Here is a 144,179-nt window from a genome sequence, read left to right as displayed (position 1 = left end):
GAAACAAGATTATTAAATTGTGAAGCCTATCACGATAAAGCTGTACGGCGAGTAAGAAATTTTGACGACACTTAAGCTTCGCCTTTAAGAGTGGAACGCGATAGCATTCAAAGATCACCGACTGTTTGTCAAGCTTTCCAGCACCTGCAGCTTTTTTTTCTACACCTTCGCCTCGGCACGCAGCTGCCGTAGCGTTGCATATGTAGGCTCCCTACGCTGCCAAGGAGGCGAGCGCCATCTGGATGGTGTTTTTGCAAGGAACACCGACTGAGGCGCGCCGCTGTATGAATGGTAGAAATGCTGGAAAGGGGCTTGTGTTCGACTTTCCGCGTAACATAAATATGTTTTCTCATATATTCAAATTACAATCCGACGCTATCATATCTGTAGGTTGGGGTTAAGTCGTACTTGACGATTTTTCTGACGCATTTTACTTTGAGAAATTGCATTAGTTCACCAGCACCTCTGCGCCACGCAGAGGACTTCAGTGATCAAGGTGGTTCAGGATGATTTTCTTTGCCGCGGACGCTGCATGCCGACACCGACGCCGGATTTTCTGCGACACGGAGCCCTTAACGCTTTCGGCCCTGGCGTTCTATAAAAAGGACACTGAGGGAAATTGTTGTAAATCGTGACGCCAATAGTTGGAAAACTCAAAAAAGAATTTGAGCTATTCTCCATACACCTCCGCCAGCATAGGCGACAGTTTCGTCATCCTTGTCTTCCTCAGAAAGCCCTATAGGTGAAATCAAAATGACGGAAGGCGAGAAACACGACTGCAGCAATATCCACGTCTTTTGATAATGTTTGCCTCCATACCTATTGTCTCAGTAGCAATCATAATTTTGTGTTGTTTCTGATATGCTTAGGAGTGTATTTATATCGGGCAGTTCTACCTCCTATTTGCGCATAACCAACAGCTAGTCAAAATCTGCGTGTCCTAAATAAACCACGCCAGGGCTCAGTGGTTGTCAAGGGCCTTGCATGAGTTGAATGTACAGTGAGGGCGCTGTTGCTTGTGACAGCTTCCGATTTCTTGTGTTATTATTCATCAGGCGGTCAGACAGCCTGAACTGCTGTATTCAGTGGCAAGGGGACTCCTATAGCGACAAGAGTGGGTATCAAATATGTTTGCTGCAGCATAGAAAGTGTGAGTGTTGGAGATAGCGGATTATGAAAGGCAGGATATACAGTTCGCTTTTGCAGGCTTGGGGAGCAGTAATTGTTGTAGAGTAGACGAAGAATTCACTGTCTATGGCGAAAATACACCCGACAATGTGATTATCAAGTAGATGGAGGCCATTCAAGTGCAACGATGAAAGTGTGCGTGTTTGAGGTAGAAGACCATGACGATGAAAACCAGGATACACATGTCGGGAAACGAGCGGTCGCAGCGGAATGCCAGAACAAGAGGACCAGCGCACTAGGCTTTTTTAACGGACTAGCGAGTGCCGTGCTTGCGTATCGAGCACGCGCAACACCACCTCGACGGGGAGCTAGTCTAGGTGGTGTTGGCACGCGCCGCCCATCTTTATTGTCGTCGTCTTTTGCAGCCGGCACCAAGGCGCCAGCCAAGAGCGCCGACCTTAGCGTCCCCGCGTTGCGGCGTTAGTGGGCGCTACACACAGTTTGCTTTTGCAGGCTTGGGGAGCTGTACGTGCTGCAGAATAGAAAAATTGGCCGTCTATGCTGAAAATACATCTGACAAAGCAACTATCACGCAGATTGAGGCCATTCATGTGCAATGATGAGTTGTGCATAACGAGCACGAAGAATGTTTTTGAGGCCTTTCACGCACAAGGGTCACTATCAAATATCCATCATGCAAGTTTTTCTACATTTAAATGTGTGATACAGCTGAGAATAATATGGAACTTCGAACTGCTTCGTATTCCTCTCTACAGCCACCAAGCCATGGTGTCCTATATATAGGACATCACGCCACATCTTATACTGATTTGGTACTCCGACTATAATAATTAATTTTGTGTTTCTTAGGCAGTAGTAAATCAAAACAAAACGATGAAAGGAAATTCCGCACGTGAAAAAAATCAGGGCTGGAAGGGTTAACGCTCTGGCTTTAAAAAAAACTTCGGGTTTAGTTGGCATATTTACTTATTTATTTATATGATAACCTCAGGGGCCTTAGGGCACTAGAGAGGGCAGAAGATTTAATGTTGATAACTACAGTTAAAACTCCATGTAACGAACTTAAGTAACGAAATTTTCAATTAATAAAGTATGTAACCTTTTATAATTTGTCCAAGCACCAAGTATTCGAAATTCATTATATCGAAGTGTGTTTATGCATGCTTTCAATATAACAAAGTTTTAATGACACCGCTCGGCAAAGTAAGCCTACCGACTCTTCTTGGCATTCAATTTTTTTATTTGCAAGCCACTTCTTTGTCTTTTCTCTCTCATTATTCCATCAACTAAATTCCCGCGAAAGCAAATTTTCTCGCTTTTCCTGCGATTTTGTTATTGCGCACTTCGACTGTACTTACATTACGATGTTGAGTGCATTTGTAAGAGAAGGACAGTGGAGTTGCGATCTGGGTCAGTTGGTACGTCTCTTCTCTGCTCTTCGTCCTTTGAATGGTTTAATACTCAAGAGTAGGGCAGTTTTGTTAGTAGCCTATCCTTAAGGGGAAGGAGGCACTTCAAAAAACACATTTTTTAGAATAATTTCAATAAAATTGGCACAGTTAATGTATATTTACCAGCTGATATAAAAAAGTTGTTAATTAGATAAATAGGTCCTAAATAAAGAACAACTTGCTTTGGATGTCAAATATTTATCAGAAGAAATAATTCTATTGCTGACATTATCTGCTAAAATACATTAACTGTGCAAATTTCATTCAAATTATTTAGGATAAAACGTAAAGTGCTTCATCCCCCCCCCCTTAACCCTTTAACTGGCAAGATAATAATACTTGACGTAGAGTCGTTTTCTTGCTTTAGATCTTTACTTTGCTTGAATACCACTGTTGAGCAGGCACATAAATAACGGTAAAACGAAAGGCACTAACTAATATTTGGATTTGTCAAGAGTTTTTGCAGATGCTTTTGTTAGGTCAACAATATGGTTGAGTTACCACTTAAAGGGTTAAAGCATCAAACAAGATTGTAGGTTCCTCGCTCCATGCAGCGGAATTCGATTTGGCTCGCACGTTCACGACAGCATTATCTGAAGAGTGTAAATGTTTCGTGACTCCAAAACATGTTTCGGTGCCTCTTTCATGGTTAAAAAATTGATCATGATGATGGCACGTATCCGGTAGGAGTATAGGGTCTTGCCGTTCTTCAGCAGCTGCACAGTGCCACCCAAGAGACCAACGCACATGGTATGGCCGTCCTGGTGGCTGAACTGACAACACACGCACGGGCCCTGAGAGAGGAAACATGCGGCAAATTCAGGCTCGATTCTTAAAGAGACGCTAAAGGAGCCGCGCCAAATTAACGCACTCCCTCAGTGATAACACAACTATGATTTCAATGTGCTCCCAATCTGAACGGCTAGAAATATAAAATGCAATGACCCTCAAAACAACAAAACTACCGTATTTCCCAGAATATAATCCGCACCAAGTGTACAGTCTGTAGGGGCAAATTTGGGCTTAAAATAAAATTTTTATTTTAAATAGTTAACTGTACAGCCTGCGGTGTAGAACATCGGCTAAAAAAGTTTTTTAGGCCTGTTAGCTAACAGCATACAGTAGGTAAGAAAAAATTTGATTGTCAGCTATTAAAAGCCTTTGTCATTTATTAAAATGACTGCTAACAGCAATCAATTATAAAACAATTAAATATCACTCATCTGGGCAATCAGAACAAATCAGAAACAATCAGAACAAATCAAACATGAGGCGTTGCTGGCAAACTTAAGAGTTCCTGAACACAAATGACTAAGATAACAAAAATAAAGCAATGCGATGTAACATATATAGATGCTGTTGAAATAACAGATGCATTCAGTGATCATTTGTCATCGACAGATACGCCGCTGGCTTGCGCTCTACCAGACATACCTCGGTGTAGTCTCTCCTTTTATTTGCATCCGACTGCAGACGAAGTTCAAGTAATCGTTTCTTTGAAGACTACAAGTGTTGGCTTAAATTATATTGTCGCAACGTCAAAAACAGAGGTCGCACAACCCTGATCAAGAGGAATAGCAGCAGGTCGCCTTTCTAACACCGCGCGCTACGGCGACATCTTTTCGCCGCGCCTTGATAGAAACGCTCATGCCTGCTCGCATAGTCCTGATCTTGATCAGAGTACCGGCGCGGCATTTGCGTCCCTCCGAAGGAAGCATCGTCCCGATACGCAACTTAAGCATATCAGGGCGGTGTACAAAGGGTACAGAGTAACACACGCAAAACAAAACAAAAAACAATACAAAAGAACAAACGAAACATAGTTCGACAGATACGGCACCACATGCACTACTTCGGGTAAGTGCTTGCAGCGACTGGAGCTACTGTCACTGTCAGGAACGACCTCGTAGGTCACGTCGCTCAGGCGTCGGATCAGTCTGTACGGCCCAAAGTACCGTCTTAGCAGTTTTTCAGAAAGTCCACAACGGCGTATGGGTATCCAAACCCATACTTTATCGCCGGCAGAAGTAGAGAATGGACCTGTGTCGAAGATCGTACCGTTTTGCATCTTGGTCTTGCTGACAGCAGATGCGTACGCGGGCAAGCCTTCTGGCTTCTTCGGCGCGCTGAGTAAATTCGACAACGGCGTTAGGTATGTCGTCACACTCGTGCGGCAGCATGGCATCCAACGTCGTCGTGGCTTCGCGACCGCGGATCAAGCTGAAGGGTGTCATTCGAGTAGTTTTCTGTCGAGCGGTATTGTATGCGAAAGTTACGTAAGGCAAAATCTTATCCCAGTTCTTGTGTTCCACGTTGACGTACATGCATAGCATGTCTGCGAGGGTCTTATGAAGCCACTCGGTTAGTCCGTTAGTCTGGGGATAATATGCGGTTGTTTTCCGGTGGCTTGTACCATTTAGTGTGAGAACCGAGTCAACAAGTTCTGCAGTGAAGGCAGTTCTCCTGTCTGTGATGACTACTTTTGGGGCGCCGTGCCGAAGGATGACGTTTTCGATGAAAAAAATGAGCCGCTTCGGCTGCTGTGCCCCGCTGCGTAGCTTTAGTCTCCGCGTAGCGTGTCAGGTAATCGGTTGCGACAATGATCCATTTGTTGACGGCTGTAGAAGTTGGAAATGGGCCCAGAAAATCCATTCCAACTTGGATGAACGGCTGTCCTGGTACCTCGACTGAATGTAAGAGACCTGCAGGCTTGCCGGGAGTTGATTTGCGCCTTTGGCAGTCGGCACATGTTTGTACAGGATGTTTCACAGCAGCGGGTAGCGTTGGCCAATAGTACTTGCGTCGGAGTCGGGACAGTGTTCTCGTGTAGCCTAGATGACCTGAGGTGGCTTCATTGTGGCATGCTGTTAGTATTTCTTTTCGAAGTGATGCCGGTACAAGCTGGTACGTGCTGCCGCTGGAAGAAAAGTTCTTCTGATAGAGAACATCATTCCGCAGACAAAACGACGGCAGTCCCCTGGTATAAAGTCGCGGGACGTCTTTACTTCGGCCTTCCAAAAAATTAATGAGGGAGAGCAGCTCTGGGTCGTGGCGCTGCTTCTGTGAAATGGTGACGGCGTCGACGACTCCCAAAAATGCAGGGTCCACGTCCACGTCATCGATACCTGCGGGCTCGGTGGGTGACCGCGAAAGGCAGTCAGCGTCGGTGTGCCTCTTCCCTAATTTGTGAATTATGGTCATGTCGAACTCCTGAAGCCTAAGACTCCAGCTTGCCAGACGGCCAGATGGATCCTTCAAGTTAGTCAGCCAACAAAGAGAATGATGATCGCTGACAACCTTGAATGAACGGCCGTACAAATACGGGCGAAATTTGGTAACCGCCCACACCACGGCGAGGAATTCCTTCTCGGTAGTCGAGTAGTTTTCCTCCGCACGAGAGGAGAGTTCGGCTGGCGTAGGCGATTACATTTTGGAAGCCGTCTTGCCACTGCACCAGTACGGCCCCCAGACCAACATTGCTCGCATCGGTGTGAAGTTCTATAGGGGCTTCCAGATAAAAGTGCGCAAGAACTGGAGGCGTTTGCAGACACTGGCGTAGTTCTTCAAATCCTACTTGCTCATTTTCACCCCACAGACAGGGAACATTGTCTCGTGTAAGACGTGTTAACGGGGCAGCAATACGTGAGAAGTTCGCACTGAACCACCGGTAATAGGCGCACATCCCCAAGAAGTGCCTCACTGCGTTCTTGTCGGGCGGTGTGGGGAACTTTGCCACAGCGTCTATTTTGTCTGGCTCACGTCGTACACCCCCGTAACTGACGACGTGGCCGAGGAAGCACAGTTCACTGAAACCAAAATGACAGTTCTCGGGCTTTAAAATTAGGCCAGCCGAGCGTATGGCACGAAGAACAGTGAGTAACCGGCTTAGGTGCTCCTCGAATGTAGGTGAGAACACTATGACGTCGTCTAAATAGACCAAGCAAGTTTGCCACTTCAAGCTTGATAGTACGGTGTCCATTACATGCTGAAAAGTGGCTGGCGCTGAGCGCAGACCAATAAGAAGCACCTTAAATTCGTAAAGACCGTCGGGGGTGACGAAGGCCGTTTTCTCACGATCTCTCTCATTGGCCTCTATCTGCCAATACCCGCTTCGTAGGTCCATTGATAAAAAATAACGCGCTTGCCGCAGCCTGTCCGGCGAATCCTCTATGCGTGGCAGCGGGTAGACGTCTTTCTTCGTTTCACCTTTGACGTAGTAGAAAAGCAATTTTTGAACTGCTGTATCAACTCCAAGAGGCGCTGTCTCTCAGAAGGCGACAAGGTGGAGCTGACGTCGACAGACAAATGTGTCGAGGCCGGAACGGTCGTTTCTTGACGTTGTACAGCCAAACAATCTTTTACTTGGGTGGCTTCACAGCAGTACGCAATTAGGGTGGTCTACTGGATGTGACGGCGTTCGTCGCTGAAGTTCGTGAGAAGGACTTCCGCATGCCCATGAGTCATGTCGAGTAGGCCTCTAGCAATGGAAATGCCTTGGGTTAGCAATAGTGCAATGATTTGCTCCGCGATCACATCCCCATGGTAGGGCTTCTCGCACGAGACAGATACAAGGCGGCAGGATCGCGGTTGAATGGTCACATCGTCGGCGATTTGCAGACGCTCATGTTGCCCGTCATGAATGGTGTCGGCATAGGGGCTTGCAGACAGCGTCACCATACGGCCCGGAATGTTTATGACGGCACCGTGCTCTCGCAGAAAATCCATATCTAAGATGAGGTCTCTGCAGCAGTCGGGGAGAATGACGAAAATGGCAACGAAGCTGGAATCACCGATCTGGTTTCGAGAGGTGCATGTTCTCGTTGGTGTCATTAACTGGCCACTGGTGTTTCTTATGTGTGGCCCGGTCCACGGCGTCTTCACTTTCCAAATGCGGTCGGCCAGCTCCTTCCGCATGATTGAGAAGTCTGCGCCAGTGTCAACAAGTGGTGTGACGTGGTGTCCATCTATCAGAATGCTAAGATCAGTACGGGCAACGTCTTCGGCGTTAGTATTCGTCATCGTCGTATCGTTTTCTTGGGTAGCGTGGGGGGTATTTTTGGCGTCGCGACACTGGGCAACCTTCCCTCCGGAGGTCACTGCCGTTAGTTTTCCCGGCGCGGACTAGGGAAACGACCACCCTGAAGACGTCAGCGAAACTCTGGCGGTTTGGGCAAGCGTAACGAACAGATGACGAGGACTGCAAGCGACGATGTGGTGAAGCTGCCTGGCTGGTCGACAGGTGATCATGGTTCGGGGCACAACGGTCGTCAAAGCGCAGAGAAGTGGCGGGCGAAAAACTTGCCACCCCAGCCTCTCGATGGGGACATTAACGGGCAATGGGGCCAGGTTTCCCACAGTGGAAACAGAGTGGTGGACGGTCGGCCGTGCGCCAAAAGTCAGTACGCCGAACAGAGGTCGTGTCACAGACTCCCGTTGCCTCCACGGCACGGGAACGGTCCGAGGCTGAAATGGCGGTACCTCCGGTGAAGGGGGAGAACGTCGGACGACGTCGGCATAGCTCAATGGACGTGCCACCGGGAAGAGAGCTGGCGATGAAAAGGCTTGCCGCAACTCTTGGAGCACGTCTTCGGCAACAAAAACGACTGGAGACTCCGTAGGAAGAATGCCGAGGGCTCGCAGCTATTCACGTAGAAGGACTCTAATCATTTCCTGTAAATAAGTCTGGTCAACACCCTGAGCTGAGGCGCTTATTAGGGTGTTGTTGGGCAGGCGGTCAAAGTGGCGGCAACGTTGCTGAAGTGCCCGCTCAATGATAGTGGCTTCTTTGATGAAGTCATTGGCCGTTGTGGGCGGATTTCGTACAAGGCCTGCAAACAGCGGTTCCTTAATTCCCCGCATAAGATGACGCACCTTCTTCGCCTCGGTCCCATCAGGGTCAGCTCGGCGAAACAGACCTGGCCATAACCTCCGCATACATAACGACGGATTCGTTCAGCTTCTGTACGCAAGCCTCAATAAGTTGTTGCGCGTAATCGCACCGGTCCGAGCTTGCGAATGTATCGAGGAGCTGACGCCGAAAATTGCCCCACGTGTGGAAGCTCGCTTCCCTGTTCTCGTACCATCTGCGAGCACTCTTTTCGAGCGCGAAATAAGCATGGGTGAGTTTCTGTCGTTCGGTCCAGTGAGTGACATCAGCAACGCGCTTGTACTGATCGAGCCAGTCCTCGACATCTTCAAAAGCATCACCATGGAAGGTTGCGGGAACGTGAGGCTGTTCAAGAGTCACCTAGGAAAGGCTCGGCGCCGTCTGAGAAGGAAGAAGAGTGGCTGATGGTGTAGGAACTGCCATGCTGATGGGAGGCACAACCGGAGGGAATTCCGGGCTCAGGCCGAGCAAGTGCCGACTGAATCGATGGACTGGAGTCGTGACGAGCGGTGGAGCTTCCGGACTGGGTGTACGGGGCCTGATAGGGTTTGAACGCATGAGGTTCAAGGCTCCAGCTCCTCCACCAGTGTCGCAACGTCAAAAACAGAGGTCGCACAGCCCTGATCAAGAGGAATAGCAGCAGGTCGCCTATTTAATACTGCGCGCTACTGCGACTTCTTCGCCGCGCCTTGATAGAAACACTCATGCCTGCTCGCATAGTCCTCCTCTTCATCGGAGTACAGGCGCGGCAATATTGAGTCTATTTCAAAGGAAATATCGTCGGCCCTGGCTTTGATCATTAACAAATTGTTCTTTGTTGGGGTGTTTCCGAGCTATCTTAACTCTTTCCGTACAGCGCCCATTGGGCATTGTTAGCCCACTATCGATGGTTTGAAACGCTGCTTTCAAGACCTTCCCACTATAGGACACACTGCGCTATCGGACGTGAAGGAGAACTGTATTTTAGTTTTATAAGCAGTTTGATTTTCTCTCGCCAGGAAGCGGTTTTTGAACGCGCTTCAGAGTTTAGCGATCATCAAAGTAGAAAGCAAAAATGGCCGCTTCTGAGAGTGACACGCACGCTTCGAAAGATAGCAGATCTTGCGATTCCGCTGCTTCTGCGGCTGATTTTATCGAAGGATCGTTGCAGCAGCGAGTCTGAGGATGCTTCCTCTTCATCGGACTTTAAGCGAGAGCGACGACGATACGGAGCAGCCCAGAACATTGGTGGCCGCAGCCCGGCACGCCCAACTGTAGTGCTTGCAGTTAAATTATTGTAGCGGAATACCTGTTCAATGGAAATTTAATTTTTTCAGAAGATAGTGCCTATTAGACGGGAATACATTTTGCACATCTCAATAATATTCTTACATTTTTTTCTTAGTAGATATAAGCGAGTCTGCAAATATGGTTCAATTTTATCCCACAACCTTCATTTTGACAATTTATATCTTTTTTATAACATAAATCACGTTAATAAAAAGTGTTATGCATCAGAAGTGCGTTCATTCTGCCTTTTGTTTATGTATTACATAAAATATTGAGTGCAGTAGTTCCTTCGGAAAAAGAAATCTGGCGTAACTTACAAAAAAAACCTATTTCCCCCATGGTAGGGAAAGAGTGGACAGAATTGGTCATGTATTTAAGAAAGGTGACCATACTTCAAAAGAAAATTATAGGCCAATTTGCATTCTTTGGTGAAGCATGCTTTGTTTCTTTGGTGAAGTGATTCCACTCTAGTTCAGCGCTTTACTAGTTAAAATATAACCATTTGTCCCCTCAGCAATTCAAATTTTGTCAAGGATATTCTACAGAACTGGCACTTACTATCCCCTTGACTGAAAAAATTAAGCCAGCTATTGACAGAGGCCTAATTATGGGATTTGTATTTATTGATCTGACGAAAGCCTATGATGCCATAAACAATCGCGTACGGCTTCTTAAACTTCGATAGTTCTTCGATAGTTCGAAGAACTATCCGGTGGGAACTATCCGGCATATCTGGTCCTCCTCTAAACTTTAATCATATCTACTTAAGTAACCGGTCTCGGAAGGTACAAATTAATGGTCATCTCTCCTCATCCGAACTGATCAAGGTAGGAGTCCCCGAAGGATCAATTTAAGGGCCCCTTTTATTGGTGCTCTTCATTAATAATTTATCTACTGTTCTTAATAAGATAAACTGTATAGTCTACGCTGATGACAACAATCTTTACATCCAGTAACACAGTTGCCATGGTCCCGTGTAAACTAAACATCGACCTAAACAACATTTTATGGTTCAAAAATAACCCGTTGCTCATCAATCCCACTTAAACCACTTTCACGGCATTTCATTCTCTGCGAATTTCAATCGTTCAACCTTCGTTTAAAATTGCTGATTACATCATACCGGTTCCAAGTAAAGCGCGATTTCTTGGTGTCATCTTAGATACTGACCTGAAATTCCATGCACATGCTCGTTGAACCGTGAAAAAGTTTGTATCCACATTATCAAAAAACGTAATTATTTCCAACCTGACATTGCTCGATCTTTCTACTTTGCTTACATTCATAGTCATCTTTCGTATTGCGTATCATCTCGGGCCAATACATATTTTACTCATATTGAACATCTGCAACACCTTCAGAACCAAGTCATTAGACTAATGACTTCCAGTCCTTTCGATTTGTATCGTAAGTAGCTGTTCCAAAAACTTAATATTCTTTCACTGCGGCAATTATTCCGGCAGAAATTATCTATAATGGCACATGGGCTCATAAAACGTTTGCAGTGAATGCATTTAATCCTGAACACCTTAGAAACAACAATTGTGCTCTATATTCTTAGCGGAATAACCTTCGTTTGCCTGCTGTAAAAACTAATTACGTTGAGTTCACAGCTTCGTTATCATGCATAGCAGTGTGGAATTCCTTGCCCAATCAAAATTGTCGCACAATATTTTCATTTCTAGTGCGCACCAAGAAATATTTTGTAAGGAAATTGAGCGACTCATTGGAATTTTCTAACTACGAACATGTCATTTTTGAGTGATTGATTTTTTTGTATATCTATTTCACATTTAGGCAGTTAAGTTTTGTGTATCATGCGAAGTTCATTATTCATGTTGCTGTTTTTTGTTTACTGCTAGTTCACTTGTTTGTGCTTTGATTATTACCATAATGGTATGAACCTAATGATTGTTAGAAATACAGTGGGACCTCGATACGATTCTGCATAATACGTTTTTCCACCAATAATACGATTTTGTTGAATATTATGTTGGATGATACGTTTTATTTTTCCAGTTCCCGTGAAGATCGTATGAATGAGATTCCACTGCATTCAATTTACATAATTATTAGTATTTAGATTGCTCACATGTCTGCGCTTTTTATTACTGCTTGCTCTTTTTGCATATTTACTTTATGTAATCAAAGGAGGTCCCTTGTCAGTTTCTCTAAACTCTGGCACTCCTTGCTGTAATATTTCTTAAGCACAGAACTCCAACATGGCTTTTGAAATAAAGGAACTACTACTAATACTACTACATGAGTGTGCATGTGATTTAATTGACTGGCGAGCTTCCGTATGAATTCAAGGTTTCGCAGATGCACTCCCCAATTGCACTCGAGTGTCGTCTGCTACCGCCACTACCACACAACATCTGGTAATGGCAGCACATGCATTCTTATGCCCATGCACCTCGACTTCCAGTCTGGCAATAGATTACCGTAACGTCTCGGTCGTATAGATGTCTCGGCACCTCGAACAGTATTCACCTCACCCAAAACTGGTTATAATTCATAAGAAAGCACAATTGCAGCCGCACCAAAGGTAAAGTAAGACATCCATGTTTGTTTACGGCCATTATACTTCCGACTGAAGAAGCCCTCAATAACTTTCTGTACATTAATTCCCTAATGTCATCCAGCAAACACTTCCCTGCACTTACTCCTTCACCTATGTGCAAATGCAAACTGCAGGCCACACCGAGCACTTTTCAGGTGCCCAAGTTCTCCACTAAAAGCACTGAAGAGCAAGACTTTATACACCAATGTCACAAAGTATTCCACAGATCTACTCTTAGTCCAAAAGGTCTTGTAGTAGCTAAGAAATTCACATAAGCCATCAAAGCACAATAGGGTGTTCGAAAGATGTGGTTATTTATACACTTGGCCCCGACTATTCTAAAACTCATATTCCTCTGAAATTCGGATGCACAGTGTCTATATCCACCATAAAAAAGTCAAATCTAGAGATATGCGTGACAAAAACAAATTGTGATTATGAGGCATGTTGTAGTGGGGGACCGGGGATTAATTCTGATCACCTGAGGTTCTCTACCGTGCACCACCTCTAAGCACACGAAGCATTCTTGCATTTCTCCCCCATTAAAATATGGCTGCCATGGCCGATAATTAAACTCGCGACACCATGCTTGGTAGCACAACACCACAGCCAGTAAGCCATCGCAACGGGTCAGCATTTACTAAACTCACAAACTACGAGAGTGCACCAGCTGCTCGCCGGAGCTGCCTGTATCAAGCGGCTTTCACTGCCACGTTCATGCCACGAGTTTGCTACGAAAAACAACAAAGCAGCAACTGTGGCTCTTAGTGTCTACATGAGCTGCAAGCACGCCCATTCAGCCATGGTGGTTAAGTAAATGGATTTGCCTAAAAGTCGTCCTTCTGGATTCAAATGGCTTTGCAACATTGCAAGTTGATCATTTTCAGCAAAATAGTGCATTATACACGCCAAAATTCACAGTGATTATGCATGCGCGCAGAGTATCGTTGCCTTCCGCATTTATAAAAACAGGATCGATTCAAAATTTAGGCCAACAAAAACAAAGCGCAGTAAATAAAGCCACAAGAACGTCAACATGCACAAAGATCAGAGTGTACTAACCATTATTCCTGTTGAAGCTGAACAATTTTAGTGCCGAAAATTTAGTAATTTTTGCAAGAAACTATGGCTCATGCTAATAATGCGCCCGACTATACTATGCGAGAGACCAAGAGGTACCACTCCAGGGAACTGTTTCTCGCAAGCCACTAGGCAAGTCAAGACAGAGAGCTGGGACCCACGTATACAGCACTGCACGGGCCGATTTTGGGCGGTCCGCCCGAGCCCGATCAAAACTTTTATGGCGAGACCCGGGCCCGGCTCGGGCCCGGAAATAATCTACGTTACCCGCCCGGCCCGGCCCGCCACCCCTTTACCATAAGCCCGAGCCCGGCCCGAGCCCGACTCGAAACCGGCCCGAACCCGGCCTGAGACCGAAACATACATGTTTTTCAGAGTTGAGAAGCCCGAGAATAACTCGCAGAAAGCCCGAGCCCGGCCCGGGCCCGCGTCAAAAAACCCGAGCCCAGCCCGGGCCCGGGTCAAAAAGCACACGCCGTGCCCGAGCCCGGCCCGAGCCCGTGAAAAAACAACTCTACCCGGCCCGGCCCGGCCCACGGGCCGGGCCGGGCCCGGGCTTTCGGGTAAGTCCGAGCCCCTGCAGTGCTCTACCCACGTATGCTCACATCAACCCTTGTCTGCACGTGCCTATGCTTACTACTGCGGAACTCCGTGATGTTTACATACTCGCATAACTGTGAGATAGAGGCCAGCCGCCGCCCTGCAGGAAATGGACTATAAAACTCGGGTCAGAGATGACGCGTTAACTCTGAGCAGGTCTAAAAAAGTTTTAATGTCATATTGGAAACATGGAATGTTTCTCAAGTGTGCTAGAGTGCCCAGAGACTTTTCTTTCTCGAATTTTCAATTTCTAATAACATCTGCAAGGCACTGAACTTTCCTGCGGACAAAAAATGCACAAATTGTCTTAAAAGCATCCCCTGACCTTTACATTTTGCAACAAGGCAGCTAGCTGCGCATACACGAATACAACATAATAACTTGTACAGCCTGGTAATAGTACACACCTGGACAATTTGCCCATAGACTCGTGGACAAGGAAAGGAAAGCTACAAAAGCACACAAATGACGGTGTTTCTGAAAAAAGTCCCCCCCATTTGTACCTTCGTTACCTTAAGCCGGGGAAAAGAAAATGCCTTAATTGCAACAGCAAAATAAAACAACACAACCGAGTTAAATTTGACTTTATTTGTATGCTTTTCTCTTCTGAATTTCGGCAAACATGAAATCATTGCACATTCAAGCTATGCCATTTCACTATTTGTTCTAAGAAACCAGCAGTGCTATCAACGCTGCCGGGCTACTTGGTGCAGTATATGTCACCCCTTTAGCTCTCACTTCAGATCCACAGAAAGTTCTGCGCGAGTATAACTTTATTTAAAAAGAATGAAAGAAACCATACATTATGTGACTAAAATATTTACCAGGACGACCACCAAAAAATTATTAGCATAAATACAAGGAACATTGCACCTGGTGAGAGTGGACAAACGAAATGCTAGTAAGAACGAGGTGAGAAGATGGCGATTCAGAATGGCACCGTTAAACCTTTAAGGCTAGACAAAATGCCCGAAGAAAATGTTTAGTGTTTCGCAAATTTAGATGATGAAATATAAACATATGGATTATCAATGAAAATAACTTTTTTCATTTTTGTCATGCCCTAAGCTTTTGAGAAATTGATTTGTTACCTGAGGGAAACCACAGGCAGAACACGAAAAATGAGCATCCCAAGCCACCTATGGCTGTTTGTGGAACTTGTATAGACACTTCTTGTCAGGTGTGAAACAGGAGCCACTGCAGTTGCTTTACATTACGTGTGCGACACACCACTGCAGCCAGAAGTTTTACAACAGTCTCTCCTTGATCAGTCAGTGTTTTCAAAAGTAAGCGTTGCACACGCCAAACCTGTGCCTTGTTCTCTGTTCCAGCTTTAATACAACAAATGATGCTGACTTCGGATTGGAAAGTATGGAAGGCTAAAATAGAAAAAAATACAAAGACTGGCAGCCCGTTTTATAGGCTGTAAATACTGATGCACAGACTGTTACGGCGATGTTAAAATCTTGTAAGCTAGAATCACTGGATGAGTGCAGACATAAGCATAGGCTGAGGTTTCTTTTTAAAATTGTGAACGGACCTTCAAGACTAAATGAGAAATTATTTTACTTGCAACCTCCAGAATGAAGGTATGCTTGTGTGAAAAACAGCAGAGCTATTCAGCCTTGCTTTACAGGTAGTGACATTTTCCTTTCTATTTTTATCCCAGTATAATATCAATGTGGAATAGTTTGCCTGATGCTACTGTAAACAACGAACGTGCTACCGATTTTAAATGTGCATTGGATACGTACTTTGGAAATTGTGTATTCTGAGCGGTGCTATAGGCGCTTTATTTTTATTTTTTCAATTCCGGAATTTTAAGTGCCAAAACCACAAACCGCTCATGAGGTGCGCCGTGGTGGGACTCCGCTGTGAATTTTTACCACTTCGGGTTCTTTAATGTGTGCCCTACACACAGTACACATGGGCATTCTTGTATTTCGCCCCCACCACGGCCGAGATTTGATACCGCATACTCGTGCTTACCAGGCAATATCAAAGCCACCATGCCACCACGGTGGGTCATTCTCCTTTGTTGACTGCCCACTGTACATCACGGAATCTGTGTGGTTCACAGTGTATTTGATCATTTTTTACACATTACCCTCCCTGTAATGACCCTGAGAATGGGGTTGGCATTATCCAGTTGACAGTTTAGATCAATAAATAAATAAATAAACCAATAAATAAACAAACACTCGCTGTCTGCTACTCAGTATTGGCCGAAGACGCTTAGCCCAAAACTCTGCACTTAAAACCGAAACTGAACAAGAAGAAAATATATTCGTTTTATTCCTGTATGCAACGCTAATCCATAAAGGGTTGATCACGGTCACTCACACACTGTCATGCTGTGCACTACCGTCTGTAAGCAATAACAGCAACTAGCCTCTGTCAACCAATATCTGTTGTCTTAATGAACGTAATTGTAGGTGTCTCAAAGCAAAGAAAAAATAAATCCTGGGAGTTTACGTGCCCAAAGCACAACCTGACTATGAGGCACGCCATAATGGGGGACAATGGATTAACTTAGACCACCTGGAAACCTTTAATGCGCATCCAATTCACAGCACATGGGCGTTAATTTTGCATTTCGCAGATGCGGCCACCACAACTATATTCGATCCTGCAACCTCATGTTTAGTAGCACCACGGCATAGCCGCTAAGCCACCGTGGTGGGTATGGCGCACAAAGTAGCGGTAGAGTTCAACATCCCAAAACAGCATAGTGAGTTGAAGGAGAGAGCATACATACTTTTTTGATAACGTGAATATGCTCTTCGAAAACAATGTATAATGCTTTTACACTGTGATGTTTGTAATTTTTTTCGTGAACATTTTATTTGATAACAACTTTTCTTCTGTTCTGTAGATACTGTTACCCCCCTTCACTCATTGCCCTCCAATGGGCTTGCAAGATATTGTGAATAAATAACACTGAACATTAGGATGCACGCATTTTTAAAGCTCGCCCAGAGGCCCTTTGTGGGATACATAGGCACGTTAGTATACATGATTTACCTTGAGGCACACAAGCAGCAACAAACTTGCATCAGCAGAGACTCGTAAGCCAAACGTTTCTGATCCCGGTAACTCTTTCAGAGATTTTGCTAATGCCCGCTTTAAGTATTTGTCTGAATATGCTTCAAGCAGATACCGCCCACTCTGGTGCCCTTTCCCCATCAGAAGACTTTCAAGGGTATGATTGAAGACTGACAAGCAAACTTTTTTTTTTGAGCAGAACTTTTCATGAACCTTGATGCAACAGTAATATATTAGAACAGGCCCAAATTCGTAAACCTTTATGCATTAGTGAATTTTTAAAGAATTTTCAGGTGACTTCGTAGCATCCTCAAAAACGAGCAGCCGATACAATTAGAAAGCTCCGAAGCAACTCACCCACACCCAGCATCTTTTAAAAAAGGGGGCCCAAATTTATCAAATGACAACAGCGGAAAGAAAAAAATGCATGCGTTCAGGCACACAGAGGCGCATTCGTGTTGACTTGCAGCTTTATATGCTGCAGCTAGCAGTGTTAATTTAGGCACGTGCTATTTCCTTGAGATCCTCATGTAACCTCACTGCCAACAGCCCGAATAATTTACCAATGGCACATCTACGTGGATAAACTGGGGTAGGCATCACAGGTCTTAAATCCATAAAAAACCACGCTGTTCGCAGTATATTTTTCTAACTACTCTCGCGATGCCAATATCTCATGCCCTCGCCTTGCACGAGCTACCATTATGCCATAAATGTGCCCATCTGTTTTATAAAATACCAATATTCCGACATTATAAAGGATTCTATTTTTAGCCCCATATACATCTCCTCCAGCCCAGATCGCACTTTTAATATTATAATAGCATCATGCTGCACTAACTTATACCGGGTGTTCAAAATGAAGCTTTACGGAATTTTCGTAATTGCCTGCGGCAGCTAGCATCATTCATATTGTTAAGCTGGGTTATTCGAAGAGGCAGACATTAGTAAGACATTAGTAGCTTGTCAGGATTATCCACTTAGAATGAATTTCTAGAATGATACCACTTTGGAGGTATGCGCCATCAAACTCACCATAAAAATGCACGGTTGTTCCACTGACGATTTTACCAAAATGCTGTTTTATACATTCAAGCACAAAGTGTCGAACGCCCATGTATTTCATCCCACACTTTGGGAAATAAACGAGAAGAATGGGAACCGAGAGGTTCGATTTTTATTCATCATATCATAAGAAGCTAAGCAAACTATTGAGCTAAGAAGCTCAATGATAAGAGCATCGCACACGTAATGCGAGTATGTGGCATCGTTCTGGCAATTCATTATAAGTGAATGCGTCTTGCAATCTAAGTGGATACAATTGCTAAATTGCAATATGTGTCTTAAAGTAATTAACTAAGAAGTTATTAGTGATTTTTTCTTAAATAACTGAATGTGTGTTTCGATTTCTAGTGCTATAACCCAACTGAACGCTAAGAATTATGCTACCAGCACAAGTGATTCTTCAAAATTCCGTAAAGCCTAATTTTGAACACCCGGTTTAATGGCTCTTATCCCGAAAATCAACATGCAGTGAATCTACCTTCCCACTTTTGCCTTCACTATGTCTGACAGCAACCAGTTCAAGAATGCTGTACATTGTGCCTACTGTACACCAACTTTTTTGTTTTTATTATTTTGTTGCACTGTAGCTTCCTTCCCACTCCTTCCCGTCATGGCTTAGGGCCTTGGGAGCATCTGCAATAAATAAGTAATAAATAGGCAAATTATAGTGCATTAGACAAGTGACGACTGCAAGGTCAAAACATACAGGGTGCCATTCGTTGCTGCAGTCATCGCATACTTAATGCGCTGCGATTTATGTGTTATGCAAAACAAACAAGCCCGAGCTAGTTTTATTCACCAACAGGAGCTGTCCTGTGCCAAGCATGATACAGAGGGTGGCCAAGATTAGCAAAGCTGTATATAGAGCAGTTCCATAGCTGTTCTTGTGTGGCAGCAGCGGCATCGTGTGGTGGTGCAATACAGGCTGCAGCAGCCGTATCGTCAAGCCGCTGGATTGCGCAACCGGACACCACATCAGGGCAGCACGAAAAAGCATACAACTACTAAGCTTGGATCTAAGTCAAGCATTCAAGAAGACTAAAATATAACAAAAAAGATGCACGGACTCGTTTCAAATTCTTGGATAGGTTTTGGGCAATAACAAACCAGATCCTTACAAGTACAGCAGTGCCTAAGAACTCCCTTAAACAACTTCATTTGCCGTCTACATCTTGCTCAGTAGGAATGACGGCGCGCAGCCTCTTCCTGCATGTGCTCTATGGCATTTGCAGTCCTTCCTTGTGCAAGCAGTGTCATTGTGGCAGTCTGCCAACGTCACTTACAATCCCAACTCCATCTGACACAGTTTCCCTACGGCGTGTCACCGAAAATGTGACTACACTTGCAGAACTTATTCCATAGCTGGTTCTTCGGACTGTGCCTGGGGAACTTTTAACAGCACTTGGCACGCCTGGTTCCATCTTCTATACTCTTTCCTATACCCCCTTCCTCTCCGCCCCCCCCCCCCTTTTTTTGGAAATAAAGGCATTGTGAGCCCTCAAGGTATGGGCGTAAAGCCTGTCTCGATTGCCTAACTTTTTCTTTCCTCTGGCGTGTAAATGCTTGAATGTTTCCTTATCCACCTGCAACTAAAGCGAGCGTAAGGCGACCAACATTAGTCACAGATAAAGGCTAATTTTATTCATGGTCAAATGCACTGTCTTGCAAAGTCACATCGCTATAGTGGATGAAACCGCAGTGTTGAACAATATGGGCAGTCATGCAACACATCTGAGCATAATTAGCGAGCTAAATATTAAAAAAAAAGCCCGTGAGCTTGACAGGACAATTTTTTTCTCTGAAAATGTTGGTAAAAGAAAAAAAAAGCGAATCTTTAGGTGGAAATTCAAGGAGTGCTTGGGGCGTGGTAGAACTAGTCTAAGCTCACCAACAAGAAACAACAAAACCGCCTCGTTGCCGTGACTCTAATGCATCCTCTACTGACAGAAAGAAAGGTTATACAAAATAATACACGAATATAAAGAAGGAGGGGTGTGAGCATTAAAACATTTTCTTAGATTTATGTTGGTCATAAAAACTTACACCAAAGATAGCGATGTTCTATACTCTCTATTATATAGCACGCACGTGCCTGCTCTAGCGACACGAGTGTCCAGCTGCGCGTTCCGACGCCCTGGTATGGCTGAATTTCTGCTTGTTCTTGCTCATTACCGACGCCTATGTGAAGCAGAGCCGTTTTCGGCTCCGACGCAGGCTGCTGCTTGGCATTCGAAACCGACAACGCCGTCGCACACGACTGCCCTTAAACCGAAAACGCCAACCCGAAGCGTTGCTTTGCGCCAACAAATGCGCGAAAAGAACGACAGTATCTAGAAAAAAGTGATTGGAGAAACTATAGCAAGCACATCCCCGGAGAAAATATTGTCTGAAACTTTTCTTACGAAAGCAGGGCTCCCCAAAGGCACGTTTTCAAAACCTGCAGTACTAACCGTCAGCTGTCCACGAGACGCTCGAAACCGTCCGAGCCTTGTCAACGTTGAAGCGCAAGCACGGTTGCAGCGTCGAGGAGGACCAAAGTTGGACGTCTTCACCGGCAGTGGCGAACATGGCGACAGACCGAAGGCGGCAGAGGAAACGTAAGTACACTTTAGGGCTTTTATAGCTCTTGCCACTTAAGCTTCTAAACAGGGCAGGTGCAACGAACTGCGCGTAACTGCCAGATCGTCGTCGTCGTCTGCGCGCGCCTACGCAACTGTATTCGTGCGCGCCGGCACTGCATGACGACTTATTTTTGTTCCTTGCTTTCAAGAAACTTGTGCAGAAAAACTAACGAAATGCGGCATTTTAGTTTTAGTAAAAGGTTTATACACGGGTAATAATTACTGTAGAAGGTATAACAAATTTCACCACATTGAACTTTATCACTGCGCGTAATGTGAATAACGGCAGTGAGTACTGCACTCTTTATATATAGTTTTACAAAATATAGCATAACAAAGTAATATTTAAAATAAAATTTACTGCAGATACAAAAATTAAATAAAAACTTTCAATTTGATAAGTAGGTGTTTTATTTGAGTTAATAAGCGTATTGTTGCAAGCGCCACTAGGAGAGGATTCAAAGAAAACCAGCGTTATAGAGTGATCCGCGTCACGGCGCTGCTATACCGGACCCGTGGACTTCGGAAGCCGCGCCAAGGCAGCGGGCGTCTGCTACGAGCTTGTTATTTTGGTTGCTATTAGCCAACATCGCTATAATTTGGGATATAATAAGCACCACGTCACCGCAAGGTAATACAGCAGTGACCAACTGCACAAAGAACGCGTTTGCCGGTTGTGAATACGGGTATTTTGTCTATATCCTTTTAGCTCGCTTCCTCGGCGCTTACGCGGCTGTTTGAGTAACGCATTCCGCGCGCTTACTTCATTCAGTTATGCGTGGAATGAGGAACGCGAACGTGCTGCAGAAGAAAATAAACTGCAGGTCGCGGTGATAACCAGGAGAACGTAGCAGATATGACTAGCTGATGCTAACGCTTTTGCACCCTATCGTTTCGTTTCGTTTATTTCACGCATTCGATTTGTTTTGCAAGACGGCCTCCCACGCTCTGCTGTTTCTTTATTAAGGCGAAATCCTTAACTGGCTCTTGGGAAGCGGAATGTGTCCGTTGGCGGGGCCACGGTACCAAAAATAAGTATATAAACCGCGTAACTCTCGCGTCTCGTTCACTTGGTATATTTACCGAAGTATAGCGTGGAAAGGCACAAATGTATGACTAAGATGACTGATGGGTCATGGCATTAGAAACTTGTCATACTTGCATTCACGCCACGATTAACGATAACAATATGACGTGTGGTTCGAACCCGCATTCTTCGGCCAGTAATCTCTCTGATGCTTTGGGTGTGACGATAAGAATGTGTTGAATGCTCAACGTGTCGAACATGTCCATATATCATGAAGAACTCAGAGCACAGGTAAAGGTTATAATAGAATGATAATATCTGTGGTTTTACATCCAAAAACGGTTATGAGAGGCGCCGTAGTGGAGGGTTGCGGTAATTTCGACCACCTGGGGTTCTTTAATGTGACCTAAATCTATGTACACGGCTCTTTTATGCATTTCGCCTCGATCAAAACGTAAGCCACCCTTGCTGGAAATCGAACCCGCGTCCTCGAGCTTAGCTGTCCAACCTACCAAAGCCACTAAGCTACTACGGCGTGTAGGTAAAGGGTACGCGAGAAATATGTCCAGCAAAAAAAACAAAAATAAATGAAACGCTAACCGTGCAACATTGTGTACGTATGCCTCATTTCATAATTACGAGCGAACGTCAGAATACGAACGTGATGCATTACGGATATGCAACTCGTCTTTCGTCTTCTTGTGTTCCATGAGCGCTAACACTAAGCGAATTTTAACATGGAAGTAACTTTAGGAATATTTATTGTGTATGCCCGCTGGTTCGTACACACAAAATATACTTACTGATCAATAATTACGTACTTGTAGTTACGTAATGAAAGAAGCAACTAATCACCAGAACATATACTTTTCCTGTTTCACTGTTATTGAAGGTAACTATTTTAGGGAAAAGTGGAATTAATGGCGATGTTTGTAGTGCATCAAAGACAGTAATTTTCAGGACGATTTCCCACTCAATGTAATGCAAGTACAAAGATCACCACGCGCCATGAATGCATGTTTGTTTAAGCAAAAAATGACACGTTAAGCAATGACTATGATATGAGAAGTTGCATGATGGTAGAAGAAGAAAATTGGGTTGGAGTGCATACGGCAGGAATTACCAATTCCTGATTGAGAGCTTACCACTGTCGTTCAAAAGAAAAGTGTACAATCATTGCATTTTACCGGTGCTAACACATGCGACAGAAACTTGGAGCTTAACAAAGAAGCTCGAGAACAAGTCAAGGACCGCATAAAGAGCGATGGAACAAAAAATGTTACGCCTGTAAGGAAGAAGAAGTGCGTCGTGCAGAGCTCCGCAGCCGGATCGCCAGCGCTCCTGAAGTAGGGCTCGGGCTCGACGCTGTTTCTGGTGCACCTTGCTAAACCTACGCTGTTGTGTCTTCCTGTCCGCGTCCTTCGTGTCGTCCACAGCCGTGCCAGACTTCCTGGTCATAATTGGTGGAGGTTTGCTGGGTCTCCTGTTATCCTGGAATTGTGCGGGCAGATAGTCCCTGTCCTCATTACCTCCACAAGCGCCACCAGCTTGCCACCACCTGCTCCCCAGTCCTCCGCATGCCCCGGCACTCTCCGTCAGCGGGACCCTCCCATCTTTAGCGGCACCGACGACCACGACGTTGATTACTGGCTTTCATCATACGAACGCGTCAGTCTTAACAAGAAATGGGATGACATCACAAAATTTACCACCATCCCTTTTTACCTCACCGGAATTTCCCACTTGTGGTTTCGCAACCACGAAAGCGAAGTCCCAAGCTGTACTGTGTTCAAGACAAAGTTCAGCGAGGTCTTCGGCCGCCCTGCTGTTCAAAAGCTTCGTGCCGAACAGCGTCTGCAGTCGCGCTCTCAGCAGCCTGGCGAGACTTTGCCAGCTACATCGAAGATGTCATCGATCTCTGCAAACGCGTCGATGTATCCATGACTGAGGGCAATAAAATTAAGCATATACTGAAGGGAATCGACGAGGACGCGTTTCAGATGCTGACCCAAGTTATCGAACTATGCCAAAGCTATGACGAGCTCCACCATCAACGCCTCCTCACCAGCCGTCCTGTTCCCCATCAGGAATCGTTGTCCGGCTTGACCTCTCCTTTTCAAGGTTCCACCCTCCTCTCGCAGATCAAGGCTTTCGTCCGGGAAGAAGTTGCTAGCCAGCTGTCTCTTATCTCCAACCCGCCGGAGTCAAGTTCGTCCCTTAGTTCGGCCCTACGACACGTTATAGAAGATCAAGTGTCCGAGGTCCTTCCTCTACATACCGCTCCATTACCGCTCCATTGACTTACGCCGACGCTGTCGCACGACCACGCCCACCAACGTACCGGGCTCCACCTCCGAGGCCTACCTCTGTTTTTACTTCGACGCCGCCACAACCTCCAGTCCATCGAGTAATTAATCCCTGGCGCACAGCGGACAATCGGTCCATCTGCTATTCGTGTGGTATTCCCGGACACGTTGCACGCCTGTGCCACCACCGTCCACTTCATCCACGTGACGACCCACGCACAGCAGCGTACGACCATCTGTTGTCTTACGCTCCAGACCGCGATTTACTCCTACCCCACCCAAGCCTTAGCCCAGTTTCTGACCGCCGTTCTCCTTCTCCTCGTCGTCGCTCGCTCTCCCCGATGCGTCGACGTCCCTCTTCCGCTGACACGGAAAAATAAGTGGCGCAGTTCCCGAGGCAAGAACTGCGTCATCATCGCAACGCTCAAGCCCTCTTCTTTCGCCGCCCAACGTTATTGATGTCGCTGTTGAAGGTGTCTCTGTGCTTGCCCTCATTGACACAGGTGCCGCCATATATGTGATTGCCGAAAAACTGTGCTGCTCAATAGGAAAAGTCACGACCCCCTTCTTTCGGTCCATTACTCCGCACGGCCACAGCACAGCATGTCCAGCCCGTGGCTGCGTGCACCGCCAGACTTGAAATTCAAGGAGTGCTCTACATCGTCGAGTTCGTCGTTCTTCCCCACTGTTCCCACGATATTATTTTAGGTTGGTATTTTCTCTCTCGTCACCATGCTGTGATTGATTGCTCCTGTACAGAAGTCGCCTTCTCTTCGCTTGGCAATGCCATATCTGACGACGTTTCGCTTTCCTGCACCAAGTTGTCCTTCACTGACGACATCCAGATACCTCCGCACGCGTCCGTTCTCGCACCTGTATCCTGTTTCGTTGCCTCCGACTCTACCGTACTCTTCACACCTTCCACTGCTTTCGTTCATTGCCACATCTCACCACTCCCAACCGCGCTGCTTGGCCTTCAAGCAGGTGCGACTAACCTTCCTGTCTACAACCACTTCCCATTCCCGATTGCGTTGCTTCGCGTTGAATCTCTCGGCACTGTGGAGCCTTACGACACCATTACCGCGTTGGATCGTCCGAAGTCAACACTCTCTCCGGTAGTCCCGTACCTGCCGCATCGCCTGAAGACGTTTTCAGCCACGTCATCGAGAACGCCTTAAACCCCAAGCAACGCCATGACCTCCTCAGTCTTTTCGACAAATTTCGCTCTGCTTTTGACAGCCATAGCACTTCTCTGGGTCGAACGACTACTGTATGTCATCGGATTGAAAACGGTGCTCACTCACCGCTACGGCAGCGACCATACCGCGTATCTTCGACAAAACGACGCGTCATTGATGAGCAAGTAGGTGAAATGCTCAAGCGTGGTGTCATTCAACCGCCCGACAGTCCATGGGCGTCGTCAGTTGTTTTAGTTAAAGAGAAGGATGGCTCGATCCGCTTTTGCGTGGATTACGGTCGCCTCAACAAAATAACCCGAAAGAATATTTATCCATTGCCGCGTATAGATGACGCCTTAGACTGCTTACAAGGTGCAGAGTTCTTTTCCTCCCTCGATCTAGGCTCTGGCTGCAGACGATAAACCTAAAACTGCTTTGATCACACCAGATGGCTTATGCGAATTTCGTGTGATGCCATTCGGGCTTTGCAACGCACCCGCGACTTTTGAGCGGATGATGGATACTATTCTTCGAGGCCTAAAATGGAACACGTGCTTGTGTTATTTGGATGATGTAGTAGTGTTTGCACCAGATTTTGTTGCTCACCTTCATCGCTTGGAGCAGGTTTTACGCTGTCTCAGTGATGCTGGCCTCCAACTCAACCTGAAAAAATGTCACTTTAGGGCACGCAATCTGACAATTCTCGGACATGTCGTGTCGAAGAATGGCATTCTCCCCGATGCCGCAGAGCTCCGTGCTGTTAAAGAATTCCCAAGTCTCTAAAAGACTTGCGTAGTTTCATTGGCCTCTTCTCGTACTTCCGCCGCTTCATTCGAAATTTCGCTTCGATTATGGCACCGCTGACAGAGCTTCTTCGGGGAGACCCCAATCTTTCCACGTGGTCCCCGGCTTGCGACGAGGCCTTCGCGACGCTACGTCACCTGCTTACAACACCACCGATACTGCGCCATTTCGATCCAACGGTTCCCCCGGAAATCCATACGGATGGTAGCAGCGTTGGTCTTGGCGCTGTGCTCGCCCAGCGAAAGCCCGGCTACCAAGAATATGGTGTTGCTTGAGCGAGCCGCACTCTTACGAAAGCTGAAGCGAATTATTCCGTCACGGAAAAAGAATGTCTAGCGATCATCTGGGCCATTGAAAAGTTTCGTCCATACCTGTACGGCTGGTCCTTCGATGTCGTTACCCATCACCACGCACTTGGCTGGTTGTCGTCCCTTAAGGATCCCTGCGGCCGCCCAGCCCGGTGGGCACTGAGGCTCCAAGAGTACGACATCCGGGTTGTCTACGGCTCAGGCAAGAAGCAAGCCGACACCGATGCTCTTTCGCGCTCGCCTGTCCACGCCGACATTGTCAGTGTCTCCGTCCTAGACGACCCACTTCCCCCATTCGCTTCTGTCGACATGGCTTTGGAGCAGCGCAAGGACTCCTAGATTATATTTTTGATAGATTACATCTCTGATTCACCTGAACGCCCACCATCCCGAGCGCTACGCCGACAAGCTTCGTACTTCGCCATCCGCGACGGAATTGTCTATCGCAATAACTACAGTTCAGACAGCCGCAAATTGCTTCTTGTAATACCCCGGCAGCTCCGCAATTATGTATGCGCCGCTTTCCACGCCGACTCTCAGTGTGTACACGCTGGTCTCTTCAAAACATACACCAGACTACGTCATATGTTTTATTGGCGCGGTATGTACACATTTGTGCAAAAGTAGATTTGCTCTTGCACAGAATGTCAACGCCGCAAGCCTGATCCTTGCCGCTCTTCTGGACCAATGCAACCTTTGCCGTGCCCTTCGCGACCCTTTGACCGGGTTGGAATAGACCTATACGGGCCTCTGCCACACACAGCTGCTGGCAATCGCTGGGTCATTGCAGCTATAGACCACCTCACGAGGTATGCAGAAACGGCCGCTCTACCAGCCGCGGCGGCTCGTAACGTCGCCTCCTTCCTACTTCAACGCTTCGTTATACGTCACGGCGCTCCCCACGAACTCTTGAGCGACCGAGGTCGCGCCTTCCTCGCCGATGTCATTCAAGAACTTCCCACTGAATGCCGCATTATTTAACGCTGTACCACCGCATATCACCCGCAAACAAATGGATAGAGAGCGCTTTAACCGAACTCTTGGCGACATGCTTTCGATGTATGTCGCCTCCAACCACACCAACTGGGACCTCATTCTTCCCTATGTCACGTGCGCCTACAATACGGCACCCCAGGCAACGACGGGCTTTTCTCCCTTCTTTCTTCTATATGGCCGAGAACCGTCATTTCCCATTGACACTATTCTTCCTTAACGTCCCGACTTACCAGAGGGTACACCGGTTTCCGAAGCCGCCCGGTATGCAGAAGAATGTCGGCAACTAGCTCGCTCCCTTACAACGCAAGAACAAGCGCTACAGAAATTTCGTCATGACGACGGGCGCCCCCACACACAGTTTTTGCCTGACGCTCTCGTTTGGTTGTGGGTGCCTCCTACTCCAAAACCAGGTGTCTCCTCCAAGTTTGTATCCCGATACTATGGACCCTACCGGGTTCTGCAGCAAAGTTTTTCGGTGAATACGTCATCGAACCTCTGATGCCCCCTACGGACCTGCGTCGCCGAGGCCGCGAAACTGTCCACGTCGATCGGCTCAAGCCGTATCACGAGCCCTTCGTCCTCACGACGCCTTAGGCCTCCCGTGCGGCTCCATCTTCAGCGCGGGGGGAAGATGTAAGGAAGAAAAAGTGCGTCGTGTAGAGCTCCGCATCCGGATCGCTAGCACTACTGAAGTGGGGCTATGGCTCAACGCTGTTCCTTTTGCGCCTGGCTAAACCCACGCTGTTGTGTCTTCCTGTCGGCATCCTTCGTGTCGTCCACAGCCCTGATAGACTTCCTTGTGATAGGCCTAACGTTAAGAGACAGGAAGAGAGTGGTGTGGATGAGAGAAGCAACGGGGATAACCGATATTTCTGTTGACAATAGGCGGAAAAAATGGAGTTGGACAGGCCACGTAATGCGTAGGATGGATAACCAGTGGACCATTATAGTTACAGAATGGATACCAAGAGAAGGGAAGCACAGTCGAGGATGGCAGAAAACTTGGCGGAGTGAAGAAGTTAGGAAATTTGCAGGCGCAAGTTGGAATCAGCTAGTGGAAGACAGGGGTAATTGGAGATCGCAAGGAGAGGCCTTCGTCCCGCAGTGGAAGAAATATAGGCTGTTAATGATGATGATGACATGTTAGTAATTTTAGAGAGGATTTACGGACTATTAAAAGAATGCTATTGCACCAAAAACGTTTACATAACAAATTAGTCAATGACTAGGCCTCTAGTAGCTATCTATTCATTTCAATGTAGAAAAAATATATTTGTTTACCTATTTTTATCTTTGTTTACCTATTGGCTGGATCCAATGACTTTTTTTCGAATGTCTGAATTTGAAAAAAGGTTCGCTCACGGTGAACTTAAGGTACATCATGCGGGAAGTCTGTATTGAAGAGATAGCGTACAGCAGGAATCCTTCGTGTACGCAATCTCTGAAGCGAAATAAGCCAACAATATTGCGGCGTTCGGGCCCTCTCTACTCTTTTATTTGTTTTCCTTACACCTTCTCACTGTGCTCGGTTCATAATAAATTATTGTGGAGGCTAAAAAATTGTCGAATATATACATATACGCTAGACTTCCTAGACGCTAGACTTCCTATAGACGCTAGTTTCCGCGTCACGGTCAGTAGTGGCTGTAAGCCACTACTGACCGTGATTGAAAAGCGCGTAGTGGTGAGCGAAGCGGTCACTGCACACACGTAAGTATTTCAATAGACTGCGCAAGTAATTTACTTTTTTCGTTACTCTTATTCTTGCAAGCATGGCGCTATTTCCCGCGTACCCATGCGAATACCGTTTTTTAAGTTCTTTCCCTGCGCGCGCTCATTTATCACGTTTCTACGCAAGCAAAGTTACCGCATTACTTTTCCCGAAATGTAGCACCGGAGCTAGGCGACGCTGATGAGTTTTGACACGTTAGTTTTTGCATTCTCTTGCTGCCCAAGCACAAAGACAACGCTCAAAGAGGGGCAAGCTCCATGCAGCACCATACTGTTGAAGTTAAATACACTTATGAATTGTGCTCTGCGTGGAAACTGAACGCAAAAAAACTAGAGCGCGTAGCAGACGACCCTCGCTTTCCGTGCACTTCGCGAGCGCGGAAAGCCCACGGGTCCAGAGCAGCAGCGGCGCGGCAGTTCCCAGAAAAAGGCCCTCGCCGCAGTCGGCGCTCTGGAAACTGCCCAATATTCTAGGTCACTCTACCTCAGCAGGAGAGCACCGTTCGGCCCACTCGACCATTGTCTGGTACACTCTAGTCTGGGTGGGAATCGAACCCCAGGTACCCGCCGTGGTTGCTCAGTGGGTATGATGTTGGGCTGCTGAGCACGAGGTCGCGGGATCAAATCCCGGCCACGGCGGCCGCATTTCGATGGGGGCGAAATGCGAAAACACCCGTGTACTTAGATTTAGGTGCACGTTAAAGAACCCCAGGTGGTCCAAATTTCTGGAGTCCCCACTACCGCGTGCCTCATAATCAGACTGGGGTTTTGGCACTTAAAACCCCATAGTTTTTTTTATCGAACCCAGGCCTCCGGGCTACCCGTCAAGCACGCTTCCCTGAAGCCGCGGCTGCTCCAGGGTTCTAGCTGAATAAAGATGTGCTTAGTGCGTGCGCTAACATTCTATGTACAACCTTAAGATGTTCATATGTGGCGTTCACGAGGTCGCCTTAGTGCCACACGTGTACTTCCCATTGCGGCTTGATGTGTTTTGCAAGAAGTCTAGCCTCTATTGTGCAGCTTAACGCATTGCCAATATGTCTTACAAAGAAGTGTAACCGAGGGGTGGAGAGTGGGGATCTTGCGGTTTTGGCAATCAAGCGTCTCCATGACACTGGTAGCCAAAGGAAAATTCGGTAACATTTGCAATGTGGCTCTATCTTTTAAACTAACATAGCAATACAGTATAGTGTGCAAATATTTGTAGAAATAAAATTTGTTTTTGGATATTTTCTTTTTGGCATGGTATATCTTTATTAGCTTCCCTTGTTGTGCCAACAGGCGGCGATTTCGTTCTTATCGCCTCGGCTGCCATTCCGTTCACCTGCTCCTGCCACTCTCTGCACGCGTGCATGCCTTTGCCTTCTACTGTGCATTGCAACATTTTGTTTCAATATCGGCCAGAGCACCAGCGATGTCGGAAAAATAGAAAGGTCACAAGACGTTCTGCAGGGCTCTGTGGTGGGCCATCATGGTAACGGACAGCAGGGCCCCTTTTTTCGCTTCTAAGAGAATGAAAGGTAAGCACGCTTTTTATGCAGTTATGAAGCGAATATCTGCTAACCTTATTGAAACGGCTATCATACGAAAGGAAGGGTAATCCGTACGCGGTATATTTCCCTCTGGTATGTAAATACATTTAAGCTACCAATTGACAGCAGCTCCTGAGACGAGTGAGTCTGGCTGACCCGCTGACGGAAATTGCGTTTCTTTACATCACGGCGACTCATGTTCGTTTCATGGATTAAAAAATCCGGCAGATCCCACGCCCTGTGGGAATCGATCTTATGCGTAGCAGTGTGCGGGGAGCCTACCAAATTAACAGCACGACCATGAGAGCACCAAAACGTAGGTGGCTGTTTCATGACCTACACGACACGCATAACATGACCTCAGGAGTCCCTTTAGCTACGCTGAAGAGACCATGAGGCGAAAGCCTTATTCATGATCATGACTATAAGTTCGACCACCAACCTTTAGCCTTTTCCTTCAGTTCTGAACCGATTCCGTTGGCTTTTGAGTGTGAATTTTTTTTTTCGCTGAGTCATTGTCATTTTGCCGAGTCAAGGTCATGACTATGGTTTCTACCACTATCCTTTAGTTTTTAGTTCACTTAGTACCCACGTCCGAACCCATTTCAGTGGTTTTTGAGTGTTGAATCATTTTGCTGAGCCATTGTCGTTTTTTCTGAGCAATGATCATGACCATGACGTCTACCATTATCCTTTAGTGTTTCCTTCACTTAGTACCCACGTCAGAACTCATTTCAGTGCTTTTTGATTGTTGATCTTTTTTTGGGCAAGTCATTGTCATTTTTGCTGAGTCATACTCCTACTAGGCCTTCTATCATCATCCTTTAGTGTTTCCTTCCCTTAGTGCCCACGTCTGAAGCCATTTCAGTGGTTTTTGAGTGTTAATGTTTTCTCACGGGATCACTGTCAGTTTATGCGGCTATTTCATGACCTACATGACCCGCATTTCATGACATTCGTGCCATGACCTATCATTTATGTTCGCCATAGACTGTTGTCATACTATGCCAATTTTGGTAGCTACCAAGTTAACAAAACGAACATGAGAGCACTATGATGTAAGCACCTATTTTACGATCTACATGTATGTCATTATATTCATGTCAGGCCCTGTGATTTGTGTCCGCCATACACTCTTGTCATACTCTGACAATTTTGGTAAACACCAAGTTATCGAAACGCCCAAGACGTAGATAGATTGATAGATAGATACTCTCAAAGTGGCAAATGTTGGCCACGAAATGCTTCGTCTTTAAAATTCATAACTTATTTTTGTCGAAGATGCTTGAATGGTTGCTGCACGGACGAGGGGGTTAAGTTAGAAAATATTGTGCTTGCGTGTTCTTGCTGAGACGTTGCAAGTCGGCTAGAGCTTCACAAGGTGCGGAAACCAATTGAAGGAGCGCGGCACTAGTGCAGAAAGCACTGCAAGCGCTGTTTCCTTCGCTTTGGCTGCTACTGCGCCGGGTGCATTTTACGTTGCGCAGCGAAATCTTGCGTGTCGCCCCCCCCTCCACCCCCCTCAATCAAAAAGAAGGCCTGCTTGTCTGTTCTTCGCTGCCTAATATACATCTGCACGTGCGATGTTCGCGGATGTTAACTGACAACTAAGCAGACGAGAAGATTTTGTTCAGAACGATCGAATTTACCTTCGTGTGAAGTGGCGCTGGCGCGCAATGCGTACGAAGGTGCCGGATTGTTTAACTTCATGTATTACGAAATGTGCAGCAGGCTTTCGCGTTTTAAATAATGGCACACTAGCGTATGAAGTAAGGAATATTGGATATGTCAGCATCCACATCGAAGTGTACGTTAAGAGCAAGGCTGTTGATTTCTTTCTTAAGAAAGAAATCCGAACGTGGATCGGCGGCCCAACAAGGGCAGCCAAAGCGAGCTATGTACCCGTTACTACGCCGTTTACGCAAACACATGTATGGACACCCGTGCGTAGACTTGATTAATCCAAACAAATACCAGCTCCTGCGGAAATGGTCGACACGATTCATAAAGCTCCGTAATGAATGCATTGCTGCGCAGCTGTTATCGTACTAACATATTAATATCTGACAGGTCAGAACGTCTGCCACACTTGTATGCCACCCTGGTGTGTTCCTTCTTTTTTTTCATAATGTGCCCTTTTCATTGTATGTGCCATTCTAATTAGTATTTGAATGTTTTCTTGTACTTGAAGCCAAGTAAACAGGCATATTCAAGAATGTCTTTATAGAAATAAACTTCTCTTAAACTCGTTTTCGCGTCGACGACACGGTTTTCGCTAAGGACGTTGAAGGTCGACTGAACGATGAGACATATAAGGCATTCGCCTCAATTATGGTACAATGGCGTATAAAGTAAGTGTGCGTTAAAAGCATGGCTTTTGATTTCTTTCTTTAAATTCATTATTCGGGGCTTGCGCCCACGCCAAGCCTTACTGCCGAAAATTATGTGTCCCAGCTATCCCAGTTTGGGAAAGTGGCGTGCCTCGGCAACTGGGCCCCGGCCTCGCTGATCACCAGGTAGCCCGACACTGGTCAACATTGGCAAAGATTAGAATGACCTAATCCGCATCGTGAACAAACCCGATTCCAAGCGCACCAGCATCTGGCACAAGTTTGAAAGACAGTTTTGCAGTAAACCTGAAGCGCTGCTGAAGAGGCTAACTTGTAAAATACGAGATTCGATTAGTAAAGTTCAGAATACGCGTGTCTATAAATTTAAATTAAAAAATAGTTGCTTTGCAACGAACATATTCAGGACAAACATTGGAGCATTTTCACACTAGTGGCGCGAAGACTGGGCAAACCGCGAAGCTTCTTCTTCTTTCTGGGGCTTTGCGTGCCAAAACCAGTTCTGATTATGAGGCAAGTGCAGGGCTCCGGTAGAATTTCGACCGTCTGGGTTTTTTTAACGTGCACTACAACGCAAGGCCACGGGCGTTTTAGCTTTTCGCCTCCTGGTGGCCCCACCTAGCGTATTCTTGGTTCGGCTAAGTGGTTGCGTGGTTATGCTAAGAGTCTCGGCCAAGTTTTCTGCGAGGTAGTGGGGCCTGAACGGGGAGCCCCGTTGTTCCTTCAGAATGTTTAGTATCACCTAAAGATGCGAATGCAGTATATGGCGCAGGTCACGGGGTCGTTATTGCAGAGATCGACCCGATCCAAATTGGTCAATTCGTCAATCTCACGCCCCCCCCCCCCCAACCGTTCCGCGTGCAGTCGTTCCAAGACGCCGATCAAGCGCTGTCCCAGTGAACCTCCGGCGCAGAGAGAGTCAGGAACGCGTGTGGCTTTCCCAGCAGCGTAATCATGGCAAAGGCGCCGCGTTTGCGATCCTGCCAGTATTTCACGGTATTGGGAACGCCTCGGTACAACGCAATGCCGCAGTTCACCGCGTCTTCGAAGCATCTCTCGTGGCTCTCCGCCATACGCGGAAAGTTTCCCCTTTTCCGGGCAATATATATCAGTGAAGTAAAGAGTAACCGGAGCCGTCACAGAAGTAGTTCCAAAAATAGAAGCACGGAGGAAAAACATAACAAGACTTTACTGACGTTTCGGCCGGGGTCCGGCCTTCATCAAGAGTGCGTGTACAAGCATACAGAGCTCAATTTATACCTTTTTGCCGTAAGGGTGAAAAGAGCCAAGAAAAAAAATACAAAGTGAAAAAAATACAAAGTAAAAAAGAATACAAGGAACACGTAAATGAAAAACTGCGCGTTGTTGTGTATGTCGACGGTCCGCGCGTCCACGAAGGTTCCATGTATGGTGCCGTGCCAGGTGCCAAGAGGAGGAGATATCCAGGGAGATTAGAAAACTGTTTTATATACACTGTACATGGTATCTTACAAGAAGGGCTCCATGATATTGGAGCCGTCTACGTTCTAACGTCTTTGCATGTAGTAGCGTTTACATCTCCGAGCGTTCTCCATGGTCGAACGTCTACATGGTAAAGCGTCTCTACATAATCAAGCCCCAAGCGTGCTCTACATGGCCAAACCTCTCTCACAACACTCAAGTCCCGCTCTTTTATCCCTTTCGTTTCCTTCTTTCACACGACGAGGGAATGCACTTTTTCTTCTTAGCCAATGACAGTCTATGATCAGGTGGCCATATCCCGCACATGATGTGTCGTCGTTTCCCGCCGGGCTCCGCCTCCAATCTTGCTAGGTCGCCCCCGAACACAGGCAGCGGTTGACACCTTGGGAACCGAACGTTGATGTCGTTCCCCCGGGATTGCCAGACACGGGCCCCTTTCAAGATTCGCCTCTCCATAGCGGTCAGTTCGCGGAACCAGGTAGGGCGGTGGCTGTCTCGAAAGGCAGCAGTTGGCGTAGCGTCGTCGTGGTTCGGGCGGCGCTGGTAATTCACGGGACCGCACCAAGGGGCGACGCTGCCGTTTAGCCACGCATGAGTAGCCCGGAGACCAACTGCTAATCCCTCAGTCCCAGGTGAGAATTCTCGGCCGCGAGAAAGGGGCGCCAGGTTGGCGCGTCTGAGTCGGCGCCGGCCTCCTGTGTCCCGAAGGACCGCCAGACACAACAGCGTGCACAGAGTGGAATCAATAAAAAAAAGTGAATACAACAAGGCTGTGAAAACAAGCTCCTAAATCGTGAGTAGCCCATGACCACAGGTGTGCACAGATTTCGTGTCGTCATGGATGTCAACACGTGCAATGACCCATGTCAAAATCATCAAAACGATGGGCATGTACAGTGGTGCTATACAGGGGTACAAAGTTGGGCGTGTATGGAGTGGGATTATTGAAAACGTATTAACAAAGAGCTTGCGGGCATCACTGACAGGATTTAGTGGCGTCGTGAGTGTCTACACATCTGATGGGTCATGTCAAGGTATATCAGAAACGACGGGCATGTACAGGGATACAAAGTTGGGCAGCACGCCCAACTCGATGCACGCCCAACTTTGTACCCCTGTACATGCCCGTCGTTATGTTTTTCCTACGTGCTTCTATTTTTTGAACTATATATATATATATATATATATATATATATATATATATATATATACAATGTGCAATGTACAAATTTTAGCCGTGTAGTGCGGATCCACTTGGGGAATAATTGTCAGGCTGACACCAGTGCCGCCATATTAATTCTCTAACTTTGCAGAGAAATGCATTGGCGTGCCAGTCACTTTCCTAAAAAAACGTCGTTTTATGCATCAAAACACAAAAGGCACGCCATAGTGCATGACTATGGAATAATTTAGACCACCCGGGGTTCTTTAACGTGCACCTAAATCTAAGTATACGGGTGTTGTAGCATTTGGCCCCATCGAAATGCAGCCGCCATAGCCGTGAGTTGATCCCGCGACCTCATGCTTTGCAGTCCAGCATCATAGCCATTAAGCAAACATGACCGGTAAGCACAAAAGTAACTGGAACGCCAATGCATTTCTCTGCAATGTTCGGGAAATATGTAGAAACTGGTGCTATCCGGAGGATGAGTTCCTAATGCATAGGTCCTGCGAACTCCACGGCTAGAATTTGTAAATTGCTACACGGGCCATAAGTTAATGTTAAAAACCTAATTGGTGAATTTTCGTTAATTAGTCGAATATGCATTTCAATTTCTTGTGGAAGTAACGTCCGTCTGTTCGAGTAGACCAGCACATGAACTAGAATTGTGCTATCTGCCAGAGGCAACCTTTAAAAGTTTTTTGACCGTGTTTGCTGAAACACCCGCATTTATGGCATCTGCATGCAAGCGGCGATGTTTCCATCCCTAATGCGAAAATATTGTAAATATATAGAAGAGCTTTTTTTCGTTGCCAGTCGTTACCATTGCCTACGGCAAAGAGAATTGATATTGAGACACATATCCCTCACGTGCTTTTCACACGCCGTTGATGGAAGACTCGGCCGAAGATGTCACTGAAGTCTGGAGTTTTTTTCGGGGTCAAAAAAGCACGCAAAGTAATTTGAAGTGAGGTGAACATATATCAACCTATTCATTCTCTAGGCATAGGCTATCCATCTAGTTGGCTACCTCCTTCTCTTTAAAAAATATAATAAATTTTTTCCTGATGTATTTAATTCAAAATATTGTGTTTGAGCATGGAAACTCAGCGGAAACTTAAAAAAAAATGTTGAAGTGAGGAAACACGGATGAGGTAGCCGCCGCTGGTGCATCTAATGCGCTTGTCCTCCTATTGTCAGGATCTGCCGAAATAAACCGAAAATGTAAATTACAAGCCGTCCACGTCCGCGCCAACAATGATGCCGTCAGCTTTTCGCCACAACAAAAGTGAACAGGTAGAGGCAACGCAAAAGAATCCTCAAATGATGTGGTTAACGGAACTCTGGTAACGACACTTTAGGGGTGGGGGGGCTGTGCCCCACCCCCCCGAGAAAACTCCGGAGGGGGCTCGAGCCCCGGTGCCCCCCCCCCCCCCCACCCCTGTAGTCGGCGCCTATGCTCTCCGCACTTGCCGCTGGAAATCATCGAGGACTCGCAGGCCCGGATCATTTTGGCGCCGCTTCTGGTTGAGCAAACGGGTTTGCTTCCCATCGCAGGCTCGACACTCTGGATCTTCTGCCATTCGCTGTCGTTTAGTCGCCGCTTCACCTGCACGATACTCTGGATCGGCCCGAAGTCGCCTCATCCGCTCTTGAGTAGCGGCACGCTGTGTTTCGCACCGCGCTTCCTTTTCCTCGGCAGTGGCGATCTTCTTCGGTCGCCCCATTCCCCTCCGCGGCGATGTCTACGCGGCAGCGACGCGGAGCTATATATACCACGTGGGACCCTGACGTCATGGCTTAGCTCCGCCTCTGCACCACTGCGGCGAGCAATCCGCACGGCGTGGTGACGTCATGGCTAAGTAGAGCTAAAGCGAAGCGACGCGGTGCGTGCGATGACGTCGTGGCTCGGCTCCAGGAGCTGTTGCGAGGCTCGGCGCAGCTGGGCGAGGCGTTTCTAGGCGACGCATGTGACGTTAATTGTTAGATGTAACCTAATAATTGTTAGATCGCTAAAGAGTTCCAAAGACATTAACGATATTCTCCCAATCTTTGATAAAGCCGGAATGGGTCTCGGCTTTACTCATGAGCTGCCGGCGAATAATTAAATTCAATTTTTGGTTTTACTGTTAACATTTACAGCACAACATATTTGTTGGCAATATAATCCCCGAACAAACAAACCAATTTTAAATTACGCGTCGGCACACTCCAAACTAGTGAAAAGAGGCATTGCTGCGACATTTTTAGGATCCGCACTTAGAAAGTCTTGCCACCACCTCACTAATACCAGCTTTTCGCAACAGGTAAATCGTCTAGAGAAGGCCGGCTTTCCAAAATCCACGATCGTATCAGTCTGTGGAGGGGTTGTGAAGAAAAGGAGGGGTTGTGAAGAATCAACTCTTGACCTCGTATTTCTGAAAAATTTTCCTGAAGATCACTCAGTTAATACTGCTCATGGTATCTCGGACCACAAGATTGTTCAAGTTGCTATAAAAATCAATAGCACAAAAACGGCTCCCTCGGTGGCAACTTTTCGTGACTTTTCTGCTGCGGATGATGAATCTGTCCTAGATGCAATGCACCTCTCGCTTTCTGATATGGAGCATGGTGGCGATGTTTCTCATCTTTGGAACGAGTTCAAGAAATTATTGCCATCATGCATTGAGAGGTTTGTTCCTTTGCGTAGAAAGACTACAAAGCGTTGGAACCCATGGATTAGTCGGGACATAATACATCTAAAGCGGCGTATTAAACGAAAAAGGAAGAGTAAAACTACGTCAACATTAGCTGCCCTTCAAGGTCAGCTGGTTACTAAATTGAAGCTTGCACGTAGTAAATTTTATGGCCAAACTCTTACAGCTTTCTTGAAGGAATCTCTTGAGAAATTCTGGCGCTACTTGTCAGGTTCCCAACCATGTGTGAATGCTCTAAAGATTAATGGTAACATGTGTGCAAACCTTACTTTAATTGTAAATGAATTCAATACTACTTTTCACCAAGCGTTTACAAGACCAAATGTTCAATATTTACGAACGCAATACTCTGACCTACCGCCCGTTGCAAACTCAATGCCTGACCTAGTTCTTGCTCGTGAAGGAATACATTCTCTTCTTTTAAATGTAAAAATGAACAAGTCAAGCGGCGCTGATGGCATACCAAATGCCTTCCTTGTACGGTACTCGGAGATTGTGTCACATTACCTCTATGTCCTGTTTAACGCATCACTCAACCAAAGCTCCTTACCCGCAGATTGGCTCACGGCAAGAGTAGTTCCCGTATTTAAATCGGGAAACAGGCTAACAGCTTGTAACTACAGACCAATTTCTCTAATCAGCACATGCTGTAAATTGCTTGAACATGTAATAGCTCACCATATATCTCAGCACCTTGAATAAAAAACTTCTTCGTTGAGTATCAGCATGGTTTCCGGAAGACTGTCTCAACAACCACGCAATTAATTTCGGTTATACATGATTTTGCTTCAGCTCTTGATAATTGTAGGCAGATAGATGCGGTTTTTCTTGACATGTCCAAAGCTTTTGATCGTGGGCCACACACTTTACTGATTGACAGATTAAGGGATGCCGGGCTTCCTGAGAGATTAATATTGTGGTTGCAGGCTTATCTGAATAATCGCTCACAGTTTGTGGAGTGTGCTGGTGTTAGGTCTGCTGATCTGCCGGTATTGTCTGGGGTTCCACAGGGTTCCGTGCTTGGTCCTCTGTTGTTTTTAATTTATATAAACGACATTGCTTCTAACGTCGATCATCCTGTTACAGTAAAATTGTTCGCCGATGACTGCGTGATGTATAGTGTCGTCAATAGTTCATCGTGCCAAACACAACTGAACAATAGCCTCTGTAAACTTGCGGACTGGTGCGACCGAAACGGTATGCAAATCAATTTTGATAAAACAGTTGCTATGACAATAACCACAAAGAAAAAGCCACTGTCTCATACATACTTCATTGCTAATAAAATTATTCAGTCAGTAACATCTGTCAAATATCTCGAACTATCACAAGCAACTTAAATGGGACAAGCATTTGAAGAACATTTGTACAACAGCGTTCAATAAACTTTGCTTTTTGGCAGGAAATTGAAAGACTCACCGTCAAGTGTTAAACTCGAGGCATACCGCACTTTGGTTCGACCAGTCCTTGAGTTTGCTTCCGCAGTATGGGACCCATACTACGTTAATTAGTAGAACGAATCCAGCGCCTCGCGGCTAGATTTATTGTATCTGATTATCGGTCTTCTTCATCTGTTACTGACATGTTGCAGCGACTGAATCTGGAACCCCTCTTTGTCCGTCGAAAGATTGCGAGACTAAAAATGCTTTATTTGATCAATCAGAACAAAATCGGTCTGCCGCGCGAAACTTATCTTTCCCGCGCACAACACAGGTCTTCTAGGATTAACCACTCAAATTTTATCCGCCCGTATTTTGCGAGAACGAAGCTGTTTCAAAAGTCTTTTTTTTCGCTCACAATTGAAGAGTGCAATTGTCTGTCAGCGTATGTTGCTAATTGTACAAATGTAAAGTCCTTTGTGAAATCTTTATCATTGCACTTGATGCAAACCTCTCCTGCTTGGGCAGCATTGCTGCCTGCAGTATTTTGAAATAAATTTTGAAATAAGTAAGACGGGGAACCACCCCAGCAGCTGATCGAAACCGGAAGGAAGTTTACAGTCATTCCTTATGTACAGTCTGTTTCACACTTAGGGGAAATCTCGGAGCGCATTGCATCGCGATGCGGCGAGGAGTTGGGTGCCGGAAGCAACTCGCGCAGGCGCAGACGGTCGAGGCACGTTATCTTGAACCGCGTCGACTGCTACGGCGGCGCGCGCTGGCCGCATCGTCGGGAAGCGTGCTACTATAAAGGGCAGTTCATCGTTCATCGCGGGCACTGAGCCGATAATGTTAACTAAACATTGTGCGCACATTTTTGTGTCTCCTTCTTGTCGCTGCGTATTACGGTAGCACACGCAGTGAAGAGATATGCGTGCACGCACTCAGTACCTCGGCCTTTCGAAAGAACAAACGAAGCGTGCTGTCAAAAGAACTGTGTAGAACTCCATTTTTGCCAATGAAGGCTCTGAGGTTGGCGTCGCACATTTAGCTAACATTATCGGCTCAGTTCCCGCAGTAACGATGAACTACGCTTGACAGCAGCACGCTTCCCGATGATCGGGCCAGCGTGCGCCGCCGTAGCAGTCAACGCGGTTCAAGATAACGCGCCTCAACCGTCTGCGCGTGGGCGAGCTCGCGAGCTACTTCCGGCAACCGACTCCAGCGCTCGCCGCATCGCGATACAATGCGCTCCGAGATTTCCCCTAAGTGTGAAACAGACTGTATGTACATCAGATGGGGCATGGGTTAAAAAAGGCAGCCATGAAATATGGCGTTCAAGTTGTTTTTAAAGCTAAGAACTCGTTAAACAAGATTTGCCTTCGTGTTAATTGACCTAAGCAGGCGTCCAAGGCCATTTGCTATATCAAGCACACATAACAGCCCAGGGCATGTGCAGTGGGAGTTGTATACGTTATTCCGCTTTCATGCGGTAAAAAATATTATGGGCAGAAGGGGGGGGGGGGCGCTGCTTCAACATTCGCCTCAGGGAGCAGCAAGTCGCTATGAGAAATTCAACCAGTTCCAATCTGGCCGCAAATTGTAGAATTTGCCCATGCAAACCCGTGTTTGAAAAAGCTGAAATACTGTATAAAAATAGAAACCAAATCAACCGCGAGATTGAAGAAGCCTACTACATGCATGTTAACTCAGGCGCATGTGTCAGCCAGACATCTATCTCTTTTCATGATAAAGAAACTAATTTGTTTTGGATGGGAAGATAGGCTGAGAACCTGTCACCACTTTTACGCGTCACATGTTCACATATATATATATATATATATATTCACTTGTTCGACAATAATAAATCATAAGAACTAGTTTAGGCCCGTAAAAACCTAAGAAATAAAAAAAAGGAAAAAACGAAAACAATAAATCAGTTGTCAGTCAGCACTCGTATCGTCTCTTCCTGTGCGCTTCGTCCGAGTAGCGCTACCCACCCCTAAGAAACATGTTCAAAAAACGGAATGACCTGATACCACTCCATTTACAAAATAGAGTTTATCAGTGTGAAAACCTCGTCCCGTAAATTTCAGCGAAAATGCATTTCCTCCATGCACTGTATACACAACCTACAGCCGGCATAGCTACGAGATGCGACATACAACCTTTTTAAACTCTTCGGCGCCAAATTTTATTTCATCAGCGGTAACGTATTCAGTATAAAAACGTGAATTCATTCCTAAAACTCATCATCATCATCAGCCTATATTTATGTCCACTGCAGGACGAAGGCCTCTCCCTGCGATTTCCAATTACCCTCGTCATGCGCTAGCTAATTCCAACTTGCCCCAGTAAATATCCTAATTATCACCCCACCTAGTTTTCTGCCGTCCTTGACTGAGCTCCCCTATTCTTGTTATCCATTCTGTAACTCTAATGGTCCACCGGTTATCCATCCTACGCATCACATGGCCTGCCCCGCACCCTTTTTTCCAGTTAATGTCAACCACAATATCGGCTATCCCTGTTTGCTCTCTGATCAACACCACTCTCTTCCCGTCTCTTAACGTTAGGCTTAACAATTTCTGTTCCATCGCTCTTTGTGCGGTCCTTAACTTGTTCTCGAGGTTCTTTGTTAACCTCGATGTTTCTGCCCCATATGTTAGCACCGGTAGAATGCAATGATTGTACACTTTTTTTTCAGCGACAGTGGAAAGGATTTGGCGATGCCTCCCGTATGCCCTCCAACCCAATTTTATTCTTCCGTAAATTTTCTTCTCATGATTAGGGTTCCCTGTAATCAATTGACCTAGATAAATGTACTCCTATACAGACCCTAGAGGCTGACTGGCAATCCTGAATTCTTGTTCCCTTGCCAGGCAATTGCATATTATATTACGAGTTACGTTTAGAAGACAGTGTTAAAAACAGCAGTTCCCCTGGCTAAAACTACATTTATTACCGGCCGTCAAGAGTCACGGGTGCACCAAAGCAACTAAAACATAAAAAATCTACTGCACAGCCGTTCTGCGAGAAAAACTGGGCGTCCGCCAGCATCCGCGTAGCGAAGGCGTGCTCGCTAGCAAACGACGCGCTTGACAACGACAGAAAAATTGAAGATGTTGTGTTGTATAATCCATACCTCAAATATATATGTTTGGCAAAATGGTGTGAACATAAATTTAAAGTAGAAATAAAACATTATTTCATGAGCCTACTATGCGCAATCGGCCTCCGCGCCCGCAGCGAAAGTACGTTGAATATGCCGCTGAGCGCGTCTCCGCCGCAATCCAGTTAAAGCCCCTTGATGTTAGAAAGTAGCGACACGCTTTGATCTACGCCGGAACACCCCTCGCCGGCGCGGTCAACCTCCTCTGTTTCTCCCCCTCTTTCGAGGAGGCAGCGCATTCGCCACGCTGAATGGCTGCGGCGCGTGACACTACCCTGTCAGGTGACCCTGACGTCACGAAAACGGCGCGAAACTTGCTTTCGCGGGCCTTTAGTTTCTCCCGCCCGTCATGCGCAGTCCAAGTGGTGGTCGCCCTGCCGCTCCGAACGTGTGTTTCCCAAGTTTTTCGATCCTTTCGTAGGAATCTGAGATTCGTTCTCCATGAAAATGCCTTGCTGCTGCGCGTTTCAATGCAGCAGCAGGCCAGAGAAAGGGCAAGCCTTATTTTATATCCGCCGAGGTGAACGGAATGTCGTGCGTCGGAAGCAGTGGCTCCATAACATCAGGAGAAGGGATTTCGCCCCTTCTAAGCACGCCGTTCTTTGCGAGGTGAATGTTGCAGCTTTCCTCATATTTGTGGATGAAGTTGCATGGAAATTTAATGCTCTTCGCATAGCCGGACTCTTCGTTCAGTTCAATACAGAGCACCGATAACTGTGCATATAGTTTTTTTTAAGTGAGTCGACTGAAATTTTCGTTGACTCTTCGAGCCGTGACAAAGCTTTTTGTGTTTTCGCGCGTGCGTTAGTTTTCAAATGTATGTAATTTGTGAGTTAATGCCTGTAACTCATATTTTGTAGTTGTGTGCGTGTGTGTGTGCGTGTTTGTGTATGTGCGTGCGTGTGTGCGTGTATGTGTGTGCATGTATGTGTGTGCGCGCGCGTGTGTGTGCGTGTGATCCTTGCGCCTGATACTTGTGACGCCAAGGAACTATTTTACTCTTATTGCGTGCTTATTGTATCATTGCAAAGTTTCAATACTGCGAGCATGTTTTTTTTCTTTACGTACTTTACGTTGCGAAGGCATGCGAAGATAAGTGGTATTATGTATTATTCGCGCATGCTCCAAGTACAAGCCACGCGCTTCTGATAATCTCCCTCAATTCTGATAAACTTGACATCTTAAAGTCTATAAGTTAATTATCAAGTGCCAGTCTTAGCAGTTTCCGTATAAGCAATCAGCCTTTTGTTTGTTTGTTTTTTTTTGTTTTTTTTAGAGAGAGAGACTTAGGTTACTCCCAGAGGTGATGGAATGTAATTTCTCGTCGTTTCATAGTGACGGAATACAGGCGCGTGTGTAAAGTTCTTGGCTGTTTCGCAAACACAGAACGTATTTTGCACAGTGGCATTGGTACAAAGGCTTTTAGCCCACTCATTCTGGCGAATTCACTTTAAGTAAACTATCACATTTCTTCTTGGTTACCTTCTCTGAGCCTTTTAAGAGCGAAGATTGTGAACCAAATTCTCGTTTATACTCTACGATGCTTATATTGTATGCACCCAATACACCTCCGCGTTACGGACAACCCAAGTGGCGACGTAGAGGTAAACAGCTCAGCCACTGCTTGGTACTCATTTTTTCGGAGCGCTTCCGCTTGTATTTATCGAAGCGTCGTCAAAAAAAGTCACGACGTTCTATCGGAAACGTACTTTCGTCACGACAGTTTCACAAGGGATAAATTCCCATACAACGCTTCAAAGGGCCGAATAAACAAGCGCGCGCATTGATTCTAATGCGGCTGCAGCGAGCCACTGGAGGGTTCAGCGCCGCGCCGGCCCGGTGAGGGGGAGAAATCCGAGGAGAATTGAGGAGGAAAGCGCGCGCGCGGGGGAGAGTGTCGCTACTTTCTAACATCAAGGGGCTTTAAATCCAGTTCGCTCGCAGCGCCCTCGTACAATTTTTCCACACGCGGCGCCTCAGCTAGAGTGACCTAGAATACTGGGGAGTGTCCCAAGCGCCGCACGAATGCATGGGAAAAGCGAGGACCTTTTCTTGTGAACTTCCGTACCGCGGCGCTGCTGTACCGGACGCGCAATGCAATTTCCAAGGCAGGTTGGGTCCTCGCACTGTGGCGCCGCCGTACGGGGAAACGTGAACCACGGAGGCGCCTCGGATCTACTTGTGCCCCGGTGCCGCGGTGGAAGCGGCGGTGCCGGGCGCCGATGCGAAGCGGCGGTCGTTGGGGTGTTGCGGAGCGCAGTGTAGAAACACCCCAAATAAAAAAAATACTGCTCCAGTGAGGTAGACTGCTACCTCCCTGATAGTGAGAATATATTTGGATCATCAAAACAGTGATGCGGTTATTTAGGAATAGCATCGGTCCCTTAACAGCAGCCACAGTTGTGCCTACAAGTCCGGCAAGTGACAGTGGTCTGCCTTTTCCCGTCTTTCATCACTGTTTTGATGAACGGCTGCCGCTTCGCGTTGGCGCCCGACAGGCCGCGGCCACTGGGGCACAGACAGATCCGAGGCGCCGCCGTGGTTCACGTTTTCCCGTACGGCGGCGCCACGGTCCGAGGGCCCAGCTGCCCTGGAAAATGAATTACGCGTACTGGACCCGTGGGCTTTCTCCGCTGCGGAAGCCGCGCCAAGGCGGCGGGCGTCTGCTACGAGCCAGATATTTTGGTTGCTATTAGCCAACATCGCGATAATTTGCGATATAATAAGTACCACTTCACCGCAAGGTAATACAGCAGTGACTCACCGCACAGAGAACGCGTTTGACGGTTGTGAATACGGTTATTTTGACTATACCCGTTTAGCTAGCTTCCTCCGCGCTTACGCGGCTGTTTGTGTAACGCATTCGGCGCGCTTACTTCATTTAGTTATGCGTGGAATGAGCCACGCAAACGTGCTGCAGAAGAAAATAAACTGGAGGTCGCGGTGATAACCAGGAGAACTTAGCAGATATGGGTACCTGATGCTAACGCTTTTACACCCTATCGTTTCCTTTCTTTTATTTCACGCATTCGATTTGTTTTGCAAGACGGCCTCCCACGCTTTGCTGCTTCTTTATTAAGGCGAAATCCTTAACTGGCTCTTGGGAAGCGGAATGTGTCCGTCGGCGGGGCCACGGTACCAAAAATAAGTATATAAACCGCGTAACTCTCGCGTCTCGTTCACTTGGTATATTTACCGAAGTATAGCGTGGAAAGGCACAAATGTATGACTAAGATGACTGATGGGTCATGGCATTAGAAACTTGACATACTTGAATTCACGCCACGACTAACGATAACAATATGACGTGTGGTTCAAACCCGCATTCTTCGCCCAGAAATCTCTCTGGTGGTTTGGGTGTGACGATAAGAACGTGTTGAATGGTCAACGTGTCGAACTTGCCCATATATCATGAATAACTCAGAGCACAGGTAAAGGTTATAATAGTAGTGATAATTTCTGTAATTTTAGATCCAGAAATGGTTATGAGAGACGCCGTAGTGGAGGGTTGCGGTAATTTCGACCACCTGGGGTTCTTTAATGTGAACCTAAATCTATGTACGCAGCTGTTTTATGCATTTCGCCGCCATCAAAATGTAAGCCACCCTAGCCGGAAATCGAAGCCGCGACCTCGAGCTTAGCTGTCCAACCTACCAAAGCCACTAAGCTACTACGGCGTGTAGGTAAACGGTACGCGAGAAATATGCGCGGAAAAAAAACAAAACAAACCAAAATAAATGAAACGCTAACCGTGCAACATTGTGTAGGTATGCCTCATTTCATAATTACGAGCGAACGCCAGAAAACGAACGTGATGCCTTACGGATATGCAACTCGTCTTTCGTCTTCTTGTGTTCCATGAGCGCAAACACTAAGCGAATTTTAACATGGAAGTAACTTTAGGAATATTTATTGCGTATGCCCGCTGGTTCGTAAACAGAAAATATACTTACTGCTCAATAACTACGTACTTATAGGTACGTAATGAAAGAGGCAACAAATCACCAGAACATAAACTTTTCATATTTTACTGTTATTGAAGGTAACTATATTAGGGATATGTAGAATTAGTAGCGTTGTTTGTAGTGCATCAAAGAAAGTAATTTTCAGGACGATTTTCCACTCAATATAATGCAAGCACAAACATCATCACGCGCCATGAATGCATGTTAATTTACGCAAAAAATCACACGTTAAGCAATGACTATGATATGTGAAGTTACATGTTGGTAGAAGAAGAAAATTGGGTTGGAGTGCATGCGGCAGGCATTACCAAATGCTGACTCAGAGCTTACCACTGTTGTTGAAAAAAAAGTGAGCAATCATTGCATTTTACCGGTGCTAACATATGGGGCACAATCTTGGAGGCTAACAAAGAAGCTCGAGAAGAAGTTAAGGACCACATAAAGAGCGATGGAACGAAAATGTTAGGCCTAACATTAGGAGACAGGAAGAGAGCGGTGTGGACCAGAGAACAAACGGGGATAGCCGATATTCTAGTGGGCATTAAGCGGGAAAAGTGGAGCTGGGCAGGCCATGTAATGCGTAGGATGGATAACCGCTGGACCATTAGAGTTACAGAATGGATACCAAGAGAAGGGAAGCGCAGTTGAGGACGGCAGAAAACTAGGTGAAGCGAAGAAGTTAGGAAATTTGCAGGCGCAGGTTGGAATCAGCTAGTGGAAGACAGGGGGAATTGGAGATCGCAGGGAGAGGCCTTCGTCCCGCAGTGGACATAAATATAGGATGATGATGATGATATGTTGGTAATTTCGGACACGATTCACGGACTATTTAAACAAGGCTATTGCACCAATAACTTTTATATTACAAATTAGTGAATGGCTAGGCGAGTAGTAGCTATTTATTCATTTCAATGTAGAAAAAATGTATTCGTATACCTATTTTTATGTTTGTTTACCTATTGGTTGGATCGAACGGCTTTTTTTTTCTAATGTCTGAATTTGAAAAAAGCTTCGCTCACGGTGAACCTTAAGGTACATCATGCGGGTAGTCTGTATTGAAGAAATAGAGTACAGCAAGAATTGTTCGTGTACGCAATCTCTGAAGCGAAATAAGCCAACAATATTGTGGCGTTAGGGCTGTCTCTGCTCCTTCTTTTGTGGCCCTTACACCTTCTCACTGTGCTCTGTTCATAATAAAGTATTGGCAAGGCTAAACAATTGTCGAATATATACATATACATATGGCTGTAAGCCACTTCTGACCCTGAGTGAAAAGCGCGTAGTGGTGAGCGAAGCGGTCACTGCACACACGTAAGTATTTCAATAGACTGCGCGAGTAATTTACTTTTTAAAGCTAAGCTTTGTACCTCTACCATCCAAGGGTTCTGTCGTGTCCGTCGTTGTAATCAAAAAACGATCCCGACGAACCGCTAACAATTGCAGGTATAGCAGTATAGCTTACTTGAATTCAGGCATTCAGCGTACAACTAAGCACTCGTTTTCGCAAGAAAAACCACAAAAACAAGCTTCAAAGTGATGAGCCAACATGATGGATGATAAGGGCTGCGGGCAAACAACGGAAACAGGCTGGGCGCGGTCCGTAAGATTAGATTGCAGCTGTTGCAAAGCTTATGCAGCTGCTTGAAAGAGGGTTGACGTCATTCGAAACCCTTCCAGCCTAGTAACTGCTTCGGTTCATTTTCTAGACTACCCCACTATGGGGTAGTCTAGTAGTGTATATCACACCGATCGTAAAGCAGTAGTGAACATTGTTGTGAAGTAAATATTAATGAAGGCCGTGGTTAAAGTTACGTTGTAGTGTGTGAAAGATCAAGTGCGCCGCAGTCACCGTGAGGGTGGCGTAAAAAGCTTCGCTTTCCAACCACCTTCACAGGGTGGATTGGCGGGCAATTTTCTCGTTACTCTTATACTTGGACGCATGGTGCTATTTCCCGCGTACCCATGCGAATACCGTTTTTTACGTTCTTTCCCTGCGCGGGCTCATTTGTCACGTTTCTACGCAAACACAGTTACCGCATTACCGTTCCCGAACTGTAGCACCGGAACTAGGCCACGCTGATGAGTTTTGACACGTCAGTTTTTGTATTCTCTTGCTGCCTAAGCACAAAGACAACGCTCAAAGATGGGCAAATTCCATGCAGCACCATACTGTTGAACTTAAATAGATTTTAAGTGTTTTGCGTGGAGACTGAACGCAAAAAACTAGAGCGCGTAGCAGACGACCCTCGCTTTCCGCGCGCTTCGCGAGCGCGAAAAGCCCACGGGTCCGCAGCAGCTGCGGCGCGGCGCGGCGCGGCATGCAGTTCCCAGAAAAAGACCCTCGCCGAAGCCGGCAATTTGGACACTCCCCTATATTCTAGGCCACGCTATCTCAGCAGGAGAGCACCATTCGTCCCACTCGACCATCGTCTACTACACTCTAGTCTGGGTGGGAATCGAACCCAGGTGCCCGCCGTGGTTGCTCAGTGGCTATGGTGTTGGGCTGCTGAGCACGAGGTCGCGGGATCGAATCCAGGCCACGACGGCCGCATTTCTATGCCCGGGCGAAATGCGAAAGCACCCGTGTACTTACACGTTAAAGAACCCCAGGTGGTTCAAATTTCCGGAGTCCCCACTATGGCGTGCCTTATAATCAGACTGTGGTTTTGGCACATAAAACCCCATAGTTTTTTTTTTATCGAACCCAGGCCTCCGGGCTGCCAGTCAAGCAGGCTTCCCTGAAGCCGCGGCTGCTTCACGGTTGTAGCTTACTAAAGGTGTGCTTAGTGCGTGCGCTAACATGCTAGGTACAAGGTTAAGATGTCCATATGTGGCGTTCACGAAGTTGCCTTAGTGGCACACGTATACTTACTATTGCACTTATTTGTAGAAACCCGCCGTGGTTGCTCAGTGGCTATGGTGTTGGGCTGCTGAGCACGAGGTCGCGGGATCGAATCCCGGCCACGGCGGCCACATTTCGATGGGGGCGAAATGCGAAAACACCCGTGTACTTAGATTTAGGTGCACGTTGAAGAACTCCAGGTGGTCCAAATTTCCGGAGTCCCTAACTACGGCGTGCCTCATAATCAAAACTGGTTTTGGCACGTAAAACCCCATAATTTCATTTATTTGTAGAAATAAAATTTGTTTGGCTATTTCCTTTTTTTCGGCATGCTGTATCTTTCTTCGATTCCCTTGTTGCGCCAACGGGCGGCGCTTTCGTTCTTATCGCCTCGGCTGCCATTGCGTTCACCTGCTCCGGCCCCTTTCTGCACACGTGCGTGCCTTTGCCTTCTAGCAGGGGCCGGACACTTCGACTAGTTTCGGTATCTGAAATAAAGCGTCCGCCATTGTTTTGGTAGGAAGCGAAAATTCAGCAACTTTTGCATGTGTGGCCCTACCTTTTCAACCTACGCATGAATAAAGTTAAGTTATGCAATTAGGTGTTGAAAAAAATATGTCCTTGGCCATTTTCGTTTTTTTAACACCCTATATATTTATCCAGACTCGGCCTTCGTTGCGCCGAAGGGCGGCGCTCTCGCTCTTATCTCGTCTGCTGCCATTCCGTTCGTCTGCTCCAGCCCTTTTCGCTGTCCACGTGTGAAACTTTTTAGAATTGCAGGAAAGCGACAATTTTGGTGTTTGTGAGTGCGAACATCTGAAAATGTCGGCGAAACTAGGCACAGGACACAAGGCGTGTCGTGCTGCTCTTTGGTGCCGCAACTCGGGAAGGAACAGCGCAGCCAAATTTTTCCGCTTCCCAGCGGACGAAAGGTAAGCACACTTTTTTTCGGTACGAAGAATCATGTGCTGTGCTTATCAAAACGGCCACAGAGCGAACCGAAACATTTCTGCCCTTGCTTTACAGTCATTCTTTTTCCTGGCACTGCGCATTTTTCAGTAACGTTGTAAGCATGTAAAGCTACTTGTGGACAGTTTCTGGTGAGCCGGTTGATGCCAGCTGACGCTCAAACGGAAATTTCGCTTCGGTATTGGTTTTTTTAGCGGTGGACCTGCATTTTTTTTCTTCGCGAAGAAATCTTGCAAAGTATATATATGTTCGCCGAAAGCGCTTATTCGACGAACTGGCTCGGCTTCAGAGCATTCCGACGAGCAGTTCCTTGGGGTGACATTACCACATTTGAATGTTTAAGAAAGAAGCCCCCAAAATAATTACGTACGAGCGACTGCTTACATTCCGTGTCACGAGAAGTTCATGTTACCTGCGCTAAGGGCGAGCTTCGCTTCACTTTTGAACTCGTGACATATTTTCTCGCTTTTTAGCACTCTATATATTAGTGTCGCTTTTATGTGTTGTTTATTGATATTCATGGTGGTACCTGTTTCATTTTCTAGGTGTGACGTATGGCGGAATTACGCCCAAAGAGCAGATCTTGAGGGACTCGCACGGGAGCGAATGTACAACGGCTACCGCCTCTGCTCGGACCACTTCGCTGAAAATGCCTACGCCGACCCTGCCAAAACACGACTCCTGTGGACGGCTGTTCCCACTGCTGCAGTGGAAGTGGGGTCCCCGATCGACGAGGGTAAGAAAAACAATTTATTAGCGGTTGCGAATGTGTGCGCATTTGTAGTTCGTTTTCACGCGCCTTATCGCTTGATACATAATTCACGTTCCATATTTAAGCATGAGTTCAAGGTGTGTCCTTTACATTGGATTTCATGCAACCAGCTTAATGTACAACTGCCTTCCTTCGCTACCTCCTTAACCGAGACCGATTTCTACCCTATCTTCCAGGACCCTCCCGGGCAGAAGCCACAGAAGCCACGGCTGGTTCGGCTCAAGACCACCCTGCCGGCCAAAAGAGCGTCGTCCAGGTTGTAGGTATGCAAAGGCCGACTTGTTGATTTTGGGCATTAAGGCAGGCGGCGTGCATTCTTGCTTTGTGTAGAACTAGTATGCAAGATACGGCGCAAAAGTGAACAGCACGGAGCGCTTCTTTCTTTCTTTTTTCATGTCGTCTGCTACGGCTTCGTGTGACGTTACGCCGCGAAATTTGTTGCGCGTGCTCCAGGGAATTGCGTTCTTTTCGTTTTTACTTAATATTCGATGATCATGCGTGGTAAAGGGTGTTCCAAACTGCTGGTGTAGCTAACGCTGCGAATATTTTCCAGCTTCCTGACGCAGCGAAAGATGCGAATATCTTCTTTTCACAACGACAGAATTCACGCTCGTAAGAAGACGCAGCCCACTTGGCCTTGCTGTAAGCGGCATATCTGTCGCCCGCCGTTGTCGCTTATCGGACATGGCGTTACACTTTGAAACACGAGGTCGCAGAAATAAATTGAGTTTCGATAGGGCCGAAGTTAACGCACGCCGCCGATGGTCGAAATATTTCGCAGTCGTTTATTACGGCGTGTCTCACGCACGCATCGTGGTACGTAAAATCGCACAATTCAATACGACGAAGCTAAGTCTTGGGTACACGCTGCAACGATCTCCATAATTTTCGTTGTATAGTACAAATTTTACAGGAGCAGGTGTGCGCGTGCCGGCGCAGAGCAGCTTTTAAATTATTTTGACTTAATTACCTCTTGTGGGCTGTGTAGGCAATGGTAAAACGAAAGTAAATTAAAAAAAGAAACTGCAATACTACAATGTTCCTAGCCAGCTAATGAGACAACACCAATGCTAAACATGTTACGTAATTGTACAATAGCAATGCAACTTTGAGCAAAGCTTAATGTCTCTTAGAGGAATATTTTTAGTTGAAGTCATGCAAAGATACACAATCGAAGCTGACCCGCATAAGTTGGAAGCGCCATTTTGCGAAAAAATTGCTTAGACTTGTTTAAAACATGTGACCTAAAATGCTGCTCATTTCCCCCTTATTTCCAGAAGATGGAAAAAGAAAAAGCCAATGAACGCGGTGACCCCTGCAGCGATAATCTATATACGATGAATTGTGTGAATACTTCTCTTATATTTGTGTAACCAATACAGATGCCAACATTTGTATTTACTGTACGAATTACACAGCTCTGTGCTATTGTGGTATGTATTGAGTTGTATCGTTTGCAATACGTTGCTAATAAAATCAGTGAATACACCACATTTTCCGACTACTCAATTTTCTTGCTCAAACAAAATTGTCACGCTTCGAGCTTGCTAGCTCGCGTGCATTTTAACTGAGAAATATTTCCTAACAAATGTTTCGTGGACGTGCTCAACGTCCGAGAAAATTAGCGACCGAAAGCTGTAGAAAACAGTATATGCAGCAGCAACACAATCTAAAAAAGATGCAAGCGGTGCTCTTTTCCGCTTGCGGCTCACAAAGCGGTCGCGCGCTCGTCGAGCGCATAGCAGACGACAAGCAGCTCGGCGTTTCCTCCTCTCTCATCAACAAAAGCGTTGTCATAGCAGCATCAGCAATTTTTTTATTGTTTATTGGTTTCACAGTTTGGCCTACCAAACACCAGGGGACAAATTGGCGCTAGTGACGCAAACATCGTTTACCCGGGGGGTATACCAGCTGACCTAGCCCTGCTTCTAGTGTGCATTGTAACATCTTGTTTCAGTATCGGCCAGAGCATCAGCGATGTATGAAAAATAGAAGAATGGTCACAAGACGTTCTGCACGGCTCTGTGGCGGGCCAACACGGTAATGGACAGCAAGGCCGCTTTTTTCTCTTCTGAGAGAGTGAAAGGTAAGCACGGTTTTAAGCAGTTATGTCGCGAATAGCTGCTAACCTTATCGAAATGGCAGTCATACGTAAGGAAGGGTATTCCGTACGCTGTACATTTCTCTGTGGTGTGTAACTACATTGAAGCTACCTATTGACAGCAGCGCCTGAGACGAGTGAGTCTGGCTGACCTATTGACGGAAATTGCGTTTCGTTATACCATGGCGACTCATGTTCGCTTCATGGAATAAAAAAGCCGCAGATCCCACGCTCTGTGGCAATCGATGTTATGCGAAGCAATGTGCCTGGAGCTTACCAAGTTAACGAAACGGCCATGAGAGCACCAAAACGTAGGTGGCTGTTTCATGACCTACATGACACACATGTCATGACATGCATGTCTGACCTCAGGAGTCCCTTTAGCTACGCTGAAGAGACCATAAGGCGAAAGCCTTAGTCATGCTCATGACTATGACTTCAACCATCAACCTTTAGCCTTTTCCTTCAGTTAGTACCACAATTGAAGGAGCGTGGCGCTAGTGCAGAAAGCACTGCAAGCACTGTTTCCTTCGCGTTGGCTGCTACGGCGCCGGGTGCATTTCACGTTGCGCAGCAAAATGTTGCGTGTCGCCCCCCCCCCCCCCCCAAAAAAAAAATGCCCGCCAATCCACCCTGTGAAGGTGGTTGGAAAGCGAAGCTTTTTACGCCACCCTCACGGTGACTGCGGCGCACTTGATATTTCACGCACTGCAACATAGCTTTAACCACGGCCTTTATTATTATTTGCTTCACAACAATGTTCACTACTGCTTTATGATCGGTGTGATATACACTACAAGACTACCCCATTAAAAAATTATGGGGTTTTACGTGCCAAAACCAGTTCTGATTATGAGGCACGCCGTAGTGGGGGACTCCGGAAATTTGGACCACCGGGGGTTCTTTAACGTGCACCTAAATCTAAGTACACGGGTGTTTTCGCATTTCGCCCCCATCGAAATGCGGCCGCCGTGGCCGGTATTCGATCCCGCGACCTCGTGCTCAGCAGCCCAACACCATAGCCACTGAGAAACCACGGCGGGTAGACTACCCCATAGTGGGGTAGTCTAGAAAATGAACCGAAGCAGTTACTAGGCTGGAAGGGTTTCGAAAGACGTCAACCCTCTTTCAAGCAGCTGCATAAGCTTTGCAACAGCTGCAATCTAATCTTACGGACCGCGCCGAGCCTGTTTCCGTTGTTTGCCCGCAGCCCTTATCATCCATCATGTTGGCTCATCACTTTGAAGCTTGTTTTTGTGGTTTTTCTTGCGAAAACGAGTGCTTAGTTGTACGCTGAATGCCTGAATTCAAGTAAGCTATACTGCTATACCTGCAATTGTTAGCGGTTCGTCGGGATCGTTTTTTGATTACAACGACGGACACGACAGAACCCTTGGCTGGTAGAGGTACAAAGCTTCGCTTTAAAACGCCTGCTTGTCTGTTCTCTATCTAATATACATCTGCACGTGCGATGTTCGCGGTTGTTAACTGAGAACTAAGCAGACGAGCAGATTTTGTTCAGAACGATCGAATTTAGCTTCGTGTGAAGTCGCGCTGGCGCGCAATGCGTACGCTGGTGCGCGATTGTATAACTTCATGCATTACGAAATGTGCAGCAGGCTTTCGCGTTTTAAATAATGGCACACTAGCGTATGAAGTAAGGAAGATTGGATATGTCAGCATCCACATCGAAGTGTACGTTAAGAGCAAGGCTGTTGATTTCTTTCTTAATAAAGAAATCCCAACGTGGATCGGCGGCCCAACAAGGGCAGCCAAAGCGAGCGATGTACCGTTACTACGCCGTTTACGCAAACACATGTATGAACACCCGTGCGTAGACTTGATTAATCTGAACGAATACCAGTTCCTGCGAAAATGGTCAACACGTTTCATAAAGCTCCGTAATGAATGTATTACTGCGCCGCTGTTACCGTACTAACACATTATTATCTGGCAGGTCAGAACACCTGGTACACTTGTATACCACCCTGGTGTGTTCCTTCTTTTTTCATAATGTGCCCTTTTCATTGTATGTGCCATTCTCCTTAGTATTTGAATGTTTTCTTGTACTTGAAGCCAAGTAAACATGTCCATTCAAGAATGTCTTTATTGAAATAAACTTCTCTTAAACACGTTTTCGCGTTGACGGCAGGGTTTTCGCTAAGGTCGCTGAACGTGGACAGAACGATGAGACATATAAGCCTTTCGCCTTAATAATGGCACACTGGCGTAAAAAGTAAGTGTACGTTAAGAGCGTGGCTGTTGATTTCTTTCTTTAAATTTATTATTGGGGGCTTGCGCACACGCCAAGCCCCACTACCAAAAATTACGTGTCCCAACTATCCCAGTTTGGGAAAGTGGCGTGCCTCGGCACGGGGTCCTGGCCTCGCTGATCACCAGGTTGCCCGACACTGGTCAACATTGGCAAAGATTAGAATGACCTAATCCGCGTCGTGAACAAACCCGATTCCAAGCGCACCAGCATCTGGCGCAAGTTTGAAAGACAGTTTTTTACTGAACCTGAAGCGCTGCTGAAGAGTCGAACTTGTAAAATTAGAGATTCGATTACTAAAGCTCACAATACGCGAGTCTATAAATTTAAATTAATAAATAGTTAATTTGCAACGAACATATTCAGGACAAACATTGGGGCATTTTCACACTAGTGGCGCGAAGACTGGGCAAACCGCGAAGCTTCTTCTTCTTTCTGGGGCTTGGCGTGCCAAAACCTGTTCTGATTATGAGGCAAGCCGTAGTTGAGGGCTCCGATAGAATTTCGACCACCTGGGTTTTTTTAACGTGCACTACAACGCAAGCCCATGGGCGTTTTAGCATTTCGCCTCCTGGTGGCCCCACCTAGCGTATTCTTGGTTCGGCTAAGTGGTTGCGTGGTTATGCTAAGAGTCTCGGCCAAGTTTTCTGCGAGGTAGTGCGGCCTAAACGGGGAGTACCGTTGGTCCTTCAGAATGTTTAGTATCACCTAAAGATGCAATTGCAGTATATGACGCAGGTCATGGGGTCGTTATTGCAGAGATCGACCCGATCGAAGTTGGTCAATTCGTCAATCTCACGCACGGCCCCCTCAACCGTTCCGCGCGCAGTCGTTCCAAGACGCCGATCAAGCGCTGTCCCAGTGAACCTCCGGCGCAGAGAGAGTCAGGAATGCTGAGGCTTTCCCAGCAGCGTAATCACGGCAAAGGCGTCGCGTTTGCGATCCTGCCAGTATTGCACGGTATTGGGAACGCCTCGGAAAAACGCAATGGCCCAGTTCACCACATCTTCGAGGCATCTCCCGTGGCTCTCCGCCATAGGCGGAAATAATTGTCAGGCTGACACCAGTGCCACGATATTAATTCTCTAACTTTGCGGTGAAATGCATTGGCGTGCCAGTGACTTTCGTAACAAAACGTCGTTTTATGCATCAAAACACAAAAGGCACGCCGTAGTGCAGGACTCTGGAATAATTTAGACCACCTGGGGTTCTTTAACGTGCCCCTAAATCTAAGTATACGGGTGTTGTAGCATTTCGGCCCCCATCGAAATGCAGCCGCCATAGCCGCGAGTTGATCCCGCGACCTCATGCTTAGCAGTCCAGCATCATAGCCACTAAAGAACAATGGCAAGTAAGCAAAAAAGTTACTGGAACGCCAATGCATTTCTCCGCACTGTTCAGGAATTAATACGTCGAAATTGGTTCCATCCTGAGAATTAGTTCCTAATGCACCCGCCTTGTTAACTCCATGGCTAGAATTTGTAAACTGCTACATGGGCCAAAAGGTAATGTTAAAAACGTAATTGGTGAATTTTTGTTACTAGTCGATTATGCAATTCAATTTCTTGGGGAAGTAACGTCCGCCTCTTTGAGTAGACCAGTTCATGAAGTAGACTTGTGCTATCTGCCACAGGCAACCTTTAAACGTTTTTTGACAGCGTTTGCTGAAACACACCGTATTTATGGCATCAGCATGCAAGAGGCGATGTTTCCATCCCGAATGCGTAAATGTTGTAAATAATTCGAAGAGATTTTTTTTCTTTTTGTCGGCAGTTGTTAGCATTGTCTACTAGAATGGGAATCAATATTCAGACACATATCACCCACGTGCTTTTCACACGCCATTGATAGAAGACTCTGGCGATGGGTTCACTGAAGTCTGCAGGCTTTTTCAGGTTCAAAAAAGCGCGCAAAGTAACTTGAAATGACGTGAGCATACTTCACCATATTAATTCTCTACGCATAGGCTATTCATTTAGTTGGCTACCTCCTTCTCTCTAAAAAATATAACAAACTTTATGCTGTGTATATATTTAAATATATTGTGTCTGTGCATGGTGTTCTCAGCGGAAACATAAAAAATGTTAAAGTGAGGAAACACGGATGAGGTAGGCGCCGCTGCAGCATCCAATGCCTCCTATTGTCAGGATCTGCCGAAGTAAAGCGAAAGTATAAATCACAAGCCGTTCACGTCTGCGCCAACAAAGATGCCGTCAGCTTTTCGCCACAACAAAAGTTAAGTTAAAGAATCCTCAAATTATGTGGGTAACAGAATTCTGGTAACGACACTTTAGAGGTGAGGAGGGGGGGGGGCAGACTACGGATCGCCGGCGGGTAGGGGGGAGGAGGCTCTGCCCCCCGAGTAAACTCCGGACGGGGCTCGAGCCCCGGAACCCCCCGTAGTCGGCGCCTATGCTCTCCGCACTTGCCGCTGGAGGAGGAGGAAAAAACTATTCAAAATTTCAGGCTGTACATTTCAGGCCACTTAGAGGACTTGGCCTCTAAGTGGCCTCGGTTGAGGCGACCTGCAGAGCCCAGGTCGTGAGATTTTCTTGGACGGTCTTGTCTTCTGACCTGAAGAGGGCCTCCCAGGCTTCCTCCGAGGGAGCTGGCAGTAGTTTTTTCGGAGGGGGCTTGGCAGACCGTCCCCATAAGATATGATTTTGGGTGGCCAGCTGGTTCTGGCCGCAATTAGGCTAATTGGGTCTACATGTCCTCACGTAATCTATGCCAATCTGTGTGGGCAGGGGAAAGGGTCAGTTTGTATCTGACGTCAAATCGTGGCCTGTTGCCTGGATAGCTCCATATTAGGAACTGGACAGATTTTCCTAACCTCTTTGAAAAATCTGGCAAGTTCATTAAATGTGGTCGCTGGCTCGCTCCAGATGTCCACCGAGTCTGAGGAGCACCCCGCCCGGTTGGTTGGGCCTAGGGCTGTTTGGTGCACTGCCTCGTTCCGGCATTTCCCGAGCGAGCAGGGACCCATACTAGTTCTATGGTGCGGTCGGTTTGGATATAGTTGATGATACTATTCGAATGTTTGCCTATATATCCGTTAGCGTAATTTGTGACGGCACGCTTGGAATCACTTGGGATTTTTTCGGTTTGAGAGTGAGTGCTAGCGCTATGGCTGCCTCCTCTGCTTCTAGGGTGAAGGGTGATTTTACGGATGCTGTAGTTCGGATGGTACCGTGTCTAGTCACCACACATATGATGTAATTTTGGGGGCCCTGTTTGGCCTCATCTACATAGAGCACTTTTGTGTCATGTTTAAGTTTCTCGTCAAGTGCCTCGGCCCTTGCTTTGCGTCTATGATCATGTCTACCGGCCATCATGTGTTGGGGCAAGGGGCGCACCAGCAAGTGTCGTGTTATCTCGTACGATGACCTTTTTCATCCCGCTGATGTTGCAACGGGGCCAACTCCCAGCCGTCCTAGGATGTATCGACCCGTCTCCGATCTGGACAGACGTTCCCTTTGCGATGTTCTGTGTGCTTCTATAAGCTCCTCTAGCGTTTTGTAGACTCCTAGTTTGAACATTTTGTCCGTGCTGGCATAACGTGGAAGGCCTAGGGCTGCCTTGTATGCCATGCGTATTACACTGTCAATTTTTGTCTTGTCGCAGAGGCGGAGATGGTAGTACGGGTGGGCATAGAAGATGCGGTTTATCAGAAAAGCCTCAGTTAACCTGCATACGTCAGCTTCCCTCATACCTCTACGTTTTGTGGCTATCCTTTTGATGAGGCCAATGATCTGCTGGGCTGTGTTTTTTAGCCGGGCAATGGCCTCCGTGTTCTGCTAGTTGTGTTGAACTAGCATGGCGACCACACGAATCATTAAGACCGGTTGAACATGGCTTGAGGTTCATATGCAGTGTTATGTGGAGATCAGTCCTGTCGTCACGAGGCTTGTTCGACTTATCTCTGATAATCAGTAGCTCAGTTTTTTGCGCCGAGCAAGTTAGTTCGTTATGCTGGACACAGGTTTGCACTGTGTCCACCGCTTCCTTCAATGCGGAGCCTATGTCTCCATCCGAGCCACTGTTGTTTCCAGATGGTAACATCATTCGCATATACGGAGTGCTTAATGTGGGGGATTTTGTTGAGCAGCGGTGGAAGCTTCCTCTAGTCACGTTAAAGAGAAATGGGGAGAGGACAGCGCTCTGGGGTGTGCCTCTGGTGCCTAGGCCAAAATGGGCGCTCCTAAGTCCACCTAAATGGATCTCCGCTGTTCTGTCGCTAAGAAAACTGGCGATGTAGTTGTAGGCTCGTACATCCACATCCATTTCGGACAAATCTGTCAGTATAGAGGCATGGGACACGTTATCAAAAACCTTACTGACATCCAGGCCCAATATAGTACGTGTGGCTCTTACAGGTCCGGGGTATAAGATGGCGTTTTGGATCTGCCACATGATATCTTGCGTGGATAGATTTGAACGGAAGCCTGTCATGGTATGCGGGAAAAGTTCAGCACGTTCCTCGAATTCGTTCAGTCTGCCTAAAACGACATACTCCAGTACTTTGCCTAGGCAAGACGTGAGCGATATGGGACGCACATTTTCCCAGCTTAATTTCTTACCCGGCTTGGGAATGAAGATGACATTTAAATGTTTCCAACTCTCTGGAATAATGCCTTTGACCCAGTAAGAGTTGAGAATTTTGGTAATTTCGGAAATGGAGAGGTCATCCAGATTTCGCAGCATCTTATTTGTTACCTTGTCCTCACAGGGTGCTGCTGTGGTTTTAATGCGGAGTAAGACTTCTCTAACTTCCACCTCTAGAATATCTCTATCTAACGTTTCATTTGCCTTCCTGTGTACCCGGAAGGTAGGGGGATATCTTTTTGGCAATTGAAGTACCGATTTTTTAGTTCTTTTATCAAGTCCTCATAATCCCCTGGGAATGAATGAGTGATGCGGTGTAAGTTGTTCTGGGAGGTTGTCTTGGTGTGTTCCGGGTCAAGCAGGTGTTTTAAGAGTGACCAAGTGTCTTTGCTTCCTAACTGTCCATGTAGTCTATCGCATAGCTGATCCCAGTGCTCCTGACTCAGTTGCTGCGAGTATTTTTCTATGTCCCGTTGTATTTGAGCTATTCTCTTACGTAGGGTCCTGTTATGTTTCTGGTTTTGCCATCTTTTCTGAAGGCTACTCCATGCTTCCCAGAGGTGGATGAGTCTGGAGTCCGGTTTGGGGCCGTCCTCCTCTGATACCAGTTCTGTAGTGTTACTTTCGGCGTCATGGACGAGGGTGTGTACCCACTCATCTAGGTCCTCAATGGGTGTATGCTCGCTTTTTGTTCGGACGTCCTGGAAGGCGTCCCACCTGGTGTGGCACACCTTCCATTTCCTCCTCTTGCATCCCCTACATGAGACCTCCGTGGAGATGATGTACTGGTCGCTACCTGCATTCAGCTCCAGGTTTTCCCATTTCGGATGGTCAGTGTTCTTAGCGAATGCTAGGTCCGGTAATGTATTCCTAGAGACGCTATTACCCACACGCGTGGGTCTGTCTGCATCATTGAGAAGGGTGAAGCCTAGCTCCTGTGCGGTTTTGCAAATTTTGGTGCCCTTCTTTTCACATTTAGGGTAGACCCATGCCGAGTGATGGGCGTTGAAGTCGTCCAGGACTAGTAACGGCGCCTTCTGGGTGACATTTAGGGCCTTACCAAAAGGTTTCGCCGTGGCCTGACTCTTATCTTTAGGTGGACTATAAATGTTTAGAACGTATAGTGGGTGGTCAGACCGTTTTTTGGGTAAGATTTCTACCATTGTGTATGGTATGTTAACATTTTGGAGTTCTAACTGATTAGCCGTGAGATTTATAAGTACCATCAGTGCGGTGACCGGGGAGGTGCCGGCCGAGGTAATTTCGTTATAGGCTGTATAGCCCGAAGTTTTGGCGGAAACCCCAGTCTCCTGGAGAGCAATTACGTCTGGTCGATTTTGGGAATATTGAATGGTGAGCTCCAGGGCTTGGCGTTTTCGGCCAAAGCTCCTAGAGTTCCCTTGCCAAATCACTGTTACGTCTCCCATGATGGGCGCCTATGTGGTTCCACTCGTGCCGAACTAGCACTGTGCGACCTTATTGGGCCCCCTCCCAATCGTGGAGGGGTGCTGCTACGTGGTCGTGGACTCTCGGCCATCTGGGGTGGCAGGAAGGGTTCACCTGGACCCCCGTCTGCCTCCGGCATGCCTATCTGTTTCACGGTTCTAAGAATAAGGATACTGTGATGATGAGTCGTTTCCTCAATCTCTTTAAGCCTTTTGGTCTGTTCTTCTGCAGCTCTAGCCTGTTCCTGTGCTAGCTTTTCTATGGCTGCTTCAATTATAGCGAGGCAATCTTCCGGCACTGCAGCATTCTTTTTAGGGGCGACTGCTTGGCTCTCCGCTTTACGCTTAGTGGCGCGTCCGTTATCCACCTCCATGTTGTTGCTCGGTTCATTATCGCGCCAAACAGTAGCCACGATATCCCTTGCATTTTGGGTCAAATGGACCTTGGGATTAGGCTTATTTTCCAATAGTCGATTTTTGTTGTTGGCTTTAGCCAGCCCCTGCTGCAGGCGCTCCACCTGTTCTGCCCGCTTCCTTACCTGGGGGTTTGGCGGTTGCGTCGTCTTGGCCTGGTGACCTGGCTTGTTGCCATTCCAGGTCAATTGCGTGCTCGGACCGCTCTGTTGAGCACCTCTGGGTCTGGACGACGATCTGCCCCGGCTCTGGCTCCGGCCTTGTAGAGGTGGGAAGGATTCGGAGGGATCCCGGAGAGTCTCCTGGGTCCTTTGCCTGGAGCGGGATGATCTGGTCGTGGTTGTGTTTTGTGCCTGGCTTTCAGAGTTATAAACCCGGCCATTGTTGGTCGGCTTGGATGGGATGAACCGACATTATAGCTGCGGCTGCCCGTCAGGTCTTTCCCAAGAAAGAGGACGCACGACGGGGTGCAGGTAAGCTTTTCCCCCTCTGGTGGTGGCGGGTGTTCCTATCCGCATCTTTGGCACCTGGGATCTTCTGGTCGTGGTTGTGGGCATACGTCGGCGCGGTGCCCCAACTTGCGACAGTTGAAGCATGCCTCCGGCCGCTCTCTGAAGGTATACACGTGGATAGTGAAGCAACGGTACCTGATTAGTGTTGGCAAGTCTTTTCCGGCGAAAGTGATCATGAAGTTTTTGGAGTTGCCCAGTTTCTTGCGTTGATGATCGGTAGCTGTGGATTCTGCTCACCAGTTCACTTTGGATCGTTTGGTACGTCTCGTCGGTGTAGGCTCTGTAAACCACACCTCGAATAGAGTCGTCAGGAGCGGGTACATGCGCCTCCACGGGCATGTCGATATTGTACTTTTCGTTCCGCAGTTCCGTGATGGCCTGTATGCGTCGGCCCGCTGTCGGTCCGGCGTGCTGATGGTGATCGTATTCTTGATGGGGTGAACTCTCACCTGGTCGGCTTGCGCGGCTTGTTCCACGTCGATTTTGCTGGTTGAGTGGATCGCGTCCAAGAGTGTGATGAGGCCAATATTGGCTAGGTCCACAGCACACTTGGGTTGAAGCACAATCTTATAGTCGTCTTCCGGTAGGCGAGGCATGGGTCCGCGTCATGGTAGATGCGGTGGGCGTGGTTTGCATTTGGCCGTAGTGGTAGTGTCTTCACTGTTTGCTGCTTCGGCATTCTTGGGAGGGTCAGCTTCTTGCGGCCGAAACATTTTTGCAGGTCGAGCGGGTCGGACGAGCCTCCTGGGTGTTGCCACGTTTCATCGTTCAACTCCGCAGGGTTAATATCATCGCCTTCAACAGAGTAAACCACGTTTGTCTTCTCGGGCTGGACTGGTTAGGCCCAACTGTCGCCTCCGGGCAGATGCAAGGTCCATAGTTGAGCTAGGCCTCAAGTGGCCCAGCGGCGGAACGGTGTGGTACGTGTGAAAACGGCTAAATGCCAAGAAAATCGTGACTTGCCGGTTCCTCCGATGGTCCGTGCCGGAGCAGGGTATCCTAGCGAAAGTCCATAGCGAAATTGGAAGTCGTACATAGAGCAGCTGCTCAAAAAAGTTCAAAAAGGTACGGACCACAATTGAGATGCGTCCGCACCCTCTTAAAGTTTCGTAATTCCCTGTTGCCGCTGGAAATCTTCGAGGACTCGCTGGCCCGGATCGTTTTGGCGCCGTTTCTGGTTGCTCAAACGGGTTTTCTCCCTATCGTAGGCTGGACACTCTGGATCTTCTGCCATTCGCTGTCGTTTAGTCGCGGCTTCGCCGGCACGATACTCTGGATCGGCCCGAAGTCGCCTCATCCGCTCTCGAGTAGCGGCACGCTGTGTTTCGCACCGCGCTTCCTTTTCCTCGGCAGTTACAATCTTCTTCGGTTGCCCCATTCCCCTCCGCAGCGATGTATACGCGGCAGCGACGCGGAGCTATATATACCACGTGGGACCCTGACGTCACGGCTTAGCTCCGCCTCTGCACAGTGGCGGCGACCAATCCGCACGGCGTGGTGACGTCATGGCTAGGCAGAGCTAAAGCGAAGCGAGGCGGTGCGTGCGATGACGTCGTGGCTCGGCTCCAGCAGCTGTTGCGAGGCTCGCAGCTGGGCGAGGCGCTGCTAGGCGATGCATGTGACGTTAATTGTTAGATGTAACCTAATATTTCCCTAATGTAAGCTTATTAGAAGTTACTTGCATAATCGCTATCAGTTTGTAGGCGTTGGTGATGTTAAATCCAGTTTGAAATTAATACAATACGGTGTTCCTCGGGGCTCAATCTTAGGCCCCCTCTTGTTTCTTCTCTATATAAATGACATTTTACTCATACCTGATATACCTGACATTGTGCTATACGCTGACGACACTCATGTATTTTTTCACGGTGCTAACATAAACAGTATTAAGAGTAAGGCTAATGCTTGGCTTCAACAACTGTCGTTCTGATTACTGAACAATCAGTTGGCACTTAACACTGAAAAAACAAACTATATAATTTTCAGAGCTAAAAATAAAGCAATCGGCAATAATTTAAAGCTAACCTTTAATGGTAAAACAATAAGTAAAGTACCCAGACATAAGTTCCTAGGCGTCCACTTCCATGAACATCCCAGTTGGACACAACATGTCACCTATCTTCACGCTTATGTGTCCAGAACAATAGGTATACTACACAGGTTACGTTTTATGCTACCATCATGGTTTAAACGACAGCTTTATTACTCTATGGTATTCTCGCATTTGCACTATTGTATTTTAGTCTGGGGAACCACCACTGAGGGTAATTTCAATCACCTTCAAGTATTACAGAAGTGTATTCGATTCATTGAAAATTTATCATGGCATCAACACTCGCTACCTTTCTTTAAAAAAAACGGTATCTTGACTGTTTGTAATATTTTTCGCCAGCGCCTTGCGCTCATAATTTCCCCCAATTTAAAGGCAGATCTTACCGCATTTCTAGCACCATATAAGTACCCGAATCTAATTATGCACTTAGGCAGAATATTTATGCGAAGAAAAATCTAGAACATGCTACGGGACGCAGTTGTTAGATTACCAAATACCTGAATTATTAAATTTCTACCCGGAACTAGTTGCTATTGCGCAAGAATCAAAGTCGATTTTTTCATTTAAAACACGAGTGAAAGCTCTGTTTGTGTGATCAGTCTCACGTACTTAAATCTTAAATGTATGTAATGGAGAAAATGTATGAAAATACCGAATTGTTTCTTGTAATATTTTACGTGCAAAGTCCCACATTGTCATTGCTTTGTTGCTCTGTAAAATATTCTCTAGTGCATACTGAACTTAAGATGGCCTGCTTCCAGACCAAATCCCCCCGCCCCCTACTTTTTATTTGTGTGCTACAATGTATGCAGTGTATACTTGCACATACTTTTTTTTTCGACAGCGCTGATTGCTGTGTGCTGTACGTCAGAGAAACGAGGCCTCGGCAGGCGCCAAAAAGGCGCCTTTTCCCTCGTTGACTCTGGTGGGAAGGTGTCTCTATTGTAATTTTCTGTTTTTTGTTTCCTGCAAAATAAAGATTATTATTATTAATAATAATAATTGTTAGATCGCTAACAAGTTCCAAAGACATTAACGATATTATCGCAGCCTTTGATGAAGCCGGAAAGGGTCTCGGCTTTACTCATGAGCTGCAGGCGAATAATGAAACTAAACTTTTGGATTTACTACATTCACAGCACAACATATTTGTTGGCAATATAACCCCACAAGAAGCAAACCAATTTTAAATTACGCGTCGGCACACTCCCAACTATTGAAAAGAGGCATTGCTACGACATGTTTAGGATCCACACTTAGAAGTCTTGCCACCACCTCAGTAATACCAGCTTTTCGAACCAGGTAAATCGTCTAGAGAAGGCCAGCTTTCCAAAATCCATGATCGTATCAGTCTGTGAAGGGCTTGTAAAGAAAATAAAAGACGGGGAACCACCCCAGCAGCTTATCGAAACCGGAAGGAAGTTTGCAGTCATTCCTTATGTACATCACATGGGGCAAGGGGTAAAAAAGGCAGCCATGAAATATGGAGTTCAAGTTGTGTTTTCTGCTAAGAACTCGTTAAACAAGATTTACTCTCGTGTTAATTGACCTAAGCAGGCGTCCAAGGCCATTTGCTATATCAAGCACACAGAACAGCCCATGGCATGTGCAGTGGGAGTTGTATACGTCATTCCACTTTCATGCGGAAAAAAATATTATGGGCAGACGGGGCACTGCATCAACATTCGCCTCAGGGAGCACCAAACCGCTATGAGAAATTCATCCAGTTCCAATCTGGCCGCACATTGTACAATTTGCCCATGCAAACCCGTGTTTGAAAAAGGTGAAATATTGTATAAAGATAGAAACCAAATAAACCGCGAGTCTGTAGAAGCCTACTACATGCATGTTAACTCAAGCATATGTGTCAGCCAGACCTCTATGTCTTTTCATGATAAAGAAACTAATTTTTTTGGATGGCAAGATAGGCTGAGAAGCTGTCACCACTTGTACGCGTCACATGTTCATTGTTTGTGTATATAAATATTCACTTGTTCGAAAATATTAAATAATCAGAACTGGGTTTGGCACGTAAAAACCGCAGAATGAAAAAAAAGAAAAATGAAAATAATACATCAGTTGTCTGTCAGCGCTCCTGTCGTCTCTTCCTCTGTCCTTCGTCGGGGTATTGCTGCCCACCACTAAGAAACGTGTTCAATTACCAACTCGCCCAGCTTGCTGTGTTAATGTAAAAAATGGCATGACCTGATACCACTCCATTTACAAAATGAAGTTTGTCAGTGTGAAAACCTCCTTCCGTAAAATGGAGTGAAAATGAATTTCCTCCACGCACTGTAAACACAACCTACAGCCGGCATTGGTACGAGATGCGACACACAACCTTTTTAAAATCCTTGGCGCGGAATTTTATTTCATCAGCGGTAACGTATTCAGTATAAAAACGTGAAATTATTCCGAAAACTCCTCATCATCAGCCTATATTTATGTCCACTGCAGGACGAAGGCCACTCCCTGCGATCTCCACTTACCCCCGTATTGCGCTAGCTGATTCCAACTTGCGCCACTAAATACCTCAACTTCATCACCCCACCTAGTTTTCTGCCGTCCTTGACTGCGCTCCCGTTTTCTTGGTATCCATTCTGTAACTCTAATGGTCCACCGGTTATCCATCCTACGCATCACATGGCCTGCCCAGCACCCTTTTTTCCAGTTAATGTCAATCAGAATACCGGCTATCCCTGTTTGCTCTCTGACCCACACCGCTCACTCTCTTCCGGTCTCTTAACGTTAGCGCTAACATTTTTCGTCCCATCGCTCTTTGTGCGATCCTCAACTTGTTGTCGTGCTCCTTTGTTAACCTCCAAGTTTCTGACCCCTATGTTAGCACCGGTAGAATCCAATGATTGTATACTTTTTTTCAACGACATTGGTAAGGATTTGGCGATGCCTCCCGTATGCCTTCCAACCGAATATTATTCTTCCGTAAATTTCCTTATGATGATCAGGGTCCCCTGTAATCAATTGACCTAGATAAATGTACTCCTATACAAACTCTAGAGGCTGACTGGCAATCCTGAATTCTTGTTCCCTTGCCAGGCAATTATTGAACATTATCTTTTCCTTCTGCATGTTATATTACCAGTTACTTTTAGAAGACAGTGTTAAAAACAGCATTTCACCTGGCTAAAACTACATTTGGTATAGGCCGTCAAGAATCACGGGTGCACCAAAGCAACTAAAACAAAAAAATGTACTGCACAGCCGTTCTGCGAGAAAAACTGGGCGTCCGCAGGCATCCGCTTAGCGAAGGCGTGCTCGCTAGCAAATGACGCGCTTGACAACGACAGAAAAATGGAAGATGTTGTGTTGTATAACGCATGCCTCAAATATATATGTTTGGAAAAATGGTGTGAACATAAATTTGTAGTAGAAATAAACATTATTTCATGAGCCTACTATGCGCAATCGGCCTCCGCGCCCGCACCGAAAGTACGTTGAATATGGCGCTGAGCGCGTCTCCGCCCCAATCCAGTTCACTCGCAGCGCCGTCGTACAATTTTTCCACGCGCGGCGCCTCAGATAGAGTGCCCTAGAATACAAGGGAGTGTCCAAAGCGCCGCACGAATGCATGGGAGAAGAGAGGACCTTTTCTTGTGAACTTCCGTGCCGCGGCGCTGCTGTACCGGACGCGCAATACATTTTCCAGGGCAGCTGGGCCCTCGCACTGTGGCGGCGCCGTGCGGGAGAACGTAAACCACGGCGGCGCCTCGGATCTGCTTGTGCCCTTTCAGCACAAGCAGACCGCCTTCGTCCCGCAGTGGACATAAATATAGGCTGTTGATGATGATGATGACATGTTGGTAACTTTAGTGAGGATTCACGGACTATTGAAAGAATGCTATTGCACCAATAACGTTTACATAGCAAATAAGTGAATGGCTAGGCCAGTAGTAGCTATCTGTTCATTTCGATGTAGAAAAAATATATTTGTTTACCTATCTTTATGCTTGTTTCCTATTGACTGGATCTAATGGCCTTTTTATCGAATGTCTCAATTCGAAAAATGCTTCGCTCACGGTGAACCTTAAGGTACATCATGCGCGAAATCTGTATTGAAGAAATAGCGTACAGCAAGAATTGTTCATGTATGCAATCTCTGAAGCGAAATAAGCCAATAATATTGCGGCGTTAAGTCCGTCTCTGCTCTTTCTCTTGTTTCTCTTACACCTTCTCACTGCGCTCTTTTCATAGTAAAGTATGTTCGAGGCTAAACAATTGTATAATATATACATATACATATGGCTGTAAGTCACTGTATACTGACCGTGAGTGAAAAGCGCGTAGTGGTGAGCGAAGCGGTCACTGCAGACACGTAAGTATTTCAATAGACTGCACGAGTAATTTTCTTTTTTCGTTACTCTTATTCTTGCAAGCATGATGCTATTTCCCGCGTACCCATGCGAATACTGTTTTTGACGTTCTTTCCCTGCGCCGGCTCATTTATCACGTTTCTACAAAAGAAAAGTTGCCGCATTACCATTCCCGAACTCTAGCACAGGAGCTAGGCCACGCTGATGAGTTTTGACACGTTAGTTTTTTTATTCTCTTGCTGCCCAAGCGCAAAGACAACGCTCAAAGATGGGCAACCTCCATGCAGCACCATACTGTTGAAGTTAAATAGACTTTAAGCGTTCTGCGTGGAAAATGAACGCCAAAAACTAGAGCGCGTAGCAGACCACCCTCGCTTTCCGCGCACTTCGCGAGCGCGAAAAGCCCACGGGTCCAGAGCAGCAGCGGCGCGGCGCGGCATTTCCCAGAAAAAGGCCCTCGCCAGAGCCGGCGCTTTGGACACTCCCCTATATTCTAGGTCACTCTACCTCAGCGGGAGAGCACCGTTCGGCCAACTCGACCATTGTCTACTACACTCTAGTCCGGGTGGGAATCGAACCCATGTACCCGCCGTGGTTGCTCAGTGGCTATGGTGATGGGCTGCTGAGCACAAGGTCGCCGGATCGAATCCAGGCCACGACGGCCACATTTCGATGGGGGCGAAATGCGAAAACACCCGTGTACTTAGATTTAGGTTCACGTTAAAGAACCCCAGGTGGTCCAAATTTCCGGAGTCCCCACTACGGCGTGCCTTATAATCAGACTGTGGTTTTGGCACGTAAAACCCCATAGTTTTTTTATCGAACCTAGGCCTCCGGGCTGCCAGTCAAGCACGCTTTCCTGACGCCGCGGCTGCTGCACGGTTCTAGCTTACTAAAGGTGTGCTTAGTGCGTGCGCTAACGGGCTAGGTATAACGTTAAGATGTTCATATGTGGCGTTCACCAGGTCGCCTTAGTGCCACACGTGTACTTCCCATTGCGGCTTGATGTGTTTTGCAAGCAGTTTAGCCTGGATTGTGTAACTTAACGCATTGCCAATATGTCTTACAAAGAAGTCTAACCGAGGGGTGGAGCGTGTGGATAGTTGCGCTTTTGACAATAAAGCGTCCCCATGACACTGGTAGCCAAAGGAAAACTCAGTAACATTTGCAATGTGGCTCTATCTTTTAAACTAACATAGCAATAATGTAAAGTGGTGCAATTATTTCTAGAAATAAAATTTGGTTTTGGATATTTTCTTGTTGGCATGGTATATCTTTATTCGCTTCCCTTGTTGCGCCAACGGGTAGAGCTTTCGTTCTTATCGCTTCCGCTGCCATTGCGTCCACCTGCTCCTGCCACTTTCTGCACACGTGCATGCCTTTGCCTTCTACTTTGCATTGTAACATTTTGTTTCAAAATCGGCCAGAGCACTAGCGATGTATGAAAAATAGAAGGAAGGTGTTATATCGTCTATGCATCCACCGACTAGGATGCCCCAGAGCGGCCGCGACCAAGCGCTGCCAGCGTCACCTGGTGGCGTGCCTATATTCACCGAAGACACCATCATTAAACGGAGATTGCACGAGGGGCTCTTCTACTGTGCACTTGTCTTTCCGCCCATGTCGTCGGCCGCCGGCCTGCGGCGCCTAAGCCGCCGCCCGGGCCGCCGTCGACGACATAATAATTGGCGACGAGGTGAAAAGGACTTCTACTGCTGCGGGCAATACTTCCGAACTTCGCCACTGCTACGGCACTACTGCTTCGGATTAAGCTGCTGCAACTGACGCCATGGACTCTGCTGCTACTGTGACGCATCCCTGTTCTACGTGTACTACTGATGCTGCGACGCGTCCAAATTGCTGTCCATGCTGTCTACGAAGAACCCCCTGCTATATAGTGCTGTTACGACTGATATTACGGACCTCGGATACTATTACAGAGAAGCGCCCCTATACTTCTTGCGACCACATCTTCGGTCTCAGAACGGCTCAGACGCTAGCCGGACGCTAACCCTACTTCGAACGCTGCTGCTGCGACGCGTCCACTACGTCCACGGACCCCAGGTATGCCTCTGATGTAACACTACTGCTGATACCCGGGTGTGTCCTTCATACTCGGACTACTGCATACTCGGACTATTGAGGCCTAGGACGCTGCACTTTTACCTGCGTTTCACTCAGGCGCCGACCAAGCTTTGTGGAATTCCGCCGCCGCCTTTTTTGCAGACGCCGGGTCCACCCCCGATACCGTGGGCGCAATGGCGCCGCGTTTTCCAAATTTACGTGGAACTGGCCGGAGACACTACTCCTAATTTCAAGAAGAGGATACTTCTTACCGCCCTTGGGGTTCAGGGCCTGCTCACATATTTCGACCTCCAAGAGGCACAGACCACAGTCCGGGAATTCCAAACATTCATGGAACGATCAGTCCACGGACGAGTACGAAGAGACGGTAAAGATGCTGGAGCGACACTTCGGAACGCAAGACATCCACGCTCGAGAGACGCCTACAATTCTAGGCACCTCGTGTACTACAGGAGCCCTTACGAGTGCCGAGCGTCCCAAGGAGACGCCTCCGGGTGTCCGTTCGACTACGATTATACCTCCAACACCGTCTCTTCCAACGCCGCCCCTTCAGAGTCTTAACCCTACGAGGCCTACTCCAATGCCACATACTTCTATGCCTACGTCTGCCATGCCTACGCCCGTGAAGAATACTGTTTCAATGCCTGCTTCCCCGAAGAGTATTTCTTCAATTCCCCTGCCATGCTCTCTCGAGAAGAGGCGACGCAGTTAACTTCGCTGCCGGACGTCTCGGGCGACGAATCGGTCGAGCCGGATGCGACTCCTGTGGACTTAAACAGTGCCGGATTTCTGCGAACGCCATGCGGTCATGTCCGACGCAGCCTTCTTGCCCGACGGGACCATGAAGTCCTACTTCATGCTCCTGCCTATGGACATCGGTCCGCAGCGTCCACATTTCTACGTGAACCACAGGGCGATACTACTACTTGTTCGCCACATTCAGCGTCCGATGGAAGTCGCCGTGCCAGTGGGCTTGGAGGCTCTGACTTACAAGTGCGTGAACCACCTGCCGCTTGGGCAGAGGACTTGGATGGACGCGTAAAAAGACGCCGGAAGGCTTAGAACTTGTTCGGACACCACATTGCGTGACCATACAGAGAACTTTCTTGTGGTGTGCACTTTATTTTCAGCGTGTACTTTGCAGTCTGTACTTTGCCGTGCGTATTTTCTTTGCAGTGCCTACTTCCTTGCAGTGCGTACTTTCTATGGAGTCCGTGCTTTCTACGCAGTCTGTGCTTTGTTGCCGCGAGTTTTGTTGCATGCAGATTTTGTACTCTTATGCAAGCTCTGTTTCTTTCAAGGGGGGATGATGTTACATCGTCTATGCATCCACCGACTAAGACGCCCCCGAGCGGCCGCGACCAAGCGCTGCTAGCGTAACCTGGTGGCGTACCTTTATATATCGGAGACACCATCATTAAACGGGGATTGCACGAGGGGCTCTTCTACTGTGCACTTGTCTTTCCTTCCATGTCGTCGGCCGCATCCTGCAGCGCGATCCCCCTTGTTCTACGGCGGCGCCTCCGCCGCCGCCCGGGCCCCCGTCGACGACATAAGAAAAGGTCGCAAGACGTTCTGCACGGCTCTGTGGCGGGTCAACACGGTTAAGGACAGCAGGGCCCCTTTTTTCGCTTCTAGGAGAATGAAAGGTAAGCACTCTTTTTATGCAGTTATGTCGCGAATAGCTGCTAACCTTATCAAAATGGCTGTCATACGAAAGGAAGGGTATTCCGTACGCGGTACATTTCTCTGTGGTGTGTAAATACATTGAAGCTACCTATTGACAGCAGCTCCTGAGACGCGTGAGTCTGGCGGACCCACTGACGGAAATTGCGTTTCGTTATATCACGGCGACTCATGTTCGTTTCATGGAATAAAAAGCCGGCAGGTCCCACGCCCTGTGGGAATCGATGTTATGCGAAGCAGTTTGCGTGGAGCCTACCAAGTTAACGAAACGACCATTAGAGCACCAAAACGTAGGAGGCTGTTTCATGACCTACATGACACGCATGTCATGACATGCATGTCAGACCTCCGGAGTCCCTTTAGCTACGCTGAAGAGACCATAAGGCGGAAGCCTTAGTCATGCTCATGACTATGACTTCGACCATCAACCTTTATCCTTTTCCTTCAGTTAGTACCACATCCGAACACATTCCATTGGCTTTTGAGCGTTAATTTTTTTTGCTGAGTCATTGTCGTTTTTGCCGAGTCATGGTCATGACTATGGCTTGTACCACTTTCCTTTAGTGTTTAGTTCACTTAGTACCCACGTCCGAACCCATTTCAGTGGTTTTTCAGTGTTAAATCATTTTGCTGAGTCATTGTCGTTTTTGCTGAGTAATGCTCATGAACATGACGTCTACCATCATCCTTTAGTTTTGCTGAGTAATGCTCATGAACATGACGTCTACCATCATCCTTTAGTGTTTCCTTCACTTCGTACCCATGTCAGAACTCATTTCAGTGCTGTTTGATTGTTGATCTTTTTTTTCGGCGAGTCATTGTCATTTTTGCTGAGTCATACTCATGCTAGGCCTTCTATCATCATCCTTTAGTGTTTCCTTTCCTTAGTGCCCACGTCTGAAACATTAATTTATTTATTTACAGAATACATGCGTCGCCTCGAAGGCATTATTGCAGGGGGGGGGGGCAGTTAGATAAAGACATGTTAAATCATTCACAGAAATAAACAATAAATACACAATGCAAAATAACATCAAGGTGGAACATACAATGAATTAACTTTTTCAAGCGTAATAGAAAATTTAAACAAAGTTAAGACAGTAATGCATTGTCACAAACACAGGCACAAAAAAAATCATGATTATCAGACACTGAAACACATTCTTCCGGCACCAAATTCCAGTCTTTCACCGTATGTGGAAAGAATGATTCAGCAAAACGGTTAGTATTGCAGCTGTATTCACGCACCTTCTTTGAGTGGTCGAGTCGATTCGAGACATAAGTTGGCTCCGATAGGTAGTTGCGGCTATCAATGCCTGTTTGATTATAGAAGATACGGTGGAAGATCTTGAGTCTCAATTTTTTTCTTCTGGTGATTAACGTTTCCCTGCCCAGCAATGCTTTTATTTCTGTGGCACTATCGAACGGGTTGTAACTATTGGAGACGAAGCGTGCAGCCTGATTTTGAAGTTTTTCTATTACTCGAATCAAATAGTCCCGATATGGGTCCCAAATCATAGAGCCGTATTCAAGGATAGATTTTACATGCAAAAAATGAAGTGTTTCTTTAACATCTTTGGGTGCTGATTTGAAATTTCTACGAATAAAAAACAACATTTTACTTGCCTTAGACATTGAATGCTGAATGTGTACGTTCCGTTTAAGTTTCGGTGTGAAGTGAACGCCAAGGTACTTGCACTCTGAGACGCGTTTTATGGTTGTGTTTTCACCATTGTACTGGGTTTGAGGTTAGAATTTTTTATTTGAAAAGCGGACGTGATTACATTTATTATTCAGACTCATTCGCCAGCGTAGACACCAATCGGCTATTTTATCAAGGTCCCTCTGCAAGATTGTTACATCTGATGGTGAACTTATTTTTCTGTAAAGAACACAGTCATCTGCAAAGAGTTTCATGGGGGACTGTATGTAATATACAATGTCATTAATACATATGAGTAATAATAGTGGCCCCAGAAGGCTGCCTTGGGGCACTCCTGAGGATACGGTTATGTGTGATGAACTACACCCATTAAGAACTACACACTGTTTATGGTCATTAAGATAATTACAAATGCAGTTTTGGGTTTCATTATGTATGTTCAAAGACGTTAACTGAATATTTAGCAAGTTATGAGATACTGTGTTAAACGCTTTTTTAAAGTCCAGAAGTAGTGCATCTACATGTTCGTTCTTGTCAAGGGAGTTACCTATAAAGTGTTGTAATTCAACTAATTGTATGTTGCATGAGTAACCGTTACGAAATCCATGCTGTGAGGCCGTAAAAAGTTAATCGACTAAAGGTATTTAAATAATTGACTATGCAATATATGCTCAAAAACTTTGCAGGATACTGAAGTTAGGGATATAGGCCTGTAATTTTCCACCAGTTTCTTGTCTCCAGATTTAAAGATAGGATTAACAGCCGCAAGTTCCCAATCCTGAGGAACCAACCCAGTCTCGTACGAGATTTGAAATAAAATGCAGAGATATTGTGAAATAATGCCGTGACATTTCTTTAGAAGATAGGAAGGAATTCTATCAGGACCCATAGATTTAGAGGTGTCCAATTCCTGAAAAAGACAGTCGATACCATGTGTATCGATGTTTATTTCAGGGATGGAATGGTCAAAGGCACTGTTAGGAGGAAGTGATATGGTCGGGTCAGTCGTTGATGTCTCCAAAAACACCGATTGAAAATAAAGATTAAACACTTCAACCTTTTCAGCGTCTGTCGTTACATCAGTGCCATTCGAATTTAGAGCTGGAACTGAAATTTCCTCTGTTCTACTTGTTTTTATATCTTTCCAGAAAGCTTTAGGGTTTTTTCAGGTCTGAGTTTAATCGGGCAAAAAATAATTCTGTCGCTTTCTCGATTCCTAGTTTTAGCATCCGGTTTGCGTCCTATAAGTGTTGGCAGTTGAGTGAAGTGTTGTTATTACATCATTATTTGTACGCCCTTCTCGCTTTCCTTATCAGTCTACACACTCCAGAATTAAACCATGATTTATCTTTTTTCTTTTGCCGCAGGAATTCTATAGGGACATGTTTCTCTAGTAGTCCTAATAAATTGTTCCGAAGGGTGGACGATAAATGCTCTGCATCACTACTCTCTGACAGACGCCGGAAGGTTGGCAAGTATGATACTAATTCAGCCTGGATGGCGTCAAAGTTGCCTCTCTCATGTAAGAATACTCGCCGTGGTAATTGCACCCGTATAGGAACCAGTGAAATGTTTAAGTTTGTAATGACCACATCGTGGTCACTAAGGCGAGGTTGCATTGAGACTTTGGTCACAATATTAGGGTCGTTACAAAGGACCAGATCTAATGTAGCTTGTTATCTAGTAGGAACAAGTAGATATTGGGTTAAATTGTTTAACATAATTATTTCGTGAAAAATTGTATTGATTCGTGATTTGTTAGTTATTGCACCGTCAGTAGTCCAAGTTATGTCTCGGAGGTTAAAATCACCGCCCAGAAAAACACTATCGGAGAGCACTGATAAAATGTCAGCAAGGTTATGAATTGAGGTTTCATTACTATCGGGTGGGCGGTAGAAGGAACCAAATACTAGTTTATACCCTTTTGACAGGCGCACACGACATCATACTGATTCAGCATCATTGTCAAAATGAATTACTTCACTGGGCAAGTCGTTTGCTATTAGAATAAAAACGCCTCCGCCGTGCCGGTGTCTATCTTTACGGAAGACAGTAATCCCCGGTGGGAATACTTCGCTGTTCACGATACTCTTATCTAACCAGGACTCAGTGCCTAGTGCAACGCGCGGCTGCACAGTTGCAGCCATAGAGGCGAAATCGTCCGTCTTATTCTTGATGCTTCTGCAGTTAACTAAGAGCACGGAAAATCCTTTAGGTTCATCCAAGCCGTCAGTGTGGTTGGAGGTGGCTTATCATGAGCATGTCATTCTCCGTCATTCGAATGCGCAGACGCTCTCAGTAGAACAGGTTGCCGCATATTGTAGTCCCAGTTATATGTGACGCCATTTATAACTGCCTTATCGTATTTTAGGCGTACACGACATTCTTTACTTTGCCGTTTTTCTTTCGTGTAATTCCAGAGAAGACGCCGTTTTTCCCGGACAGCGGACTAAAGTATTCCGAAAAGCTGAGACCCGTGTCACTAAATTTACGTGCGTTTTGTAGTACACTCTCTCGTGATTTCCAACTTGAAAAGTTCGCTACAATCGGCTGGTTTTTCCCCTCCCGGTATGCTCCTACGCGATGTGCCTTTTCGATAAGTACGTTATCAAGTTTTAAGTTGTCTTCACAGACGCTATTTACTAGTTCTTCCGATGTTTGCCATGTTTCCTTCAGATTGTTGTCACGGATGCCAAAAAAAAAGACCAGATTTAGTCTCCGGCCCCTGTTTTCGAGATCGTCCAATCTAGTCTCAAGCTTCCGCTCTGATTCTTGGACTTGTGAAATACGATTCTTAATCAGAGTAGTCTTCGGAAACACGCTGTCATTTTTTTTCGAGTTCTACTTCGTTCGTTTCAATGGCTGTTAGTTTTGTCAGAACGATTGCCTGGCCTGCCTGTAGCTGTGTGAGTACCTGTGCGATTTTTTCAAGCTGTTCAGCTTCGGCTTTGGTCATGGGACCGGAGTTTATCTCTATATCCCCACACAGAAGCAACAGCCCGTCGCGAAACAATAGACACGAGTCAAAAGTCAAGCATTCCATCACAGATAGTATACCTGCACCAAAGCAATGAACATAATGGTAAAACAAGCGCTTGTTGAGTGGGCACGACATTCTTACAAGTAAGACGTTATTCGACCGGTAACAAAGCGAAGAGTTCCTGTAACCAACCTGATATATAGAGCGAGATGTGTACAGGCCGTGAAGAGTACCGTGTCCCAGTTGTTGCAGGCGATACGGGCCACTTTTATAGTTGTAGTCGAGCGGAAGCGGAAGTGTTCCGCGATGCTTGACCACGTATCCTTCGGCGATCGAATGCAGATTTCCCGGTATCGCGCATTGCTCAGAAGGATGACTAGATGAGTTCAGCCACAAGAGGTCCAGCTTCTGCCATGGCCTGACGTCACGGACATGCGCAGTCGCGACGAGGTTCGCCGTGACCGCAAGGAATCCGAGCAGCACCTGCTACATAGAGCGAGGTGAGTACAGGCCGTGAAGCGTGCCGTGTCCCCTGGTAGTGGTTTTTAAGTGTTAATGTTTTTTCGCGGGGTCACTGTAATATTAGGTGGCTGTTTCATGATCAACATGACCCGCATTTCACGACATTCGTGCAATGACCTATCATTTATGTTCGCCATACACTGTTGTCATACTATGCCAATTTTGGTACCTACCAAGTTAATGAAACGACCATGAGAGCACCAAGATGTAAGAAGCTGTTTCATGACTTACATGTTTGTCATGATTATAGGCCGGATATTTAGGCATTAAAAAGCGCTTTTTAGGCGCCAAGCATAGGCAGGCAACACAACGTTTTGGGCCTCCAACGTCGTAAATATAGGCACTGTAAATGTTTACATAAATGCAAATAATTTCAAAGGAAGACTTGCGCGGCCTATATTTACGATAGGAAAACAAGATATGTTATTGTCTACGTTGGCACAAAGGCACCAACAGTTGAACATAGCCGTGCAATTGTTCCATAAAACTGCTGGACTAATGACGATCAATTGGCTTAATTCAATAAGCACACTGCCCATATTCCTGTTCAATGGCCACTTTACTCGAGGGTCGCAAATAGTGAAGCAGGCATGAAAAAGAATACTTGAAAGCTGGGAACACTGATTAAAAAAAACGATACTTATGTCTGTCTGAGGCAAATAAATTAACACAGAAAAAAACAGACAAATAACAAATGCAAGAGAGACTACGATTTATTCAGAAATTAGCATGTTCTTACATGAGGACAGTTAGCTGCCTAGAGGACACTCTTGACAATTTTCTCATATAAAATGACATTATCCGAATTGTACAGGCAAGGCGTCCCAACAATGCCAAATACACTTCCGCCCATTTGAAGTGCACATGTTTGAAGAAATCTCTTTGGAGAGCACTCGGAACGTAGCCTAAGAATCACTGTGAACATTGTGGAAACAATAGCAAAATACCACCATCTCCCGACTTTTGGATTCAAAATTGTGCCTCTTGTCACTGAGAATGATCTCGTACGCTGAGAAGAAACGCCCGACGGCGGTGGACACCTTAAAAAGTAAATTACAAACAAAACAAAAGCCGCGTGCACATAAAATTTTTCTTTCTTCTTTTGCTCTTCATTCTCCTTTCCCTCGACGGCTCTCCGCGGTTTCGCGTTCGCCAACCGCTCGCATAATGTCAACGCGGCGGCGTATGTTGGCCGGCGCGTCCCATTTCAATGCTGCTAGCAGTTGTTTTCCGGGAGTTGGTTGAACTAAAGGACTAGGTTGAACCCCATAGAGTTCCGAACAGTCAGTGTTGCCCGGTAACATAAATAACGGTCTGTAACTGCACTCGAAAGCGAAACTTGAGGCTACATAGTGTTCATATGGGCACCAATGTTGAAAATGGGCATTTATATGCATTTAGGCACAAACTTCAAAATAGGCATTTATAGGCACTATAAAAGCACCATAAAAGCTCTTCTTAACCTCTAATTCATGCTCATATATCAAAGTGGGGCGATTGGAGCGCAAGGAACAAAAAGGTATTTGCCTAAAAAGCGGTCTCTAGTCATGATATTCATGTCATGCCCTATGATTTATGTCCGCCATACACTCTTGTTATATTATGACAATTTTGATAAATACCAAGTTAACGAAACGACCGAGACGTAGGCGGATAGACAGATAAATAGATAGATAGATAGATAGATATAGATAAATAGATAGATAGATAGATACTGTCAAAGCGGCAAATGTTCGCCAAGAAATGCTTCGCATTTAAACTGGGTAACTGATCTTTGTCGAAGATGCTTGAATTGTTGCTGCACGGACGAGGGGGTTAAGTTAGAGAACATTGTGCTTGCGTGTTCTTGGTTAGACATTGTAAGTCGGCTAGAGCTTCACAAGGTGCGGAAACCAATTGAAGGAGCACGACGCTAGTGCAGAAAGCACTGCAAGTGCTGTTTCCTTCGCGTTGGCTGCTACGGCGCCGGGTGCATTTTACGTTGCGCAGCGAAATCTTGCGTGTCCCCCCCCCCCCCCCTCAATAAAAAAGAACGCCTGCTTGTCTGTTCTTCGCTACCTAATATACAACTGCACGTGCGATGTTCGCGGTTGTTAACTCAGAACTAAGCAGACGAGTCGATTTTGTTCAGAACGATCGAATTTACCTTCCTGTCAAGTCGCGCTGGCGTGCAATGCGTACGAAGGTACCCGATTGTTTAACTTCATGTACTGCCAAATGTGCAGCAGGCTTTCGCGTTTTAAATAATGGCACACTAGGGTATGAAGCAACGAAGATTGGATATGTCAGCATCCATATCGAAGTGTACGTCAAGAGCAAGGCTGTTGATTTCTTTCTTAAGAAGGAAATCCCAACGTGGATCGGCGGCCCAACAAGGGCAGCCAAAGCGAGCTATGTACCCGTTACTATGCCGTTTACGCAAACACATGTATGAACACCCGTGCGTAGACTTGATTAATCTGAACAAATACTAGCTCCTGCGGAAATGGTCGACACGTTTCATAAAGCTCCGTAATGAATGTATTACTGCGCCGCTGTTACCGTACTAACACATCATTATCTGGCAGGTCAGAACACCTGGTACACTTGTATACCACCCTGGTGTGTTCCTTCTTTTTTTTCATAATGTGCCCTTTTCATTGTATGTGCCATTCTCCTTAGTATTTGAATGTTTTCTTTTACTTGAAGCCAAGTAAACATGTCCATTCAAGAATGTCTTTATTGAAATAAACTTCTCTTAAACACGTTTTCGCGTTGATGGCAGGGTTTTCGCTAAGGTCGCTGAACGTGGACAGAACGATGAGACATATAAGCCTTTCGCCTTAATAATGGCACACTGGCGTAAAAAGTAAGTGTACGTTAAGAGCGTGGCTGTTGATTTCTTTCTTTAAATTTATTATTGGGGGCTAGCGCGCACGCCAAGCCCCACTACCAAAAATTACGTGTCCCAACTATCCCAGTTTGGGAAAGTGGCGTGCCTCGGCACGGGGTCCTGGCCTCGCTGATCACCAGGTAGCCCGACACTGGTCAACATTGGCAAAGATTAGAATGACCTAATCCGCGTTGTGAACAAACCTGATTCCAAGCGCACCAGCATCTGGCGCAAGTTTGAAAGACAGTTTTTTACTGAACCTGAAGCGCTGCTGAAGAGTCGAACTTGTAAAATTAGAGATTCGATTACTAAAGCTCACAATACGCGAGTCTATAAATTTAAATTAATAAATAGTTCATTTGCAACGAACATATTGACGAAAAAAATTCGGGCAGTTTCGCACTAGTGGCACGAAAACTGGGGAAACCGCGAAGCTTCTTCTTTCCCGGGTTTTACGTGCCAAAACCAGTTCTCATTATGCGGCGTGCCGTAGTGGAGGGCTGCGGTAGAATTTCGACCACCTGGGTTTCTTTAACGTGCACTACAACGCAAGCTCACGGACGTTTTTGTGTTTCGCCTACTGGCGGCCCCACCTAGCGTATTCTTGGTTCGGCTAAGTTTCGGCCTGCTTAAGGCCGATCCACCCGACGGACCAAGTCCGCGGTACAATTGGTCACGTGATGCGACGTCATGGTCCGCCGCGGTTCGATCCGGCACAGAGAACGTCCACATGGTGGTCCGCCATAGCAGACGACAGAGCGGACCAGCCAGCTACACTCTCGGCCACAGTGCACTCGACCCAACAAACTCGCGAACCCATGCCAACCCCTCGCGCCCGCGCGCGCATGTATCGCGCATGGAGTCTTTTGCTGAGCTTTTGCTGGCTTTTGCTGAGCCAAAACTATATTGAATTTGTTGAAAGACACTGTGTTGTCAGACAACATTCGTTGATTACGCTAAAATCGCTGCGGTTTACATTCGGTCCGCCGCCAAAACTGAAGAGGGAAAAGCCTCGGCGAATTGTTGGAGCGGGAGGGCCGCGGTCTTGCGCGGACCACGGTCCAAAAGAGCGATTTGGTCCGTCGTGTGGATCGGCCTTTATGTTTCGAGACTGTTGTAGCCTGACGTAAACTTGCAATCTTCGTATCGTGAAGTTACCGCATGCGGTTTCCCTTCCCTAGCCGCCGCTATAGAACGGCCAGGCTAATACAATAAAACTTTCAGTATCCAGGAGATCTGCTTACTGTCGTTATGTTCCGGTTACCCTTGGTCACTGCTTGGAATAGCATGGTAGAGCAGAGACTCGGCTAAGTTTCTGCGTGGTTATGCTTAGAGACTCGGCCAAGTTTTCTGCGAGGTAGTATGGCCTAAACGGGGAGCATCGTTTGCCCTTCAGAATGTTTAGTACCACGCTAAAGGTGCGATTGCACTATATGGCACAGGTCACCAGGTCGTTATTGCAGAGATCGACCCGATCCAAGTTGGTCAATTCAATCTCACGCACGGCCCCACCCGCCATTCCGGCGCGCAGTCGTTCCAAGACTCCGATCAAGCAGTCCCGGTGAACCTCCGACGGAGAGAGAGTCAGGTACGCGTGAGGCTCCCAACTGCCTAATCATGGCAAAGACGTCTCGTTTGCGATCCTGCCAGTATTGCACGGTATTGGGAACGCCTCGCATAAACGCAATGTCTAGGTTCACCGCGTCTTCGAGACACCTCCCGTGGCTCTCCGCTAGAAATTATCCAGGACTCGCAGGCCCGGATCGTTTTGGCACCGCATCTGGTTGCTCATTCGGGTTGGCTCCCCGTAGCGGGTGCGAAACTCTCGATCTTCTGCTATTCGCTGTCGTTTAGTCGTGCTTCGCCGGCGCGATACTCTGCATCGGCCCGAAGTTGTCTCACCCGATCTCGAGTAGCGGCTCGCTGTCTTTTGCACCGCGTTTCCTCTTCTTCGGGAGTGTCGATCTTCTTCGGTCGCCCCATTCTGCTCCGCAGCGATGTCGACGCGGCGGTGACGCGGAGCTGTATATACCACGCGGGACCCTGACGTCACGGCTTAGCTCCATTTCTGCACAGCTGCAGCGACGAATCTGCACGGCGTGGTGATGTCATGGCTAGGCAGGGTTAAGGCGAAGCGATGCAGCGCGCGCGATGAAGTCGTGGCTCGGCTCTCGCAGCTGTTTAGAGGCTCGGCGCAGCTGGGCGAATCGTTGCTAGGCGACGCATGTGACGTAATCGCCAGTCGGAGCGTTTTTTCTGCACACCTATCGGCGCACCTACCGGCTTAAACAGCTTCGCTGTTAAAACTACATGCGAAAAATTGACAGTCACGTTTGCATATGACAAAGAGGATGAAGAGGAAAGCCTGCACGCTCAAGAGACATTCGTTAAATTAACATTCTCATTCGAAGGCGTTGTTACTTCTTATTACTTGTTTTTCCGATCAAAGATTGCAGGTTCGAGTACCTTAATTGACGCTACCTTAATTACCTGTGGCTTAATAATCTCACCCTAATTAACACCAAAGGTCGTGGGTTCGACTCCCGCATAAGCTCGAGGGTTGGACTCCCCCCGAAAGTCGTAGGTTCGAGTGCCTTAATTAACTGTTTATTAATTAACGCGATGACAATGGTGATCCGCGCACCATCAATATTGTTGCGTGAGCGTTGCTTGCTTGACCTGGGTACCATAAGAGTTGTATGGCGAGCGTTGCTTGCTTACTCATAGAAGACGATGATGGCGGTGACCCGCCCACCATCACAATTGATGCGTGAGCGTTTGCATATAGGTAAGACACGATGCCTGGTCGGTGTAGTAAGTAAATTACTGCACCGAGTCCTCATCGGGTACGATTTCGCGTCGACGACAAAATTTTCGCTAAGGACGTTGAAGGTCGACTGAACGATGAGACATATAAGGCTTCCGCCTTAATAATGGCATACTAGCGCATGAAGTAACGAAGATTGGATATGTCAGCATCCACATTGAAGTGTATGTTAAGAGCACTGCTGTTGATTTCTTTCCTTTAATTCATTATTGGGGGCTGGCGCCCGGATGCCCAACCCCACTACCAAAAGATATGCCGTGATTGAACGCGGTTAAACCGAGTTTGTCGAGCGATAGCACGGTTTTGCTTACTTTGGGAAATACACAGACGCTCCTCGGTGCCGTCAGCAACTGCCGCATCTACAATTGCACCACAAGATAACGCACAGACGCTGCTCGTCGCGGAAGCAGCAGCGACCAAATTGACGTTCATGCTGTGTCTCGTTTCCACGCGAACTCAGCGTTGTTGAGTTTGGCATTGGCTGACGTTTCCATCCCACCGCTATCAACCACCAGCTGTTGCGATTCGTGTCCAAGCGGTCATTCCGAGTTTAAATGGCTGGTGATGTGCCAGGTGCCGTGCGATCAAGAGGTCCGGGGCGACGTCCAAGAGGAGCAAGAAAGGGTTTATTTACAGCATTTCCATTTTTAAAGATTCAATGTACGACCACGAACGAGCACTCTCACTGCCCTTAAGGTCCGTTTTTAAGCCCTGCCTTTTTCCCTTTCTCTGGCAGGGGACTTCACTGTCGTTGTTCTCGTCCAATCACAATCGCCGGAACATTCGCGAAATCCCGCCCCTGATCTTGCACTGTTCCGCCGGATTCGCCTCCAAGTTTGCGCAACCGCCCCCACATACGGGCAACCGCTTGACGAATTGGGAACCTCAACTTTGATCCGTTCCCACGGAAATTCTTGCCGTTGGCCCCTTGCAAGAATGATGGGGCTTTTCATGAAGATCAGCTTGACAGAGAGATGGGCCTTCACGCGAATTAGCGTTTGCACGAAGGGCGGCGTTGTCGTCGTCTCAAGTGAGCTCTTTTGTTTGACTGTCACAGTCCATACCTTGACGGAAAAGAGCCATGATGTCGCTAAAACGATGCACGAGATCATTGACTCAGAATTCGTCTCGGCCATCAGCTCTGCCCAATTGAAAAATTTGTATGAGAATTGTGCGAGATGTATTCCTATCGCACAGATTTGACGTGAAGTGAGCGATGTGCTACGCATATTCAACGAGATATTGTAGAAAATTTGCGAGATCTGTACGCATGAGCTATGCAGACTTCACGAACTGTACGAGATCCATACGAGGTGCTATGAGAACGCATGTACGAGATGTGTGCGATGTGCTGTGCCAACCTAACGAGATTATGTACGAGGTGCGCTAGATAGCCTGTGATGTGTACGCACTGTAGTCATATGAGCAACGAGATCTTTGACGATGACTACAAATTGCATACGAAGTGTGAGCACCTAAGTCGTAGTGCGTGCAAAAGCTCGTGAATGACAGTGAGATTTTATGATGAGTCATTTGTAGCACATGCAAGGATATAATCAATGTGCTGTATGACGATGTCGAACCATTGTGCCACATATACCAGTATAAATTGCAGAGTGAATAAGAGCTCCAGTGTTGAATTTCTGCAATTTCATACAGTGGACACACACATCCCCATCAAAGCTCATGTCAGTCCTAATGATGCAATGATTTTCAGTTGCGGACGTATTCTCGGATAATCACTTACGGCAATACTATTGCCTTTGTGTGACGCATTGCTCAACCAGCCAATGAGCGCACACTGACAGTGATATTGCGGAAAGCTGTTGTCCGAGAGTACATCCCTTGCTCAGAGTAGATCACACGAAGCTTTTAATACAATATAGGGTTGGGTACCTTCACAGTTTCGGAAAAAATGCTATAGGTTTGTTTTTATGCAGAATAAAAAAGCTGGCAACGTGAATATAGCTCATTGAAAACACATCCAACAAGTACGAGTTGGCAAATGATTTTATTGCATGCAGTTTGATCAATAACAGAATATGCACGTGCTTTGTCACATCCTAATCATATTGCTTGCGTCAGAGATGTCAGTCAGAGGTAGCAACGCACAAATTTCAAGCTGGAAATTTTCCAAACACATAAGTGTGCCCCCCACAAGACGAGTAATTAACGAAGAAAGTAGGGTTAGTTGGTATTTATGCAGTTGCTGTGACATAGTTACTAGTGCGAACAACGCAAAAAAAGTTGGGACAAGACAGACTCTGTCCTGTGCCACCTTTTTTCCGTTAGTCTTGTTCGCGTTAGTAATTATGTCACAGCCCCCACAATACTATCAAATCTGCTAGACACTTTTTATTGCCCATATTTTAAGAGGATGTTAGTGCCTGTTTAGGTCAAACTGTAGCAGGCAGGCATGAACTGGCCATGCATGCCCACATGTAAAAAATAAAAAGAGCCACAAACAATGCAAATAAATTGGTGAATAAATAGCCAAAATAGCAGCCAAACTCTATCACACTTTGACATGAAAAACTAAAAATAACGAAATTACATAACCATCAATCACTAAAACTGTCGTACGATCAGCACAATTGCTGCTTGAAACATTATTTGCACTAAGTCTTTTATAACTTGTGCACTGTATGCTGAGAGAGCTTGACGTAGTAAAAAAACCTCCTATATGCTCAACAGCGGCAAAAACGAGATTAGCATGGCAACTTGGTAACCATTATCTGTCTATATGCTACACAAAACTGAATTTGAAATTCACGGAGAAATAACTAAGTAGTTCGTGCAGTGATGGTTCAGAGCAAGGCAACGCTTTGCGATGCGTTACAAGCTGACCTCGATACGACCAAAATGTCAATGTCCCTACATTCCAGCAGGGTCGCTAAATGACGAACATACAGCGTATCCTGGCGTTCGCGCACGCCGGAAACAAATGGAAAAGCACTTTGGAAATCGCTGACACAATAACAACGCATATAAGACCACACACACACACACCACAGCGCACGCGCCACGCGCACACACCACACACACACACACACACACACACACACACACACACACACACACACACACACACACACACACACACACACACACACACACACACACACACACACACACACACACACACACACACACACACACACACACACACACACACACACACACACACACACACACACACACACACACACACACACACACACACACACACACACACACACACACACACACACACACACACACACACACACACACACACACACACACACACACACACACACACACACACACACACACACACACACACACACACACACACACACACACACACACACACACACACACACACACACACACACACACACACACACACACACACACACACACACACACACACACACACACACACACACACACACACACACACACACACACACACACACACACACACACACACACACACACACACACACACACACACACACACACACACACACACACACACACACACAAGCAAGCAGTGTCCGAAAGAACTCGCGACAGACAGTGCGCACGTTTTCACACGTTCGCTAGGACGCAAATCGAGCCGGCGTGGCAGCAGCGTCCCAGACGGCACTCCTCATGAACTATACACATCCGCAAAATGGCACACAAGCCAGAACAAAGTGCGTCGACGACGCCACTCACACCAAATACGTCGTCAATAACGCGGCATAAAACACGAGCACCTCGTTGAATTCACAAACATTCACAAACCAAACCACGATATGCTGCGATTTAACGGCCCTGACCGGTTGATACGGCTGCTCCACAGGTTGCTGTCCTCGATGTTGAAAGAAACGTTGTTGGAACAGGCCGAATCACTCGCATAACATGTGAATACCAGCCGTCACCATCCATGCGATCACGATTACCGTGGAGCACCATAAATAAACACCGAATAAAGAACGGAGCACCGTTACCGGAAGCCAGAGACCAACGTTGCCAGAGACGATGACACGGTAGACGAGGATGTAAACAATATGGCCGCCATGACGTTTATCCGGCTCTTGCAAGCTTCTGGTGCCTCTATCATCACGAAATAACGTCATTTTCCCGAAATGTTACCAGTCTAGCAACGTTGGGCTTTCAGTAAGTGAGCGCTGTATGGGTACAGTGGCTAAAATGGGGAAGTAACACGCCGGCTCGCGCGTGCCCCTTTGGGAGGAAACCGCCAGGTGGCGCTGACACATGCTTACACGTAAAGCCCGTTGATAATTTGAAAGTAGCGACACTCTCCTCCCCGCCACGCTTTCCTTCTCGATTCTCCTCGCCCGCAGGCTGCGCGCGCTGCGCACGGCACGCTATTGCGCCTGGGCTGCCGCAGACGGGCCGCAATTCGATGGAGGCGCATGATTTTGGGCCAGTTGCGCCCCCAGTGGCGTTGAAAATTTTGTGAAATGGTGATAACAGCATGAAGAATGCGGAAGGCAACGTTTATGAGGAGGTTGGTTTCCTGTTACAGTCGTATGAATGACACACACTGATGTAAAAGGAGCTTTGAGGCGAGTTCAATACTCCAGTTATTTTTTCTGCCACATGATACGCTGCTTTACTTTGTGCATCTGATCTAGTATTGCTTGTGGCATATCACTCTGTGTTTGGCAGTTTTCACTTGCATGCGCGCGCATGTGCACCGCAGGTATTAGATTCAGCGTGCCTTCTTATAATGAATTACTGGCGCGCGCATCGTCCGTTCATGTGTTTGTCTCAATGTCAAAGTAGCCTTTGCGCTGTGGTTTCTGTATTGAATAGGATGGTTGCGCAATTTCAGTGCGATGAAGCGGTGCCGGCAACCACTCATCGCCCACAATAACAGAAGCTGAGGAAAGGTATTTACAGATTGTTCTTTAGGCGTCGATGTCAATGAAGCTTAAAAAATACTCGGTGTATCTATAGGAGAAGGAATTCTATATTTTTAAGCAAAAGAAACGCCCCTGTATAAGGTATTTTGATAGTTAACACCGACATACCGTTAAATTATGTTGCAGGATAGTTAAAATTGTGATTTTGATTAGCGGGGGGCCGTATTGCCGACGCATTGTAGATTGCGGGCAAGCGTGCGGTGGCGACAGGCTATGCATAAAGGATGATAGTGTCGTTGGCTGCGTCGTTAAGCGACCGAGATCATTATTGCTGAAATTACTAGAGGCGGGACAAGGAGCAAGCAGTATCAATCACTTGCTACTGTCAGTTCGAGGATCATGCAGCTGTCGAGGGGGCTTCCTGTGCTTCACGACAGGTCAGTGGGAGAAAATTGTTGGAGCTGCATTGGGCTTCATTTTTTCCCAAGTTCTTGTAATATACGCGGCTCAAATTGGTCTTCAGTGAAATGTAGCTACAACATTTATCGAAGAGTTAGTCACTCAAGCAGGATGAATAAAACGTCCTTTATACAAGTACAACTGGCTAATACGCTGCAGTGCTAAACATTAATGCCTACATAATATTCCCTGCATTACTACATCATAACCCTAATGGTTATTTATTGCTCAACCTTCGTAATCAAAACGCATTGATGCAATTAGTACGGCTCGTGTTACATCGATAGAAAAGGTTTACCCACAGAACAAAACCGAAGAAAGGTGATTTTACCGCATTCGCTATTAAAGCGAATATTCCCGGTCTCCGCCTAGAAGTCGATATCAACAGCAAGGGTGCGCGATCGCGTCGTGCACATTGCCTGTATCCGTGAGAAAACCAAATAATAATCGTCACCCACTCACGCATGCATGGCAGCCCAGTTCAAAGCAAATTAAAGAACTGAGAAAGATTACCAGGTGTCTTAGCTATCGCCTAAGAGACGCGAATGCGAGTCTTGTAAAATCTACTGTAATTCACCTCAATCCACACTAATCCACCTTCTCGCACCCTATTCAACCTTAATCCACTCTAATCCTCTTAATACATCTTAATAGGCCTTAATCCACTCCAATGCACCCTAATCCTATTTAATAACCCAAATCCTCCCTAATCCAGCCTATTCGACCCTAATCCACCCTAATCCTCCTTAATACACTTTAATCGAACTTAATCCACCTTAATCCTCCTTCATGCACGTTAATCGACGGTAATCCACCCTATCCTCCTTATTAAATCTTGATCCACCCTAATCCAACTTAATCCTTCTTAATCGACCCTAGTCCTCCTTATTTAACCTTAATTCTCATTATTCGACCTTAAACCACCTTAATCCAATCAATAATCAGTCATGAATTTACTTTGCTAATCATTAATTATCTATTATACACGGCTGGACATGATTTGGTTCGCTTCTAGCCTTGATTACGTCACGTCACTTTCTATACCTCAAACGCTCACCTTGAAACATATCCAACTAAGGGTCTCGCCTTAAATTTGGACTAGCTGGCGCTCATCACCTGCAATTCCACGGGTATACTTCCCACTAATTTTTTTCAGGCCCTGCATTCATGGTATTTAAGTGACTGACACACACATCGAAGCTGTGAATAGGTCCTCTAGAAGCTGCTATGCCCATTTTCAGTAAAACATGCAACGATCCTAACAATCACGAAAAGTGCGATCGAGAGGCAGTATCTTCGGGTATATTTGTTCAGTGGAAAGCGGAATCTATAATGCGGCATTTCCGATTGAATAACAATTGACGTGCGAGGTGATGGGGTCCCAGCAGAATATTCAGCATTCTGAGGAGAACCCAATTTTTATGCAACGTACAAATTGCCGCAACAAATACGCTAATGAGAAGGCCGCTAGAATTGAAAAAAAATGAAGCATTAGGGGATGCTTTAATATGAGCAATAAGAAAGGCGCCTTACCTTGCAAACAATACTGTTCCTTGTCGGAACAAAGTTCTTTCGGCCAATGTTGTGCAGCACCGCTTCTTGCGCAAGCCATCACACTTACTTTGCGGTGTCGTAAAAACTTCATAACCATCATACCGCTTCTTGCAGCAGTTATATGCGCAGCAGCACGGCATAGCGCTATCGGACAGTGCACGAAACAGCGTGCAATGTTAGCGTGCGACGTTCTCTATAGCTGAGCCAACCGAGCTAAGGCGCAAAATGGCGCGAACGAAAAAACAACACACAAGCAAAACGCAAGCTCCGCTCGTTTCCAAGGTCAACGGCAGGGAGACCAATCATGGAGCAGGAAAACGGGCGCAAGACCGTCTGCTGCGGAGGGGACTCGCGAGGGGCGAGGAGGAGGCGAGGAGGTCGCGCGCCGGCGGCAGAGTACAAAAAGTGGCGGTACTTTAGAATTATCAAGGAGTTTTACTTACACGTAGGGCGCCTCGATGCCAGCTCCGCTTACAGGGTGGGGACAGCCTTTGAACCACCCCACGCCGCCACTCTGGCTTTTCGGCGCCAAGTTGATTCTTTCGCGCCGGCTGTCGAGCTGAACGGACGCGCGCTCCATTTGCTTTCTTGGTGGCGTTGTGGTGCGAGAGCTGGTGTTTTGTGTAGTCTGATGCGATGTTCGTGCTTGTTAGCGAAACCGATGGGCTGCTTTGTCGCTCTGTGCACTGGATCGACCGCGAAAGAGCCGCGGGTATTTTATTACTCCTGCGACGTTGAACGAAGGAAGAAAAGGGCAGCGCAAGTAAAACGTGACAGCTGGGTACCGACGGACACAACGAAGATATGCGAGTGAGGATCATTATCTTGTTAAGGATAATGTCCCTTTGTAATCCTTTTCATTTTCACAGAGAAGTTGCTTGTATATGTTGGCGTGCATTTTCCAGTGATTATAAGGCTGCAGTATTTTGTGATCGCCGTATTTTGACTTGCTGCAACGGCGTAGGTTTATTCTAGACGTTTGTGAATTGACCTTTTTTGTAGCTAGAAGTACTGGGGCTCATGTAAACTCGTTTCCTGTACACGCAATCGATGACAGTACCTGCCTGGTAGACTTTTTTTTTCAGCAAAAATTTAACACGCACAATGCATCACTCAATCCGAAGAGAGGGATGACAGAAGTGATTTCTTTCTCGACTTAGAGGAAGTTTCTTCTCTTGGGGAAGATGTGCTCGCCCACTTGGCAGACGTTTTGTTGAAGCCGATTATCCGCACTGTGGAACAATGCTCTGTGTGCATGCTAGCGGCTGAAGAACCTGGACAGGAACACCACCTTGATCAACTAAATGAATATGTTGAAATGAACATGTTGAAATGAAAATATTAATTTATGCAAGCAGACAAATTCTGGACTGTTTTTTAATGTGAGGGTGTTCTCAAGTCTTTTGCTGAAGCTCATGATCTGAGCTGTCGGAGAAACACCATTGAAAGCACTGAAGGAAATTATTGGAAAGAATGTAACCTTGCCAGAAAACGCATGTTATCAGCATAAATATGTGATTGGAAAACTTCTTGAGCGATTTGTGTCCACACATCTCCGCATCTATGTGCGATCGCTTAACACTCCTGAAAAGGCAACTGAGTGTTATGCTAGCAAGACTGTAGCAGGTACGAGCGTGCAGTAGGGCAACCACATTTTAACCAGATAACCTCGCTAAGAGGATATAAAGGGAATAATTAGTGCTTAATTTTGTAAATAAATTGTGTTTCCGTGTTGAAAACTGTTCTCAATGCATTTTTATTCAGCAGGCCCCTGAACTGCTGCAGGCCTACTCACGCGACGTCTCCTGATTTCTCTCCCAGTTTCATAAATATGAAGGGAAAACCCTAAGAAGCAAGATTACTATTAAAAGAGCTTCAAACATAACATTTCATCAAATGTACAATTCCAGTAATATTTGTGGACCGTTTACCAGTTAAATGAGTAAATAAAAAAGGGGGTAACCTCGCAAACAAATCGTGCTACCTTCAGGTTGCGATACACGCGAAAAGTGTCGGACAACCTCTTTTGAAACAAGCACTCTATGCAAGCAAACTGTTTATCAGATGGTAAAGCAGAAAATCTGCATTTAAATCGCGTCGGTATCGCCCTTAGCACGCCCGCCGTCCTTTCTTTCTGCCCAATGGTTAATCTCCAGCCGCCACACGACCAGCGCCTCCGTATTGGAAAGAACCAAGATGGCGCCGAAAAGCGTGGGTGTCCCCACCCTGAAAGCGGCGCTGGGCATCGAGGCACCCTACTTACACATCGGTCACGACGGCGGCTAGCAGCCGCAGTGCAAGGGCGCTGCGTGGAATGCGATCGTCCGCGCGCGCAGCCCAATATGCAATAACAAAAAAAAAAAAGCTTCGTATTACATATTCTCGCTCGCGCATGGCGGCAAATGGCGATAGAGTGGCTATGCTAGCCCTTTCGTAAGTGAAAGTCGCCAAGGTAACAATCCGATTGAGCGCGCGTCGATGGTAGAAGGTAGCTTGCTTTAGACGATTTACTCCGGCTGACACCTTATCGAATGCAAAGCAAGAAAATTCTCAGTGGTAACTCAGAAGTAAACATTTTATTTTTTGACGCACTGTTTACACAAACAACTAAATTTTGAAGAGTGGCTCACAATCCGTATAAAAGAAACCATTCTCCGTCATCGATTATTTTTTGCTACAAGACGCACCTGAGCTGGTGCTTTTTTTTCTCATGAGAAAAAAAATGTTTTAAATTGTTGACAAACAGTTCAAACAGAACGTTGTCAGCCTGATGCTATTCTCTGCTAAGTGACGCGACTGAGCTTCAGGTGCTTCTTTTTTTCACGGGAAGACTCTCTCTTTGTTGAGTGCCTTTGTTTAGAAGAGAAAACTGATGACCAAAAATAATTTTGTAGCTTGGTTGGTAAGGCTGGGGCCATGCGGTGCACTGCCCAATATGACGTCGTTTTTGTGCAGACGGTAGACAAGCTCTTCCAAGCTGTCACTGTGCAGCTCGTTGTAACTGAACCACATCGAAAACAGTGGTTTCAAGGGCGTCTATACAAATGAGAAGAGCTTCTCTGAAGGGTGAATGAGGCCCCCATTTAGGTAGAACATGGTGAACATCGCCACCTGTTCGATGGCTTTGCCGGTGGCAACAAGGAGCTCGTCAAAACATTTCTTGCACACAGACTACAGTGTATTTACCCTGTCATGCAGAAGACTAGCTGCGAGTCGCTCATCTTTTCAGGGTAATCATGGTCGGGTAGCATTGCGGATTCGAAACGACAGACTGGTGGGCTAGTTGGTATGACATTATTTACACAGTAGCGCAGAAGCACACGGATGGCGAAAGAAACAGACGGGATACAGCGCTAAGAACTGGGTGTTTGTCGGGTTAGGCGCCTGTGTCATTTGAACTTACTAGGTTGATTTGTTTTTGTGTCTTCCTTGTACATTCCTTTTGTGAACCCGTTTCTGGGCCGGCTGTTCTATATTCTCCTTCATCGTCATTTTCCTCCAGAACCCGCCTTGCGAGCGCGCGTGGCCAAGTTCACTTCGCCTTCACACTCGGCCACGCTGCAAGTTTCCGGTGCGCTTGCAACTAAGCAACTTGTCCAGGGTTTGACGTCGTCGTTGATGATCCGTCCAGCGCGCAACCAGCTGCTCTGGAGGTTGGCACTGAGTGTTGCGCTGGGGTCGCATATCTCGCCGATGACCGTCCCGTCCTATTTGGCAAAGCATGGCAGGCCGTCTCGGACGCCGAACCGCCGTCTGTCTCGCCAAACGGGGATTGCCGCAGTGGTCGCGGTCATCTGCAGCACGTCGGACCGGCATGCCCTGTGTTCGAGGCAACGACAGCGCGAGCCTCCATGCTGACGTGTGACGCGACCCGCACCCTCCCAGCAACACAGCCGCCGGTCCAAGGCCCTGCGAGGTGCCCAACCCGGGAGGTCTTGGCAAAAAGTCGCGTGCAGCCGAACTGTCCTGGATAGAAGCCGGGCCATCGGAAGGAGATACCCGGCCCGGGATGTGTGCCGCGAAAGTAGGAGTTACGAGTTCATTAAAGCTAGAACCAGTAGAGAGCCGTATGTGCGCCGAAACCGATGTCCTCCTGGGCCTCTGCTCTCCCTTGGGTTTCCCGCTGTCTCCCAGCGGCACCTGAAAGCACTCGGCCAACGGCTGCCCTGCAGTAAAGAGATGTGGTTCGCGTGTGGAGCCCGGAGACCACGTCGCCAACAGCAGCGCGTGGGAGGTCATCTCGGACTCCGGCAGCGATGGTGTGGTGCCGGATGCTGAAGCACAGTCCGAGACCCGCGGCGGGAAAAGCAGCTCGCAACCGTGGTCCACAGCGCGGCAGGCCGCGATGCCATATGTCAAAACCTTGACGGCAGCGGTTATTTGGTGTTGCTCCCGAGCTTCGTGGGGCTGAAGTCACGGAATCTCGGCTGGCGTAGATAACCATGTCAAAGTAGGAGAGGTGGTCGCCATGCGCTTCCCACCGTCTTCGGTAGAGCCGACGGCGACACTCGATGAGCCGGTGACTGCGCCTCACCACTCTGCCTGAGGTTCTTCAGGTGCCGTTGTCATTCCGGCTACGAAAACCACACTCAAGTTCAAACTGTCACACGTGACAACATCAACAGCGCCAGAGCTTGCTGCCCTGCGTGCTGCTGTACAATACCTTCTGCAAGAGACACCTCAAAAATGGGTCATATTTTGTGATTCATCATCAGCCTATATTTATGTCCACTGCAGGACGAAGGCCTCTCCCTGCGATCTCCAATTACCCCTGTCTTGCGCTAGCGTATTCCAACTTGCGCCTGCGAATTTCCTAACCTCATCATCCCACCTGACTTTCTGCCGTCCTCGACTGCGCTTCCCTTCTCTTGGTATCCATTCTGTAACCCTAATGGTCCACCGGTTATCCATCCTACGTATTACATGGCCTACCCAGCTCCATTTCTTCCGCTTAATGTCAACTAGAATATCGTCTACCCCGTTTGTTCTCTGATCCACACCGCTCTCTTCCTGTCTCTTAACGTTACTCCTAAGATTTTTCGTTCCATTGCTCTTTGTGCGGTCCTTATCTTGTTCTCGAGCTTCTTTGTTAACCTCCAAGTTTCTGCCCCGTATGTTAGCACCGGTAGAATGCAATGATTGTACACTTTTCTTTTCAACGACAGTGGTAAGCTCCCAGTCAGGATTTGGCAATGCCTGCCGTATGCACTCCAACCCAATTTTATTCTTCTGTAAATTTCTTTCTCATGATCAGGGTCCCCTGTGAGTAATTGACCTAGATAAACATATTCCTTTACAGATTCTAGAGGCTGACGGGCGATCCTGAATTCTTGTTCCCTTGCCAGGCTATTGAACATCATCTTTGTCTTCTGCATATTCATCTTCAACCCAATTCTTGCACTTTCTCGATGAAGGTCCTCAATCATTTCTTGTAATTCCTCTCCATTGTTGCTCAATAGGACAATGTCATCTGCAAACCGGAGGTTGCTGAGATATTCGCCATCGATCCTCACTCCTAATCCTTCCCAGTCTAAGAGCTTGAATACTTCTTCTAAGCATGCAGTGAATAGCATTGGAGAGATTGTGTCTCCTTGCCTGACCCCTTTCTTGATAGGTATCTTTCTACTTTTCTTGTGGAGAACCAAGGTAGCTGTGGAATCCTTGTAGATATTTGCCAAGATATTCACGTATGCCTCCTCCACTCCTTGATTACGCAATGCCTCTATGACTGCTGATATCTCTACTGAATCGAATGCCTTTTCATAATCTATGAAAGCCATATAGAGAGGTTGATTGTACTCCGCAGATTTCTCGATCACCTGATTGATGGCATGGATATGGTCCATCGTAGAATACCCCTTCCTGAAGCCAGCCTGTTCTCTTGGTTGACTGAAGTCAAGTGTTGTCCTGATTCTATTAGAAATTATCTTGGTGAATATTTTATACAATACTGAAAGCAAGCTAAAGGGTCTGAATTTTGTGATTATAAGGCACCATTTCAGAGTCTGCATTTTGCCATTTATCACAGGACTCATGAGCAGCTGGTATATGAGATAAGGAAAGACCGCCATCAAGTTATCGCTAAAGGGCATGAAATTATATTTCAGTGGCTACCGGGACATACCAGCATTGCTGGTAATGACCTCGCCGACGAAGCCGCCCGGTCTGCTCATCTGGAAGGCCGACCAGTGCCAATCCCCTTATCCAGGACCGACGCTGCAGGAAAACTTCATATCGTGGCTACAGCTATGACATACAAATATTGGTCTTCTATTAACCTCCCGAAGTGTCATCTCTACAAAATTGACCCATCCTTGAAGCTACAAGTGCCATCAAACGTTTCCCGCTCTAAGGCGACAGTCTTGTGCCGCCTCTGGCTCGGGGTGGCATTTACAAAGGCCTACTCATTCCGCATTGGAATTGGGGATACGCCCATGTGCGACTCTTGTGGAACTACAGAAACAATTGAACATGTATTGTGTCTCTGTCCCCAGTTCGACGTCGAGCGTGATGCTCTCCGGACAGCATTAAACCGGCTGGACTCTCGACCATTTTCTGAAATGAAGACCTTGGACCATGGCCGTATGCGTCGATGGCACAGAAAGCCACGAAAGCCTTGTTGCACTATCTCAAGTCGACAGGTCTTGGCGACCGTCTGTAGACTTCGTGCGAAGTTTCTTTGTGCGCGAAACAGTGCTCTCTCTATTTCTTTCTCTCTCTTTTCATCCCTATACCCCTTTCCCCAGTGCAGGGTAGCAAACCGGACGTGCGTCGGGTTAACCTCCCTGCCTTTCTTCTCTTCTATTTCTCTCTCTCTCTCTGCCTGAGGGCTGCTGCAGGGCACACCTGCCACAGCGTCAAAGCGGTAGCTCGCAGGAGCGCCATGCGCAGAAATTGGCTGGTCGGACTCACCGCAGGCACAAGGATGCCGGCCGAAAGCAGCTATCAGCGCTGCGCTCCATTCAGGCCAGGACTGCTGCTTGACGCCTCGTAGGTGTCCCATGCCTTTGCAGCACCGAAAAGTCGTTTGGCTGCAACCACCCATACTTTGTGGTCTGGCCAAGCATGCCGATCCCCCAAGGCATTGATGGCGTGATGCCAAAGCATGACGTCATCTTGAAAGCCGCGAAACGGCGGTATTTTTATGCAAGCCGGCTGCTGGAAGTCGCAGCGCCTCCTCCCCGCCAGGTTGCTTGTCCAGCTTCCCGTGGAACTAGGGCCGGTGTCTACGGACAGTGCGGTCGTTGTAGGAGCGACAGCCGGTTCTACCACCAAGGAAGCTGACTGGGACGGCATAACTTGTTGGCTGAGCAGTCGAAGTAGCGCCGGGCATGATAGTCTCGCTAAGGGAAGCGTTAACGGCGTTCCCAGGCAGGACGGGTTCTTGACGGAGGGACCGAAGCGCTGTCTCAATATGAGGTGCAACCGCGAAACCGCTGAGGGATGCGAAGGTGTTCGTCATAACCTCGAGCTGTTGTGTCAGCAGCGAGATGGCTCGCATGGCGTCGGACAAGCTGCCGGCTGAGCCGCCCGTTGAGCCAGGGGCGGAATACACGTACCCTGAGGTGACGGCAGCGGCCGCAGTACTCGGGCCTGCCAGACCAGTGGCGAAGGGAGCGTGCACGGCATCTATTGCTGGCGTAGTTGTCGATGGTGTCGTGGGGCAGAGATCCAGGGCATAGGAAGAGTGAATGGCGTTCATTAGCCGCAGGAGGCCCCCAGGACGGCGAGTATCCATTCCCAAGGCAGCGTGAACGGCATGCCTTGGCAGCTCGGGGATCAAGGTAGTCCTAGGTATGGCAGCCATGCCAAGGGAAGCGTTGACGGCGTTCCCTTGCCAGACGAACCCTGGACGGCGAGATGCCGGAGAACGAAAGGCCTCCGCAGCACGGTGCTGAAGGCTGAAGCGCCTTAAGACGGGGCTTTCGTCGACTGCGCCATTGTTATGAGGAGAAACGCAGGGACAGCACCCGTTCCTAGGCCGGCAGTTCTATATTCACCTTCGTCGTCCTTTTCCTCCAGCACCCGCCTTGCGAGCGCGAGCGGCCAAGTCCACTTCACCTTCACTTTATATATATATATATATTTATATATATATATATATATATATATATCTGCTCTCGTCCAATAAACACTCAGTTGTTAGCGCTGTGTTCCGTCTGTTGCTTTCACCGTCCGTGTGCTTCTGCGCTATATACTGCGTAAATAAAGCATTGTGGACTTCTTTATCATGTGAGGAGCTTCTTCAACCTTCCCACTATCTTGCAGTGCGTCCAGGTCATGGTCTGCATCCTCAATGCTGAGGAGAAGTGTCAGATCGCCCCCTTCACAGTTGCCACTGCTGGGAGCTTTGACCAAATCGTAGAAACCATGACAGTTCACGGTGACCAAAAATTGGGCAGCAGTACGATAGTAGCATCCAGACACGAAACAATGTTTTCGCACCATTACTACACATATAGACTTGCTGCAGCACAAAAAGAAACGAACGTAACCTTCCACAGGTCAGGGCGGGCGGCGTCACTGAAGCAGCAGAGCCGGCGCGACTCGCATCGGGCGATGTGTCAACGACAGCGCGCGCACCTCGCGGTTCCCTACAGGCGGCTTCAATGCGCCCCGTAGGCGCTGCGTGCCGCTCGTCACAGTTCCCCATTCTAGCCACTGTAGTATGGGCTGTATTGCGGATGGTCCATGTGGTAGTTGAATCATATTTACGCTTTGCCGAGAGAAAATGTGCTCTTTTTTGTATGCATAAGCGATCGCTAAGCCCCTGGGCCTGTGCAACGCTGCTAGCTAGCTGTATCTTTCGTGCGGTGCGGCGTTGTTGGTCATCGTAGTTTTGTCCATTCGCGCTTTCTTTGTTCCCGACTCATTAGCAGCCTCTGGTACTCTCGCCGATCTCGCAGCGGTTCATAGTGCACGGAAGAATGTGTTGGAAGTTGTACTATCACGTGCTGTAGTTCATCCGCAATTTAACAGTGTTTATGCCGGAAGGACCGTTCGTGCAGTCGATGCCGCCGGACCTGACACGAAGGAGCGTTTGCCGAGTATGTCTCGAAAGGTAAGTCCGGCGCTTGGCGCATTTTAGGGGCGAAGCTCCTTAAAGCGGCACCCGTTCGTCCCTCATAGTAGTAGTAGTTTGTAACCAGTCTGAGAAAATGAGAAAAAATATTCCGAAGTTGTGTCCGTAGCGCGGAATCGAACCAGGGACCCCTCGCTTCTGAGCGCGCGGCGTTAGCCCACTACGCCACGAAGCACACATAGACACAAGCACCACGATGGCAATAAATACCCAACATTAACGAAAGGCCGCGTTTCTAGCGCGTTTCTAACGCGTTTGTGCTAGCGCGTTACGGCCCGTGTAAGAAGCTGGTGTAAGACGCTGTGGCCTCTCCGCCTTACCTTCAACGCGTTTCGAACGCGCTGCCCAAGGCGGTGGCAAGTCAAGTTCAAGTCGAGGAGCGTTTATGAATACGGGGGGTATACTCTCTCAGCAGTCATGTGATGGTGTCGGCAACGCGGTGCACGTTCCGGCATGTGTAAATGGCTGCGTAAGACGCTGTGGCCGCTCCCCCTTACTAGAGAGTACTGCACGTCTCTAACGCGTTTGTGCTAGCGTCCCCTTAAGCGGGAGATCCGATGATTCCCTCCGGAGCTTCGCCCACTCATCATCATTCACCCCGTGGATATGCTGTGATTTTTTTAGGGTTCGTGTATTGTGTGTGCCTTGTTATGCGGAGCATAAGATGATTAGTACAGCGACAAAAATTATAAAAGTGCTTTCCTAATGTTCGTTGTTAATGCCGTAGTACACATTTAGGGAAAAGTTTCATGAAAATTACCCTCAAACAAGTATAGGATGCTGCCAAGAGCTTCATCTATTGTTTCTTTTTTTTCTGTTATGAATTATACTAGCGCCGAGTATCGTTTAGTCTGAACGGGCACAAAAATTGAAGCCGCGAATGTCACTGCTTCTGTACGTAATTCACAGCGAGAAATGGTATATATATTTCTAGAAGTACGTTGACGTGTTGTCTTCACAGCTAACATACGCGCGAGACGGCACCGGATTGTTATGTCTGACTCATGAGTACATTTTAGCTTGTATGCACGTTTTTCTGCTTATAGGTTGTCAAGACAACCTGTGTTTCTTGTGTTGAGTGTTCTGTATGTCTTCGTGCATTTGACAGGTTAAATAACTGCCCGTGATGTCAGAATGAGATATTTACACAACCATGTAGCTGGCTGTATGAGGCCTTTTCACAATTTAACGCGATGTTGTTATATCATATGTTTGCAGCTTCAGCAGTGATTGCAATAAACTGAACATTTCTTATTGTTTAGGGATGTCACAATTTCGTGAAACGGAAGCATCTCTACACCACATGGGAGCCTGTAGCAAAATGCAGCCTGAGCAGCCCGACTAGGAATCTGATCTGCCTGCTTTGACAAGGTGTGTACAAAACGGTCACTGCCACTTATGAGTTCTAGGTTCTGTTGGTATAATTCGTACCTGCTATCGGTCCTGAATCTTTTGGTGAGATTTACAAATTTGGGCTGATTCTACAATTTTACTATTGTTGCATTGAGTTATGAGAATGAAATTCTATTGGGGATATGTTGTAAGAATCTTGAAAGATGGGGTGGTATGAGATTGCAAAATTGCATGTCAAACAATTGATAAATTGTGATGGAACTTGTGCTGCTTTATTAGCAATGCAAAATCCCTAACGAGTATACCAGAAGGGCACTTCATCAATACCGGTGTCACACATACACTTCTGATCGCGATCAAGCCCGATCCAGATCGACATTAGCTACTGAAATTGGCTTCCTCGTGCTGCTTGCGAAAAATAGCCAATCACAAGTTAGGAATTTGATTCGGATTGGGCTTGATTGCGATGAAAAATGCACTGTACGACACCCGTATTAGACGAGTTTATTGAGATGAGTTCGTGCAGCCGGCTAAATCGGCAACAGCAAAAGCACTGAAAAAAGCGCACTGGTCTAAAAACAATGTTCTGTTCTGCTTTTCAAGTTATTGGTTAATAATGTGTCTATTGGACAATGTAGGCGCTGAGAGAAAGCTTTAAGAAAATACATGGTGACTTTCCAACACAGGATTGTGTCTAGGATTTTTGCAAAATATAAAGTTCACAGGCTGGCAGGTTTGGCATATTGTACAACACTTTTGCTTTAGATGCCATATTCATAACTGCCAGTTTCGATATACGATTCAAGTACTACTTGAACTGATATTCTAAAATGTCGCCTACCTTCAGTTTATTCAATATACCTAAGTAGCCTCCTCTGAGTTAATTATAATTGGGGGCTTGAGTAGATATGCATGATATGCTTCTTGCTGAATGTATAGGGACATTTTTTTAGGAACTGTGTTTTGAGCTGCACATATCCTTTTATGTCTTGTTATGAATTGTCCGATGAAAGCAGAAGGGCATTGCAAGTTATTACAAGTGTCACTGCACCCTATTCCTAACATACATGTCAGCACAGATTCTGTGTTCCTAGAGTTATTTCTCTAAGTAGTTAAAAATCATGTATTACACTTTTTCTCATTTTTTAGGGGGGGGGGCTGTTCATTGATTCCCATTCCTAAAGGGACGTCGAAAGAAAAAGCCACGAAAGGTGCCTTGAAAGTGTTTGAATCTTCTATTTAATCTCTTGTTATTTATTCTTCTAACGTACTACCAGCATGGAAACGTTTCTACTCACTCTTATAAGCTAGCTGCCAAATAAGTAATCACAGTGTGAACGAGTATTTATTTCTTTTTTGACTTGTTTTATTGTATGTTCTTTTTTTGGCTCACAATGTTCTTCCTACCACCTTATGCAGGACTCCAGCTGGAACCTATGAGGTATGTTTATAAATGAATAAGTAAATTCCTGAAGCTTGCAACGAACCATGAAGCATAGCATTTAAATGGAGTCAGTTCATAACAAATCCATAGAGCAGCATAGCATCAAACTTGAAGCTGATCTCTAATGTCACATAAATTGCAGGTTTGATAATGTAGTATCACAAACTGCTGGTTACGCATGTCAGTCAGCCTGGTTCAGTGGTCGCAGGTGAGAGTGTAACCGAAAGCTGGGTATGCTTTGCCCTTCCGCATATTATATGGGAGAGAGCTTGAACTCTGTTATTGCTTCTCTTATAGTGGGGACAATATCTCTCACCTTCTTATTATTCTGTCAACTTGCTTCTGCAAGCCTAGTTATGATGTGGACTGCAGAACTTGGTGATGTGCGTTTCAATAGTTAGTGGTAACCTCGAAAGCATGCTGTACTTTGCTTGCATTTCAAAGGGTCAATTGAAATATGCGATTGTCTGACATTCTCATGGAAACAAGGTTTTTGTTGTGAATAAGGCATGGGCTGCTCCCCAAAAGAGTACCAGAAACAGTACTTTCTCACCTAACAAAAGTGGTTTAGGCACACTGCTGCTCAGGCCATGCTGTCCTGCAATAATTAGATCATAATGTGCTATATCAACCACTACACGTTATTAAAAGTGGTAGACAAAAGTCATAATGCACTTGAATTTGATTGTTAAAATGTGTGTGGCTACCTAACATTTAGCCTTAGCCTCTTTGGCGCAGACACCATTAGTGCAAAAAGGGCCTATGTCATTAGCAAGCTTTTGGGATAAGTATAGACTGAATAAGCACTTGTCAAGTGTTTAAGGTAGTACCATAACGTGAGACCTGCCCAAAGTGTGATTTTATTTTATATTTTGATCTAGGCCATGAAAGCCACTTTTCCCTAAAGCCTGTGCAGATACGCCATGCTAGGCGAATCCCATTCCTTTCTCCCTTAACAGTGAATCCTGTTATTCGGTTTCATGTTGCATGGCATACAAAGGCACTTAGGTACGGCCAAGAATAAGTGGTCTGAATGTGTACAAAATGACTCCGGACACATACCTCACCAAATAACTTACGGATTTGGCTTTAAAGGAACACTAAAGGGAGACACTGAATCAGTTTAGACGCATCATTTATTCTTTCTTTTTGTGTTAGTTTTGTGATGAGAGGGTATTTATTGGAAAAGAAAATGAAGGTGAAAGTTGCATTTCCTCTCAAATTCTGTGGCGAAACATCACCGCTGGTACGTTGGGAGACTGTACATTCCAGAGTATTATCGTAAATTTTGGCTGTTGCGGTTCAGTACACTTGCTCAAAAATTGCTTAAGTTCAGTTCTCGCCTCTTTTAGCATGCAATATAGTAAATTTTTGCCAAAAACAAATTAACTAGGGCTTAGCAGACAGCCAGCAGATGCGGGAACCTCATTGTGGTTTTACCACCTGTATTTCGTTCTTGTGTATTTACTAGCTTATCAAGCATAACTTCAGTTATGGGTAACTGCAGTTTTTCTGGGGTTGCGGAAGAGTAATTAAATAATGCATCTCAAATAAGTATTTTTCCTTAAGTGTCCGCTTAAAGTTTTGTCTGACTGATGTGGCATGAGACAACACTGCCCGAAAGTTATCTTGCATGTCAGATGTTTTGTGTTGCCATGTAATCACCAGTCATTGTCATTGAGGTGCTCAGAGATGTCACTGCAGTTACTCCTCATTTCCCAAGTCCTTAAGAAGCCATAAAGAAGATCGTTTGAAATGTCTGCAATAAGTTATATCATACTGTATTTACAGGAGGTCTGTGAAACGCTTGCAGTATGAAAGAACTGTCTTCCCCAAAACTTGTATAGTGTGTCGGGAATTTGTCAGCGATTCTTTTTACCTCAACAGTCATGGAAATAATGATTTACCGTGTTGACTGGCAGATTTATATCAAGCCTGATCTCTGTAACTGCTGTAGGCTTTTTATTACACAAAAATTTAACTGGTTTTTAATGATACCACCTTTTCACAATACTGAAGGACCAGTTTGGCAAAATAATAGGATGTAACTCTATTTTCTGTAAAAGCAAACTGTTGTCTTGCACAGCAATTTGAGTGAGCTTTTCTAAGCGCGGCAGGCTTAGGATGTTGGTTGAAAATAATGTTGCTTAAAGACTGTTCCATCAGAGAGCATGTTTTCTTTTATCTATGTGTAGCATTATCTGGTCTCTATGATCCTTTCCATGCTATTCACAGTGCACACTTTCTAAGAAGATAAGGGACAGGCAGATGGGGGCATTCACAGCTCCCACATTCCAAGGAAATAAGGCACACAGAGTGCGAAAGAGGACAGTTCTTTTTCACTGCCTGTCGTTTATTCTTTTGGTATGTGTGTGCTGTGAACACCATGAAAATGAACTGTTACCAACTTCCCAAGCTCCAGGCTTTGCGCTTGGTGCTTTTGTCTATAAAATTCCCATATATCAGTAGTAGTGTTGCTGATATTTGCGTGTATGATAAGGGGATGCTTACTTGATTGCCAAACAGTTTGATGTTTCTACACATGGTACTGAAGTTGCCAATGTTATTTTAAAGGTGAAATTAGGTAGGAAGCTAATGTGGTATTTTTTACAGTGCCCTTGTGCAGATGCTTAAAGCTTGCCTTCTGTTGACAAAAAATGGGCTCAAGCCATAGGAGGCTAGTCGTCAAAGTTTAATGAAAGCCTCCTGGTAGACATGCCGAATTATGCTGCTGGGGACACTTATTGGTTAGCCTGTTTGGTAATGCTGCTAGCTTATGGGTGCTTTAACATTGCAGTGCCTGCCGGATGGCCAGCTTACAAAAACATTAAAACAGCTGTAAGGATGCATGTCGTGCTACGTTATCATAATTGTGACCACCTTTGCTTACACTGTGTGTCTGTCTGGCCTAGTTTACTTAACCTGACTGCCATCTATACACGAGGAGGAGGAGGGAGGCAAAAAGGAATCTTCAGTTAATTTTCTTGCATACATGGCTCATGCATCATATTTTTCTTATAGTGCAGGATTTGTTATTCAAAGTGAAGCTTGCTAATGAAGGAATATCTGAATTTTTCATATGTATGCCTAACAAGAATTGCTTTGTTCACAGTGTCACTTTTATATTATACTCACGTGACACTAAGCCTACTTGTATTAATGCAGGTATGGCTGGGCCTACAGAGAAAGGGTAAACAGACTGTGCTGTGTTGCTGATCAGTGCTGATCTCCACACCTGAGTTGGTCCCACAACATCCAGGCACCAGTGTGCTTGGCTTCATCATGACAAGGTAATATACTATGGAGAGCTTGCACCTGGATATCACTTTTGAGAATATGTTAAGATAGAAGACACAAGGGTTGGTCATGGTGACAGATACACTTGGTGTGTTTTTTAAAGTGCTCTTTTTGCAATATTCTTAGTGGACCTATTTTCAGCAAATGTTCACACTCCTTAATTGCAAACTGCCATGGAGCTGGTTTATGCCCTAAACTAGCACTCTTTCACCAAGACAAAGCCTTATTTAGCACAAAATTCATAGGAAAGGCAAGGAGGGTGACAGGACAGAACACTACTAACACCATCCAATTTACTGCTTGCACAGAAATATAAAGCGAGTGGTGGAAGGACGAGGTTTGGGTTTGCGTTCGTTGGTTCTATGGGTTTTGGAGCCACACACAGCATCGTTGCTAGGCATACAAGCTTGTAGGATGTGCTTCTGCGATTAGGGCAGCACACTGACAGTGCAGGTGCGCGCCTCATCTTCGGAAGGAAGTGCACTGACGGCACAATCACGGCGCAGGTAACTCTCATAGAGTCAGGCAAGGCATCAGTGTTTATGTTTGTTCCCTTACCCAAAACAGCATTTTAAGGTTTAGTGTAGTTGTAAGAAGACAAATTAAACATAAATTCCATGGTTTGAGTGGCCGCATTTTCTTAGAGCACTAAATTTCTTGTCTTCCAACTGCCTGCCCTGGTGTTTCCTTTGCGTCGGCATGAAAGTTGGCATAGTGTTACGCAGCCGGGAACTCGTGAACAATGACCCTGTAGTTGGCACTTTGCGAAGAATACATAGGCTTCAAGCCACTTCATTTTCTGTTGGCATACATTTAATTGTACTGTCATCAATTTCTTCTCGGCTTGCTCAATTATCTTGAGGCCCCCACATTGACACTACTGATGTCTTCAATTGAAGACTTTTCAGGATAAGACTCCTGGTTTTGCAAGTGTGGTTTAAGGAAAAGGTGGCACTTACAGGTGGTATTCAAGATGTGAGTGAAATGAACCGGCAAGTCTGGTTACATCTTGTGTGCAGTCCTGCAGAAGTTAAACGTTTTATGAAAAATTGTATCGTCGCAAACACGATGCTAGGCACTTGGCCATTCACCACAACTTTATGGTCATGTTACCTGGGTAAATGAATTTTCGTCGAACCCTTGACAATACCTTCTACAGAACTTATCCACAAAACATTGTTATCAAGACTTACTGGTTCGTCTGACTCGCGTCCAGAATATAATTCTGTAAGTGCCACATTTCCTTGCAAGAACCGTATCCCGAAAAGTCTACACTTGAAATCATTGGTAGTGTCAGCGTGGGGCCTCGAGATAATTCAGCCAGCTGGGAAGAAATTACTGGCAGCAAGAGTTCAAGAATGCTGACAGAAAATCAAGAGCTTGGAAACTCGAGCATTCTTCGCTAGGTGTGAACTAGAGCAGACCATTATTCGGATCTTCTGGGACATACAGCTAAATGTCAAGTTCAGAGCGAGACTAACGGACCACCTGTGCGAGTAGTCACAAGAAAGCTTGACGTATTATCACCAAAACAGCCTGTTAAAACCAGGAATTTATCATCTTGTCTTCGTACAAGCCCACTAAACCTCAAACTGCCATTCTGCGCAAAAGACTGATCTTCAACACTGGCACTTCACCCAACACTCACGAAAGTAAGCTGCATCGTGTAACGTGCCAGCAGTAAGCTCTTTCTGAAGCAGGACAAAGGCTCACGAGCTTTCCTTCCATGGTGTAATCCAGGAACCTGTCTCTGCTCCAGAAAAGGAGGTTTTTTGGCTTGGGTTAATGACCATAAAATTGTCATTCCCAAACAGAATGCATTAGCAGTTGCAGACTCAGGTTAATGTCTTTATCTGCTTGATTTTGTGGACAAAAACTGATGAAAGGGTGCCCAATGTGACTAGTTATCCTGTCCAGGAGTCCGTGATTTCAAGTTTGACAATCATTTCATTGGCTAACAATCGCAAAGCAAGCTTGCGCTGTCATTTGGAACAATACAATGCGCTTTAATGAGTGGTGCCAATTTTTTAGGTGTGGTGAGCACCTGCACTGCATATATAATTTTGCTTTAAAAGAAAGTAAGGCAGAATAGGCCGTATAAAATGATGGCAATAATTTTGGCATAAGTAGATTTTTGCTCAAACCATCTGAAAGTTTCTGTTTTAGAAAGTATTAAATTTTGTTAAACGTAGCTGCTATCAGATGATCTTATATAAGTATTTGGCCTTATGCAATACTACTTGCTTTAAATAAAATTTTGGGGTTTTATTTGTCACAACCACAATATGATTGCTGAACGACATATTGTAGGGCAAAGGCACAAATACACAGATACACAGAAACGCGTCACAGGTGCTGCTAATAACTTTATTCTAAACACAGGGATACTGTATATTACTTTTCCCAATGCGTAGGCGCATCAACCACTTCGGGTAGACTACAGAGGGAGATTATCAGGCTTAACACAATCATTCTGCAGACCTAAAGAAAGGAAGTTCCGCGTCATACAAAAAACAGAGGTCTCACTTACACAAGCACTACTTTTTTATGTACAACACTTTCAATAGCTCACATGCGATTTCATCTTTACTTCTGCGTAGGATCTTCACATCATGAAATCTCGCACAAAGGCAGGCTTCACAGCTCGCTGACAGATGCGCATTCAAGTCTGTCGTCATGTTTTTAGCATGCTTCCACATTCGATCATTGATGCAGCGGCCAGTTTGTCCTACATATCATACAAAAGACAAGGCTTTTTTTTGCCTCACTCACCCCTATTCGTTTCCTTTTTTCCAAGTGATGCATCGACCAGGTTCGTGCCATGCGCTTCGACCGTGATTCCTCTCTATCGATGCCTTTTGAAAGCGCACAGCCATGGCCCCAAAACAAGAAAATCACCACAGTGGCCTTGTGGCCCCTGTCCACTTTTTCACATACTTCACCGCAATACACTACGTATGCTTTACCACTCACTTGACTATAATGCGGCAAAGCTGACTTTATGGAACGGAGATTATGTAATGGATCTTTTGTCATTTTGCTGCTCTTACGAACATAAGTTGGCACAGCCAGAAAACGCAGACTTAATTTGATGCTGGTTGATTTTCTAGCTAACATTTAGAGACCTCGACGTTGTCTACACAAAAACGGGTGAAGATTCTCGCACTCGTACGCGCTTCTAAAGGCAGCGTGACCACCTCTAACTAATGGATTGTCACAAGCGGTGACGTCATCCACACAAACCACACCAGCTTCCACGAAGCTACTGGGCAACACAATCAGTCACACGGGCGCAGGCGAAGTGGGCTAACCACTACACCGGCAGAACTACTACGCGCCACTCGATCCCTTCACCGCAGAATATCACGTTTAACGACATCAAATAACTTCTGAAGCTACGGTTCCTAGAATATACTGGCCAGAATATTTCTAGGGACCGTAATCACTGCACTCAGAGCTCTTGTCGCGATCGCCACTTTAGCGCCATCTATTTAAAAATAAGCTTTAATATACGAAGCCAAGTCAAATCATTATTAGCGTCTATCTGGGTGAACGTAGCGCTTTTGGGCCCTAACCGCTGCAACGACCAGTGCAATATAACGTTTCACCCCCTCTTTTCACTCCGACGACCACGTCGCAAGCATTGCCGGCTACAGCGCCGAGGGTTGCTCACGAAACTAGTACTTCTTTTCATCATTATTTGTCGGCGCGTCGATCAGCTAACACTCCATATTATGCTACATAAACATTTATAAACAGTGACAGCAAATTTAAAGACTGCCGTGCCACCTTTAGCACGTCATGTAGAAGTAAAGTGACCCAGAATAATAGGGGAGTGTCCAAAGCGCCGGTTCCGGCGAGGGCCTTTTTCTGGGAACTGCCGCGCCGTGCTGCTCCGGACCCGTGGGTTTTTCGCGCTCGCGAAGCGCGCGGGAAGTGAGGGTCGTCTGCTACGCGCTGTAGGTTTTTGCGTTTAGTCTCCACGCAAAGCACTTAGTCTATTCATCTTGCACAATATGGTGCTGCATGGAGCTTACCCATCTTTGAGCGTGGTCTTTGTGCTTGAGCAGCAAGAGAATGCAAAAACTAACGTGTCAATCACGGCAGCAACCTTGTCGGGATCTGGTCGAACGCCATCTTTACTGATAACGTGGCCCAACACTTCGATGCTCTTTCGGGCAAAATGACATTTCTTTGTGTTGAGTTGGAGTCCAGCGTTAGAAATGCATGTTAAAACGTCGTCCAAACGCTCAAGGTGTTGACGAAAAGTTGTAGAAAAAATAACTATGTCGTCTAACTAACACAGACAGGTCTTCCACTTAAGGCGGCGAAAACTGTGTCGATCATGCGTTCAAATGTTGCAGGAGCATTACATAAACCGAAGGGCATGACGGTGAACTCGTAAAGTCCATCTGGTGTTGCAAAGGCTGTCTTGTCCTTGTCCGCTTCGTGCATGGGTATTTGCCAGTACCCGGATCGAAGGTCTAGACTTGAGAAATATTCTGCTCCCAGGAGGGAGTCAATGGCATCGTCGATTCTTGGCATCGGGGATACGTCTTTGCGCGTGATCTTATTAAGTGCTCGATAATCGACGCAAAATCGTACAGAACCGTCTTTCTTGCAGACTAACACAACAGGACAATGGCTGGACGATGGCTGAATGATGTCTCTTTGAAGCATGTCATCAACGTTGTCCGCAATGACTTTTCGTTCTGCGGAAGACACGCGATACGCGCGGCGGGTACAATCCAACTGCCATCGGTTTCGATGCGATGCACAGCAACGGAAGTGCGTCCCAGAAGCTTGGAGTGAACGTCAAATAAAGCGCTGTGTTTTTGCAGTAGGGCCATAAGGTCTTCTTTCTGCGGAGTAGTCAGATCGGGATTTATCGCAGCCGTTAAAGCAGTGGTCGCAGCATGATCGTCAGTTGAGGTAGACAAAGCTAGTGATTCGGTGTGAAGGGGTATTAGTGAAAGAGGTTCGGTGTCAGTAAAGCAGGTCACAGCGGTGCCCTGCGAGAGCACTACTGCCGAAGAAGTAGGGTTATGCACAGCGATCAACGCTCTACCGTCCTCAAGCCTCACCAGGCTAGGAGCAATGATAAGTCCACCAGATATGCAGCGACCGCTCGGTGCAAGGAACACATCACCAGTTACAATCGTGTCGGAAGTCAGTGTTATAACATGCTCACTGCTCGGGGGAATTAAGGAGTCAGTACAGGCTGTGAGCATCGACAGCGGACGAAGATTCAGTGTCCGTCATATGAATAGTTCGCTGACGGCAAGATATGAAAGCTGACGCTGAGGACAGAAAGTCCCATGCCAAAATCATGGCGTAGGTACACGAAGATAGTACGGCAAACTGAATGTGGTGAAGGATGCCATCAATGAAAACACGCGCAGTGCAAACACCGGAGGGCTGAATAAGAACTGCATTAGCACATCGTAGGGGCGGGGCATTATATGGAGTCTTCACTCTTCGCAAACGAGAACACAAGTCAGTACTAATAATTGAAAGCGATGCACCGGTGTCAACCAAGGCTTCAGTCCGTAAACCTTCAACAAACACCAAAAGTACATTTGACGGGTGCTCCGGAGGAGTTTCAAGTTGTCCAAAGGATGCAGCTTTCCCTCCTGAAGCTGCACTATTTAGTTGTCCGGGCGGTGATCGGAGGACGAAGTAGCCGGTCGAAGAGGGGAAAAGGAGCGTCGCATCGGTGATGGAGAGAGACGACGCGGGAAGCGCAATGAACCGGCAGCGTTGAATTCTTGCGGAGGTGGGGAACGTCGAAGGTAAGAATTGTAGTACGACCGCCGACGTTGTGGTACGGGGCCAGAAAACTCAACCCTTTCAAAACCGTCATAGCCCGTTTCATCTTGCGGACGGCATCGGCAAAACCGTGCAATGTGGCCACGGACGCCGCAATAGTAGCAAACAGGTCGAGGTGTGCTCCACGCGTTCTAAGACTCAAGAGGTGGTGGTGTCGCGCAGTGATGGTATTCAGGGACCCGTGAATTGCAGGTGCCTGCTGTGGTGGTGCTGCGGTGGCTGCTGCGGTGGCTGCTGCGAGGGTGCCACCAGAGAGGCAACCTGAGCATAAGTTGGTGTAGGGATAGGGTGCTGGCTCGGGATTTGCGGGCAGGTCACGGCAGCTATCTCTTCTCTCACGATATGGCGTAGGCTGGCACCAGGAGGTGTCATATGGACTGCAGGAGGGGATGAGAAAGTTTGGGCGTGCAGTTCCTCACGGATTATGGAGCGAATCAGAGCACGTAGCTGGCTATCGTTGGACGCCCTGAAATCAGACATCTCAGGGTATAAGCGGATCATAGTAAGCTCATCCAGGCGCTGACACGTACTGATGATGTCTGCGACGGTAGTGGGGTTCAGCACGACAAGAGCATTAAATGCCACAGTCGCAATACCCTTGAGCAGGTGGCGTACACGGTCACTCTCCGCCATCGAGCTGTTCACGCGGCGGCAGAGGGCGAGTACGTCCTATATGTACGAAGTGTACGACTCTCCCGTGTGCCGAACACGCTCAGCGAGCTTGTTCTTGGCGATATCGAAGTGGACAGAAGAGTTCGCGAAAATCTGTCGTAGGTGAAGTTTAAACGTGGTCCAGTTTACGAGATCGAGCGCGTGGTTGGAAAACCAAGTTTTTGCGACGCCGGTGAGATAAAAGGCGACGTGCCGCAGTTTTGCAGATTCGACCCAGTGATTAAAGTCACTCACGCGCTCGTATTGTTCCAACCAGTCTTCAACGTCGTCACCACGAAGGCCAGCAAACACCGGTGGATCCTTTTGAGGGGTTTTGACTGTCCAAGAAGAGGTTGTCGCCGGAGCAGGCAAGGTGGATGTCGCGGTATTGCCTGCTAGTCTTGGGACATGGTCGAGTGCAGTTGGAAGAGGCGGCGTACTGAACGGCGCTCCAGGGATGTATCGTAGGTGGTGTTGAAGATAGACCGGGACCGAGAGGACGAGGAACCGGACAGCACTTTTCACCACTTGTGAGACAACGTGTAGGCCGTCCCTCTCTTTTATTCTCTCAAGCGAGAGCCCCACCACCAGGCCCAAAATGGTGATGATGAGTATGTACAGATGAGAATATGAAGCGTATGAATAGTGCTCACAATATATATATATATATATATATATATATATATATATATATATTACCCTTTGCTACCAATTTTTTATTTCTCGATGTATGACGAAGGCAATTACATCGACACTCCAGGGAAATTTTCGCTGTTGTCGTCGCCGTGATGTTCCGTATTAAATCCAAAAGCCATATCTACGGGCGACCCATACACTGTGGGTGCGCGAAAAAGCGCGTAACAGTGAGCCGAAAACGATGGCGGCTTGATGGGCATTATCTTCTCACGCGCTCATATTCGGGTTAGTTGTAGGTCAAGCAATCAAACGCGAATGGGAAGAACAGCACGCGTCTTCTCATCTAGCCCTGCCGTAGCTGTGAATGACTGTGCGTGGCGGACGCTAATGCGGCCCGCGTGCCATATCTAATTGTTGGTAATCATTGGTGGGTGCAATGATTAAGGGCGAGCAGGGATGACTGCTAACTTCATTCCGGCTGTTTTCCTTGCCGGGCTGTCTTTCCGCGTACCTACCCAGCCAGCACAAAAGCGATAGAAAACTGCTCGCATACCGATTCGCCAAGACTAAATGAACGTCTGAAAGACGCACTAAAAAATCCGTGCAATCCGTTTAGAAGGTGATCATCATCATCATCATCAGCCTAAATTTATGTCCACTGCAGGACGAAGGCCTCTCCCTGCGATCTCCAATTACCCCTGTCTTGCGCTAGCGTATTCCAACTTGCGCCTGCGAATTTCCTAACCTCATCATCCCACCTGACTTTCTGCCGTCCTCGACTGCGCTTCCCTTCTTTTTGTATCCATTCTGTAACCCTAATGGTCCACCGGTTATCCATCCTACGCATTACATGGCCTGCCCAGCTCCATTTCTTCCGCTTAATGTCAACTAGGATATCGTCTACCCCCGTTTGTTCTCTGATCCACACCGCTCTCTTCCTGTCTCTTAACGTTACTCCTAAGATTTTTCGTTCCATTGCTCTTTGTGCGGTCCTTAACTTCTTCTCGAGCTTCTTTGTTAACCTCCAAGTTTCTGCCCCGTATGTTAGCACCGGTAGAATGCAATGATTGTACACTTTTCTTTTCAACGACAGTGGTAAGCTCCCAGTCAGGATTTGGGAATGCCTGCCGTATGCACTCCAACCGAATTTTATTCTTCTGTAAATTTCTTTCTCATGATCAGGGTCCCCTGTGAGTAATTGACCTAGATAAACATATTCCTTTACAGACTCTAGAGGCTGACTGGCGATCCTGAATTCTTGTTCCCTTGCCAGGCTATTGAACATTATCTTTGTCTTCTGCATATTCATCTTCAACCCAATTCTTGCACTTTCTCGATGAAGGTCCTCAATCATTTGTTGTAATTCCTCTCCATTGTTGCTCAATAGGACAATGTCGTCTGCAAACCGAAGGTTGCTGAGGTATTCGCCATCGATCCTGACTCCTAATCCTTCCCAGTCTAAGAGCTTGAATATTTCTTCTAAGCATGCAGTGAATAGCATTGGAGAGATTGTGTCTCCTGGCCTGACCCCTTTCTTGATAGGTATCTTTATACTTTTTTTGGAGAACCAAGGTAGCTGTGGAATCCTTGTAGATATTTGCCAAGATATTCACGTATGCCTCCTCCACTCCTTGATTACGCAATGCCTGTATGACTGATATCTCTACTGAATCGAATGCCTTTCATAATCTATGAAAGCCATATAGAGAGGTTGATGTACTCCGCAGATTTCCGATTACCTGACTTTATGGCATGGATATGGTCCATCGTAGAATATCCCTTCTGAAGCAGCCTGTTCTCTTGGTTGACTGAAGTCAAGTGTTGTCCTGATTCTAATGGAAATTATCTTGGTGAATATTTTATACAATACTGAAAGCAAGCTAATGGGTCTGTAATTCTTCAATTCTTTAACGTCTCCCTTCTTATGGATATAGTATACTGTTGGCGTTCTTCCAGCTCTCTGGTACACTTGAAGTGTGAAGGCATTGCGTATAAAGGGCCGCACGCTTTCAAGCATATATCTCCTCCATCTTTGATTAAATCTACTGTTATTCCATCTTCTCCAGGCGCTTTTCCCCTGGTCATGTCTTTCAAGGCCCTTCTAACTTCATCGCCTAGTTATAGAAGGAGCTTCTGTATCCGGTTTCATCACTATTCGAATGGAAAGTAGCTTGGCTGTTTTGGCTACTGTACAGCACTATAGAATTCTTCTGCTTTTACTATGACATCGAAATTGCTGATGATATTACCATGCTTATCTTTCAGTGCATACATCTTGCCTTGTCCTATGCCTAGTTTTCTTCTTACTGATTTCATGCTGCGTCCATATTTTACGGCTTCCTCAATTTTTCCCACGTTATAATTTCGAATATCCCTTACTTTCTTCTTGTTGATCAGTTTTGACAGTTCAGCGAATTCTATCTGCTCTCTTGAGTTGGACACTTTCATGTTTTGTCTTTTATTAGGTCCTTTGTTTCTTGGGAGAGCTTCCCTACAGGTTGCTTTGGTGCCTTACCTCCCACTTCAATTGCTGCTTCGGAGATCAGCCTAGTTACGGTTTCATTCATTAGCTCTATGTTATCTTCATCTTCCTGTTCTAAAGCTGCATATTTGTTTGCGAGCACCAGCCTGAATTGGTCTGCTTTTACCCTTACTGCCTCTAGGTTGGCCTGTTTCCTCTTGAGTAATTTCACTCTCTCTCGCTTCAAATTGAGAGAAATCCTAGACCTCACTAACCTATGGTCACTGCACTTAACCTTACCTAACACTTCTACATCCTGCACTATGCTTGGATCGGCAGAGAGTATGAAATCTATTTCATTCCTTGTTTTTCCATTAGGGCTTTTCCAGGTCCACTTTCTATTGCTGCGCTTCCTGAAGAAGGTATTCATTATTCGGAGCCTATTCCTTTCCGCGAATTCTACTAACATCTCTCCTCTTGCATTCCTAGAATCGATGCCGTAGTTGCCAATGGCTTGCTCACCAACCTGCTTTTTCCCCACTTTTGCATTGAAGTCGCCCATGACTAAAGTATACTGAGTTTGCACCTTTCTCATTGCTAGTTCAACATCTTCATAAAACTGTTCTATTTCTTCATCATCGTGACTAGAGGTTGGGGCATAGGCTTGTACTACCTTCATTTTGTACCTCCTATTCAGTTTTATTACGACGACTGCTACCCTCTCATTAATGCTGTAGAATTCATCAATGTTGCCCGCTACGTTGTTATGCACTAGAAATCCTACCCCGGATTCTTTCTTATCTGGAAGACCTCTGTAGCAGAGGACGTGGCCGTTAGTCAGTACTGTGTAAGCCTCACCAGTTCTTCTAACCTCACTAAGGCCAATAATATCCCAGGAAATACCTGATAATTCTTCAAATAGTCCTGCTAAGCTAGCCTCACTCGAGAGGGTGCGCGTGTTGAACGTTGCCAGGTTCAGTTCCATTGGCGGCCTGCCTTGACCCAGAGATTCTTAGCACCCTCTGCCGCGTAGCAGGTCTGACCGCCGCCTTGGTCAGGTGCTCCGCAGCCACTGGGAACTGAGGGCCATGGGTTAATTGTCGGAGTCATGAGGGAGGTAGTGGCCGAATACTGCACCAGGGGGGCCAATTCCTGTTCTGGTGAGGGAGTGACTTTGATGAAGCTTAGTGGGCCTGCCTAGTTTGGTTGCACCTGAACTAGTATAGCCCCACTAGCTATCGGCAATATGTATTTTTTTCTTTGCCGGTGTCAGGCACCACTCCATGCCTGAAAATGTAGTGGAATGGAGCAGGATTCGAACTTACGACCTTCAGATCTGAAGTCGGGTGTTCTACCTCTACTCCACGCCAAGTATTAGAAGGTGATAAACGGTCGTATATCGTTGCTAATGTCCGGCGGATATGACTATTGCAAGAAGTTCTAGAATCCTGCTTAAAGTAGTTTCGAAAAATCCTGTCTTGAAATGGGATTTTGTAAGACCATTAGAAGCATTTAAAAAATACAGATTTAATCCTGCTACAATCAGGATTTTGACATCCGTTTTCTTTCACCCTCCCCTCTAGCGCCCCCCTCGTCTCCCTTTCCTTCCCTCTCCCCATGCCCCTGCGGCGTTTCGCCGGCCGGCGGCATGCAGGTTTGCGCTTGTGCAATGCACGAAACACATACAGCAATAACATTTTTTATTGCAAAAAGTAAACACGACTAGACAAGCTAGCAATCAACATTAAATATGAGTGCCTCCGAGTAACGTCCATTACAGGTATCGACCTTGATAAACCTGGTTTCGAACAGGCTGCTGGGCTGTAGCTCCTAATTCAGCTGGTCTTCTTACTGCAAAAAACATTAGGCATGTGTAAAACGTATGTTAATTGAAGCACACTTTTCTTAGTGAACGTATAGTTTTTTAATGCATTGGCAATAAGCACTGCAATATATCTTGGCAATGGCCAGCACTACAATATATTGGTCCAAGCACACAGTGTTCGAGCATTCCACCTTTATTAACATGGTTCTAACATTAACCGATCACAAGTGAAATTCCCTTCTGTTGCCTTGAAGACATACTTTACATCTAACTGAAGGTGTTGCATGTACAATCGCCAACCAGTGTAAGTGTCGGCTATTTTGCTAGCTTTCAGGAGGCTGTTGTCTTGACTAGTTGGTGACTTGTAGATGACAGCAGCCTCCTAAACATGTGCGAAGTAGGTGCCAATTAGCATTCAAAGAAAGGAATAGATAATGTATTTCTGATAATGTTGTACGAGAAAGAGGTAAGTGCGGCTCTGCAAAGGCACAGCTTCAGTGTGACAGCATTGTTACACCACCCCAATTTTATTTGACACAGATCACATAGCCAATTCAGAAATGGCGCAGGCTTGAGCATATACCTAAATACCGGTCTATCAAACACATCGCATACTTCAAATTGAGCAAATATTGCGATTCCTTAAAAATAAAAGACAGCAGACGAGTGCAACCTTGAGTAACAGCGACTATTTGCAGCACGGCTGCTTCAAGCATATACAGTAAGAACTTCAGTTGCTTGTAATTAAACCATTAAAATGTTGCACGCCAATGACTTGCCTGTTTGAAAACCTCCACACAATAACATTGCCAAGCACTGTAAAGAATTTTTTTACAAAAACAGTGATTCCACACACAAGGTGGGAACATAAGCCGTAATTTCCACCCAGTTTCACTAACTTTGACCTTGGTGACATTTATAGTTACGCAATGGTTTAAAGGTTAAGCTCGTGCAGTTTATAAATCAATTATGATCTAGAGTGCTTGCATACGCAATTTATTGCTTACACCGAAATGAGCCCACACTAAAGCCCGCACATGGCGCGCGGCGACGACGACGGCGGCAAAATGCGCTTGGAGTGTCCATATAATTTTATCGCGATAAAAGAAAAAGAACCGCGGCGTAAATTTCTCTCTCAAATGGCAAGGTCGCCGTTACGTCGTCGCGCAGTAACACGGGTTCGAGTCGATGTCTCAACGCTGCGGCTGCGACGCAGAGGAGCTACGACGGAGGCCCAGTCCGGCCAACGAAACTGCTCACAACCGGCCAACGCTCGCTTCAACGGCAGGAAAAGAAAGGGAGAGGGTTAAGCTGGCGCCGGGCCGGCGGCGGGCGCGCGCGGAGACAGTCGAAGGAGGGGGAGCTACGAAGGAGTTGAGAGGGGGAGTGAGGGGAGCCACCGAAGCGACGGGTCACCTCTGCTGAAGCCAAATTCGCTTCCCTGACGCCCTCCTCCCTCACCTTCGACGTGTCCGCGCGCGCCCGCGCCGCCGTGCTGGCGCCGCCCGCTCCCTACAGCATCGTTTTCTGCGAGCGTTGGCCGACGTGAGCAGTCTCATGGCCCCTACTCGCCATCTGCTTACGCGCCGTGACATATAACGACTCCATTCGTACGTCGTGCTGTGTGCACGAATACTTCAGAAATAGTCCTTCCTTTAATTCTAACAAACTTTCGGGCTCCTTCGAGTTCGAATTATCGAGATACGACTGTATATGTGTCACGCTGAAATTTAATTCGTACGACTTTTCTATGAAATAACAGTTACCTGGGTTCTTGGAGTTCAGGAGTTTCGTGGTAGCCCTTTGAGCGGCGGCGTTTTCGTCTGCCCCTTTCGGCACCTGTAGAGGGTACATGATCGGTGTCTTCACCCTCACGCGCCTTCTCTCTTGCACGTAGGTATGTGCCTGCATAGTAAGTTACAAAAAACTATTGTTATGCTGATAAAGTTGGAGTATCTATGTTTATAATGTAACAGCAGCGCCTACTACAACTGTACATTCGAATTCTTTTTTTAACAGAATTTTGTTACTGCACAGACTTGCAAACAGAAAACGCCAGTGCGACCTCAAAATTTATTTGTTGCATGACTGAAGCCAAAAAATGTTAGGCATCCTAAAAAAGATGCTGTAAATAGCTACACTGTCGGATTATGTTACAAAAAACAAGGCAACAGTGCACTACATACAGGGTGTTTCATTTAACTTTAGCCAAACTGTAAAAATATGCAAGTGCCACGTACCAGGACAGAACCAAGGTAATGTTGGAGATACTCAGATTAGTTTGTGCATTCCGCCTAGTTAGATAATTAGTTCTAATTAATCAATTCATTAACTTCTCAATTACTATAGTTAAATGAAAAGTGTCAATGAAGATTGTAAAGCTACATGAGAAACCCCTGATACCGCTTTCTGTTTCTCAATATGAGCTACATAAAGTGTTTTTCCAAGTGTGAAAGATGCCTGCCAATACACGCAAACTGCCTCGAGCGGCTAGTCGTTCGGCAGTTTTGCGTGTATTCGCGGGCATCTTTCACGCTCGGAAAAACACACGAGTGATCTCGCACAAGAGCGTTGACGGAATAATGCTGTGGCTACGCGAAGATTGTAGCACGTCTCATCATTCTGCGCCAAACGGGAATGTCATCGTCATCCTAACGATCAATGGTCAACGAAACGTCACAGAGGTAATTTTAGACAGCTTTGGCAAACCTGAATACGCAGACAATAACAGAAACGTACGCAGACGTAAACATGCCTCTTAAACAATATTTGATATTCCAGTTAAAATCAAGGCGCTTTCATTGCAAAACTTCATTACCGCCTAAAACTTCCACCTAAACTCCCGCCTGAAAACCGTAAATAAACACGACAGGTGTCAAAGTGGCAGTGACTACTTACGTGAGCAAAGAAGATGTGGAAGGCAGTCTGGCGCTCCGCAGTTCATGAACGAATACGCGTCAGTAACTTAACGGCTGGTCCTTACAAAAATAACGGTGAATGTAACGGCGGGTTCGAACGTTACGCAATCTGGAGGGAAGCTGCGCGGAGAGCGCAGTCCGCTCGGCTGCTCAGATTGCGTCCATAGAATGACGCGATGACGCCGATGAGCCGTCGCGCCACTCCTCGCTTTGTCAGGTAGCCGCTATGATACATCGCGGCGCTGCATCCTCTTGCGACACACGCTGCTGCAATGCAGAAAAAATACTCAGTGTGGCTTCGTACTCGGTACCTGAAGCACAGAAATGCTAGCTAATTGAACTAAGAAAATACAAAATGCGGCTGCTACCATAATGCTAGCGCCACCTTACAAAGATAATTTGAAATAACAAAAGTCGAACTTTTTAAGGCCTCATTCTTGGCACTTTGCGGTAGGTAGGTAGGTGCCTAACTCGCTTTATAATACAAAAAAGTGATGTGCAACCTATAATGAAATCGAACCTCTGCCGTGGGGCACAGCAGCCGATTCTCTAGCAACTAGACTACGGTGTATTTTTCTTCCTTTCGGTCAAAGTAAAACAGGATAACCAAACAGACAAAACACAAACTGCGACAAACGATATCAAAACATTTTACAGTTTGAACCGTCAGTCCAACTTGGCTGACATTGTCATTTAAAATTCTCTGAGCGTTGTCATTGGATCTACCCTCGACAGCCACTCAGGAACACAGCAATCATGCGTTCTAAATTTTCCTTCAAAGAAAATGGCAATATTCGCCAGGAGGGACAGATCGCGTTGGAGTGTATCGAGGACTGTTCAACAATGTCCTCGCGTCGATGACAAAATCAACGTCGAAAGTGGTGCTTAGTTTCCGGAGAAGTTCAGAAACTGCGACAAGCGGAATTCGGTGACTTGTGACCCATGATGCAAGCCATCCTTGAAATTTCACACATTTACGTGGACTAAGACTTGCCTGATTTTCTGCAGATGATGATGCAAAGTCCGAAGAACCTCCATTTTCGATGCCCGCGCTCATAGGAGGGTCGTCTTGTGGAACAAAATATTCTCTAGAAATGGCTTGCGTATGTAATAATAATAATATAATAATAATAATAATAATAATAATAATAATAATAATAATAATAAAATAATAATAATAATAATAATAATATCTTTATTTATTTCCAACAGATTGGGGGAGACAGGGAAGAAAAGCTGCAAGTGCAGCTTGAAGAAACACCCTGCCCCCTATGGTCACAAGACATGGGCAACGCGGAGCTGCCGCGTGTTTTTGACAATATAAAAACACAATTTCCAAGAATGCATGAGAAGTACTAAGTGAAAAGTGAGTAATTGCGCGTAGATCAGTTACGCAACGTTTCACACATCACAGAAGAAAAATATATATATATATACACACATATATATAATGTAAATGCATACAAGAAGCTGTACACTGAACTAATCTCCACTCCCCAAATAGCTGACCGTATAAACATGAATGTTAGTCCTGCTGATTAAGTCGAGAAAATTCGGATGGAGTAAGTGCACATATATCAATTCCAGGTTTGCTGTAAGCATTTAAAAGCCTTGGTAAGTTGTTTTTTAGCATTTGTGAGCTGTAATTAGTTCTGAAACGGTGCACTGTCCAGGGTTCTGTGTTCTTGTGAAACGTGAGGGGACGCGTTCTTCTAACAAGATAATTTAACAAGGGATAGATCATTTTTCTTGTTCATGTGATAAAACTTCTGCAAAAGTCGACGCCTATAAGTTTCGTGCACTGTGATAATTTTAAACCTGTCAAATAAGTGTTTCGTGTATGTATCGTACCGAACAGTTGCGAGGACGCGTACTATCCTTTTCTGTAATAAAATAATTTGTTTAAATTCGTATCAATTGTAGTGCCCCATACGAGGTGACAATAATTGATATGAGAAGCGAATAAGGCGTTTATAAAGTACTTTAACTGATGTAGGAAGAAGGTATCGGTTACGGCTTATTATACCTGTTATCTGACTCAGTTTTTGCGTTACAAAGTTACATGGTCATTCCATAGTAGTGATGAAGAAAATGGACGCCTAGGATTTTGATGCTTTCTACAACTTCAATCTGAGCATTATTGTACGCAATTCCATGTAGTAAAGGGGAGGTGCTTCCTTTGGGACGGAAAATTATAGCTTTAGTTTTGGTTGAATTGACACATAAACATAAATGTGCTTCTACATTTTCGCCTTTCAAGGCAAGGTCACTTTCGTGAAAACTGTCCTTGGATTGAGCATGCTCATGTGGCGAGGATACTTCACTAGAAGCATGGTCACTACTTTTATTAACCTACAATGATACTTATTGGACGGTACTCGTGGCAACAGGACTGGCAGATATCAGTTCGTCATTAACTCTAGCCTCCTCTGACGGTCTGAAAGGTCACGTAACTTTTCTTCTTTATTGTGGACTTCATTATGAGCATAAAGAGCAAGCGGCTGCCCCTTCAGTGCTCACTCACCTTAATGCAAACACCTGCGCCTGGGATGATTGCACTCTCTTCTAACAGGGCGAACCAAAAACAAAACCAACGTCCGTTTTCCCGCCAAAAAGCAGAACAAAGAAAACAACAACAAAAAAATCAATAATTGTAGGCTGCTAGAACAAGCGATTTTAAACGTCTTCTAAAATCCGCCTTATAGCAAGATTTTTCCCTCCTAATTGAATCCTTCTCGGTGTTGACTTCTTGAATCTAGATTTTTGACGGTCAAAGCGAAATATCCATGAATAAGAATGATTATATCTCTTTTGTGCTAGCTGGGTAGTGTTGCAAAGTTAAGCGAGTGCTCGAGGTCATCCAGTGAGATATTTACAGCTTTACATGGTCCGTGCATTACACTATGCTTGCTATTTTAATTTCAGGTGAATGTGTACTACAATTACGGCAAAGCTGTCAAGGGCTCAGTCTCCGATGGTCATGTCCGCGTGTAGAAAAAAAAACACCGCCCAAGCACTCCGTACAGATGGTTAACTAGCGAAGCTGAAACGTGTGGCCCGGTGTTTAGAAGTGGGTTATTCCCGACTCTAGAGATTTCTAACGCATGCGACAACGGCGCGCCGAGGAGCCAGCGTTGCGGGCAGAGCAGCGTCAACATGGCAACCGTGGGAACGCGTTCGCCGTGGCCAACGCCCGCTTGCGGCGGGAGTTTCTCGAGCGGCACTTTGGCTTCGGCTGCGACGAAGCGTCCACGGTTAAAATCACGAAGTGTAACGCGCTAATGGCGGGCGGATGCTGCTAACCACGACGCCGAGCTAACTCGAGATATCGAACGCATGCGACAATGGCGAGCCGAGGAGACGGCATTGCGGGCAGAGCAGCGCGCGTAAACGTGGCAATGGCAGGAACGCGTTCGCCGGGGCCAACGCCCGCTTTCGGCGGGAGTTTCTCGAGCGACACTTTGGTTTCGGCTGCGACGAAACGTCCACGTTGAAATCGCGAAGTGGAGCGCAAGGGCCAATGGCGAGCGGATGCTGCTAACTCGAGATATCGAGTTGGATATCGTTGGATATCTCGAGCTAACTCGAGACATCCAACGCATGCGACAACGGCGAGCCGAGGAGACGGCGTTGCGGGCAGAGCAACGTCAACGTGGCAACCGCGGGTACGCGTTCGCCGGGTTAAACGGCCGCTTTCGGCGGGAGTTTCTCGAGCGACACTTTGGTTTCGGCTGCGATGAAACGTCCACGTTGAAATCGCGAAGTGGAACGCAAGCGTCAATGGGGGGCGGATGCTGCTAACCACGACGCCGAGCTAATTCGAGATATCGAACGTGTGAGACAATGGCGAGCCGAGGAGCCGGCGTTGCGGGCAGAGCAGATTAGACGCAGAGAACGTCACTAACGGCGCTGCCAATGGCGCGCGCGCTTGGGTGCGACGTAGAGAATGACGTAACTGACGGCGCAGCCAATGCAAGCAACACATCCAAACATGGGACGTTTATCCAAACATGGGACGAACGGTTTTTCGTTTCGCCTAGCCGTATACAGCTTTCTTTGTAATACTCTCATTGGCCGTACGCTGTATGTGCGAGTGAAAGCGTGCGAGGGACGCGCGCTTTCACGGCGAGCGAACGCACGGCGGAGGGCAAACGCCACTTCCGTCGCGCGAAAGGCCGTGGGGGGGGACGGGAGGGAGGGAGGGAGGGAGGGGAGGCGACGTTTAGCTGAGGCGCCAATGCGTATCTTGCGACCGGGCGTTATGTTTCGCACCTTTAATATTTCAGTCTGAGAAGCTTTAACGTAAAAGGCATGCGTTGCCGGTGTTTCTTTTTTCATTACATTTGTTTATGGGCTGTCATTCTCAAAATTATGAGGAGCTGTATAAACTTGGACATGTAGCAGCACCAGCAACGCGCAGAACTGTTGCCGACGGCGGCGGCCTTTGCCGGCGTTTGAACCGAACGCGCGCGGCATTAGTGACGTGTTTATGAAGAACGTGCCAACCTTTGCCGTACTACCTATGGCGGTGTACCGTAGCGACCACAAGGCCATTGTCCCTGTGGCCTCTAAATAAATGAAAGCCACCAGATCACATATATTTCGCATTCTTTAATAGTTCAAATAACCAATTACACCATCACATATTAATAGTATAATTGGAAATACATAATTCCCACCATAGCATATACAGCTTCGCTGGTCTTTCATCTCCACCCAGTGGAAGGGCTGACAGTTTTTTATGGCCACTATAACTAACGTATAGACTATTTTAAGGGCCGCACTGTTGCGATTTTGACGGGCCTTTCATGGGACCGGGCAATTTGACTCATTTTTCCAACTACGTGTATGAAATCCGCCGTAAACCCCGCGATCGCCTCCTCTCGACATACAGTAGCGACGCGCGAAAGTACGCTGCGTGCGACAATTCGCTGTTGAGCTCACGGAACGCGATTGCTTCTCGGTTGGATGTCTTTTTTTTTTAATACTGGCTGTCAAGTTGGGGGTGCGGCCCTTGCACGGGGCAGTCCTTACACGTATTTACACGGTAAGAATCTTCCTTCGTGTTATTGTCTTCTACTTCGCTATCACTAATACTGCTTCGCCTTCCAGGCCAAACTGGACTCTTTTTTTGTACTTGACTTCGAGTATAAGCGCTGCTACGCATGAATTCTAGACTTCTATTTATTCTAATTTCGAGTGAATCAGGCTTGGCATCATTTCGGCTGCTGAGTGAATTATATATACAAGTAGTTTCAGCGAACACTTCCAACAATTTTTAAAGGTTGCCTGTGGCAGATAGCACAATTCCAGTTCATGAGCTCGTCTACTCGAAGAGGCGGACACTACTTGCAGAAAAAATTGAAATGCATTATCGACTAATTACCAAAATAAACCAATTAGGTTTTTAGCTAATTACCTCACGGCCCATGTTGCAATTTACAATTCTAGCCGTGGAGATCAGATCATCTTGGAACGAATTCCCGGCTGACACCAGTGTCGATCGAGATATTAATTCCCTAACTTTGTGGAGAAATGCATTGGCGTGCCAGTCATTTAACAAAACGTCGTTTTATGCATCGAAGCACAAAAAGTATGAATAGATATATAAATTATGGGGCTTCACGTGCCAAAACCACGATCTGATTATGAGGCACGCCGTAGTGGAGGACTCTGGAATAATTTAGGTCACCTGGGGTTCTTTGAGTTGCACCTAAATTTAAGTATACGGGTGTTCTAGCATTTCGCCCCCATCGAAATGGAGCCGCCGTGGCCGTGATTTGATCCCGCGACCTCATGCTTAGCAGTTCAACACCATAGCCACTAAGCAACCACGGCCGTTTAGCACAAAAGTAACGGGTAGGCCAATGCATTTCTCCGCAATGTTCGGGAATTAATATCTCGAAACTGGTGGCATCCTGATAATTAGTTCCTATAGTGCATCCGCCTTGAGAAATCCACGGATAGAATTTGTAAATTGGAACACGGACCATAAGTTAATATGTTAAAAACCTAGTGGGTGAATATTTGTTGATTAGTCGATTATGCATTTCAATTTTTTGTGCAAGTAATACCCGCCTGTTTGAGTAGACAAGCTGATGAACTAGAATTGCGCTATCTGTTACATCCAACCTTTAAAACCCGTATTTATGCATCTGCATACAAGCGGCGATGTTTCCATCCCTAATGCGAAAATGTATATAATTAGAATTTTTTGTAGCCAGTAGCTACCATTGGCTACTGCAAAGAGAATCGATATTGAGACCCATATCACTCCGTGATTTTCACACGCCGTTGATAGAAGACTCTGCCGAAGGGGTCACTGAAGTCTGGAGGTTTTTTTCAGGGTCAAAAAAGCACGCAAAGTAATTTGAAGTGAGGTGAACATACATAAACATATTCATTCTCTAGGCATAGGCTATCCATTTAGTTGGCTACCTCCTTCTCTTTAAAAAATATAATAAACTTTTCCTGTGAATATATTTAAATATATTGTGTTTGTGCATGGCGGTCTCAGCGGAAATTAAAAAAAAGGTGTTGAAGGGCGGAAACACGGATGAGGTAGCCACTGGTGCTTCGAATTCGCTTGTCCTCCTATTGTCAGGATTTGCCAAAACAAAGCGAAAGGATCATGGAGAAGCTGTGCACGTCCGCGCCGACAATGATGCTGTAAGTGTTGTTTAGCCATAGCAAAAGTGAAAGTTAGAGGCAACGCAATAATCCTCAAATTATATGGGTGAGAGAACTCCGGTACTGACACTTTAGGGGCGGGGACTATGGATTGCCGGGGGGGGGGGACGGGGGGAGGGCTCTGCGCCCGGGAAAACTCCGGATGGGACTCGAGCCCCGGAGCCCCCCCCCCCGTAGTGGGCTGCTATGAATGAAGAGGTTTAGTAGGTGGGTGCCGCGTTTGCGAATTACAGTAGTCATCTACCTTATTGTCACAACATTGCCCCACGACTCTTAGACTGCTCATTTCCTTCTGCGCATGCTTAGCTTTCGAAATATATGTATGTATACTGCTTCTATAATACTTAGATGACAGAAAAGGGGCCAAAACACATCGGTACTCCACCTAAAACAAAGTAGCGAGATCTCAAGTTCTGGCACGGCAAAAGTGCTTCCGCGATCGACTGTGCTGCAGACACGGCATAGATCCATGGCGGCCTAATGCGCGAATTCGGGCCGTGGCCAGCCATCGTCGGTGGAAGTCTTTCACGATTCGATATTGTCGTTTATTGCAGATCATTTTGGCTTTCTTAAGAGCAATCTCTTGATCAATTCATTGTCGCTAATCGCACGAACATGCTTTATAGATTATACTCGGATTTCAACGTCGTATGATATTCGCGCGCCGAAATGGTCCTTTCTATCTCCTTCACGTCGTGAAATACGGCGCGTTGATGACCTTCCAGCCTTGTCGAAGAGTGCTTGGCATGAAGAATTCTTGCACACCTGAAATTCGCCGAAATCCAAAACGCAACAAAAGCGAAAGCGGCGGCTCCATTGCGCTCCTGCTGAGCTTTCAGCAGCATACGGTAGAGATGGGTCGGGTCGCTAAGGGGCGAGCCATGGTTCACTCAATGTGAGCGGCGTTTCTTTTGGAGAAAGGAAGCAGGTTCTCTCTCGCTGAGTGAGCCGTGCCGAACCGTTCCATCGGAGCTGGGTCTTCTGCTGGGTTTCGTTTTCTGGCCGACGAGTGGTGGCCAGCGTGGGCTGACTCGCGGTTCTCGTACTCGCTCGCTGTGTGCGGTGTGCGTGGCAGTCCCTTTGATTTTGTGTGCTTGCTATAGTGTGGAATCCGATGCCACCGAACGGAGAAAGGATGGCGCCATTCGTTGCCTGCTGCTGTTCGGACGATGTCTCACGACTCTCACCGATTGCGCATCGTGCACTGGTGCAGCAACACTGCGAAGACGGTCTTCCGTGTCGTTAAGCACAACAGGTGAACGTACAGTTTGACGTCCTGGTCTTCATTTGTGCCAGTTAGTGTAGTCATGAAAATGTCGCCCATCTCATCCACTTCTGTGCATTTTCTGATCTTGTATCATTAGCACGTCAATAAAACGAGGTTATGGTCTGTTGCGTGGTAATACGAATTCTTTTTTTTCTTTTTTTTGTCCTAGCACATGATCGCATGATTGCCAGTATCGCGGGTGCGCTCAAGAAAAAAAGGGGGGGGGGGGAATAAAGAGGTGCGCGTGGCAGTTTTGTGGATCTTACGTATGATTTTGGCATTTTACTTCAACAACTGATTTCGAGATTCATTTGTATGGGCTTAAAGCTCACTCATTCTATAGTGAGCGTGTGTATGCGAACAATTGAATTAATTTGAAAGATAACTTGCATTAATTTGGTTCTTATTTCGACCCAGGTTGATTTTAAAGTATCACAAAAACAAGAGCTCTGGTAACGAAGATAAAATTGTTTTTTCTGAAACATGCACCGCATGCTGTCTGTAGTAGTATCGTAAGCATTTGACCAAGAGGAGGCCTCGACGTTACCACCACCGGAACCATGCGCCTCGCATCGGCCATTTACCCGGCGACCAACGTGCCAGCGCAAGGAGCAGGGGAGGACACCGTGTGTTCTAACAACCGCCAAAACATCATTGTCGTGAGTACACCCCACGCTACTCATGCCGCGAAGTTAGACAATTAGAAGCCATCACCATCGGTGATCGCCACCACGAGGTCAGTGCCTACGAGACGGCCCCCGACTACACGGTGAAGGGAATAATCAGGGGAATCCCGTTGCAGGAGGTCGCCAAGTCTATTCACACCAACATCATTCATGGACGCAACCCCACACGCCCTGGCAGCCAAACGGCTCAGTAATGCCAAGACGGTATAGTGGCCCGCGAGTGCCTTCCTACGTCAGGTTACGCCGGCGCCCTCCTTCCCTGCACCCTGTATCGTAAGCAAATCGACATGTGTCATTGCTGCGGAAGACTCGGTCACCGCATGGACGTGTGCCCCAATCCTCAGGACAAAGTGTGCCGTGGTTGCGAGGCCATTAACCCAGGCCCCGTCCACCAGTGTTCCCCCCGTTGCAAGCTGTGCGGGGGAACGCACATGTCGGCGGATCGCAACTGCCGCGCACGATATAAGACCCCCTACGTCGTGACAAAGAGGCAGTGGGAACGACCCAGGGCCGCCGCGGAGGCGGAAGAGGCCGCCAAAGCCACCAGCTCCGCCGGCAAGTCCCGCTCGAGATCTAGGACCCGCAGCCGTGGCAGCTCCCGGTCCCGGAGCCGCACCCCGGACCCCCGGAAGCAACGCCGGATGCGCAGCCGCACCCCCAGAAGGACCGTAACGAGAGACACCGAGACCACCGAGAAGGTGAGCTGGGCAGATGCGGTCACGGAAAAACGAGCACCAACCGCGAAGGCTGGCGACAAAACACCCTAATTAAGACAGAGACGGAGATAGCTAAATTAACACAGGTGATACAAGCGCTGCAGAAGCAAATAGAACACATGCAGACACAGATTCGTGCAAAAGACAAACTCATTGAACAACTCCAGCATGCCGCGAAAAGCGGTACTGATACAGAGGCCATGCAGGAAACACAAGAACTCATAGAAGACGAGGTCGTATGCCCCGACACTAAACGCAGACCCAATCCCACGGAGACCACGCAGGAAACACAAGAAAACCCATAGAGACGACGAGGTCGAATTCCCCGATACTAAACGCAGACCCACTCCCACCCTTACAAAAGCAACACGACGCAAGCGCACGCGCGCAGCCATACGCGACGCGCGAATAGATGCACTCGAGGCTCGCTTAAGCAATCTCGAGGAAACTATCATCGCGTCCATCACGCGTACCATCCAGCAGAGCTTGGAGAGCGTTCAGCTCAGACTGTCCAGATTAGAAGCCACGAACAGCACGATCGTACCGTCGCATAGGGAAGCGGCGCAACACATGTAACAACATATAAACATGGCCCGACACCCCCTAAACAAAACACACTATGGCTGTGGAACTGCAGAAATTACCAAAACGAACGAGCGCACTTACAGCAATACCTGAAAACGATCCCCGAACGCCCAGACGTCCGCATATTGCAAGAAACGAACCGCCCCGCCAAACTCACGGGGTACCTGTCTGTAACAGGCAAGGCGGAGAAACCAAACGTCACCACGCTGGTCAAGCGAGCGCACACAGCTATCGAACACGACACGAAAGTCAGAGACATTGAAAACGTCCTCGTAGAACTAATTCCACCACGCAAGACGCGCAACAGCATCTTCGTACTCAACATCTACAGCAGTCCCAGATGCCGCCAGCACCGCTTCCATGTTCTCTTCAAACGGGCAATCGACATCGCCCAAGGGCAACAGCTTTTCATTGGTGGGGACTTTAACGCGGTGCACACGGCGTGGGGTTACAAACTCGATCAGCCCAAAGGCACGCTTCTGTGGGCAACGGTGCAATACGCCGGACTTGAGCTCGTCACCGACCCCGCGGCACCAACAAGGCAGGGCAACAGCGTCAGCACCGACACGACGCCGGACCTTACTTTTACGTGCAACACACGTCAAGTCACTTGAACAAACACCATGTAATACTTGAGAAGCGATCACTACATCATTTGTATAACGGCAGAAGACGGCCCGAAGGAACACAATGCCGGTCGCCAAATGAAGATCACCAACTGGAATCAACTACGCAAACATCGTGACAAGCAACAGGTGGCAGACATCAAAGACATAGACCAATGGACCGACCAACTGCGGCGAGACATCGAACGAGCGACGCAAACGATCCCGTCAAAAGCTGGGCTCGATATAATAGACTCTCGGTTACTGCACATGTGGGAAGCCAAGACCCACCTGCAGCGCCGATGGAAACAACAGAGACACAGTAGGAGAGTGCGTAAACGGATCGCGCAGCTCAACAAAGAAATAGAAAAGCACGCGCTTACCCTGCAACGACAAACAATGGGAAGAGAAATGCGCGGAGATGGACAGTCAACTCGCCACGCGTGGCAGGTGGCAGATGCTGCGGTACCTGATACGCCAACACCAAGACCACACACATGCAAGGCATATACAAATCATACACGCTTACGGGGGAACGGAACAACAATTCTTACGGGATGCGGAACGCCTTTACATATCTCAAACGCCACCGCTAATACATCCGGACTACAAGGGAGAAAGCAACGCCACCGGGGACGCGGAATTCACCGTTGCCGAAATCCAGGCGGCCCTCGTCAAACTCAACACCAAGTCGGCCCCTGGCCCCGATCGAATATCCAGTAGGGCACTACGCAACCTCGATTACGGATCAATTGAGAAACTCACAAAATGCATTAACGAGTGTTGGTCGCACGGCAAGCTACCACAGCAATGGAAAGAAGCAAAGATCATACTGATACCCTAACCGACAAGAAATTATAGCTGGAGAATCGTGCCCCATCTCCCTCACGTCCTGCGTGGGCAAGTTGATGAAGCACGCGCTTCTCAATAGACTCACGGATTACCTCGAACAACGAATTATTTACACAGACCATGATTGGGTTCAGAAGACATCTCTCCACGCAATACGCCCTGATGCAACTAAACACCAACTCATAGACAGTCCGGGGCGCTCGACGAGAGCCATCCTCGGGCTGGACCTGAAGAAGGCCTTCGATAGCGTTCGCCACGATGCCATATTACGACAAATAGACAAGCTAAATATCGGACTGCGAACGTACAACTACATTCGAGACTTCCTCACGGGAAGAAGCTTGCATGCGAGTGGGAAAACTCGACTCAGATCAAAGCAACATCGGGACTCGGGCACCCCGCAGGGCTCGGTCATCTCGCCAAGGCTCTTCAACCTCGTCCTGCTGGGGTTACCCGACCGATAGTTGTAAATCGAAGGACTGCACCACACGCTATACGCGGATGTATTACGATCTGGACGACAACGGGCAGCGACGGAGTGATCGAGCAACGTTTACAGCAGGCCATCCAGTGCGTGGAAAACTACCTGGTGGTCACGGGACTCACCTGCTCGGCCAAAAAATTCGAACTGCTGCTTATAGACCGGTCATAAAGGGGCGCCCACCTAAAGGCCACCCCCCCCCCCCCGGAAAAGAAAGAGACATATGAACGGCATCAAACCGCCTACCCATCCCGATTGTAGACAAGATTCGGGTACTAGGAATGATGATTGAACACAAGGGCGGCAAAGGCGAAGCACTTCGCAAGATAACAGCAAAGGCCACCGGTACGACGCAGCTCATCCGACACATCACCAACAAACACGCGGGCATGCGTGAAGGCAACGTCATACCACTTATACAAGCCTTCGTTATTTCTTAAATAACGTACACGGAAGTGTTTCACAACTGGACGGTTGCAGAAAGAAACAAGCTCAACGCCCTCATATGCAAGGCGTACAAATGTGCGTTGGGACTTGCGCCCGGAGTGAGCACCACCAAGCTCCTAGAACTAGGCTTGCACAACACGCTCGAGGAACTCGTGGAGGCGCAACAAGTGCCCTGGCCAACTCGAGCGCCTTTCCAAGACCCGCCCGGGCAGGCACGGGCTCGAAAAGCTCGGCATTACATACCACACGCAGCACGGCATCAAAGAGGAAATGCCAAGAACCATGCGCGAGCAACTATACGTGCCCCCATTCAGGGACGGATCCAGGTTTTTTCTGAGGGGGAGGGGGTCAGCTTCTGTCAATGATGATGATGATGATAGTAGCCTTTATCATTTACCGAAATTCACCGTTTCTGCGCACGATAAACCCGCGTTTTATACGGCTAGAGCTACACCTGTAGCCTGCCGTGGTGGCTCAGTCAGCTCAGGCGTTGCGCTGCTGAGCACGAGATGGCGCGATCGAATCCCTGCCGCGGCGGCCGCATTTCAATGGAGGCGAAATGCGAAAACGCCCGTGTGCTTGCGTTGTAGTGCACGTTAAAGAACCCCAGGTGGTCAAAATTAATCCGGAGTCTTCCACTACGGCGTGCCTCATAATCAGAACTGGTTGTGGCCCGTAAAACCCCAGAAAGAGTAAGAAGCCCTATAGCGAAGCGAGGTATTGGTTTCTCCGAGCTTATAGGAAAAGGACGTTACCCAATATAGCCATGTGCTTGGCGGCTGTGCCTGATAATACAGGTTGTTCAAAACTAAGCTTTATGGTTTTCTTAAAATTAGGCACTGGGAGGCACGCGAAGACCACCTGTGCAAATAAGTTATGTGGCCAGGGGGACACAAAGTAAGGTGATAATTACGCTGTGAGCAGCCCAATTAACTAAAATTGAACAATTATTTTGTGTCGACTGCAGTAAGTGGTAGGTTTGTATTGAAAACTTAGAGGCAGTCGTGTTTCTACACAGTATCAGTCGGAACAATTATTCTAGCGTGTTCGTGCTCCGAGATATCCGACTCCAAATTTCAATTGTCGTACTGCGCAGATTTATCGACTCGACGCGAGAGCGGTTTATGCTTTGCTTTGCTGTGGAAGGGAGGCATTTTGAACATTTTAGGGCATTGACATCTTGATGGGTGAAGTGTTGTCATAAGATTTGTGCATGACAACACCAAAATTAAAGCGGCAGTATGAAATATTCGTTAGCATAGCTAAAAAGGTTTTTCCTGTTGATGGTGCAGTTGTTGCTTTTGATTTCAATAAAACTGACAATACTTGGAAATCACCAGTCACTTTATTGCGTAGCCCAAACAAGGACCATGCCCGATCGTCTAGTCACCATTACGCACGCGCGCTGCCCTCCGGCTTCTCCGCTCGCGCCATTATCTCGGCATGGCTAGAGTGACCTAGGCATGGCAGCTGCCGCCATCTTTACCCGTAACCGCGTGTTACACAGCGGTTACGGTTCTTCGATTTTTTTTATTTCGCCAGCCGTGAGGGGAAGGGGGGCAGTTATTTTTTTGCCAATGCCTCCGCCGCGTTGTCAGACTAAACGCCGCACCCAACAGCCGCGTCACATCAGGGAGGAGCTTTGCGCCGATTCTCACTCTCTTGCATGCGTAATCATGCGAACGACCATTAAAATTCGGAGTTGGATATCTCGGAGCATAGACATGCTAGAAGAATTCTTCCAAGTGAAACTGTGTAGAAACACGACTGCCTCTAACTTTTGAATACAAACATACACACTTACTGCAGTCAATAAAAAGTTTTATTCAATTTAGTTAATTCGGCTGCTGACAGCGATAATTATCTCACTTTGTCTCCCCCTGGCCACACAACTTATTGCGCAGGTGGTCTTCACGTGCCTCCCAGTGCCTAATTTTAAGAAAACCATAAAGCTTAATTTTGAACACCTGGTATATCTAGCCTGTTTTGTTTCTTAAAATAAAATTTGGGATGATATGTCGCAGGTTCGTTATAAATGCGTAAGCACGGGTCCGTGTTTGGAGTTCTGTTGGGACACCTTGATTTCCTTAAAAAGATTCTTTGTGTTCGGCTGAGACACCTTCGTTTGCTTTGCAGGACTAACTTCCCAATTCTCAAACAGCCCTCGACTCGAAGCTCTTCCTCCACTCCACCTTGTTGAGCACAGCGCCGCCTCTCGAGTGATAAAGATTTGACAATTCTCAAGAATTCCCATGAATGATCATGAAGCTCAGTGACCACTTCTTTGGAGGGATGGCGGTGCTATCTTTACTCTTGAGTCGAGGTGTTGTGTTGACTAGAGGAACGTTCTTGAATACGGGCGTAACGCTCCGCTCCAACGCGGAAACCACTACGCTGGGTTTACGATATGCGAATCACCGCGTATGAAGACTCACGACGCCACCTACAAGAAGAACGATGTGGCGTAGTAGCCGAGAGCGCGAGCCAGCGTCTTCATGTTTTGTTTCCCACGCGACGCCATCCTTTACACAAGGCGCGCATCTGCTCCCGTTTCTCTAACCACGCGACGCCATCCTAGGCCCGCGACCAGGCGTTGGCCGCTGACGTCACGCTCCCCCACTTCCAGCCGCTGCTCGAGGCTTCGCCCCGCTCCGCGAGAACGCCCACTCAGATAAACGGATCCGGCGGTTTTGAGCTTCCTATGCTAAATGTACGACAATAAAACTTCGAAGTTACAATGAAAAACTTGTAGCGTACGAACGGTACGGTGCTCGTACTGGATATTGTCAACGTGTAACTGTGATCACAATGAGGGCTACATTTAAAAAAAAAGTTGCCTATGCGTAGTTCTAAGTTTAGCTGTTAGTTGTTATTATTTATATATGAACACTTCAGCGAGAGATCTCTTTCATTAGCAGGTGGGTCGCAGAACCGATGACAGCAAATGAGGCAACCGATGACACCCCAATGCGGAACTAAGTTGATCAGGCGCGAAGGCGTGCTTGGCAAAAGGGACGTCCCCTCGTTCATACGACGCCACCGACGGGACGAGTAAGGCACGGCCGGCGCCAGGAGGTCAAGGTGTTCATGAGAAAATTAACTACGGCAACTTCGCGACAACACACCCTACGGAGTACAACTAAGCTTGTGAGCGAGCTAGCTTTACTTCTATGGCTGATATACCACTGGTACTCACGAAAAATAATTTTGAAGAATGCTGGTGGCCATATTTTTTGTGACAGGGCCAGCCCCTATCAGCGAAGGGGCGGTACAGAAATCTGAGGGGGGGGGTCAGGACATCCGGACATCCCCCCTGTATCCGCGCCTGCCCCCATTGCCTCGCAACATGCACCCCCAACACCACACGGGGAGACGTAAGGCCAGGGCACAACACATGAACCAAAGTTACTCCAACGACAAGGAGGCAGTCTTCACCGACGCAGCCCGTTATCGAGACAGGAAGAGTTCGTGGCGGTACTTACTAGCCACCGAGGTAACCACCTCACGAGCGTCACCGTGAACACGACATATGCCGAAGCGGCAGAGCAAGCGGCCATAGCACTGGCCCTCACACAAACCAAGGCTACATACGTGATCTGCGATTCGCAAACGGCAATTCGCAATTTTTCAAATGGGCGCATATCGCAAGAGGCGTATCACATACTCAAGCGACATCTCATACACCAGGAGAGGCCGACGTCGATAACCGAAGGCACTTGCTATGAATCCCGGCACACACTGGACTGAGCACCTCCAACGAAGCGGCTCACCGCGTTGCTCGAGGCCTCACTCACCGAGCATTATCGGAGAAAGCCCCCGTGGAATACTGCAAACGTCTGGGCGTGGGAGGATCGTTTGACCAGGTTCCACGACATCACGACACACTACCAGTTACAGAGACGCGTATACCCATTCCCTCACGCTAGGTTAGACAGGGCACAAGCAGTACACTACAGGCAATTACAAACTGATTCTTACATAAACCCAAGACTCATGCACACCATGCATCCAGACATGTACACTACAAACAGATGAGCATCCTGTGGCGAGGTTGCCACACTTAATCACATGTTATGAGAATGTCAGGACATAACAAACAATTCGGGCAGTGCCGACACCTCCGTCTCGTCCACCGCCAGCCTCCGCTCGCGTTGGAAGGCCGCACTGCTCAGCTCGAACCTGACAGTACAGCTCTGGGCCGTCCAGCGAGCCGAGGAAGCCGCTTCGAGACAAGGTCTCGGAACGGCGTCCGCGGCGGGTGCCCAGACCTACTAAAAATACGGCGGACTCAAATCTTATCGATTTGATAATAAAGTTTACGTTCTTCTTCCTATTCTTCTCTTTTTGTAACTTCGCAGCGCACAGCACGTGGAACGAGGCACATGCGCATGCATGCCCATGCACCTGAGCGCGCCATAAATAAAAGGCGGCTGATGAAGATGACGCTGGCCACTAGAAACGTAAAAACTAATCATTTTAGCTGTGAGGGTAGGAGCCTATGCATTGCAGCCAATTTCGAGGGAAAGTTTACTCTGAACTGCCAGCATATCCATAATGCTGTCAGACAGAACCTCCGACAGAAACATTCCGTGAAGAGATCCTCGAGCTTTTTCACGAAGCCGCGCAACGGACTGGAGGGATAAAGAAGGCCTCCTTGGTGCCATTAGTTCGTTAGCCGACTCTCTCCGCCTATTTTCATCCTCAGGACGCCAAACAAAGACACTTCGGCCCATCGTTCACGTAAACGTAGCCTGTTTGGCACCGGTGGAGGTGCGTAACAGTGGTTTTGTCGATGTCGCGGCATTGCTCATTCACTGCAAAGCAGACAAATCGCTTGCACACTGTGTGCGAAAAAAAACACTGAAGAAAAAAACCCACATTACGTCGAAAAATTTATGTTAACTCAGCTACTGCATTATGAATCTAACTAGTTTTCCATGTTATTCTATAATTGACGTATCCTGCATTTAAGTGGCCAAAACTGCGTTCGCCTCTGAACTGCCAATTTCCTTCAGACACTGATAAGAGATACAATTCCTTCGATAATTGCGCATTTTCAAATGAGTGCTTACTATGCTTACTAATTTGCACTAGTTCCAGAGGTAGCGTGTCCAGGTAGCAAGGAAGGCGTATCGCTACGCCACCCATAGTTAATTCGCATGCTGGCGCGTACATGTAGTGCTTACCTAGAACGATTTACCGACGTTACCCGGCAGCACCTGAACTCCGATGTACCGATTTTCGCTGACGTATCACAGGCGGTATTTCCACATTCTGCGCCGCATGTATCCGATATAACAGCTTTAATCGAGCACAGATTGAGCACCGCGGCGACATTCACATCATAAAGCATTACCACTCCGGCTATCACATGAAACTGCATGTTGCAGCACACATACGCTGAACGTTATCACGATGGCAGTAACAACCTCAACGCAAACTTTCTGAAGTTCGATGTAGCGCTTTACTGCCAACGTAGTACAAGCAACAGGATCGCGTTCTCTTCAAACAAACAACAAACCGATCCTCGCCGGAAAAAAAGAGAACTTTCTCGAGCAAGATGTTGAGAACACTACTATTGCCATTCTCGCAGCTTTTCTATGATAGGATTCGCTATCCAAGTTACTTCAGCGCCGCAAAACTGCAAAACGCAGCATAATTCCAAGGCCATGCGGAATTTCGTAGATGGTGGCTCCATCGTACTAGAGGCACACCCGATCGCAGTACGAAGGCTCCGGACGCTCCGACCTCCGTGCGAGGTTTCCGGCGCTCGCCGCTAGGTATCGCATGAATTGCTGGAGTCGTGAATGCCTTCCCCTTCCAGAATTTCCACAAAATGCGGCGATATAAGTTGTAATACGCTCCGGTAATGTCTAGAAAAGTCAGATATAGCGGTCACCTTTTTCTCTCGATGTTTCAATTCATTGAGTATGGACAAATAATTCACCATTCAGACTCCTACCGATTCTGAAACCATTCTGAAGTTCTCCAATATGCATTATTCCCTGCCCATGCTTGTTTGCAGCTTAAATTTAATCGCCTGCATTGCTAATCTGTATATTACCGATATAATGGTCAGCGGTCTACACGACTGAATTCTATCTTTTTCCCCTTACCATTAAATGAATTCATTCTCGTCGTCGCCCAACTGTCTAGTATTCGCCGATGTTGTAAGTATTTTCTACTGCTTTCAACAGAGCTTCCTTACTTCTTGGTCCTAGCTCATTAATCAACGGGAACCTCGTCTAAACCTGTGGCTGTGCGTTTAGAACTTTTCTCTTCAGCTTTCTTCCAGTTGAAATTACTCAGTACCAACTCCTATTCCGCCTGGTACTCGTTCATTCTCTTTTTTTCCTCAGAACCACCTTGACATTGCCCTGAAATGATTTGGCTGTTATTTTCGAACGTAATTTAATGCCACGTCCCCATCTAGTTTTTTCGATCTTCGTCAAGAATATGCTGCTGTACTGTTTCCAACTTCCTGCCTAATACGATAATGTGGTTCCAAAATATTCTAGGTGCGGCCTTCTTTTTCTCACGTACTTCTGACAACCTTTCACCTTTAATCTTTGCTTGAACTAATAGTTGAACCATGTTTTTTCTTCCGCGGTATATTTCCCATTTTCTGCTATTTCATCCTGTGGCAAACTGTGCATTTTTTCCGGCCTGTGTTCTCGTGATGCTTTCTTCATTCGTCGATCGCCTCCGTATCTCCCTGTGCCACCAGCTTTCGGTTTCCTTTTCATTTCCAACAAGCATGTTTTCTTCTGTCATTCTCTCGTCATTACACTAAAAAGCTCACTATATTCCCACTTCTGCTTGGCCATTTGTCAAGTTCTTGCTCGACTCTTGCGGCTATATTTGCTATTTGTTCATCGTTCAAATTTGGACTGTCATTTTTCGTTCCTTGCTCTCTTTCCCAACATATCCCATTTTCAAATGATGCGTTTATGGTCACTCCCTATGCTGCTATACCCTTCCTTGTCATAACCATTTCTTTCAACTTATAAATTACTTCGTCATGAGGCAGTAATCGATGGCCGATTGACTATTCCGCCTTCCCATTGATCTGGCCATCACATTTGGGCCCCTATTCACGACAACGAGGGTACGTACTCACAGAGAGCTAGCTAACTCCCGTTGTTGTCGGTATGGCCGTCTAGATCCTGTATGTGGGCATTCATGTCACGCGCAGGATTATTTCGCCCTGATTCCCGAAACCCTAATTCCGGACTTACGCATTCCATACTCTTGATTTTTTCTAGAAATTTTTCCCTGTCCATAAAACGTCACGCCCAGCCAAGTTTTTTTCCAATGACTGTGCCTGATAGCCAAAGATGCTCTTGACACTTTGAGTTTAGTCTTTCCCATTTGGCCCCCTGATGTGTGAGCATTCTGACTCCCCTCCTTTACTTTCCAATTTGGTTCGGTTGCACCCTTCCCAAACATAGTTCTCAATCACTGGTGACTCTTCTTAGTCTTAAGGTGGGTTTCTTTAACCGCGTACACACCTGTTTGATCTCCATTTAATGCTCCTCCATCTCTAAGCACTTTTCCTTTCTTCAACCACCCTGCATGTTTATGTAACCTATCGCACAGCAACCTCTTTTCCTTTTGTTCTGTTGCTACCGGTGCTGCAAGTCAGAGGTTCCTCTAAGGGACCTTCTTCATAACTACTTACCCTGGCCTCCTGAGCGCTGGTGGGCCCACCAAGAAAGCAATTGCACGACCAGCGAGGCGCCAGCCCACTTCACGTCCAAGCCTGTGATTGAAGTGGATTCCGTCTCTTTGAAATCCATCATACCTTCTCACTTCCCTGTTGACTTCCACAACCTCGAAAACCTTTCGCTGGGCTCACTTTCCAAATCGCCTCATTTGTGGCTGCAACTGATCTTTGTACGGTAATGTCACGTACATGTACTTCCGGCACAGAGCATACCACAATCTGAACCCGCGGGGACACTCGCGCAAGTCGTCTACACCCTTCGCCAAACGCTGGGCTTTCTCGCCCTTTTTGCTCATCACGTCATTTAGGCCGCCCGCTAACATTACAAGGTTGCGTGCGTGCGCATTCTCCGCGAGCTTTTCTCTAGCTCGCTCCATGACATCGGCCAATATCCTCCCTGGGAACGTCCCTACCGCCACTCTTTTGTCGCTTTCACCCGCTCCACAATTGCCTCTGAGCACTTAAAGAGATAATGTTCAATAGCCTGGCAAGGGAACAAGAATTCAGGATCGCCAGTCAGCCTCTAGAGTCTGTAAAAGAGTACGTTTATCTAGGTCAATTACTTAAGGGAACCCTGATCATGAGAAAGAAATTTACAGAAGAATAAAATTGGGTTGGAGCACTACAGCAGGCATGGCGAAATCCTGTCTGGGAGCTTGCCACTGTCATTGAAAAGAAAAGTGTACAATCATTGCATTACCGGTGCAAATATGGGGCAGAAACCTGGAGGTTAACAAGAAGCCCGAGAACAAGTTAGGACCGCAAAAAGAGTGATGGAACGAACCATGTTAGGCCTAACGTTAAGATACAGGAAGAGAGCGGTATGGATCAGAGGACAATGGGGATAGCCGATATTCTAGTTGACATTAAGCTGAAGAAACGAAGCTGGGCAGGCCATGTAATGCGTAGGATGACTAACCGGTGGACCATTAGAGTTACGGAATGGATACCAAGACAAGGGAAAGCGCAGTCGATGACGGCAGAAAACTAGGGTGGGTGATGAAGTTAGGAAATTTGCAGGCGCAAGTTCGAACCATCTAGAACAAACAGGGGTAAGCGGAGATCACAGCGAGAGGCCTTCGTCCTACAGGGGACGTGAATAGGCTGATGATGGTGATGATAATGATGATGATTATGACCTTTTCACTCCCCGCACCCCTCTGACGAGGTTCTAACCTGCTCCCCTTTGTGCTCCTTGTCCGCGTGATGCGGATTTGACATATGGCATTGACCCCTGCGTTCCTGCTTTCCCTTCGCGGCAGCTTCAGGAAAGTGACCCTCCTTCCAGCTGCCCCCCCTGCATGTTCCACGCATTCAACGCGCTTTGTGGCCACTTCCGGTCCTGTCTCACCGGGAGCCGGTGTTTCATCGTGACTACCATTTTCGTTCGTAATGGCGGCCGTGTTCAAATTTTCCTCGGCTGCTTAAAGTTTTCCTCACTGCCTTCCGTGCAGCACGTTCCATATTGAGCTCAGCGATCCGATTCACAAGCTCATTCTGGACATCCTCCATTTTCTTTAGCTTAGCATCGACATCGCAGTGTCTGTCCGATCGCTCAGTTTCCACGCTATTATGATCAGTCCGCTCATCTAGCTTGAGAGACGCCGCGCACGCTGCCCGCTTTCCCGTCCTTGTTGCGATATGTTGCACTTGGCGTTCTCAACCGCTGTCACCGAACATTCCGATGCACGTACCTACAAAAGGCCGATATGCACAAAACCTAAAACCTTAAAATGCCAGAATTTATTTATTTGCAATTAGTCACACAGTATCTGCAATAAATATCGAGCAGACTTCATTCATGACAAACGTTCGCACGTGGTCGGACACGTGGCCACGCTCTGACTGTCCTACAAAAGCATTATTCTCTATACAAATACACACACGCTAAGAACACTAATGGCTAATATCCTTGACACTTTCAACCTACTGTTTCAAGACTAAAAGATTTAACGTACCACGCAGTCGCACGTGTTGAAACACGTGTCAGGAAAAGACGTTCTGACTGTCCTAAAAAACGAAATACACCCGATAAACACACGGAGAAAGAAAAAAAAACAATATCTGATAGCCCTGCCGCTTCCAACCTACTATTTAAAGGCTAAACAAACAGCAAGTCAACAAAAGATGCAAGCTATAGCTTGCACAAAAAACTTATGTTTTCGTCGCGCCACGGAGCCCCGGAGAAACACGTCCGTCCACCACGACTGTGCTTCGACTATCTTTTAGACACGCAGCGCTGCAACCACAATGATGCGGCAGTGACCACATCCGAAATAATAGTGGGAGGGGGGTTGCGGAATGAAAGGCCTGCGAAACGCACAGTGGCAACTTCCAGCTCAACGCTCATGCTTAAGACGGAGTGGCGTCGAGCAAACGAGCCAGCGCGAGAAAGAACAACGGGAAAGAGGGCGGCGTCTAAAGTCCCTATATAGAAAGTACCGCCATCTACTCTTTCCTCCGCCGCTTCCTCCCCTAAAGCGCTTGCTTTTTCTTTACTTTTTGCTTGCGAAAGCCAAGTCGACGGTGGCGCACCTAGAAAGTCCACGTTGAAGCTTTCAGGCCGGGCGCGCGCCGCCGCCGCCGCCGGCGACTGCGGCTGGGCAGAGGACTTTCAACATGGCTCTGAAGCGGAAAAAAAGAAAATATAAAGAAGGGAAAAGCGCACTATCATCGTCCAATCGGAGATACAGGAGAGAGAGAAGCGGCGTTTATGAAAGGATGGCAGTACTTTTCTTATATAGGGACTTTAGCGGCGTCTGGCTCCGTGCGACATGATTCACAGTGGCATTCGCAAGCAGTGCCACCACGTGGCTCCGCTTCCAAGGTTACATTGGCGGTATCAAGCGCCCGGTGCCGCTGAGCTCACTACCCCTATTCTAGTGCACAGTAGTACCAGGCCCCGCACACTCTCGAGTTCACCAAATGGCCACAGAGGGCGAAAAATCAACCGCGGCCCGTTCCAGCATAAGCGCGCAAGTGGAGCTACTGAAATTTGGTCGAATACATTAGTTCCTATTTTTTCTGCTAGGGGCGCTCAACGCGGCTTAATATTTGATATTTTAATCTACATAATAACCGACAAACATAGTTACGGTGTCATTTTTTTTTCAAAATAAGCAGTTTTTTATTTGAATTCTTAAAGTCCGTGATTTGTTACTTGAATAAAGGTTTTGAGGCCTCACTGACGTGGGATCAGCATCAGCCCATTGGTATCGATTGCAGTCTGTGCCGTTTATCGATTCAAATTGTACGGCGGTTATATTTGTGAACGGGGTGGTCGTTTCCTTTGAGCAGCATCGCGCAGATTCGTTTTAAATATATATCAATAATATGTCAGCCAGTTAATACGTCCAACATTCGATAGCGGCCTCCAAGCGAACGTGTTTAAAGACGGTGAACTTTATCAGCTGAGGCGTTTCACTGGCATAACGGCTGCATGCACGACTTCCGCGGATAGTGATGTGCCGCTTCTGATGATGTGCCGAGCACAGTCTGCTTGAAGACTGCCCACGAAAGCTGATTAACCTTGCAGCCCCTGGGCGCGTGCGCCTGTGAGTAAAAAAGCAGTGCTTCGCATTTTCAACTTTGAATTTCTTTGCGTGCGAGCCACATAAAACAGATTCCTGTGGTCATTTCTTAAAAGTAGAAAATGGTAATAATTATAAAGGTATTGCCCTTCGAAAGCAATTCAAACGAGGCCCTTGATATTTTGCCAAGTAAAATTGCTAACATGAGTACAGCATAAATAATAAAGTTTTGGCTGTTTATGCATAACTGATACACCGAGATAAATTCAGTGCACATTATTGACAAATGTGCTTCCGGTGATACAGTTAGATTAACTGCCTATGAGATATAATAAAATGACTGTGTTTATTACTAGTATCTGGCAGAAACAATTGCCATCTAATCGACGCTTGACTAACCACAGCCCACACAAGGACACCACTGAAATAAATTCACACTCAAAACAGTGTTGTTTTTGTGTGTGTGTGCTTTTCTGT

This window comes from Dermacentor silvarum, chromosome 1, assembly GCF_013339745.2.
Source record: "Dermacentor silvarum isolate Dsil-2018 chromosome 1, BIME_Dsil_1.4, whole genome shotgun sequence".
NCBI classification, from domain to species: domain Eukaryota; kingdom Metazoa; phylum Arthropoda; class Arachnida; order Ixodida; family Ixodidae; genus Dermacentor; species Dermacentor silvarum.
This window is presented reverse-complemented; position numbering follows the sequence as displayed.